At 34.4% G+C, this 144,179-nt stretch overlaps 1 protein-coding gene and 2 pseudogenes across 1 annotated transcript; all 3 read left to right on the top strand.

Moving 5' to 3' along the window:
* The first annotated feature begins 79,908 nt into the window (after nt 1-79,908).
* LOC116875667 lies at nt 79,909-80,715 on the top strand (annotated as a pseudogene).
* A 15,665-nt stretch (nt 80,716-96,380) lies between these two features.
* Nucleotides 96,381-98,824, top strand: LOC116875652 (60S ribosomal protein L8-like). Its single transcript, XM_032871301.1, has 2 exons — nt 96,381-96,419; nt 98,340-98,824. Exons 1-2 carry the CDS (start codon nt 96,381-96,383, stop codon nt 98,787-98,789), a joined length of 489 nt encoding a protein of 162 aa, XP_032727192.1. The 3' UTR covers nt 98,790-98,824.
* Nucleotides 98,825-133,182: 34,358 nt separating this feature from the next.
* LOC116875651 lies at nt 133,183-135,051 on the top strand (annotated as a pseudogene).
* Nucleotides 135,052-144,179: the final 9,128 nt, after the last annotated feature.

The raw sequence follows: 144,179 nt of genomic DNA, 5'->3' as shown, positions 1-144,179 counted from the left end.
TCCTTTCCTTCCTCTCTCTCTCTGCCTCTCTGCCTACTTGTGATCTCTGTCAAATAAATAAGTAAAATCTTTAAAAAAAAAAAAAAAAAGAAGCTCCTCTCCCACCCAAACCCCATTAAGTCAGCACATATACTGGGAAAAAATTCTATTCATAGAGAAAAGTACTTCTTTAGTTTTAATCATCTTCATTTTTCTCAAAATATCTGTTATGGGTCTAACTTTTTATTTATATATGGCTAATTTGCTATTACATACACAGTGAAAGAATATTAAATTAGATATCCATTTATTTATCTACCTATATGACCAAATTAGGTAAGAAACACAGAACAGACTGAAAACCCATCAATATTTAAAATGTACATTTTAAACAGACAAGACTCCAAAAACATTGGAAGAGGATGAAAGAATTCAAAAGTTAACCACATTTAAATCAAAAGCCTCATAAACTACTTTTGTTTCACAGCCTAAATTTGACATACCTAAACAGCTATTTCCCACCTGAAAAATACCAACAAAGCACATTTTATATTTTTAATTCTTCCTCCTGCATAAGCTTTGAAGTGTTCTCAGCTATAACAAATAATATTTTGGTTTCTGCTTTGTAATATTTGAAAGCATGCTTTCTATCAAAGTTGTGCTATTTCCCTTAATTGATGAAAAAGAATAAGCTATGGTATTTTGATGTATTTTCCCCACAATTTGTAAGACATATGCCTGTCTTTATTATTCCCAAATACAATCTGTTACAGTGTTTGTGTTTATCATTATTATGGCTGTCAATCCTTCTTGTTATTATTACATATTTACCTCAAAAATTTTGAGGCATCACAGACTTATTATTCCTAATAGGCCAGCATCAGATTACATGTATGAAAAGAGAATAATAAAATAAAAGATATATGTTTTGTTAATGATTTTAAATCAAACCAGAGAATGTCATATAGCCTGATATTTTAGAAGTTAAAAAATCCAAAATATATTTTATAAAATGGCCTTTAGGATTCTGAAATTATAGGAATCATTAAGTGATTGTCAGCTTCTCTATCCAAAGAGCATGACAGTTTTTCTGTTGAGATGGTATATTTGGTGTAATCTACAATTTCCTCAGCATATCTAAGGTTTAAAACAGCTGCAATAAAAGGGTAAGGAGACAGAGGAAGAATTTGACTATTTGCCCACACCATGCTAGGGAAGGCAGATAAGAATATAATGGACTTCCTTGCTACAACTGCATCTCCTCTAAATAATTGAAAAGAAGATCTGATATATTTTAGTTATAAGCATTTTACTTATTTCTTTATTCAAAAATCTCAGCAGGATCATACTAGTCCAGAATAAAACATTCCCATCAATACTTATAACACTGAACAGAATGAAGATGTAATGTAATACAACAAATAGTAAGTTAAAGAAAAGATTGCCTTTGTCACTGTTCCTTCCTTCAAAGTAATTTTGGTTCTTTCCCAATTGTGTCATCTGCTGAATGTATTACATACACATAAATAGAAGCTGTTGACCTCTTTTACCCTAAAAATGTTCATTCACTATCTAATCAAAACTCCCGTGGGGCAATTTATTTTATTTGCTTCTTACTATTTACAATTTGTTCTTACTATATGGTGGCTCAAATAAAATTCTTGTAAAAATGCATATACTATTGAAAGTCTATTCACAAAATAGGCAATATTAACTTGTGGAAGTATTCATTTCATTTATATGGTTCAACCAATCATAGGGACTGAATGCCATGAAATTTTTGAATTTTGAATTATTTGTACTTAAAATTGTTTAATTATAAAGTTAATGTATTATTATCATAAGAATAAAACACACAGTTCTACCAATGATAGGACTTAATTTATGTCCTTTCATGACTTTCTTTAAACATACTCAAGCCATATATACTTATATAGGACTTTTGTTTGTAGATTTCCCCCAAAATTGAATTATGCTACAAATATTACCTGAACACTATTTAAAAAAAAAAAAAAGATTTACTTATTTGAGAAAGAGCATGAGCAGGAGGGGCAGAGGGAAAGGGAGAGAGAATCTCAAACAGACTACGTACTGAGCATGGAGCCTGACTCAGGGCTTGATCTCATGACTCTAAGATCATGACCTGAGCAGAAACCAAGAGTTGGAGGATTAACCAACTGTACCACCCTAGCACACCTGAATATTATTTATTTAGCTTATCATGTTTTATGAATCCCCTATATCTGCAGATTAGTAGATATAGACACAACTTAGTATTTTCTTTTTCTTTCTTTCTTTCTTTCTTTCTTTCTTTCTTTCTTTCTTTCTTTCTCTTTCTTCTTTCTTTCTTAATATTTTGTTTATTTGTTAGAGAGATAGCACAAGCAGGGGAAGCAGCAGACAGAGGGAGATTCAGGCTCCTCACTGAGCAAGGAGCCCGATTTGGGGCTCGATCCCAGGATCCTGGGATCTCAACTGAAGTGGAAGGTATATGCTCAACCGACTGAGCCACCCAGGTGCCCCCGTAACTCAGTGTTTTCTAATTCCTCATGCATGTAATAAGTATATATATATAGAGTACTGCATGTATTGATGATTAAAAAAAAACAAAAACTTTTTGAAATGGCTCCCTGCTTCTTTCCTTCTTGGTCCTCCTTCAAGCCAATGGACTTGAGTTAACAATTCAGTGTATATTATTTGGTACATTTCAACACACTCATATATCTATACACATAGATACAAGCATGCATATGTCTATTCTTCACTGTATAATACTTATATAAAACAATCTAAGCCCCTATTAATGGGTATAATTTATATTGGTTAGTTCCACAATAAGGCTAATATATTTCAAGTGTAACTTCTTTTTTTAAGATTTTATTTTATTTATTTGAGACAGAGACAGCACAAGGTAGGGAGGGACAGAGGGAGAAGCAGACTCCCCACTGAGCAGTGAGCCTGATGTGAGACTCTTGATTTTGAGACTCTGGGATCATGACCTGAACCAAAGGCAGTTGCTTAACTAACTGAGCCACCCAGGTGCCCCAAGCATAACTTCTTACAGTGAAGAGGCTAAAGAGCTAACACTGCCTTTTCCTGAATCTTCTGTAGCTAGTGTTCTGAAATGGGAGAGAAATTATGTATAAAGCAAGCACCTTGCTGACATGTTTCAGGGCAGAGACAGTGAGCTTTTGGAGTTTGCAGCTTTGACAGCACTGTCCTGATTTCTCAAGTTCTTGATCATGGCTCTCTGGTCTTGCCGGTTGAATTGCAGTTTTGGAGATCAGTGATGTGCTGGTGCCATCTCACATTCCCTGATCAGGGCTTATTGTGCCTATTTCTTCTCTACTTTATCATGTTGGTGAGTGAAATTGGCCATTGTAGGAGTGTTGGTACTGCTGCCTACATTGAGCAAATTACATAAGGAAATTACTAGATTCAGAACCTTAATTTCTTAGTTTACTTCAGTCACAGAGCAAGGAATTTTTGTTTTGTTTTATTTTTAATTACCCTGAATGAAACTCATCACTGGAACTAAAATCAGAAGGAGAGTTTGTTTCTTCCACACATGAAGTTTAATTTCCAACTTCTTCTATTTCCTTGTGTGGGAAAAAAAAGAGAGAAATGAATAAGAAATATTGGAACTCACAGAACTTAAATCATGACACTTGGAAAACCTGAGATAATCCTAAATACCCAATTTCCATTACTCCCCCATTAGTGGCAGACGTAGCCCTTTCTCACCTGTCTGAGGGTGTTAGTCCTTTCTTGCTGGAAAAATCATTAAAACCACACCTAAGTCAGTAACTTTGTAAGACGATGACAACTTTCTTTATGCCTCCTTAGCAAAACCTCCAAATTTATAACTGGAATCAGATGCCCCAGGACCAAATTACAAGGTATGCTTACTTAGAAGGGGGAAAACTTGGGTTCTGCTAACTTAAATAACCCTGACACTGAAGAATATGTACAAAAATGTACTACTTACTAGACAGAAGAGGATGGACCATGTGCTAGATGAGACTGAATTTATTAATATGAATAACTAATTTATATATTATATATTTATATAATAATTGAATTTATAAATATTTATTAATCTATAAGACTCTGAATTAACCTACCTGGTAAGATGGGTCTCATTATTTTTTTTGTTGATTAGTCAAATCTACACTTACTGTGGTGAAAGTTGAATGAATTTAAGGTTCTAGAATTATTTAGTTTTGTTTTACTGTAGAACCTGAGTTGCTCCTGTAAAAATCCAGATATACAAAGATATTGATCCCCTCAGGCCACAGAATGGGAGTGAAGGTGAGATTTGGGGTGGCTGGAGGCCCAGTGTGACAATATTATCATTTTCTATTTGTGCTACCATGATGTGAGAAAGGTTAGAAGTACAAGTTGAAGAATGGATTTATATGAGAATGTTACACTGGATTTATCATGAGTACCTCTATCCACACTGAACTCTATTCTCTGGAAAACCCAGAGAAAATTTTTCTTTACTAAACCTTAAAAATACCCTGGAGAAGGGAGTATAAGCATCCTTGAAAGGATCTTCAATGACATGGAAAACTGCATTCATCCTCTATCATCTGGAAAAAAAGATGGGAGATGTTGTCATTGCAATCAATTTACTGATTCTAACTTGCACAAAGAATGCAATGTAGGAAACCATCAGCTCTTGAGATACAAAGATCCCTCTGAATGAAGGGGAGGCCAGTTACCCTTGATATAGCCTCAATAACAACATATCTGCATTCTGCAAATGTTCTTACTCACCTTCAGAGGGAGCTGTGGTATTTTTCAGAGTAACTATGCAATGAAGTAAGAGAAATAAACAAAATTTAGGGGATGGTTAGAGAGATTATGAATGCCATGATGATGTATTTAACAGAGAGGGGGCTTCTGAAATTTAAGTGTGGTTTTAATCCAAGCTTGCCTCACATGGGTTTCATAGTATAGATGAGACTTATTAGTGCATCCTGTTCATCCTGTTACTGAGTTTTTTCCTTAGTAACAAGCATAATGCATATAGATTTATAGTAAATGACAGAGTACTCACCCTGTCTCCCCGAACCATGGAGTAAGGGCCATCAGGATAGGAAGACTCAAGTGGAAATCCCTGCATCATTTCTTTCCTATGATACTATTCATTCAGTAGATATATCATGTTTTGTTAGAGAATCACAACTAATGCACTGGAACATGCAAAGTAGTGATTCTTATCATATCTATACTTAAGTACCATCTTTATACTTAAAGGAGACATGTTTCTTAGAAAATAATACCAATGAAAATGTAATAATATAAAAATCCAATTTCATCTGTATCCCAGATGTGTTATCCTTATTGGAACAAAACAATACAACCAGGTTCTCAGATTCCATCCAGGCACCAGAAGGGAGTCTCCCAGCTTCCAAAGTCTCCTTTGGGATGAAGTAGACTCAACCAACTTATTTGGTTCTTCCTCAGTTAGTTGGAGACAGAAAAAGTGGACTTGGTCTCTGAAAACGGTTTTTATTTTCCCCAGAAATTTCCCAGAGTGGAGTTCTTCATAGAATCTACCATGTTCTGCTCCCAATCATTGCCTCCTGGACATATACCCCACAATCCCTTCATAATACTTCATGGGTCTTATCTGGCCACAGGAGGAAATATCTTGTAATAGTTCTCTACTTATACCAAGTGGCACATGCTACTCTACAGAATGGGTGAATATGTTAGGTTGGATTTGTGATTGGAAGGAAGGAGTTTTGTTTTGCTTCCATTCTGCCAAATTTCATGTGGTATAATAAAGAACCTTTCCAGTCTTTATCCTGAGTTTCTGGGGAGAAACCTCAAATCTTTGGACTTTCCTAAGTGATTGGAGCATCTCTATCATTCTTAGGCTCTAGGAGTTTATTCTTAAGCTATGAGATGACTGTTGGTTGGCTTTTTGATAGTTATGCCAAACAGATGACTCAGAATAGAATCAAGTCATGCCACAAAGACCAACCATGTGATCAGAAGTTGCAACTTTGAACTATGTGATATCAGTCTGACCTCCCCACCTCTAGAGAGGGAAAGTGTGGGCTAGAATTTGAGTTTAAACACCGGTCAGTGATTCAAGCCAATCTTACCTGAGTAATGAAACCTTAATATAAATTCTGGACCCTTCAGCTTGGTGGAACATCCTGAGGGTAAACACAACAATGTGCCAAGCGGGTACTATTCCATGATTGCACAGGGAAAGAACATGGAAGCTGTGTTCAGGACCCTTCTAGATTTGCCTTTTGTGTCTCTTCATTTTGCTACTCCTGATTTGTATCTTTTATGATAAAATAGTAATCATAAATGAAGAACTTTCCTGCATTCTGGAGTTGTTCTAATGAGTTATAGAAACTAAGAGGTTGTGGGAACTTCTGGGATTTGGTACCAGGTGGTCAGAAGTTCATGTACCTTGCATCTAGAATCTGGTGTGAGGGCCGTCTCATTGGGAATTTTACTCTTTAACCTGTGGAGTCTAATATTAATTCTTGTTGATTGGTGTATGAATGGAATTACCTTGCAGTATACAACATTTTAACCAAATAAAATAAAAAATAAAAGTAGTTTTAACCAAATAAATAGTTTTCCCTGCTTGATGCAGAAAATATTTGTGCTGTGATTAATATAATAACAAATATCAGTTTGTCAAATTATCTCTGTACATTTAATTTAGTTGGTTCTACTGCCATTCAGTGAGACTAAGAGTTTAACTCTGCATGCATCTCTAGCTTTATGATGTTCTAATGGTTACATATTTTAAAACATGTTGGAAAAACACCTTATGGATGCATCACTATCATAATTTTGTTTTCCATTTTAACTCCATGACTAGCATAGGGCCTAGTATATAACATGTAAAGACTCAAAAATTTATTTAATGTTGAAAATTGGTAGAATAACAAAGCTTTCTATTCTAAGACTATTCTGTTCAAATTGACAAAAAAAAAACCAGTTCAGAATGCAGATGATCTATTGATAAAGTGCAAATAAAATAATCATTTATTTCATATAGGTTATCTTCTCTTCTATGATTGACTTCTGTGGACACAAGGTAGATAAATATCTATACTGTGAATCAGAGCTTCCCCACTAAAATGCCACAAATAGGTTACAGGGTTGACTCTCTTCAAGAGTAACCATAGACCTTGGCAAATTTCTTCTAGCTTTATCAGGAACTTCACAGAGGGAAGCTCAAGCAGAATTTGCCACACGCATTACCTATAGGCAGCAAATACCTGCAGGCAGCAAGGAGAAACAAATCAGTGCCCACTACATTGATGCATGGCCAAGGAAGTTATATAAATTGAATACCTACTTCATCAGCCAGCTGTAGATGGTCTCTTGCTTCTCACGGGCAAGGAGTCTATACTGCTACCGGAGAGGTTATTCCAGGTTCTAAAACGGTGAAAAACATGGTGCACTATCCAACTGACTGCCAATGGGATTGAGGGGCGGCTAGGGGGAAAGAGAATCAACACTTAGAGGTACTACTCTACAAATAAGTGCCCATTCCTTAAGTCAGGTCAGTATTATTACTTTTAAGAACTTGATACAAAATACTTTTGTTGCATTCAAAGTCTAATCATATTACCAATACTCAATATTGCTAACTGAACAAGGAGAAAAAATGATATATTTTTATATATCATTTTTCCTTATATTTTTGGAGGGTGACAAAGATTGGATGATAACTTTTTTACCATCTACTTATGCAGAGTTCCTTGAAGGTAGTTAACAGTAAGAATCTGAAAATATAATCACTTAAAAATCTGGGTAGGCATTGAATATAACCACTTCAAGCATAAAGCCAGTTGTAAAAGGTTTATGTTTGTGTTAATGGCCCATACTTTGTCATTCCAATATGTTTATATTTTATTTAAAAATTATTTAATATATCCAAAATGAAATGAATTTTAAGGCCAACCACATGTAGACAACTCTTATGGTTCAGTCCAGAATTAGACACTCTTAGTCATTTTCTCTGTGTGCCACAATGTATAAGAGTTTGGGAAGCGCTGCTGTAGGGAAACTGAAAAACTGGTTTACTATACAAGAGACAGCATAAACTTATGCTTAATTAATTTGTTTCATTGTGGTATATAGTGGCAATTTATTATTAAAAGGTGTCTATCAAAAATTCCTTGGTAACTATTAGGTAAGATTTAGTAGTGATGCACACATAAAATTATAGGTATATATGTATGTGAAAATTATATGTAAAATTATATGTGTATATATGTGCATGAATATATATATGTATGTTTACTTACTAATGAATACTGAAGATACTTCATAGGAAAGTAAAAATATTATCACGATTATGTTTTTAAAAAACATTAAAAAATCAACCAGAGGCATAGCTTAAGGGCAATAGCACTCAGCTTACTGACAATTGGAAATGAATGCTTAATTATTATATATAAAGAATAAATGAAAACTAACTTATTAATGGTTGCTAGTACATAGCCTGGAGAGAAGGAATCCAAAATAATACTAGGAAAACATTAACCTACTTCACCTTGATTGATTATGAAAGATTTGGGCCAGCATAAGGCATGCCTCAGGATTTGCTTAACATGTAAGTTATAAAAGTAAGATATTCTTATGTCTGATGAATGCATTAATAAACTCTGTATTTCCTTTCATTTTACAACTTACTACAATACTATGGCATTTATTAGTCGGATAAAAAAGAGAATTGGTAATTGAAATAATTATCCACATGATTCTGGAAAAGACATGTATGTGAGAATGTGTATATAGTTTGTTTGAGTTTTTTAAACAATTATATTAAAATCCTAACTAATAAATTAGTAATATGTCTAATATCATTTTATTTTACAGTGCATAGAATCTTAGTGATGGAATAACAGAATCTGAGAACTGAAAGAAATCACCTATCTCAATTCCTTATATGGCTAAAGAAAGCAAGCTGCAAACAGACTAAGTAACTTTCCTGAGTCTTTAGTCTAATTTTTATATAGCTTCTCTCCACATAGGTGAAAATATCAGTAAGAGTAGATTTAAATCCTTTCCAGTATAAGAACAACAAAAATAAGAGTTCATATTTATTGAATATCACCATATGCAAGACACTGCTTGAGATGCTTTTATCTTATTTATCTCTTTGATATATTTTATCTCATTTAGTCCAGCAACAATACTACATGTTGAAAATACCATCACTATTTTATAAAAGAGAAAACTCAGTCACTGAAAGGTTGTATACAATCACTGATTATGTAGCTGTCAAGTAGTGGAGACAAAATTTGAACCAAGGTAATCTAGTTCTCTAGATCCTATAGAGTCTCTTACCACAATTAGACCTCTTTCCATAAGCACAATAGAGTATTAGTGATACTAATTTGTATAAGTCTTTCTATTCCACTGAAGGAAACATATGTGAATATGCAGGAGCGAAAGTAAAGATATAAGAGTATGTGTGTGCTGAATAGTGTGCGCGTGTGTGTGTGTGTGTGTGTGTGTGTGAAAGAGAGAAGAAGAGAGAGTGAGAGAGAGATCCATGATTTGACTTAAAATCTGGGTCTAGTTGTCAAAATCATTCCAAGTACCTGTTTAAAAGTGAGGAATGTATTTAATTATAGAGCTCATTGGTTATGCCTGAGTATTTAAAGAACAGGATTTTAAGGACAACAGTCCTTCTCAAAAGGTGATCTGGAACCTGAGCTTTTATGAGAGCTGGGAACTTCTCTCATTTTTACTGAATAACAACTTTTACCTTAGAGATCTAAAAGTCTGGTTCCTTACATTCTGTTCACTTTTGTTATAATCAGAAGCCCAAGTTTCCCAGATCATTTATATCACAAGGACACTTATTACCATATTGTTTTATATATTGTCTAATCTGGTTCCATAAATTTCATTTTCCAATATCCTAAGTCTTTACACTCTAATCTCTGAAGTGAATGGTCTCTTATCATTGAAGGTACCATATACCCTCAATTTCTTTTCTGAAAGTTTCCTTCGCTGTTGGGTCAATTGAGCCCTGACTGTATGCTGGGTCTCCTTTTCACTGCAGCCCTCTGAAGTGGAGGATGGATTTTCCCACATCTTATGCACCTTAGAACCTTGTGGTGGAAGATGTGTCCTCTATTTATCCTGTTGCTATTTACAAATCATATGGTATTTTGACATTATAGTTGAGAAGTGCTTCCACAAAGGAGAATTTCAGGTGTTTGATGAATGTGACTATATGATAATTAAATAGAATCTCTTTGTTATGAGGCAGACATACCAACTCACTCTTGATGAGTCCTAGAAAAATATGTCACTCTAGAGGAAGAGCATTTCAACATAAAAGCAGGATTCTCAATTGCAAGTTCCCAAACCCCAAATGATACCTTTTGGTTTTATAATGGTAAAAGAGAAACTTCTAGAGAGTTTTTCTTCCCATATACAATGAAAATTTTGGCAATTATAGAAGAAAACATTGTCCTAACTAAAATATAAAGTTCTAATGCTCCCAAATAGTCAAATTGGTCAGTCCAAAATTTTAAGGATTGGCATTTTTTCATGCTCTAACTGTCCCATTATGTGTACACATACACATTCGATTATTTATAGTCAGTATATATTTCATATATTACATTTAATATAATCTTATATATATTATGAATTATATATAATTCACATATATGTATGTATATATGTGTGTGTGTATATATATATATATAAAAGCTATTTGGCCTTTAATTCTATTTCCCTCTAGACTACACGACTGGCAGAATAATAGAACCTGTTATCAGCCAGAATTGTTTCATCCCTAAAATCTTTTTCTAAAACTATTCTTTCCATTTCATTTTATCTATCAGTCTCCTCCTCATTCTAATTATACCTATATACTATCCCCTATACACTATGAATGGACTATTTTTCTTCCATATCTACAAAGGCCCAGTATACTATCAATTCAATGGCTATTTTGATAATAACCTATTCTTCTTAACTTTCTAGACTTCCATTATTTTGCCAAAGAAAACTTTATCCCCGATTGACTCAAGTTTTACCACTTCTGCTTTTACACATAAATACTAAATGAAACTGGATAAAATTATACATTTTCTTTATAAAAATATCATATTTTATATAATATATATTTATATATAAATATGTATTTATAAAAATATTATATTATATTATAAAAATATGATCTCTAATGCCAAAGGTAAAATAATAAAGAAATGTAAAAATGAGTAATATTTTCTTTTAAAGATTTTGTTTATTTGACAGACAAGTAGGCAGAGAGGCAGGCAGAGAGAGAGAGGACGAAGCAGGCTCGCCACTGAGCAGAGAGCCTCATGCGGGACTTGATCCCAGGACCCTGGGATCATGACCTGAGCTGAAGGCAGGTGCCTCCAAAACAAATAATCTTGCTTTTGGAAACAGGAAACCATGTTAGTGTTCTCAGTTGCCCATTCATTTCTATGAAATAGGAGCCAAATTACCTGCTGCAAAAGTGGAAAGAGTGTAAGAAATGTCATAACAGGAAATGAATATGGGAGAAATAAAATTTATCTTTTTATTTTTATAGGAAATAGAAATTATCTTTGACTATTTTTGTCTCTATTTCAACATACATGTATGTTTGTCTGTGTATGTGCATTTTAATATGTACCATACATGCCATTTTCTGGGAACACAGCAGAAAAAGGAAGACAGATGGCATTTACCCTCAAGAAGCTTAGAATTTATGAGGAGAGACAGATATTGTAAGGATAGGAATTATACAAATAATTATTCACTTATAGTTGTGATAAGTATCTCAAAAGAAAGGCAGAATGTATAGTGAAATCATGAAATATAGATACCTGGCATATCCTGGAGACAATACCTGAAAACTGAAAAGAAAAGTTGGCAGTTACTAAAAATAAAATATCATAGAGTCAGAGAAAATAATATTTCAGCAATAAAGCCTAACAAAGAAGGCAATGAAATAGAAAAGAATTTGTCTACAAATAACTTACACAGAAAGTCTGATGAGGATAGTAAGCAAGAGAAAGATTATTTCATGATATAACCATGGTGTTTGGCAGGAAGCATACTTTAAAAATATTTTTATATACTTTTTAAGAAATTGGAAGGTGTGATGGGAAGGCATTTAAGGACTGCAAACAAGTGAGTGAGATGGAACTATCTGCTTGTGAGCAATTTAACCTAGTTTTTCTATGGAGAAGACAGCATCGTATAGGTATACACTAGTTAGTAGGTTATTGAAATACTCCAAATAAAAAAAGTGATGATGGATTCCTTAGAGATAGTGTAGGTAAAGGTGGTCTTTCTTTTTCCCCTGTTGTGTCAGGATGTAATGCCTGAAATAGCTGCTATGTTGCAACCAGCCTGAGGAGGAAGCTATACCATGGATGGCAGAGCAAGAGTTGGAAAGAACCAGTGTTTGATAACACATCACTGAATCCTTGAAACAAATAAGCCTGAAGCCCAACAAGGATTTCCTGTTATGAGAACTGAGGCCCAGAGAAAAGACTTCTATTGTAGAGAAGAGACTATAGTAAAAGGTGTCCAAGTATAATTTCTCAGAAACAAGATTTCTTCATGACTTAAGTTTTAGTTAATTAATTAATTAATTAATTAGAGTGAGAAAAAGGCCTTGAAAGGTTTAAGCAATGCCTTTAAAATGTAAGGAACATAACATACTTTCCAGAGTCAGCTGTTTTGATTAGCGATTTTATGGGCCATAAGTTTTGAATACTGAGTAAGAAAGGATAACTTCACTGAGGACAAAGTGGTCAAAGGGTTAAGAGATTTGAATTGAATAGATTATCAGTGTGAAATTTGAGCAGACCTAGGAGGATAGCAAAAAAAAAAAAAAAAAAAAATTGTGGTGGGCAGAAAGAGAATGTGAGTTCAGAATGGAAGTCTTTAAATAATGAGGAAAAGTGACAGAGACTAAGTGACAGAAATAAGAAGGAGAATGTATTTGTATAACCATGAGTCTCAATGGAGAGACATTAATATAATTGGAATGGCTTTAGAGTCAAGACCTTGATGTATATGAGATGTGAAAGAATACAGTACTTACACTTGAAAGAGTGCAAAATAAATGGTGGTAGTGAAGGCCAGTTGACATTTGAAGCTCAGAGATAGAAATAAAATTCAAAGGTACAGCAGAAAGAGAAGTTTTTAAAGGTTTTTGCAGCAGAAAATCTGTAAGACACAAGGGAAGATTTAGCTAGGATGAACAGGATACAGAAATTGGATACAAGGCAAGAAAGACTAAGGATTATAGTAGAAGAGGATATTAAAAAATAGAAAGGGGTGTTACTGCATTAGTCATTGAGTCACAATAGATACATTAGAATTGTGGTAGATTTCTTCTTGATGATGTCTCAGAAGGTTTGATTTGTGATAAATTGTCTGCATTCTAAGGAGAAAGTCCTGTTGTTTATTATAGAGCAAGGTATCATTTTCTTCTGCATGAGTTGGCATCTGCCAGTAACTGTGAGTGGCTGGGAAAATATGTGTTTTGTTGGTCACTGGAGGAAATGAAATGTTTTTAAGAATGTTAGCCTTAGAATAACACGGAGGACTTTGGGAGATGGAGAGAAGAAGTGAGATGGGGTTAATCAGGGTGGGGGGTGGGGGGTGAGACAAACCATGAAAGACTATGGACTCAGAAACAAACTGAGGGTCTCAGAGAGGAGGCGAGTGGGGAGCTGGGTGAGCCTGGTGGTGGGTATTATGGAGGGCATGTATTGCATGGAGCACTGGTTGAGGTGCATAAACAATGAATTTTGGAACACTGAAGAGAAATAAAATAAATTAAAATGGAAAAAAAGAATATTAGCCTTAGATATAAAAATAAAATAAGTTTGTTAGCACTTTACTGTTAGGAGTCTACATACAAATATTATTGATATGATTAAGAAATCATATTTCAATGTAGAATTTATTAATTCTGTCTTGGTGTCTGCTTGTCAGAGGATGAATCTAACAAAGGGGCCAATTTCCAATAACATGATTAGACAAAAAAAGTGTCATAGATTCCAAAGATAATGTCATGGACAACATGCCAAAAAATTTAAAAATTTAAGTTAAGTTGATAAATTCATTGAAAAAAATCTACTACATAAACTGAATTCATGCTTAAAAACTTTCCCATAAATTTAATTTCAAGTCCTCACATCTTCACAGCTTGATCCCCAAAACGTAAAGAAAACATGTCAATTTCAAACAATTTTTTTTCCCAGAAAGTGAAAAAGAAAAAAATCCTTGTGATTAATTTTATGTGGATTGAATAAACTTGGTATCAAAACTTGACAAATAATATAGTAAAATTGTTTTGGAAATATATGGTTTGTGTTCATTATGTTAACAGAATATATGAAAAATTGAATGATAGCCATAATAAATGCAGAATCCCCATTCATGATAAAAAATCAGCAGACTAGAAACAGAAACTTTTTTAACCCCATTGCAAATATCTACAAACATCTATAGCAAGCATCACACTTAATGAATTATTGTAAATTTTCCCCTAGAGAGTACTGGAGTGATGTGTAATATTTATGTTGGCACAATCAATATTAAAATATAATTACCTAATTATATTAATCTACAAAATTTATGCATTTCTATTTGAAAACATACAGCGGTATTTTTAGTGGTAAATATTTTTTTAAAGATTTTATTCATTTATTTGACAGAGATCACAAATAGGCCTAGAGGCAGGCAGAGAGGCAGGCAGAGAGAGGAGGAAGCAGGCTCCCTTCTGAGCAGAGATTTCCGTTGCTGGGCTCAATCCCAGGATGCTGGGATCGTGACCTGAGCCAAAGGAGAGACTTTAACCCACTGAGCCACCCTGGCACCCCGGTAAAATATTAAAAAATTCAAAATTTATATAGAAATTCAAACTGGCCTAGAATGTCACATCTGGCGCGACAAATTGACCAGAAATGTGAGGGTAAGAGGATGCTGAAAAGAAATTAAGAGACAAAGAGATGGGGGCAGGAGGAGCACCAAGGAGGATGTCCAATAGTGCCAATTTTATTCAAGGCAGCAAGGCATTATATAGCTAACAGAAACAATCATAAGAAAGTATCTATTTTTAGCTGATTACTAAAGAGTTTGCAACATGCACAGAAAATCCTTCAAGCTTTCCCATTATCTATTTCCCAAGCACCAATAGCAGACCCTCTAGCGCCAGATGTACTGACTTCAAGGCCACTCAAGACATAGTTTATGCAAGCACAGCACAGTCTTACAGTGGTGTAGTCTGTAGCCCGTGCAAGGACAGCAAGGACCAGCCAAGAATTTCTGACCCCAACCAAATCATCTCTATCTGACTAGCAAATGTGTGGGAAGTCACGTAGGCGAGCGCACAACACATAACACAGACCCTTTCTCAGGGCTACTCGACTTTATCACCTAAGCCTTTTGTTCGGCCATTCAGCCTTTAAAGGAGGCACAAGTCAGGGCATGGTTTGGTTCTCGCCTCAAGCCTTACCGTGGCCTCCCACACTAGAATATCCAAGATAATCTTGAATACAAAAAATAAAACTTCAGAATAAAATATATTATAGGGCTAAAATAATGACGATTATATCATGAATAAAGGATAGATAAACAAATTGTATAGAATAATCAATTCAGAAACAAAAAAGTCACATGATATAAAACTTATAACAAAGAGAACACTGTAATACAGTAGAAAATACATAATTTTTCAGTAACTTTTCTGAATAACTTGTATACTTACTTGGGCCATTATTTCACACCATATGCAAAATCAATTGCAAATAACTTGTGGACCCAAATATGAAAGACAGAGCAGTAACAATAGAAGATAGAAAAAGGCATTACAAGCCAACTTCGTGACTTTTAAATTTTTTTTTTTTTTCTATTTGACAGAGATCACAAGCAGGCAGAGCAGCAGGCAGAGAGAGAGGGGAAGCAGGCTCCCCGCTGAACAGAGAGCCCGATGCGGGGCTCGATGCGGGGCTCGATCCCAGGACCCCGGGATCATGACCTGAGCCAAAGGCAGAGGCTTAACCCACTGAGCCACCCAGGTGCCCCAAAATTCTTAATCTAAATGAAGCTAAACAACAGTGTCAGAAGAGTATTTGCAACATGCATATATTTGCATATATGTTGCTTATAAATATTTATATATCACATATACATATAGAAATTGATATTTATCTTCAATAAATTAATTTTAACTGGAATATATAAAGAACTACTAGATACTACACAAAAGGGGATATGCCAATGGCTGAAAAAGAAAAAGAAAAAAATAAATGGTGTTCAACATTAACCTTTTTGGGAAAAAAAAAATCAAATTAAGTATTCTGTACAACTACCAAAATGACCAAAATTGGAACTATTTGAAGGTACCAAGTTTTGGTAAGACATGGAGAATGATAAGGAAATATGAAAATAGAAAACTTCATGTATGTTTCGTAGAACATGTTTAAACAGTATTGTTAGCTACTTTATTTATAATAACCATAAACCCATCAACAATGGACTGGATAAATTAATTGTGGTATGTCAACAGAATAAAATACAACTATGAGAATGAAAACAAAAACAACAACAACAAAACACACCAAAACTCAAAACTATTGTTATGTTCAACACACGGATAAATCTCATAATGTTAATCAAAAGAAGATAAATATAAAAGAAATTTATTGTATAAATATATAAAGTTCAAGCATAATCAAGACTAATGTATAGTGTTAAAAGTTTACTTTCTATGTGGTGGCAAATGGAATGAGGCAGAGAAATGACTTCTAGAATACTAGTAATGTTCTAATTTTTGATATGGATGGTAATACCTGCATATGTTCTCTTTATGATAATTCAATCTACTATGCTCTTATGAGTTGTGAACATTTTGTATGTATATATTAATTCAATTTTTATTTAAATTAAAATGAATTAACAGCAAAAAATTCCAGAGCTACGTTTAGAGTAAGAGAAATTTATCAGAAAATTCTAATAGAATTACTGTCCTCTATAATTGGCCAACATGGTTTTTCATGAGCATTACTAGCTCTGTCAAGGGAATGGATTTATCAGATTAGCTTGAGCTAATCAAAATTCATTCCCTGTGGAATATGGCTGGATGACACAAAAACAATATTAAAGTTCTGTTAACAAGGAAAAATTATTGTAATGGGTTTTCATATATCAAATTTAAAAAAGTTCTTTATCCTCTCATGGACAATTTTATAATAAGAGATTTTTAGCTGTACTCTGGAGACAGAGATCATAAGATATATCTTAGAGAGATGATCTGATTTATGAGCACTCACCCTTTACTAGTCTCTTTTATAAAATAGCACCCTCTTTACATGATCCCTTCTGTCTCTGTCTCAACAATCCTTCTTGGAAGGTTATTTAAAAATGTATTAATATATGTATTTGAATGGAAAAGTGTATTTGTATTTCTGCAATGAATTATATTGCCCTTCCCGTACCATATTTTATTTGTAATACTTTTATAGTTATAGAGATTAATGCCTTACCTAACAGTTAAGTTTGTTACATTTGACTATTTTTCATGTCATGCATATTTGCTACTTTATTCAGTCAGCACAGACTCTGCTATAGACAGGACCATTTGACTCAATTGAATGGTTACTGAGTGATTTATTACAGGTAACTAGTTCATTACACACACAGAATAATTTGTGTGTTTGCATGGGGTTGTAGTAACAAAATATAATTTAAAGAAATTTATATTTGTATCTGCAATTCTGATCGAGGGTGGAGAATACAATTATTTTGAAAATTTTCTATATTTCATTTATTCAGCAAATACTTGTTAAGCAGAAAATACATCCAGGTACTCAACTCGGTCTCTAAGATAGAATAGTGGACAAAAAACAAAAATATTACTGTCTATGTAGAATTTACATTTCAATGGAAAAAGGCAGACGTAAAAATATAAGAATAACACAAAATAGAAATTACTTAGGTAAACATATTACATCAAAAAATGGTGTAGGAAGCAGAAAAAGTAGAGTAGGACAGAGAGCATTTGAAAACACTAGAGAGGGAGTTGACTGCAACTTTCAAAAGGGTGATAAGGAGAAGCTTTATCAGAAATACAGCATTTGAACTAAGACTTAAAGTTAGAAAAGTAGACACCACAGTGGATGAGTAAAGAAAAATCCAGTCAAAGGAAATAATCAGTGCAGACTCCTCTAAGGCTTGAGTATTTCTGATGTGTTAAAGGGAGGGACAACAACAATTCCATTTTATATGAAGTCGAGTGATAAAGAGGGAAAGTACTAAAATGTGAATTTAGAGAGTAATTGGGGCCGTCGCAGGCCATTATTAGAGATTCAATGGTGAGTGCTGTGAACTGTGTAAACCTGGCGATTCACAGACCTGTACCCCTGGGGATAAAAATATATTATATGTTTATAAAAAATAAAAAAATTAATAAAAAATGAAAAAAAATGATCAATTCAGCTGCTGTGTTTCATAGAAAGTATGAAAGGAAGGGCAAACTTAGGAGGAGCAGTAAGATTATCTCAGTAACCCAAACAAGTAAAGATAATGGCTTGGAGAAGGATAGGTAGTACTAGAATAAGGAATTGTTACACTCTACATGGAGTAAAGACAGAGCCAGCGGTTTCCTAATGGATTGGATATGAGGTGTGAGAGGAAAACAATGAATCAGAAAATTGATGGGGATGCTATAGGCTGGAAAAATAAAGATATTGTCATATGAAGTATGGAGTGAAGTATAGGGAGTAAAGTAGGAGCTGGAAAAAAATGGGTGTAGTCATTGGCCTATAATGGCATTTTACGATATGATAATGAATTAGTTCATTGAGAAAGTGAATGGAGCTTTAGGATAGATTAGCACCAAGGACTAAACTGTAGAGCACTTCAGTTTGAAGTTGAGAATAATAAGAATTCACGAAAGTACTCAAAGTTCAGTAGTGAAAAATCTATGAGAACATATCATTGAATTTTAATATTGGGTATAATTTGCATGACATGTTATGCTTATACTTTTGATCATATTTAATCCCTCATACTGCCATATTTAAATACAGCTTTTAAGAAGTAGTGAGGTAGTGAAATTTTTGTTTTATCCTCAAAACCTCAACTAAATTTGCCACAATGACCTTCAATAGGTATGTATGTAAAATCTGCCTTGAAAGTCAAATGATGCCTACAATACTATTTGTATTATGTATTAGAATACTATTTTGTATTATGTATTAGAATACTATGTATTAGAATTATGTATTAGAATTAGAATTATGTATTAGAATTATGTATTAGAATATGTATTAGAATACTAGTTTAAAACACTTGTTATGGAAGAAATACATTTCATATAAAATGTCATAGAAATTAAAGCAAACACAAAGTTAATATATAATACATTCTCAAAGGTATATTTTCATGTGATTTTTTTAATGTAAAAAAGATCTCTTTGAAAGTATAGATTGAAAAGAATCTGATGGTCACAAATGAAACAGATATGACAAAATATACTTCATGAACAAAACAAATTGCCAGATAAATATTTGCAAAAGTCATATTTGATAAAGGACTATTTGCCAAAATACACAAAGAACTCTGAAAACTCAACAATAAGGAGTGCCTGACTGGCTCATTCAGTAGAACATGCAACTCTTGACCTAGGGGATTGTGAGATTGAGACTTATATTGGGTGTAGAGTCTACTTAAAAAAAAAAAAAAAAAGACAAAAAACCCTCAACAAATAGCCTGATTAAAAAATGGACAAATGACTGAAGAGGCACGTCACCCAAAGATATACAGATTACATATAAGCATATGAAAAGGTGTTTAACATCATGGGAATTGGAAGTTAAAACAATAATTAAGTAGTACTATGCACTTAGAATGAGGAAAATCCAGAACATTGACAACAATAAATGCTGGCCAGGAGCAACAGAAGTTTCATTCATTGGTTGTAGGGATGCAAAATCATACAGCCACTTAAGAAGATAGTGTGATGGCTTCTTACAAAACTAAGCATACTTAACATATGATGTAACAATTGCTCTCCTTGGTATTTACACAAAAGATTTGAAAAATTTTGTCCACATAAGAAGCTGTACATGTCTGTTTATAGCAATGTTGTTAATTATTGTCAGATCTTGGGACACCTGGGTGGCTCAGTTGGTTAAGCATCTGCCTTCAGCTCAGGTTATGGTCTCAGGGTCCTGGGATGGAGCCCTGCATCAGGCTTCCTGTTCAGTAGGGAGTCTGCTCCTCCCTTTCCCTCTGTTCCCCTCTTGCCACTCATGCTTGCTCTGACTCTCTCTCAAATAAATAATTAAAATCTTAAAAAGTAATAATTGTCAGATACTGGAAGCAGCTAAAATGTTCTTCTGTGGGTGAAATGGATAAATAAACTATGATACATCAGTGGAACATCACTGAACACTAAAATGCAATGAGCTATCATGACATGAAAAGACATGGAGGAAGCTTAAATGCACATTAATTAAGTGAATGAAGCCAATCTGTAAATGCTTCATACTGTAAAATTCTAATGACATGACATCCTGGAAAAGGCAACACTATGAAGACTATGAAAACTACTAAAAAGATCAGTAGTTGCCAGGGTTTGGGAAAAGGGAAAGATAAATAGGCAGAGCACAGGGGAGCTTAGGGCAGGGAAACTAATGGGTATGCCACTGTAGTGGTGAAGACGTATCATTATACATTTGCCTGAACCCATAGAATGTACAATGCTAAGAGTGAACCCTGATGTAAATTATGGACTTTGAGTGATAACAATTTGTCACTGTGGGTTCATCAACTGTAACAAATTCACCACTCTGGTGTGGGATGTTGACAGTCGGGGAAGCTGTGTCTGTGTGAGAAAAGGAAGTGTTTGGGAATTTTCTGTATTATCCACTCCATTTTGCTGTGAAATCAAAACCACAGGAAAAATTAAAGTCCATTTATTTTATTTATTTATTTATTTATTTATTTATTTATTTTTAAAAGATTTTATTTATTTGACACAGAAAGAAATCACAAGTAGGCAGAGAGGCAGGCAGAGAGAGAGCAGGAAGTAGGCTCCCTGCTGAACAGAGAGCCCGATGTGGGGCTGGATGCCAGGACCCTGAGATCATGACCTGAGCTGAAGGCAGAGGCTTTAACCCACTGAGCCACCCAGGCGCCCCTTAAAGTCCATTTAAAAAAAAAATCAATCAATAAAGATAATCCTCTGATAAATATTTAAAAACACAAATTATATAGAGTAATTTAAACCATTTTATACAAAACACTCCTCAAACAAATGGGCAGTTCATAAAAAAGCTCATAGGGAATTAGCTGAAAGGGTTCTCAAGGGTCGTGGTTAAAAAAAAATGCCTAAGAAATCAATTTTTTTACCTATTTAAAAATCTAATTGGGAGAAACAGTATTTAAAACCGTTCTATTCTCTTTGAGATATGGAGAAAGGAACATTAGCTGTACCCTTGGAATACTTGTTTTCTCATTTCCAACTATCTGCTTTGCAAATATGTCAGTGTACAAGTGTTTCATTTAGTTATTAAATTAAAAATATAAAAGAAATGCTATTCAACAAGCACCAGTAGTCTAATAAAGTTATCTAAGATTTGAGCTGCTTTAAATGTATATATTCATCTAGTAACTTATTTTTTTTTCCTTTCTGCTCCATGATCAGTGCACTTTTATGGCATTATGTTTGTTTGCACAGTCCTAGGGAAGGCATAGAAGCTAATTGCAAAGGTGAATTCCAATCACCCATAATATCAGGTCTTATTTCCTCTGACATGACAATTTGCTTCATGGAGTCATGGAGATCTTTTAGCTAAATACTTCTAATTGTTTTTTCATAGTGTTCCAGATGCCATTTAAGATTTGATTTATGGCTTGAATGATATATCATCCTTATTACTATCTCTCAGATAGCACTCATTAATGTTTTAGACAAATATTGTACAGGCATACCTCAGAGATACTGAGGGTTCAGTTACAGGCAAATAAGTGAGTATCTTAATAGAACAAATTAAATCAATTCTTTTGATTTCCTGGTGAATATACTATATTGTAGTCTATTAAGTCTGCAATAGCTCTTATGTCTTAAAAAGCAATGTCCAGCAGCACCTGGGTGGCTCAATGGGTTCAAGCCTCCGCCTTCGGTCTGGGTCATGAATCCAGGGCCTGGGATGGAGCCGTGTGTTGGGCTCTATGCTCAACAGGGAGCCTGCTTCCCTTCCTCTCTCTCTGCCTGCTACTCTGCCTCCTTGTGATCTCTGTCTCTCAAATAAATCAATAAAATCTAAAAAAAAAAGTGATGTCCATATTTTAATTAAAAATAATTTATTGCTGAAAAAATGATAACTATTTTTTGGAGCTTTCAGCCAGTTTTAATCTTTTTGCTGAGGAGCGTTTTGCTTCAATGTTGATGGCTGCTGACCGATCAGTGTGGTGGTTGCTGAAGGTTGAGATGATTGTGGTAATTTCTTCAAAAAAGGCAGGAGCAAAGTTTGCTGCAGCCATTGACTCTTCTTTTCATGAGTGATTTTTCTGTAGCACGCAAAGCTGTTTGATAGCATTTTACCCACAGTAAAACTTTTTTCAAAACTGGAGTCAGTCCTTTGAAACCCTGACACTGTTTTATCACTAGCTTTATGTCATATTCTAAATCACTTGTTGTCATCTCAATAATCTTCACAGGACCTTCACTAGGAATAGATTCCATCACAAGAAACCCCTTTCTTTGCTCGGTTATAAGAAGCAACTCCTCATCAGCTCAATTTTTATCAAGAGACTGCCGCAATTCAGTTATGTCTTCAGGCCCCTCTTCTAATTCTATTTCTCTTGCTATTTCTACCGCATCTGCAGTGACTTCCTCCACTGAAGTCTTGAACCCCTGAAAGTCAACTGTGAAGGCTAGGATCAACTTTTTCCAAATTCTTTTTAATATTGATATTTGACCTCTTCCCATAATCACAAATGTTCTTAATGTCATGTAGAATGATGAAGTCTTTCCAGAAAGTTTCTGATCCCTCTGCCCAGATCATCAGAAGAATCACTATCAAGGGCAGCTACACCTTACAAATGTATTTCTTAAATAATATGACTTGAAAGTTGAAATTACTTCTTGATCCAAAGACTGCAGAATGAATGTTATGTTAGTCACAAAAACAAAACTAATCTCAGTGTGTATTGGCATCAGAGCTTTTGGGTGGATATTGTCAATGAGCATTAATGTTTTGAAAGATCTTTTTTCTAATCATATCTGATTTCTGTCACCCAAGACATCTAATTAAGCATAATTCTAAGAGCCCTAAGATTTTCAGATGGGTAAATGAACATTGGCGTTAAGTCACTAGCTGCATTACCCACTAAACAAGAGAGTCAGCCTGACCTTTGGGGCTTTGAAACCAGGCACTGACTTTTCCTCTCTAGCTATGAAAGTTTTAGATGACATCTTCCTCAAAAGAAGGCTATTTCATTTACATTAAATATCTATTGTTGAGTGTAATCACCTTCATTGATTATCTTAGCTAGGTCTTCTGGAAAATTTGCTGCAGCTTATCCATCAGCACTTGCTGCTTCACCTTTCACTTTGATGTTATGGAGAAATTTTCTTTCCTTAAACCTCATGACCAAATGTCTGGTAGCTGCAGACTTCTTTTGCAGCTTCCTCAGCTGTGTCAGCCTTCACAGGATTGAAGAGACTCAAGGCGATGTTCTGGATTAGATTTTGGCTTAAGGGAATGTTGTGGCTGGTTTGATCTTATGTCCAGACCACTAAAACTTTCCCCATATCTACAATTAGGCTGTTTTGCTTTCTTATCATTCATGTGTTAACCCAAGTAGCTCTTTTAATTTTCTTAAAGAACTTTTCTTTTGCATTTACATCTTGACTAACTGTTTGGCACCAGAGTCTCAGCTTCAGCCTATCTTGGCTTTTAAAATTCCTTCCTCACTAAGCTTAATCATCTCTGGTTTTTTATTTAATGTGAGAGGTGTGTGACCTCTCTTTTTACTTAGAGTCCGTAGTGGGGTTATAATGGGCCTAATTTCAACATTAGGTCAATATGTCTCATGGAATAGGGAGGCGTGAGGAGAGGGAGAGAAATGGAGAACAGCTGGTCAGTGGAACACTCAAAACACAAAGCATTTATCAACTAAATGTTCTGTCTTATATAGGTGAGGTTTGTGATGCAAACAATAGTAACATCAAAGATCACTAGTTACAGATCACCATAGTAAATATGATAACAATGGAAAAAAATTGAAATGTTGCAAGTATTACCAAAATGTGACTCAGAGACACAAAGTGAGCAAATGATGCTTGGAAAAATGGCACTGATAGACTTATTCAGATCAAGGTTGCTATAAAACTTCAACTCGTAAAAAATTCAGTATCTGCAAAGCACAATAAAATGAGGTGTGCCTGTAGCTTCCCAGCATGGAGTTGCATAAGTACATAAGCACATGTATAAATATCTATGTTCAACATCTATACTTCTTCAAGCAGATGTGTTTAGAATTGATGTGTTTGGTTTTTTTGTTACTTTCAGTTCAGAGAGGGTTAACCCACTTTTGAAGATAAATAATTTTCAGTGTAACTCTATAAAAAGAAAAAAAGGAAGCAATGTAATTAAAATTCACTATAGAGATATTTTCAATAAGGAGGAATTCATTTATATTTGGTATATAAATAATAAGTTAAATCCATTTTTAAAAGAAAGGCGTGGAAGGTTTCCTTAAGATTGTTTTATGCATGGTCAGTTCAATTATAATAAAAATATGTATTATACTTTAAAAAGTGTTAACTATATTTGGTATTATTTTATTAGAGAATGTTGTAGTGCTTAATTCTCAGATTAAATTCTAGGAACCTAGATCACTTTTTAGCTCTGCCTTTTGTTCATGCACTGGCTATAATGAGACCACTACAGTGGTGCCATTGTTTTTGATTTCTTCTTTTACTCTACTAGGTTGGCATTTAAATGCTCTTGTATTCCTGAGACACACAGGGATTAATTATAGGGATTGCATTCTCTTTTCTATAGTCAGACACATAGATTAGAAAGTCCTCTTAAATTGATATACACCTCCCATCTCAATTCCAGATTCTAGTAAAGCTAATTATCCAATCTTGACATCTGCGAAGAGAGATGTATGTCCTGAAAGCAATCTGCATAAAACTGATCTTTGCCGCTACTAAGAATTGTGTGTCCTGGGAGTTTCAAGATCTCTGAACTTCCAGGACAATGTGTGTTAGTCATAAATTGTCAGGTTCGGTTCCAGTTCTCTTCTCATATTGGTATGTAGGACTTGGAAATATTTACAGCATTCTGAGGGTGCTGAGTGGTCCTGAGGTATATTCTTATAGATTACTACAGTACTTAAGGATGAACTGGAGGATGCTTTTAAAGATAGCATGAATTGGTTGTTGCTTTGTTTTCATAGGCCATTCCTTAAGAGTCTATATTGCCACCAAATAAATATCATATCAGCTCCAGTTCCAATGATTTTCCTCACATGCAATAGATACTTTGAGTTTTTATTTTTTATTTTTCTGGTCCCACCTGAATGGCAGAGAGTAGAGGAATTTTTGTTTGTTTGTTTTCAGAGAACATTTATTTTAATATTATAAAAGAAGTCTCTTCTTCCAATGGAAAAAAAAAAAAGAGCCAAGGAATTAATATAATGTGTCCTTTATTTGTTACATGCAAGAATAAGATTTTGCCAGAAGAAGATGACATATTGAATTGATTTTCTTTTTCTAAAAAATATTTCAAATCAATTTTGAAACAGAAAGTTATCTATCTGATAAATTTTACTATCAGTTTGCATCCCAAATCACCAGCTTTCTTGTCCCTTGTGTTACCACAGGGATTTAAAAAATTGCCATAGGGGTTTCAAGGGCCAGTGATTTGGCAAGTGTTCTGCCATACTGCATGTGCAGATCATGGGTATGCTGCTACTCATGACAGAAAATTAATAAGCCATCCTAATGACCCTCTGATTTTCCCTGTTCAAGCAGCTGATTCAATCCTCAACAGCTATAATTAAACAGAGCAATCTGTCAAGGAAGATAGCTATTCTTGTTAATTCTATAAACCACCATGTTGGCTTTTCCTATTGTGATCTGCAGCTGATACACAATCTTGAAATCTTTTGCCAAAACAAATGGCCAGGGGATAAAACTCTAAAGAAGCATTCTGTAGAATGAAGCTGAAGATGCTGGTGAACTATAGCATCACCTCACTATTTTCAGTTTTGCAACAGGCTGTCCTGGGACAAATACAATAGTGTGTGTAAGTAAAACAATAAAATTAAAATTGGAAACAAAGCAGAACAAAAACAAAAACAACAATCCTGGCATAATGTTGTCTTCTGTAACTGATAGATCAGCTGGAAGTTACTCTTTTATAATGCTGGGGACAGATGCTTTAGCAATTTGTTTTCTTGAAAACTATTATGATGTACATCAAATTCTGTTGCTAAATGAAGACTTCCTATTCTTGGTGCTTTCTCAGCTTCCCTTCTTACTGGATTGCAGCCCTCACTTATAGTCCATTTTAGTCAGGCAGCTTCTCCATATCTCCTCCATGAGAACCAATTTATATGAAATGCAGAAATAGTTCAATCCAGTAACAGGACCAAGTTTTTGTGCATATTTCTTAATATATAACAAAACACTATATAGTACAGTTACTATGAAATGTTTGTGATTGGTTCAGGGTGGATAAATAGCACTGGAAATCAGAAGGAACCTCAGTCTCTCCAAGTAAGATAACTTCTAAGAATTCACACACTGGATATATAAATAAATTGCTGAGTTGAGTTTGCAGTTAATGATTTTATGATATCCCTGTGTTTCTGACTGAGGGTGTCACAAATAAAATGAGAATTATAAAACCTGCCTCTTTCTGAGTTCACATAGTTTTAAGAATATGAAATTACTGGGGTGCCTGGGTGGCTCAGTCGGCTAAGTGTCTGCCTTCAGCTCAGGTCATGATCCATGATCCTGGAGCCCCAGAATTAAGGCCCACATTGGGTTCCCTGCTCAACAGGGAATCTGCTTCTCCTTCTGCCTCTCACCCTGCTCGTGTTTTCTCTCTCTCTCATTCTCAAATAAATAGATGAATAAGTAAAATCTAAAAAAAAAAGAATATGAAATTAATATTTCTATTAATTCATATAGGTTGAGTTAATTTCCATTGCTATTTTCCTTCTTACCCTTCCTTCTCCATGATATTTCAGCTTCCATGTGATGACAAATGGAGTGTCATTCAGTCTCCCTCTTTCCTTCTACTACCATTGTTTACCATCTAACTACATTTACTTTTGGCTCTCTTTAAAATAAAGAGAAGCAGGCAATTATTCAATATAGAAAGATACTCCACATCTTTTGAAAGATTAAAACTCACAAGCAGAAACTCCATACATTTCTCTTTATCTAAGCAAAAGATTTTTGCTTAATTTCTGTGAAAAATCAGGACTTCTTGCCTTGTCCAATTTTAGGGACAAAACATATTATTAAGGACACTCCATTATAAGAAAAGAAAACTGGCCCTCTAAATAAAAATATATGTATTTCATATGTTTTCACTAGCAATGTAACTGAATAGAAAAATCAATTTTAATGAACATTTTCTGGGCATTTTGGGGTCATTTTGATTGCACTTTGTTTGTTAAAGCTAGAAAGAAATGTTGGCAGACACAAAGTGATGCATAAATTCATTTTTCATAAATAATTTTAGAAATGCTGCATATACTTTCATCTTTAGTAAGATAAATTCCCCATAAAACAATTTCATACTATCTGGTATCCTGACTGTCCAAGCAATAGATTTGTATGAGTAGTGAGTGGCTTATTAGTTATGTCAGTGTGAACTTTAATGTTTCTTAAGTATTCCAGATGAAAATAATTTTTTTTAGATAAATTTCTCCAGAGGGGAAAAATATGTAGGAAACACTTTGAAAATTGCATGTATACAGGATCTGTTTAAAATCCAAAATTGAGGCTCTTACATTGCTCTCTATGACCTTTTGAACAAACACCAAAAATGAGGATACTGCAACATTCAAAACCATAATCAACACAAGTGGCTTACTTGTTTTTCTATATCTTCAGTTATGTTTCAAGTTGTTTTCATCATTTTTAGACAATCTCTTCTTTCATTGCTCCAATTTGTGCTCATTGTTATGTTATTAATCACTTAAAATTACTCTTTACACTTGATGGTAACCACAAAGCAAAAACTTGCAGTAGATACACAGATGACAAAGAGAAGGGAATGAAAAACATACTGCTATGGAAAATCATCAGTTCACAAAGGAAAAGAGAGGAAGAAAGGAACAAGGGAACTACAAAACAGCTGAAAAACAATTAATAAGATGGCACTAGTAAGTCCTTACCCGTAATTAATTGGTCTACATGTGAATGATTAAATTACCCAATCAAAGACATAGAATGGATGAGTGGATTAAAAAAAAAAAAAAAAAGACCCAACTATGGGCAGCCTGCAGAAAACTCCCTTCAACTAAGGACACATGTAGGCTCAACGTGAAGGGATGGAAAAAGACATTCCATTGCCAGTGAAAATCAAAAGAGAACAGGGATAGCTATATTTATATCAGACAAAATAGCCTCTAACTCAAAAGCTGTCACAAGAGATAAGGCTTTATAAAAATAAAGGGGTCAATTTGCTGAGATGACATGACAACCATAAACATATATATGCACCCAACATTTGAGCACCTAACTATATTACAGAAATACTCAAAGATCTGAAGGGAAAAATAGAAAATACCAGAATAGTAGGGTGTTTCAATACTCCACTTGCAACAATGGATAAATCATCCGGGCAGAAAACCAATAAGGAAATAAAGACTTGGATTATATTTTATTATTTTTTTAATAAGCTGTATGCCCAATATGGGGCTTGAACTCACAACCCTGAGACCAAGGGTAACATCTCTACTGACGGAGCCATCCAGGCACTGCTATGAACTATATTTTAGACCAAAAGAGACCTAACAGACATGTATAAAATATTACATCCCAAAGAAACAATACAAATATTTTTCTCAGGCACACATGGAACTTCTCCAAGATATGTCATATGTTAGGTCACAAATCATGTCTTAGCAAATTTAAGAAGATTGAAATCATACCAAGTATCTTTTCTGACCATAATGACATGAAGTAGAAATCAAATAACAGGAGGAAACATGAAAAAATCATAAATATGTGAAAATTAAATACACTCCTGACCAACCAAGGGGTCTAAAAAGAAATCAAAAGGGAAATCAGAACATATCTTGAAACAAATGAGTAGAAACACAACATACCAAAATCGATGGAATTTACAAAAGTATTCTAATAGGGAAGTTCACAGCAATAAACACCTACATTAGGAAAAAAAAATCTCAAGGAACTAGAAAAGTAGGAAGGAGCTCTTCAAGGAACTAGAGAAAAGGACAAACTAATCTGAAATTTAGCAGAAGAAAGGAAATAAGAAAGATTGGAAGAAAAATAAATAAAATAGAGACCAGAAAGAAAAAAATCAGAAAAGACAGACGAAGCTTAGAGCTGTTTTTTTAAAAGATAAACAAAATTGACCAAGCTATAGCTAACAAAGAAAAAGTGAAGAGTCAGAACAAAAGTCAGAAATAAAAGAAATATTACAAGTAACCAAGATGCAAAGGATCATGAAAGACTACTCTGAACAAATACATGCCAATAAGTTGGAAAACCTACAAGAAATGAGTAAGCTTGTAGAAACCTACAACCTACCAAGACTGACTCATGAAGAAATTGAAAATAATTGCACAGACCAAATGATTAAGGAGAATAAATTAGAATAAAAATCCTTCAAAGTAAAGTCCAAGACCAGATGGTTTTTCATTGGTGAATTATATCAGAATTGTAAAGAATTAACATATTTCTTCATAAATTCTTCTAAAAAGTTGATATATCTAATAAAAATCTTCTACACAGCAAAAGAAGCAATCAACAAAATGAAATGGAAACTTATGTAATGGGAGAAAATATTTCCAAACCATGTAGTCAAAATATATAAGGAATTCATACAACTCAACAGCAGAAAATAAAGCAATCCAATTAAAAATTGGAAGATTACTTGAATAGAATTTTTTTTTCCAGAGAAGATATATAAATGGTCTATAGGTACATGAAAAGATACTCAATATCACTAATTATCAGGGAAATGAAAATCAAAATCACAATGAACTATCACCTCATACTCGTTAGAAAAGCTATCATCAAAAAGGCACAAGATAAGTTAGATGAGGATGTGAAGAAAAGCAAAACTTGTGCACTGTTGGTGGGGATACAAATTGTTCAGCCACTATGGGAAACAATAGAGAGGTTACTCAAAAAAATAAAAATAGAACTATTACCTGATCCATCAATTTCACTTCTGGGTATATATCCAAAGGAAATGACAGCAGAATTTTGAAGAGATATTTTCTCCCATGTTAATTGCAGAATAATCACAGTAGTCAAGGCATAGAAACAACCTAAGTGTTTTCTATGGATAAATGGATAAAGAAGATATGGTATACACATACAAAAGAATATTATTCAGCCATTAAAAAGAAAGAAATCCTGCTATTTGCATCACTATGAATGGAAATTAAAGGCATTTTGCTAAGTGAAATAAGACAGAAAATAGAGAAATACTGGATCATCTCACTTATGTGTGGGTTTTTTTGGTTTTTGTTTTTTATTTTTTTTTTCTGTTTGTTTGTTTGTTTTTGTTTTTCTAACAGAAACTGAGTAGAATGGTGGTTCCCAGAGGCTGGTGTTGGCAGAAATGGGGTGATGTTGGTCAAAATGTACACATTTCCATTTATAAGATGGATAAATTATAGGGACCTAATGTATGGCCTGGTGACTGTAGTACAGTTAACTACTTTCAAATACCTGAAAGCTGCTAAGAGGGTAAATTTTAAATGTATACATATACCTAATTGTAATTATGTTAGGTGATGAAGGTATTATCACCTTATGTTAGGTGATGAAGGTATAATCGTATTGTGGTACAATTTCACAATTGATGCATATATCAAATTGTCAACTTGCAGACCTTACATAATAATATTATATGTCAATTTTATCTCAAAATAGTGAAAAGAAAAAAATTTCAATTATAAAATAAATAAAGTTACCACCTAAAGTAATTTTTGATATGTTCACTTAAAAAAAAAACTATTCTTTTAAAACTTAAGTTGGTGTGGAACTTCAGAAAATGGACGAAAAGGCTATAAGACCAGCTGGAGCAGATTTGGCACAAGAACACAGGTATCTTAGGAATTTAGACAGCTATTGATTTCCCAACTACTTCCTCCAATTCTTGAATTATTTGGTTCTATAAAAGGAATATTAGGAAAAACAGTCCATTTCACTAGTTCATGTCATGTGCCTCTCCCTGGGCTTGGGATGGAAAGGTAACTCAAATATGAAGTTTACCATATTTTGACAAAATGAAATTAGAAAAGAGGTGTGATGGGTGATATAAGGGGTCTGTGAGCAATATTCTGTTTTTTTTTAATTTTTTAATAAATATATAATGTATCATTAGCCCAGGGGTACGGGTCTGTGAATTGCCAGGTTTACACACTTCACAGCACTCACAATCACATACCCTCCCCAATGTCCATAACCCTACACCCTCTTTTTTGAGGTGTTGAGTTTAAAATGTCAGATTAAAACACCTAAGAAAAAACACTTTTTGCTTGTAAGGGTGAGAAATCTTTTTCTATTCATTTCTCCATTGGTAGAGCATTAAGCCTAGAGAAGACAAAATCCTTTCACATTACTCTCAACAAGAATCAGCAAAATACTCCTCAAAATGCTTTGGTTGTATGTAGAATGTTTTACTATTTACAAAACATTTAGCATCTATTGTTTAAGTTCTGTAGCAACTATAAGTTTAGGAGTAACGGCATTTTGTTTTGTTTTGTTTAATTTTATAGTTGAAGATGACTTGAAAATCAGCAAAACACATGAAGTGTGGTAAGGGCAAACTAAGGAGCAGGAAAAACACCTTCTCCTTTCCACAGCAGTAGGAAAAAAAGTAGCATAGAAGTCTCTTAGATACATGGCACTGTGATCCTTTTTCTTAGTCCATGAAGTTCTTGGCCAGAGTTCATTTAATTAACTCTCTTCTGTGCTTGATAAATTGTGTAGTCTTTCAGCAACTTTACATTTTGTATAATATTCAGTTAAAGTATGTTCCTGGGGAATATTTTCCATGTGTGAACGCTTGAGTCAATACTCATCATGCTGTTGTGAAAATGTAAATACAGTTGACTCTTGAACAGTTTGGGGGTTAGAGGTGTCAACCCTTGCACAGTTGAAAATTCACGTATAACTTTTGACTCCCAAAAGACTTAAATTAACTACTAATAGCGCACTATTGCCCGGAAACCTTACTCATAACAGAGCCAATTAACATATTTTGAATGTTATCTTTATCATATGCTGTATTCTTACAATAAAATTAGCTAACAAAAGAGACTGTTGTTAAGAAAATCATAAGGAAAAGAAAATACATTTACGGTATTGTACTGTGCTGTATTTATTAAAAAAAAAAATCTGCTTATAAGTGGACCAATGCAGCTCCAACCCATGTTGTTCAAGAGTCAACTGTAATTCCAGATGTCAGGCCCAAACTCAGATGCAATTATTTACCTTTCATTTATTAAATGAGAAAATCTTCCTGTAATGTAGAACTGACATTAAAACACTTACCAACATTCATAGAAAACTCATTTTACATTGATCCTACATAATATAGGACTAAATATATAACTTTTCAGTATATATGGAACAGATTTTGTGTGGAGAAACTATCTTTCTGATGATAAAGTCCAGTTTAATTTTAAAGATTATTATCTTCATCTTTGAAAATACTTTATGCCTTATTCCAATCCATTTCCCTCCTTCCTCAAAAGTAGGCATTGTCCTAAATTTCGCATATTTTATTCTTTATTTTTCCTTATTGTATTACTATATAGAGTAATATTTAATATTATCACATGTTAGTATTCCTATACACTTTTTATATCTGCATGTTTTTCACCTTATAAAAGAGTCATAATGCATTTAATCTTTAAAACACTTTTTTTCCTCTGAATATTTTGAGATTTTTTTACTTCATGGGGTTTACATTTATAGTTGTTAATTTTTACTGGTAGCTAGTATTACATTGTGTGAAGGTACTAATTCTTTATCCTTTGTCTGTAGTTGTTTGCTAATACAAAGAGGGGTATTATGGACATTTTTTGTATATGTCTCCTGTTGCACATATCAGTAGCTCTTCTAAGACAAATTCCTAGGGGTATATTTGCTGATTTCATGGATATGCACATCTTCATATTTACTTGAAAAAGTCTATCATAATTTGTGTTCCTAAAAAGCGGACTGTGAGACAAAGAATCCATTGCAAGTAGTTTATCTGGGAAGTGACTCAGAAAGAATTGAAATAAGAAAGCAGCCAGTAAAAGATTAATTTTTAAGCAAGCTGACCATCATGGGCAACTGGTGCTTAATTCTGCTGAGAAGCTATGATAACTGGTATAGAATGTGGTTGGATCTCAGAGTGATCCAGCCGTTAAGTGTGAGGGAGCTGGTTGAGGGCTGCTCCTAGAGCCCTGAATTCTCTAGCACTTCTGGCCTGCCCTGCAGGCACTCTATGCATGCCTGGGGGTAAGTGTGAGCAGAGAAAAGACTCTGAAATATAAACGTGGAGATGTTGGCAGCTGAGCACCTGGCTTACTTACACTCTAATGGTGAAGCCAAGGAAAACAGCACATCTGCTATATGTTACTCTTCACTTTCTCCAAAGCATTGTATGGATTTACATAGCTACCAACATGTTAAAAATATTCAGGTTATGCCATGTTATGACTGATGTTTGATATGATCAGCCTTTTTTTCTATTCAGTCTGTAGAAATGAAATGGAATCTAATTCCTTAATTTCCATCATCACATAAAGTTCTACTGTACAGCACTAATACAGACGTTTTCAAGGAGGTTTTCTGTGAAGGGAAGGAAAGCAGTGGGCCGTCAAGAGAAAAAGATGTGAAGATTTTTATTTAAAGTACAAACAAACAGGGGCACCTAAGTGGCTTAAGGTTAAGCATCTGACATGATTTCAGCTGAGATCCTATCTCAGGGTCCTGGATGGAGCCGCCATCAGGCTCTGGCTTCAGCAGGGTGTCTGCTTGGGATTCTCCCTCTCCCTCTCTGTCTACCCCTCCCCACTAAAATAAATAAATAAATCTTTAAAAAAATAAAGTAGAGACAAACAATAGTATATCTGTGTGCTATGAAGAATGACCTAGTAAAATAGGAGCATTTATGATGCATACAACACAGAAGTTTTAGTGACAAGTTTCCCTTTATGTATTAAAAAGGGGGTCTCTAGTGCATTAGCAGAGATTTTTGTTCTTAGCTAGGAGCACAGACAACTCACCCTTAAAAATGGGAGGACATTCCCTAGTTAAGTTATCCGTGTCTTGATTTGTCATTTTGGGAAAGATTTTAACTATAAAATAAATTTTAACAAATTTAAGGTTACCTAAGCCATCTATCTCTTCTTGAGTGAGCTTTGCTGGTTTGTCTCTTTTAAGGAATTTTCTGCCAATACAGACATGTGGTGCTATTCAGCTGCAGCTGATAATCTTACACATTTTGCTACATTGTTTTCATTTTCATTCAGTACAAAGTTCTTTTTAATTTTAATTTCTTTTTGACCCATGTCTATTTAGAAATGTGTTGTTTCCAAATATTTGAGTAGTTCCAGAGATCCTTCCATTATCAATTTTATTACTAGTCCTGGTTTTGCTTAGAGAATTAATTTGTATGATTTGAATGCTTTGAAATTACTGAGTCTTTGCTAGTGGCCTAACATATGGTCTGTCCTGATAAATGTCTTGTGCCCACTTAAAAAGATTGTGTATTCTATTTCAGGGAATGTCTACACAAAGCCTGATTAAATTAGGTTCATTGAAAGCGTGGTTCAAATCTTCTGTATCTTAATTTTCTGTTTATTATTTCTGTCAGTTATTGAGATAGTGTTGAAATCTGACTATAATCAGAGTTCATTTATTTCTCCCTCCAATTCTAACAGTTGTTGCTTTGTGCATTTTGAGGATATTCTGTTATATCTTTAAATGTTTAATATTATGATGTCTTCTAGATGAAATGATCCCTTTATAGTTAGGAAATGACTCTCTATATTATTAATACAAATTTTTTGCTCTGAAATTATGTTATATAATACCAAAATAGCTACTCCAGCTATTTTGATCACAGATTACTGTTAACACAAATTATTTACATATATATACACATATATACATATGTGTGTGTATATGTATACATATATATATATATATTCATTCCATTATTTTAATTAGTTGTGGGAAATCAAAATTTCCCTGCATTTCTCAGTATTCCTAAGCCAGGGAAATTTATATGCTATAATAAAGCATGTTTCCTTTCCTTTCCCCAGAAATATTTGCTCTTTACAGGGCATGTGTATCAAACCTGTGTCCATTTGCTTTCTTCGTGGTGGAAACATTTGCTCCCATTCAGAAGATCAAAAAACAAAGAAACCCACTCATTCTCAAAAAACACACAGACACACACAGACACACACGCAAATACCCCTTCCGTTATCTCCCCTGTAACCAAAAGTTTACGTTCCAGGTGACTGGGTTAAGGGACAAGTTTTGAAAATAACATCCATAGGGATGTAGGGACATATTTCCCTCTGTGCTTACCTCGAAAGAGTGATAAAACTGTGTTGTAAACCTAGAAGATGATTGTCTTATCTTCCCCTTAGAGGCATTTATTTAAATTACAAAGGGTAAGACCCCAGGATCTATAATAGGGAGCAAAGCCTTCTTTGGTTTCATCAGGAGGGAGAGGTGTGAACAGTTGCCCTTCTATCAGAGAGTCATATTTGTTTATCTATTATTTCCTATAGTTAAATTCTACCATAAAAGTAAGATTATTCCTCTGGCTCTCATCAGATCACCTTCATGATACTAGGCTTGGAGGATCAGTTTAATAAAGATGTGTTCTTTGACTCAGATACCTACAGTTTCTGCCAGTATCTACCTATCATCTCTTACCTATCAATCTATCTATCATCTATCATCTACCTATCATCTATCATCTACCTATCTATCATCTATCATCTATCTATCATTTTTCATCTACCAGGTATATAATTTTGCAAATATAGTAACATCTCAGTCCCTTCACAACTTTTGATTTAAAATTAATCTGTTTCTTTCTGTTTAATGGGGCATTCTAACACGCAGCATATAGTTGAGTTTTGCTTTTTCACCTAATCTGAAAATCACTGATTATACCATCAACATGATATCATTTTTTTGCAGCCTAAAGCTCTTTGATGAAACTTTTAAAAATTTTTTAAAATAATGCAGGTCTACTAGTGTTAAATTTCTTTAGCATTTTTATGTGTGAAAGTATTTATTTTATCTTCGTTTTGAAAAGTATTTCTTCATGTAATAAAATTATAAATTGACAGATTTCTCTCAGTTTTTTAAAGATGGTGCTCCAGTATCTACTATTTACCTTTTTGTTTCCTGACAAAACACTGTTGTCACCCTCATCTGTGTTCTCTGAATGTAGTATATATTTTTTCTTCAACTTCTATTAACATGACATCTTTTTCTCTGATTTTAAGCATTTTGCTTATGACGTAACTTAAGTAATTTCCTTCCTGTTTCTTGTACTTGGGGTTTGTTGAGCTTCTTTATTTGTGGCTTTATAGTTTTTTTTTTTTTTTTTTTTAATTTGGGGGAAACATCTGCCATAAGTTTTTTACATTTTTTATCATTCCCCCCTTTTTTTTTTTTTTTGGTCTTGCCTGCCTTTTAAGGGAGTTCTATTACTTATACATTACACTGCTTGATATTGCCACACAACTCACTGATACTCTATTCACTTTTTTTCCAATTTTGCTTTTTTTCACTATGTTTTGTCTTGGGCAGTGACTAGTCATATGTGTTCAGGTTCACTAAGCCTTTTGTTTTTTTCTGAAATATCTTATCTGCTGTCAGTACATGGAAAAAATTTGTTTTCTCTCAGATATTGTAGTTTTCATCAGTGCAAGTTGGAATAGGGTCCTTTTTAAAATATCTATTTTTCTCTTTAGTCTTAAATTTTTCCTCTAGCTTCTTAAGCATATAGCATGCATTCATAGTAACTCTTTGTAGGTCTTTGTCTACTAATCCCATCATTTGTATCCTTCTGGATCTGTTCCAATTGATTGGTTCTTCTCACGTGGCTTGCATTTTCTTGCTTATTTGAGTTCCCGATAATTTTTTTTGATGATAATAAATAATTTGTTTTGTGCATAATATGTAACAGGTGCAGTGATTTTTCATCCTAACAAATCAGTGGGATAAATATTTAGCTCTAATTTGCATGCAGAGACTGCAACATAAGTTATCTAGTCTTTTTTAAAGATCATAAACATTATAACAAGTATTTTTTGGGATTTGAACAAGTGTTTTGGAGGGATTTTCCCATGCTTTTTCTATTATGCTGCATTGTCTCTTTAAATGAACAATTAACAAATGTAAATGAAAAAAATAATAAAGATAATGTTACCTGCCTAAAGAATCTTGTTTTTAGAACACCAAAAATGGTTTCTTTTTCTAATTTTACTTTACCTAAATTCAAGTTAGTTAACATGTAGCATATTATTAGTTTCAGGAGTAGAATTTTGTGATTCATTAGTTACACATAACACCCTCTTACACTGTTGGTGGGAATGCAAACTGGTGCAACCACTCTGGAAAACAAAATAGAGGTTCCTCAAAAAGTTAAAAATAAATTTATGCTGAGATCAAGCAATCTCACTACTAGGTATTTACCCAAAGGTACAAAAATACTGATTCAAAGGGACATATGAGCCCCAATGTTTAAAGCAGCAATGTTCACAATAGCCAAAATATGAAAAGAGCCCAGATGTCCATCAACAGATGAATGGGTAAAGAAGATTCGGTATATGGATACAATGGATTACTACTTGACCATCAAAAAAGAAGGAAATCTTTCCATTTGCAACGACATGGGCAGAAAGAAAGAGTATTATGTTAAGCAAATGTCAGTCAGAGAAAGAAAAGACCATATGATTTAATTCATATGTGGATTTTAAGAACCAAAACAGATGAACATAGGGGAAGAGAAGGAAAAACAAAATAACATAAAAACAGAGGGAGGGGAGCAAATCACAAGAGACTCTTAGCTATAGGGAACAAATAGGGTTGCTGGAGGGGAGGTAGGTGGGGGATGAGGTAATTGGGGTATGACCATTAAGGAGGGCAGTTGATGGAATGAGCATTGGGTGCATTCCCAAAAATTTCTGATTGAATGCAGAGCAATAGAAAACTTATTGATACTGGATTATTTTTATCCTAATAAATGCTCTTAACCTATATTCTAGTATGCAGTTAAGTTACTCAGAAACAGTCTGGTCATTGCAGGTCTTGTTTTTAACATTGTGAGGTGAAGTAAGAGCAGCAGGTAGTTGAGTACCAATTTTCCTTGTTGCTAAGGCACAAATCTTCTGAGTATTCTACGCAATGCTCTATAAGTGTTTCCAGTTTGATTTGTGGGAAGTGGTGTTATTTCTAGCTCTCTGTTAGTTCTGCAGACTTTATTGATTGTGAGTGATTCTTTCCTTGGGTGGTAGTTTCCTCAAATCCATAGATGTATTAGTACTCAGCCAAGGACTCCAGGGGGCTGCTGTGCAGATTTCCAGAGTCCTCTATCTATGCAACTCATTCTTTATATTCTATCCTGTGAACTCTAGCTTTTTTGGATTCTCAGGACCCTCAGCTTTAGCTCCTAAACTCATATCTCTTCTTAGGTTCCCCTGTCTTTGCCTCAGGTGAAAATTTTCTTTAGGCAGTAAGCTAGTGCAATCATAGGACTCACTTCATGCTTCCTGTTTCTAAAGTGTCACTATCTTTAATTCTCTAATGTGCATAGGTTTAAAAACTATATTCCTATATTGTGGGTTGGTTTGTTTGTTTCAGGTGGGAGGGTGAGTCAGTCCCTGTTAGTCTAGCTTGGCTGGGAGTAAAAATCAATGCTCAATTTTTAATAAATATTTTCATTTAAATTAAGAAAGCTCATATGACCTATATATCATATGGAAATATTGACAACACTAACTCCCATCTTGAATCTCCATCTTGTTCATGTCCATACAATGACCTCCCTTGGGGCTACATGTTCCAGGTCTCATGGAGGTTAATGCTAACACTAATAAAATGCAGAAAGGCTTATTTGGATCTTCCCTACAGTGGCACACAGAAGGTGCCACTTTAGATAACTAGTAGAGATCCTCTGGTGCACAGATGGTCCCACATTAGATAACTACCCTTAGACCTAACCACAATGCCCCTAGCTGGTAATACCAATATCAAGAATACCAATCCCTCCACTGGTAAATTACCCTGAATAAATGTCTACATAAATGGTAGGTAGGGGGCTCACTTCATTTTTCAATCTCAAAGTGCCTTCTCAGTTGGGAAGTTACTTTCCTTTCCCTCCTCCAACTTCTAACACGATGAGTCAATTTTTTGAAAACTCTTCTCTTTTGGCTTATGAAACAATCACAATTTTGCAACACTGTGGGATATTTATGTACACAATAAAGAAAACCAAAACTGTGATGGGAATTTTCAGACATGATACTATGAAATTATATTTCCAGTGAAAGGAAAGCTTGGCTTTAAATAGAAATATCACATTGCTTAAGTTGCTTCATAACACATTAAAAGAGGTTTTTAAAATGTTAGCCCAAGAGTAATAAAGTATAACTGATCCTTCTACCAGGCACTGCTTGAAATTATCTTTGTAGAAAAGAACTGAATAATAAAAAACATACTGATGTAATATATTTTCACTTTAGAAAAGAGAGTATAGACAAATTTATTCTGAAAATTTAAAAATAAGGGTTAAATATTTATTTATTTAATTATATTTTTCTCATAGATCTAGTAATAGTGCTCTATCTTCTCTCTTAATGTATAATCAAATGCCACAATATAGGATTAGTTGGAATTATAGTTTGATTTAAGGAAATGACTGATTAATAAAATATGTTTAAAAAAAAAACCTTCATAAGTATACGTACTAGATGGAATTAGATCCTTCATTAACATACCCAATATTTATTTTGAAAGTCCTAAATACTAGGATAGTATATCACATAGTTTAACTATTTGAATAAAACTTTTATATCCAGAAAAAAACAAGCCTCAGGAAAACCCAAATTATAATTAGAAGAATCCATTTCATTTGAGAGTCAACCACAGATAATTGAGCCTTGGGCCACTTGTAATTTTATTAATTTGGAAAAATATTTATCCACCCATCAGTGAATTAATTATAAATATCTAGGACAAACAGTCCAACAGAACACTTATAAATTAATATGAGAAATATTCTAGCTGTAAATAATTTTTCACATATCCATTAATATTATGCTTATAGAAAGGAAAATTTAAATCTGGATGTTTAATAACACATTTCTTGAAAAAAGAAATCAAGAAAAGAACAAATTCACAGAAGAGTCATATCCCCAGGAATCATTGCACATCCCAGAGTCCAGGGTTTCTTATCTCTAGGAACACAGGGCAATGCATTTGTTATTCTCTGGAGGCAATATTATTTGATAAATGCTCCTATTAATTGATTCCACAAATTAACTACTAATCCAGAGCTTTTGATTATGAGTACTGCTAATCAATTTATTTGATAGCAAGCTTTCCGCAGTTTGTAAATTAAAAATTGCCTGCATTTTACTGGGTCGGCTTAATTAACAGATTTATCCTAGTTGTGAGAAAGCAGGATCTTCACTTTTAATTTCCTCTTGACCCGCTTTCTCTCTCCACAGGGCCTCCTTCAGAGGTTCTTCAGAAAGAGAAAATTAAAATGCTGTCAACAGATTAAAACACTGTTTAGCCCAGAGGAATTTTTTCAGGGTGTGCATATTATGTGGAGCCATTTCAAGACTGCTTTCATGAGGGAAATCTTTCAGATAGCCAGGATGTGTCAGGCTAACGCATGTGGATGAAAATTGTCTCCTGTGCCAGGTCAAAGTGCTGACATCATTACCGTGGACTGCATTATCTGTTAGAGAACCAAAGAGCCTCTGACAAACACGCTGACTCTCTGGTTGTTTATTTTTGTGGTTACACACATTTATCTGCATGGAGGGCAGCCCAAGAACAAAATTTTATCAGCCTAAATTTTTATTAAATTGTCCAGAGTCACTTGTCTTCAGGAGAAATGAGATTTTAGAGACCAATAATTGTGCATCTGTATGTACCATTTATATTCATCACAGAGCTATTTTTGCCTGATTCTTCTGCCATTTAAATCAGCGGAACCTAGGTGTTTCTTATTTGTTGAAGGCAAATGACATTTAGGACTTATAACTTGTCAAAGTTATATGGGCAGTATAGTGAATGCATACTCACTGTTATCATAAATATTAAAATTTTACATAATTTTAGATGGATGATACTTGAGACCTTTGCACCAAACATAAAGAACCCTTGCTATAGGCTTATCTTTGAAATCTGAAACATAAATAGAAGAGCGATTACTATGAGAGGAACAAAACCATTTTTAAAAATTTACCTTTCTAGACTTTTCAGCGTACGCAGAATTCTAAAATGATCCAAGATTCCTATCCCTTGTAGTACATATACCTTCTCTCAGTTTTTCAATGACTCACTAATCTAGGTGTTTCTATGAAAGAATTTGAGATGATTCAAGTTCCCAATTTAGGTGATTTTAAGCAGGGAGATTTCCTCAGTGGACCTAAACTGATCAGTTGAGACTTTAAAAGGTGTTAGGCCTCTTCCTAGTGGAAGAGAGAGAATGAAAAAGAACTCCATTTCTTGTTTTGAAGATGGAGGAAGTCCTACAGCAGAGAAGGATGGGTAAACTCTAGCAACTGAGAGCAACACCTGGCTCATAGCCAGCAAAAAGATGAGGACCTCAGCTCGACAAGCTGCAAGGAACTGGATTCTGCCAACAATCTGAATAAGCTTAGAAGCAGATTCTTCTTTAATCAGTCTAATTGTTAACATTGCCCAGCCCACATCTTGACCTCAGCACCAAAAATCCTGAATAGGGAAGCTGATCTCATCTGTCCCAAATTTCTGACCTACAGAATGTGACCTAATAAATGGATGTTGCTTTAAACAGCTGAATTTGTAGTAACCCATTATGCATCAATAAAAATTCAACACAATATATAATATCTATCATCCTGGAATATTACGAAGGATCTTAGCAGCATGCTACTGAAATAGATGTAAAAAAATTGTACAAGGTTGTATTGGAATTATCTGATATTGTCAGTGTAATAGTTTTTCTATTGCTACTGTAACATTTTGCCACCAATTTTGTGCCTTAAAACAAGAATGTATTAGATCAGAATTTTGTATGGGTCTTACCAGGCTAAAACCAAAGTGCTGACAAGGCTGCATTTTTTTTTTCTTTTTTTTCTACAGACTCTAAAGGTTTCCCATTTCCTTGCTCATTCAGGTTGTTGCCAGAATTAAGGTTGTTTTGCAATTGTAGGACTGAAATTCCATTTCCTTTCTGCCTGTCATTTGAAGTCCAATTCCAGTTTCCAGAAGCCACCTGCATTCCTTATCTATGGCACCCTCAAAGCCAACAACAGCATGTTGAGTCTTTTTCACCCTTAGAATGTTTCCTTTTTCTTCTTCTGTCTTCTCTCTCTCACTCAGTCAGGAAAATTTCTCCAATTTGAAGACTTGTGTTATTAGATTAGGCCCACTTGGGTAATCTCCCATCTCAAGGTTTATATCATTAATCACATCTGCACAGTTCATTTTTTCCATGTAAGGTAACATATTGATGGGTTTCACAGTTTAGGATGCAGACATCTTTGGGGGGGCATTATACTTCCTACATAATCCTCCCTTGGTTTCCCAAAGATTTGTGTATAACCCAAATGCAAAATATATCCACCGTATTCCCAAGTCTCTAAAAATCTCAGTCCATTAAAAGATCAACTCAAAGTCTAAAATCACATCTAAATATCTTCAACACATAAGTACCAATTCTCATTATCTAAATAATTTAGATCAGATATTGGTGAGACCCTGGGTGTAATCTACATTGGTACACAAATCCTTTCCATTTGTGAACATGTGAAACTAAAAAACAAGTTCTGTGTTTCCAAAATACAATGATGGGGCAGGCATAATATAACGTTTGCAGATATTCTGGTTCAAAAGGGGAGAACATTAGAAGGAAAAAGGAATCATTAGTCCTAAGCAATTTGAAATCCTGACAGGCAAACACCATTAGTTTTCAAGGCTTGAGAATCATACTGTTTGGTTCCTTGTTCTGCCCTTTCAGCTAATAGCTCTGCTCTACTTTCTCAGCTTTGTCCTCAGAGTTATCGTTCCCTAAAAGGTAGCATATATTTCCTGCTGAATATTTTTATCAGCCTGTTTGCCGCCTGTAAAATTTTCACGGTCTGAAATTTGTCTTTCCCTTTTGATCCAAGCTGGCAGTGTCTCTGCTGGTATAAAATTCTCAAGAGTCTTTTGGATCTCCTGTGTATGTAATAGTGTTCACTAATTAGATAAGAAGCTCCTTAACAAATCTTTCCTAGATAAGTTAATCAATATTTTTGTTTTTTGCTGAGATAACTGAAGGACAATGCTTTTAAGTTTCTGAGATGTTTTCTGGCTTAATTGAGGAGTTTTTGTGTCATATCCTTAACATCTTCACAGAACATTTTATGAGATTGGATACCTTGACAATACAAATTTGTTATCTTACAATTCTATAGGTCAGGAATCTGACAGAGGTCTCGTGGGGTAAAATTCAAGATGTTGTAAGGGCTGTGTTGCCATTTTGGAGGTTCTCAAGGAAATCTGGTGTCCTTGTCTTTTTCCACTTTTAGAATCCATCACTATCCTTGGCCCATGGCCCCTGTTTTCATTTTACAATCAGTATTGAATACAGTTCAGGATACAGTAAATTCCACTGTGGTTGGAGAAACAATACATCCAGAAGGAGATTTTTAGTTAACAGTATAAACAAGACTTGGGATAAGAAAATCGAGTCACAGAAAATCTCAGGAAGAAGCAATTGTTATGATACTTTGGAGCAGGATTCTATAGGACTTAGTGACTGATTTAATACAGTGTGAAGGAGAAGAATGAATAAAACTGCAATTTACAAAATTTATGTTGCTATTAACAATAAATAAGATCATAAAAGATAGCAGATTTGGAATGAGATAAGTGCATTTTTTCATTTTAAGGTGACAGCAAGCCACCCAGCAGGCAGTGGATAGATAGAGATTTTGACATTTGAGAGAGATACACCACAAAATGATAATCCCCGCATTTGTGAATACCATGATAACACAAATGCCATCTACTTGACTATATTAACCAACACTCCAATATTGGAATGTATTTAAATTGTAAATTGCAAGACTGCTATGTAGGAGCAAATCATATTTCTTGAGAATGAATCAGATTATACACATTAAATCTTGAATTGCCAAAGGATTACTGTAGTGGATGAAAGTATCAGTAGGTTCACAAACTTATATGTAAAGCTGCTTGAAATGAAATATGATAAATGGGACGCCTGGGTGGCTCAGTTGGTTAAGCGGCTGCCTTCGGCTCAGGTCATGATCCCGGCGTCCTGGGATCGAGTCCCACATCGGGCTCCTTGCTCGGCAGGGAGCCTGCTTCTCCCTCTGCCTCTGCCTGCCTCTCTGTCTGCCTGTGCTCGCTCACTCTCTCTCCCTCTGTCTCTGACAAATAAATAAATAAAATCTTTAAAAAAAAAAAAATATGATAAATGCATAATCAAAAAAATATTTTGAATTAGACCTTAACAAATCTGTTCTTGATATAAGGGGTTAGAAGTAGTTTATTAATTTAGAAATAAAAGAAACTGACAGAATTTTTCCTAAATGTTTAATACAAAAGTATACACATAAAAATAAGATAATTATATTACTTTGTCTACCAAAATATTATTTTTTAAAATATGATTGTGAATAAATATATATGCCCCCAAATCCAGCCATGTTTTATGACAGAGAAAGTTAGATTTCTATTTTATAAAACCATGTTGCTTTAAAAGATTTGAGGACCTACTTACCATTTTAATATATTAAATTGTATTTTTCCCATTAGCATAAAATTTGGGAAAGTGAGGAAAATCTTTTAGATACTTTTATTTCTGCATAAATCACCAGAAGGTAGTCCTCAGAAATATTACCAATATAAAGATTAGTTTTTTTTAAGAGTCCTCAAAACATTCATGAAGAGCGGGTCAATTGTTCAATATCCTTCTTAAATTCCTTTTATCTGCTCTCATCAAATTTTTAGTAGATAATTTTCCATTTATCTAATATCCAGTTCATAATAATCTAAGACTATAATATAGGACATATAGTATAGGAAAACATGTATATTCTAATCCTTTTATGTCAAGGATAGAACAGGATGCCATGAGGGATGTGTAAGGAAAATATTTGTACAAATTGAATAATTAGTACTAAATTACAATTTAGTAGGCCACTTCATCTCAGTCATTTTTTTTCAAATCATATTTTAAATGTGACGATATAATTGTATTTCCTACTTAAAATATTATTTCTGAAATCAATTACCTGCAAGGGATTTGAATATGAGCTTAAAATTAGGGTTGAATTATGTATTTTTAATTTATAAAGGCATCTTTTAAAATGTTAATACCTGGTTTGGGTTGAAAATAATTTTATGGAAAAAAGTCTTCATTTTTATCCTCCATTTTTATTAATTGGAGATAAAACTTACTAGCATTAATTGTTATCTCTGTTGACAGCTTCTCTTAATTTTTGCTTATAGAAAAATAAGCAATGAAATACATAAGATTAATAATTTTCAATTTGCCACTTATTTACTAATTAGTCAAAAACATGAGGGATCAGTATACTGATATAAAGCTAAGATGTATAACACAATGACTGTTTGTAGTATATTCTCACTTGCATGTAGAATTATCACAACAATGAAAGCAATATACAGATGCCCCTTGATAAAAATGGGACTGCTCATGGATGCCAGCAGTAATTTTGGATAGACATTAAGGAAAAACATATTAATTGTATGAATGACAAATGTATCAAAACTCTGGAATGAGTGTTATTAAACATTTTCCCCTAGAGATTTTAATCTAGATTAGAAAATCAAAGAATTAGATCTCATTCATAGCATTTTTAAGTTTTGCCTGATTAGCTTTCATTTCTGCTCTTAGAGAATCTATGTTGCTGTTAATGGTTTTCTCAAGTCTAGCTATTGTCTTCATAATTGTTACCCTGAAGTCTGTTTCTGACATCTTGTTTATATCCATATCCATTAGGTCTGTGGGAGAGGTCATTGTCTCCGATTCTTTTCTTTTTTGGGAGTTCCTCCTTGTCATTCTGTTGAGGGGTGGTTGGGGGACTGTAGAGTCGAAAATATCAATTGCAATCCAGGCAAGGCGCACCCTGGGAAAGTCTGGAGAGATTGGAGGCCTCCACCCAAAATCCCATATATACGATGGAATATTACTCAGCCATCAGAAGGGATGAATACCCATCATTTGCATTGACATGGGTGGAACTGGAGGAGATTATGCTAAGTGAAGTAAGTCAAGCAGAGAAAGACAATTATCATATGGTTTCACTTATATGCAGAACATAAGGAAGAGCATGAAGGACATTAGGAGAAGGAAGGGAAAAATGAAGGGGGGGAATCAGAGGGGAGAGAGGAACCATGAAAGACTATAGACTATGGGAAACAAACTGAGGGTCTCAGAGGGGTGGGGGATGGAGGGATGGGTTGGCCCGGTGATAAGTATTAAGGAGGACACGTATTGCATGCAAACAATGAATCATGGAACGCTACATCAGAAACTAATGATGTACTGTATGGTGACTAAATAACGCAAAATTTGGAAAATTAAAAAAAAAGAAAATTGAAGAATTGTAAAAGTTAAGTTCAGAGGAAATTAACAGGGAAAATAGAATTTGGTAGTCAGAAATTTGTTTAAAATTGAGATTTTTTTTTTTAAGATCTTATTTATTTATTTGTCAGAGAGAGAGAGAGAGCGAGTGCAGAAGCAGAGGGAGCAGCAGAGAAGAAGAGGGAGAAAGCCAGATGTGGGGCTTGATTCCAGGATCTTGGGACCATGACCTGAGCCAAAGGCAGACATTTAACAGACAGCCACCCAGACACCCCTAAACTTGAGATTTTGGAGCCAATAGTATAATCAAGGGATTGAGCAGATGCGAAGGGATGAAGTATAAAGTCATTGGAATAGATGGTTCCTTCTTCTTCAAAACTTCTTCTACCCTTTCTCTTGTTTAATTTGTACTTATCTTTCGGCAAATGCCTTATTAGGTCTTCCTAATTTCTCACATGGATTGAACAAAATATCAACATTTCTTTCTCCTGATTTAGTCTCTAAACTCGTATCTATCATCCATACTTCTTCCACAAAGATACATGCTTTAAGGAATTGTTCCATTTCATTTAAGCTTTCAAATTTGTAGGATAGAGTTCATTCATAGTATTCCTTCAGTAACCCTTTAATCCATGGGATCAGTAATGATGACCACTCCTTCATTCCTGATGCTGATAATTTATATCCCCTCTCTCACTCTCTCTCTCTTTTCATGTCTTAGCTTGGCTAAAGGTTTATCAATTTTATTCATTTTTCAAAGAACCAGTTTTTTATTTCATTGATTTTCATTTTTGTTTCTTTTTTTTTTTTTATTCCACTGCTTTCTGCACATTGAGCCAATCTTCCTGATGAAAATAATGTAAAGTGCTGGATAAAGTATTTAAAAAAATATTAAGAGTGTTGAATAGCTGACAAGATAGTAAGGAAGTACCAGGACAAAACTGAAGGGATTGTAGGAACCCAGAAAAGTAAGAGAAGCAAGAAAGGGATTTTGCCCTAAAATTTTTGCTAGTAAAGGTAATTTCAACCTTGTTTTTTATGGCTTCTCCAGATAAGAGGGACAGGAATGAAAACCCAGGGTCTAGCAAATGTATGTGTGTGGACATCTAAGAGGAGACTTTCCCCACATTGAGCCATGACTGGAAGGGCCTGGACAACATCTAAAGAACAAATTGGCCCTGAGTGGATATTCAGTCCCTATCCACATTATGCATGCAACCCCAGAACAAAACAAAACAAAACAATCGAACTATGCATTTTATTCAAAATGGTGAATGTTCCAAGTGAGAGTGAGAAAAATGTGCACGTTGCAGTCATTTGATGAAATATTCTATATATGTCAATTAGATTGAGTTATGGTACTGTTTAAGTAAATTGTATCTTAATAATTTTCTGCCTGATTGATCCATATCAGTTACTTAAAGATGGGTTTTGAAGTTTCCAAGTGTAATTATAGATCTGGCTATTTCTGGTTTTAGTTCTATTCATTTTATCTTTACAAATTTTGACACACTGTTTTAAGTGTATGCATGCTAAGGATTGTTATTATCCTTGGAGAATTTATCATGACATAATGCTTCTTTTTATTCTTGATAACTTTCCTTGTTCTAAAGTCTGTATAGTCGGAAATTAATATAATTACTCTCATTCTCTTCTGTAGTGTTAGAGTAGTGTTTGAATGGTACAATATTCTCTATCTCTTTACTTTGTTTCTTTAGTTTTTTTTTTAATTAAAGTATAGTTGACACAATCTTACATTAGTTTCAGTTTTACAACCCAGTGATTCTGCAAGTCTACACGTTATGCTATGCTCACAAGTATAGTTACAATCTGTCACCATACAATACTATTACAATGCCATTGACTATATAGCCTGTGTTGTACCTTTTATTCCCATGAATTATTTCTTCCATAACTGGAAGCCTCTATCTCTCATTCCTCTGCATCCAATTTGTCCATTCCCCCACCCTTCCCTCTGGCAACCATCACAGTTTGTTCTCTGTATTTCTTCCACCCCTTTACTATTAACTTCTTTGTGTCTTTATATTTAAAGTGAGTTTCTTGTTGGTAAGAAATATCTGTTTTTTATCTACTGTAATGATATATATCTTTTAGCTGGTATACATAGATCACTGACATTTAAGATAATTTTTGATATAGTTGAATCAACAGCTACCATGTTCATAAAGCTTTTCTCATCTTCACAGTTGTTATTTTTTTTCTCTTTTTTTGCATTCTTTGATCTTTTTTTTTTGTTTTTAAAGATTTTTATTTGTTTATTTGACAGAGAGAGATGACAAGTTGGCAGAGCCACAGGCAGAGAGAGAGGGGAAGCAGGCTCCCTGCTGAGCAGAGAGATGATACAGGGCTCAATCCCAGGACCCCGATATCATGATCTGAGCAGAAGGCAGAGGCTTAAGCCACTGAGCCACCTAGGTGCTCCACATTCTTTGATTTTAATTGAACATTTTATATGGTTAGATTTTCTCTCCTCTAAGCATGTCATGCTTTTTGAGAAGCTTTTAGTAATTGCCACAGATTTTGATGTATTTATGATGTATCTATGTCTTTTGCTATAGACTTTAATTTAGATTTTATATGTGTGTAATATATATATATAATATATTACAGAATATATTATATATATAATTAATCTAAATGCATTTTCAGTTAACGCTATACCACTGCAAATGTAATGTTGGTACTATTTAACAGAATAGTAGTTCTCCTTCCTGACTCTAATGACATTGATGTCATTCATTTCACAAAACTGTATCCTACAATTATCTAATACATTGTTATTATTATTGATTTGAATAGTTGCTGGTTAGATCAAGTAAGAATAAGAAAAATATATTTTTTAATTTTTTATTAACATATAATTTATTATTTGCCCCAGGGGTACAGGTCTGTGAATCGTCGGGCTTACGCACTTCACAGCACTCAGCATAGCACATACCCTCCCCTATGTCCATAACCCAACCACCCTCTCCATCTCCCGCTCCCTCCAGCAACCTTCAGTTTGCTTTGTGAGATAAAGAGTCCCTTATGGTTTTCTCCCTCCCAATCCCATCTTGTTCCATTTTTTCCTTCCCCACCCCTAAAATTCCCACTTTGCCTCTCAAATTCCTCATATTAGGGAGATCATATGATAATTGTATTTCTCTGATTGACTTTTTTCACTCAGCATAATACCCTCTAGTTCCATCCACATTGTCACAAATGGCAAGATTTCATATCTTTTGAAGGCTGCATAGTATTCCATTGTATACCTATATGCTACATCTTCTTTATCCATTCATCTGTTGATGGACATCTAGCTTCTTTCCATAGTTTGGCTGTTGTGGACATTGCTGCTATAAATATTCAGGTGCACAAAACCTTCAGATCACTACATTTGTATCTTTAGGGTAAATACTCGGTAGTGCAATTGCTGGGTCATAGGGTAGCTCTATTTTCTATTTTATTGTATTATTGTCGATGAGTTTCTTTGATTTTATTATTAATTTGTTTATATAGTTGGCTGCTCTATGTTAGGGACATAGATATTTAAAATTGTTAGATCTTTTTGTTGGAAAGACCTTTTGAATATGATATAGTTTCCTTCCTCATCTCTTATTGTAGTCTTTGGCTTAAAATCTAATTTATCTGATATAAGCATTGCCACCCCAGCTTTCTTTTGATGTCCATTAGCATGGTAAATTGTTTTCCACCCCCTCGCTTTAAATCTGGAGGTGTCTTTGGGTCTAAAATGAGTTTCTTATACACAGAATACTGATGGATTTTGTTTTTTTTTATCCATTCTGATACCCTGTGTCTTTTGATTCAGGCATTTAGCCCATTTACATTCAGGGTAACGATTGAGAGATATGAATTTAGTGCCATTGTGTTGCCTATAAGGTGACTGTTACTGTATATTGTCTCTGTTCCTTTCTGGTCTACTACTTTTAGGCTCTCTCTTTGCTTAGAGGGCCCCTTTCAATATTTCCTATAGGGCTGGCTTGGTTTTTACAAATTCTTTAATTTTTGTTTGTCCTGGAAGCTTTTTATCTCTCTCTCTCTCTCTCTTTTTAATCTCTCCTTCTACTTTCAATGATAGCTTAGCTGGATATAGTATTCTTGGCTGCATGTTTTTCTCATTTAGTGCTCTGAATATATTATGCCAGTTCTTTCTGGCCTGTCAAGTCTCTGTGGAGGAGTCTGCTGTCAATCTAATATTTTTACCATTGTATGTTACAGACTTCTTGTCCCGAGCCGCTTTCAGGATTTTCTCTTTGTCACTAAACTTGTAAGTTTTACTATTAGATGATGGGGTGTGGACCTATTTTTATTGATTTTTGAGCAGGGTTCCCTGTGCCTCCTGGATTTTGATGCTTGTTCCCTTTGCCATATTAGGGAAATTCTCTACAATAATTTGCTCCAATATACCTTTTGCCCCCCTTTCTCTTTCTTCTTTTTCTGGAATCCCAATTATTTTAATATTGTTTTGTCTTATGGTATCACTTATCTCTCAAATTCTTCCCACGTGGTTCCGTAGTTGTTTTTCTGTCTTTTGCTCAGCTTCTTTATTCTCTGTCATTTGATCTTTTATATCACTAATTCTCTCTTCCACCACATTTATCCTAGCAGTAAGAGCCTCCATTTTTTATTGCACCTCATTAATAGCTTTTTTGATTTCAGCGTGGTGAGATTTTAGTTCTTTTATTTCTCCAGAAAGGGCTTTTATTTCTCTAGACAGGTTTTCTCTAATATCTTCCATGCCTTTTTTGAGCCCAGCTAGTACCTTGAGAATCGTCATTCTGAACTCTAGATCTGATATGTTACCAATGTCTATATTGATTATGTCCCTAGGCTTCGGTACTGCCTCTTGTTCTTTTTTTTGTGGTGACTTTTTCCGCCTTGTCATTTTATCCAGATAAGAATATATGAATGAGGGAATAATATACTAAAAGGGTGGCAAAGACCCCAGAGAAATGTATGCTAGGAAAATCAGAAGAGACCCCAAATCGAGGGGAGATGAAAGGGGGTAAAAAGCAATTTAAAAAATTAAATATATATATATATATATATATATATATATATATATATATACACACACACACACATATATATATTAGACTGGTGAATAGAGCAGAGCTACCCACTTGATTTTGAATGTATTTTGGTCTCTTAGAAGAAACTACCTCCTAAAATTTTAGAGAAAGAAAAAGATATATATATATACAATAATAAGGGTAAACATAATGAAGGTATGGAATATGACTGTAAGGATGAAAATTAAAAAAAATTATTAAAAAGGAATTGATATGATAAGTTGGTTGGGAAAAGAAAGAAAAAGAAAGTGGAGAGATTTGCTCAGGCTGGAGACTAGAACAAACCCTGTGCTAGATTTAGGGTATATTTTCATCTATTAGAAGATATTGTATCCCAATTTTTTTTAGAAGAAAAAACCCTATATGTATACAAAAAATAAAGTTAGTTATAATGAAGGATAAAATATGACTATAATAATAAAGGTTCAAAAAGATTTTTTAAGAAAGTGTTGTTAAGATAAACTAGTTAAAAGACATTAAAAGAAGAAAGAGGAAAAGTTAAAACTAGAATAAGAAAAAAATAAAATTAAAAAAATTTAGTTAACTTTGCAAAACTAAAGAATCATGGGGGGAAAGCCATTAATTCCATGCTTAGCTTTCCCCTCCTCTGGATTTCCACTATTCTCCTTGATTAGTGAACTTGGTCTTGGCTGGATGTTCTCGCTGATCTTCAGGGAGAGGGGACTGTTGCCATGATTCTCAAATGTCTTCACCAGAGGTAGAATTGTGCCACCCTTGTCAGGGGCCAGGTTAAGTAATCTCCTTGGGTTCGATCTCAGGAGCTTTTTTTTTTTTTTAAAGATTGTATTTATTTACTTGACAGACAGAGATCACAAGTAGGCAGAGAGGCAGACAGAGAGAGGAGGGAAGCAAGCTCTGCACTAAGCAGAGAGCCCAATGTGGGGCTCGATCCCAGGACCCCGAGACCACGACCTGAGCCAAAGACAGAGGCCCAACCCACTGAGCCACCCAGGCACCCCTCTCGGAGGCTTTTGTTCCCTGAATGCTTTCCATATAGCTCTAGAGGACGGAAATGAAAACGGCGGCTTCCCAATCTCTGGCCTGGAGTAGCCAAGAGCTTGGGGCCCTACTCCTCATTGTGCCCTCAGAGTAAAGTGCTCAATCAGTCCTGTCTCCCTAGTCTCCGGCCACGCTCCAAGCTCACCCGGCCTGTGACTGAGCATTCTGTCTCTGGCACACAGCCCATTTTGGAGTCTCCAAACCCAGCAGAATCCTGCCCCACTGCTCTTCAGCAAAGGAAGGTGGGTCTCTCTGGATCTGCCACTTGTGGGGTCCCTGCTCAAAGATCAGTGGTCTAACTGTGCCGCGGGTCGTGGTTTAAGGTAACACCGAGCTGAGAGCTCACTCCTCTGCTCTGTCTCTGTAGTTGGCTTCCCTGCTCTGATACCTGCGACCTCTGCTACACTCAGACACCCCTGATCCTTCTGGACCCCACAGGACCTGAAACCACACTGTCCCCATGAGGGCTCCACCCCCAGCTTAGCCTCTGGAGTGATGTCCCTCAGTGGAGCAGACTTCTAAAAGTTCGGATTTTATGCTCTGCTGCTTCACTGCTTGTTGGGAGCCAACCCCTCCCCCCACAGTCTATCTTCCCTTCACTTCAGATTCACTTCTCCGCACATTCTACCTTTCAGAAAGTGGTCAATTTTCTGTTTCTAGAATTGCTGCTCTTCTTCTCTCTGATCTCCTTTTGGGTTTGTAGGTGTTTGGATTGATTTGATAATTATCTAGCTGAACTCCTGTGACCTGATGTTATCTCAGTCTGCTACTCCTCCACCATTTTGACTCCTCCCCCTCAAAATATTTTACTTTAAATTTATTTATTTCTTCTCTGATGATTTTTTTCTTTTTGATAGATTCAAGTTTATGAGCTAGATTATTTTCTTTTGTCCTAAATAAGTTTTTAAGCTTTTTTTTCTTTTTCACAGCAGATTTGCTGACAATAATTTCTCTGTTTTTGTTTGAGAAAGTTATTTGTCTTTCTATTTTTAAGAATAATTTCACTAGATATAAATATAGAATTCTAGTTAGGTGGAGAGATTTTTGTGTTTCTGAACACTAAATATTTCACTGCGCTCTTGTTTAATTTGTAATTCTGACAAGAAGCTATAATTGTTATCGTCTTTCCTCTGAAGTAAGGTTTTTTGTTTTGTTTTGTTTTGTTTTGTTTTGTTTTCTGACTTGCTCAAGATTTTCTTTTTGTGTTTTCCTTTGTGCAATTTAAGGGTGATATGCCTAGGTATAGATTTTTGAATATTTATTCTGTTTGGTGTCTCTAGGCTTACTGGAACTAGGATTTCATGTCTGAAACTAATGGAATATTCTCACTATCATTACTTCAAATATTTTTATCTGAGCCATTTGTTCTTTTGTTTCCTTATGGAATTCCAATTATGAATATATTACAGTCTTTGAAATTGTTCAACTGTTCTTAGATATTCCCTAATTTTTTCCCCCCACTTTCTCCTGTCTTTGCACTTCAGCTAAGGAAGTTTCTTTTGACAAGTTTCTATTGACATGTCTTTAAAAAAAATGTTTATTTATTTATTTGAGAGAGAGACAGATGCACCTGTGTGCACATGAGGTGGGGAGAGGGCCAGAGGGAGAGAATCTTCAAACACACTTCCTGCTGAGCACAGAGCCCCACAGGGGCTTGATTCCAGAACCCATGAAATCATGACCCAAGCCAATACCAAAAATCAGAGGTTCAGGTGACTGAGCCACCTAGGAATCCACCTACTAAATGTCTTTATTAATTCCTTCCTCCACTATGTCTAGTCTACTGATAGACCCATTAAAGGATTCTTTTCTTTTACAGTTTTTAAAAATCATTATTTCTAGCATTTCCTCTTGATTATTTCTTAGTTTCTATCTCTCTTTTGACATCCTTTTCCTGTTTTTGAGTGTTGTTGAATTTTTCTGCTAGAGACTTTAACACATTAATCATAGTGATCTTAAATTCTTTGATCATTCTAAAACATCTGTCATCTGAATCTGATTCTGATACTTGCTTTGTCTCTTCAGACTATTTTTTTTTTCTTTTTAGTGTGCTCTGTACTTTTTTGTTGAAACAAAGACATAATGTGTTTGGTAAAAGAAATTGAAATAAAAGGGCTTTAGCATGAGTTTTTTGTATTAAGACTTGGCTCAAAGGGGGCTGTGTTTAATGTCTGTAGTAGCTGTAGGTATCAGAAGTTTCCATTTCCTCTTCTCTTTGTCTGTCCTGTTTTGTTTTGTTTTGTTTTGTTTTTCCACCTAAGAACTCTTTTTTGAAATGGAGTCTGATTCTTACAGCTCTTTCATCTATAATCAAACTACTATCCTGGATCCATGTTGATGTGGTGGTAATATGTGTGCTATGGTGGGGGAGCATTCTATAATCTGATTAAATTATAGCCTCTAAATGGTCATATGTCCCTGGGCTGACTTCTTAAGTAAACTCAAGGCTCTCCTCTCCCTCTTGGGTGAGGCAACAGGGCCAGAAATAGCTGGGGCTGAGGAATTTCTCTCCCACATAGGAGAAATACAGCTCTTATAAAGCTTTTCCTTTGAAAAGTAGGGCTTTATCACTAAGAAGTCCCTTGTCTATTTCAAAATTATTCTTTTTGCCCTCTCTTTTCTCAGAACCAAAGGAGAATTTCTCTTGGCTCATCTTTGTGAAATCCTGGTGGAATTCCAGGAGGTAAAACCTAAATAAGTTTTGGGGTGCCCTAAGATTGTGGCACTGAAGAGTTTCTTACACTTGCACTAATGCAAATTAAGTCTCCAGAAATTCTCAAAATTACCATCTAAGTTTTTAGGCAGTTAATGGCCTAATGGCTTTTGCTCCGGATAAGCATATTTCAATCGCATTTTCTGTATTCTCTCTCTCCAGTTTTTAAAGTACCACTTCATACTGTAATCTCAAATTTCTGATAAGTACAGGAAAGTCATTGATTTAGAGTTTTCCACTTTTTTTTGTTTGTTTGAAGGATAACAGTGAAGACTTTCAAGGTGTTTAGTGTCAGAGTTGAAACCAGAATTGGTTGTGACAAATATGCCTAGATACAAATTCTGTAATTTTAATGACTCTATTTAAAATTCTTCAAAAACTCCCCATTATGTATAGTGTACATATAAAGTCCTTAATGTAGTAAGTACCTGTTTAAGATTTGAGCCTTGTTCACCTTTCTGACTAATGTTTTTCACCCATGAAGGGCCACTTAAACCCCCTAATGTACAATTTACAATTCCATGAATGGTCCATACTATCTCATGCCTACATAATTAGATTATATACCGCTCTTTTTTCTTCAATCACTTCCACAATCTTTTCACTTGGCTACTTTTTATGCATCTTTCAACACCAATAATATATTTCAGAACCTCTAAATTTCCTTGATCTTCAGGTATTTTTCTCTATTATTTGTTCCCAGAGCATTTTGTGAATGAATGCAGCATTCATTGTCCTTCTGTAATTGACTAATCAATCTCTTTGTTCATGTCAGAGAGTAAGAATCTTGAGGGGAGGCATTCCTAACTAATTAATCTAATTAATTAATCTAAACTAATTAATTTAATCTCTGGCACAGAGATCCAAATCTGTAGCAGAGCAGTAGCTGAATTAGAGCAAATGTGCCAAGAATATTTTGAGTGAACCAAATGACAAAATGTTGCATTTAATTTGGTTATGGAGTTGAGGATTAGTAAGCAAAGAGTAGGGATTTGGGCTTTTATTCCAAAGTCTGAAAAGTGTAAAGTATACAGTCCTTCCCTCAATGTATGTATTGTCATATATAAAAAATATACTTTGTTGATTCTGATTGGTAACATTTGTTTAATCTGAAAAATAAGTGAAAATCAAAGATTACAATTTTAGTACATCAAAGTCAGTGAAGGTATTTATGTAGTTTTTTCCAAATCATAGTTCAGCATGACTTGCACAAAAAGTCTTAAAACTCAAAGAAACTTTATATTTTTCTGTGTTTTTCTTAATTACCTTCGCCTTTTTAATAGTTTCCCATTTCTCTATATTGATTAAAGTGGTTTCAGAAATAAATTTTCTAACAATTTTCAGTGTACATATTAGTATTATTTGTCACAGAAAGATTACTCATTTTTTTTTTTCTCTTAGAGCAAAGCAAGTAACTGTGCATAGATTCCTGGAATCCGTGTTTTTTATTCAATGGTCTAGATGTAAAGTCCTTCAGGGAGTATAGTGAATGCCCAAGCCTTTTTTGAGTTGGGAATTTTGCATTTGAATTATTGAGTCAGCTAGAAGATGTGTTGAATCAAATTGAACATGATTACTTTCCATTGACTATATATCAACATATGCTCTTATAAACCATTTATTCTAGCAAGGACCACAATAATTATATATGGAAGAAAAGTCTCTTGTGCATTTATTTGAGATGTTTTGGATACTAGTCATGGAATAGTTTAGCTATTGTGTTGGAGTGACTCCAGCAGTGTAACAAGGACCTTATTGTCATTACCAAGTTTTGGGGTGACACTAGAGTTCTGACCCAGGATATCCTCTTTAAGATGCTATTTATATAGATGGTTTGAGTTCATTTATAAATCAGGATTAAGTTTAAAAAATTATCTATATAGATGATATGTTATTAAATATAAGGTATTATTCTTTTAATTTTTAAAAATCACCACTAATAAGGAAGCATATTCTTTCATGCATATGCATCCACCTTGCACTCAGAATTAACTCCCAACTTCGTTTCTGTTTGATGCATCATTCATCTATCTCCCAATACACCCTGACTTCTTTGCTAAGCTGCTGTTTTATCACTCCTCCCTCTTTCTTGTCTCTTCAGAAAATGACAAATGTTGGATCTTGCTCTCATGTTGCTCCTTTAGTACCAAGGATCTTTGTTACAGTGTTTTTGAAAATGGGGGCCTGCTCAAAAGATGTATTTGTTTTATTTTCATCAGTACTCTTATTGTTTACACTTATAGGTTCTTTTTTTTTTTTTCCACTCAGACATTCTAAGGTAGTATTTCAAAGGTTTTTTTTGTGAATTTACTTAACTAATCCATGCACTTCATTTATGAGTGGTTTTCAACATTGGGTAAACACTAATATTATCTGTAGAGATTTGAAATTTAATTATGCTTAGATCCTATTGTATAAATAGATTTTAATTAGTCTAAGATGTTAAAGAAGTATTCAGTTAAAAAAAAAAAAAAACAACTACTCAGGTGTATTATAGAGGGAATAATTTGTACCCCCACCCACCTCCCATCCCTGCCCCACACAAATTCATATGTTGAAACCTAATTCTCAGTGTGATGATATCTGGAGGTGGGCACATTTAGGAGGTGTTTGTTAGATCATGAAGGTAGAGCCCTTATACATGAGACTCCTATACTTATAAAAGGGACCCTAGAAAGCTCCTTCGTCCTTTCCACCATGTGAAGATGCAGCAAAAAGACAGCTAACTGTGATTCAGGAGGCAGGTCCTCACTAGACACTGAATCTGCTAGTGCTTTGATCTTGGAAACTTCAAAACTGTAAGAAATAAGTTTCAGTTATTTATAAGCTAACCAGTCTATGGTGTACTATTGTAACATCTTGAATGGACTAAGATGAGATGATTCTAATGTATAGACAAAGTTGAGAATCACTTACCCAATATGAGATGTCAGACAAAGGAACCGAATTTGGTCCTTTTTTTTTTTTTTTTTTTTAATAAGCTATCATTTAAAATATGCCTTATAAAATAGTATCTAAAGAATTACTATTTTATTTTGCTATTAGAAGTTTTGGCCTTAATAGAATTGCTGATATTATACATAGTTTCCTGTGTTAAATAACAATAAGACCTGAACAAAATATATAAAATAATCGTTTTGGGGTGTAGACAATAGATTCACTCTGGATTTCTCACTTAAGACATTTTTCCAGACATACCAGTGCAGGAAAATAAAGCCCAAAGAAAGAATGACAATTTTGCTGGGCAGTGGAAACAGAGATGACTACTAAGCAACTAGAATTTAGGGGACAGACATTAGAGAGGAACATTGCAAAGGAGGGCAGAAATTGCATCAAAATATTCCTTGGATACTTGGCAAATTCCTAAGCTGTACATGTACAGGACAAGAATGCTGCTGGAAAGCTAAGAATGAAATGGAGGTTTTGGTAGTCACACTGTTGGGGTGACACTAGAATTCTGACCCAGGCAGAAGTTTGGTAACTATTCTAGGTTTTAGTCAATATCCCAGAAAGTCCAAACCTCAAGGCAAGATCATATGATACATGGGTAGAACTAAATTAGACCCACCTGAAGTAAGTAAAAAAATGTGTCAGCATGGATATGGAGGTAAGCTTCATGACTTAGAAAGACAGATAGCATAGCATCTTACAGCAGAAGTCAGCATGCAATACGTAAGAAAGGATTCATTAGAATACCTGCAAATATATCTTCAGATGAACCACCACAGAAATAAAGAAATTTATGAGTGTACATAATTATAAAGGTTTATCATCTATCATCTATGTATCTATCATCTCTCTATCGTCTATCATCTATCTATCTACCTATCTATCTATATCTATCATCATCATCTATCATCCATTTATGTGAACATACATGTTTATACATGCATACATAGACATATAGAAACATACATAGAGAAAGAATTTTCCATCTGCTTCATGGGATAGTCAAAACCTGACCAAGCAAAACTAATAATGGAAAGCTGATTTATAAATTTAAATTACAATTCTTATGTGTGATAAATGACCTAAGAGGAGATATATTTTATCTAAGAATGATTCTTGAGAAAATAAATTTAGTGAATTCATTTTGCCAACAATAATTCCATAAGTAATTGAAAAAAATTAAGAAACTAGACTCAGCTATCAAAGTCCACATTAATAAGTTTCTTCCATGTAGGTCCATTTTATAAGTTTATCAAGGATAAGAATGAAGAAAATAGCTCCCATAAGGTGTTCAGTGGGGACTCTGCCTCTCCCTCTCCATCTGTCTCTTCCCTAGCTCATGTTGTCTCCTGTTCTCTCTGTCTTTAAAATAAATAAGTTCTTTTAAAAAATAAATAAAATAAAAACTGAATGTGTTTTCAGTCATACAGTTGATGTATTCATGTATTTGTGTAAAGACCTCCTTGACTGCCATCTTTTCATAAGGGGTTAGAGCCAAACCTACACTGTTTACTTAAATCTATATTTTTAAAAATGGGAGCTGACAAAAATCCTACCTTTCTATTTATTAATGTCACTATTGGATTTTAAGTGATCATATGGTTTTAACTATCTTCCTTTATGACCTTTATTCATCATTTACTTTTAATAAAGTAACAAAATGTATCCCAGTGATTGAGCTGCAGCTTTTAGAAATAGTGATACTTTCTTATTTTTATTTATTTATTTTGTTAGAGAAGGAGACAGAGAGAGAGTGGGGGTGGGAGACCAAGGGAGAGGAAAGAGAGACTCTTAAGCAGTCTCCACGCCCAGCTGGAGAATCCTAGTCTGGGCTCAGTCTCACAACACTGCCATCATGACCTGAGTCAAAATGAAGAGTCAGACGCTTAACCAAACAAGCCATCCACGCACCCTGGTGATATATCCTTTTCTGCAACTTTTTCAACTTTTCTTCAGCAGATTGCTATATGCTGGGTCTATTTCCCATCTCTATGGTCTAGCTCTGGAGTTATAGGTCTGTGTTCACGTAGACCTTTATTTCCTGCAAATGTGGATAAAAATCATACTGTCTAATTTAAACATTAGATTCATATTTTCCCATTACAAAATGTTTATTAAATTGTACTCATTAGTGGACACTACATAATAATTGTGAATATAGAGGTAAACAAAGTCTGCTAGATTTTTAAATTCTGCTGGGGAGGAACAGGTAGGGAGGTGGGTTGTCCATCTGTACTTCAAAATAAAGACTGGGATGGGTAGAAAATGGAGTTAATCACCATTCTTAACTTTTCCAAGTGTACATTATCAAGGTAAATTTCTTTACACCCTCCTGATAAATGGTCAAAGCTTTATTTTAAAATAACCTGAGTTCTGGCTAGGAGTTTGTTGTGATATATATTCAGTATGTGAATTGTTAGATCTATTACTGTGAGTTACTTCTCTGCCCCTCAATTTTGTGGTTTAAGTTTTATTTTTCAGAAAATTGGGTCTATTTTTGGCTAAAATTTAATGCCTTAATATATTTTTCAGAAGACTTTTTCCACAAGCCTGCCTCCTTTTCCTTACTTTTATTTCTGTATCTTAACATAGTTTATTGCACAAGATGCCTAATTATGGATCCTGACATAATTTTTAAGTATCTACTTACACTTTCACTGACTAATTGGCTTTGGGAAGATTACATAACTTTGGTGAGAATATCTCCATGTCTGTCAAATGGTTGGAATGAAAGAAAGCTAGGAAGTTTTTCCAGTTTTAGAATTTAGTGATTCTATTTTCTTTTAATTATTGGCCAGGGCAGACTCTTTTTTTTTTTTTTCTTTCTACATGAGTACACATCTATCTTTAATCATTTAAATTGCTCTTCAGTGGATTTGCTCCAGTATCTCTGCATTATTTTGCTTGAGGTGTCTGTGGTTGGCTGCAGAACTGTACATATGATTGTTGATTTCTAAGAAAGTGAGCTCCTAAATTGAGTCAGAGGTAAAACAAAATAAATATTTTGATGGGAATTGTCACTATAAGCTTGAAACTGATGCTTTCTCATTACTAAAATTATGACTTCCTTAGCATTTTTTCTTTCTTAAGTTTTTCTCTACCACTTAGACTTAAGGTCTATGAAACCTAAATAAAGATAATCTTCCCATCACTTCTTATCTATATAACTTGAATTTTACTTCCTCTAAGGACAGATCAATTTTTAAAAATCTATCACAAGGAATAAAACTTTTGCCAAAAATTTTCTTCTGATACAAAGAAATTTGCTCTTTTATTATTTTTATTACTCATGTTTTTAATCAATGGAAAATGGGTTATGTTCTGCTTATTTTAAATTAATTTATAATTAAACACCCAGTTTATTGGCTATATAGAATTAACTTGGTCAGGAAGCAACACAAGTTTTTGTTTTCCCTTTTGAAGAATTAAACACAAAATATATGAGTGAGAAAAAAGATTACTTGAAGGGACCAACTGCTTATTAAAAAGTGAAAATTGATATTAAATGATAAGATAGTAAAGTAGAGCCAAAACCAAGCCAGAAGGGAGTAGCATGTTATATTCAAAGTGCTATTCTTTTCTAGCCAGGAGTACTCTATCCAGCAAGGCTATCATTCAGAATTAGAGACTTAAGAGCTTAATACATAAACAAAAACTGAAGTTCATGACCACTAAACCAGCCCTGCAAGAAGTATTAAGGGAACCCTTTGAGTGCAAAAGAGAGACCAAAAGTGACAAAGCCAAGAAAGGATCAGAGAAGTCTCCAAATAGCAAGACAAAACAAGTAATAAAATGGCACTAACTGCATATTTATCAATAATACTTTGAATGTAAATGGACTAAATGCTCCTTTGAAAAGGCATGGGATGTCAGAATGGATTAAAAAAACAAGACCCATTTATATGCTAGAAGTAACTCCTTTCAGACCTAAAGACACCTACAGATTGAAAGTGAGGGGTTGGAGTAATATTTATCACACAAATCATTGTCAAAACAAAGCTGGAGTAACAATACTTTTTTTAAAAAGAATTTTCTTTCTTTTTAAAGATTTTATTTATTTATTTGACAGCAAGAGATCACAAGTAGGCCGAAAGACAGGCAGAGAGGCAGTGGGGCAGGGGGGAGCAGGCTCCCTGCTGAGCAGAGAGCCCAATGCAGGGCTCAATCCCAGAACCCTGAGACCATGACCCAAGCCGAAGGCAGAGGTTCAACCCACTGAGCCACCCAGGAATAAAAATACTTTTATCAGCAAACTAGACTTTAAAACAAAGTTGGTAACAAAAGACAAAAAAGGACACTATCTCATAATAAAGGGAATGATCTGACAAGAAGATATTACAATTCTAAATATTTATGCATCCAAAATGGGAGACCCCAAATATATAAAACAATTAATAAGAACTAATTAAAAATCTTAGAGCAATGGTTGGATCATATAAACAGAACATCAACAAGGGAACAATGGCTTTGAATGACACACTGGACCAGATGGATTTAACAGATATATTCAGAACATCCCATTCTAGAAGAGCAGAATACACCTTCTTTTATTTCCTTTTTTTTTTTTTTTTTTAAGATTTTATTTATTTATTTGTCAGGGAGACAGAGAGAACAAGCACAAGCAGGGGGAGAGGCAGCGAAAGGGAGAAACAGACTCCCCTCTGAGCAAGAACGCCAATGTGGGGCTTGATCCCAGGACCCTAGGATCATGAACTAAGCCAAAAGCAGATGCTTAACTGATTGAGCCACCCAGGCATCTCTACATCTTCTTTTTAAGTGCACATGTGACATTCTTCAAAATAGATCACAACAATAGATGACAAATCAGGCCTCAACAAATACAAAAAGACTGAAATCATACCATGCACATTTTCTGTCCACAATGCTATGAAACTAGAAGTCAACTATAAGAAAAAATTTGGAAACACCATGAATATATAAAGGCTAAACAACATGCTACCAAACAATGAATGAGTCAACCAGAAAATTCAAGAAGAAATTTAAAAAAATACATGGAAACAAATGAAAATGAAAACACAATGGTCCAAAACCTTTCAGATGTAGCAAAAGTGGTCCTAAGAGGGCAGTATGTAGAAACACAGGCAAGAAAAATCTCATATGAACAAACTAACCTTACACCTAAAGCAGCTAGAGAAAGAACTAGCAAAGCCTAATGCCAGTGAAAGAAAGAAAATACTAAAGATTAGAGCTGAAATAAATGATATAGAAACTAAAACAAACAAACAAAAAAATGGAACATCAGTGAAAACAGGAGCTGGTTCTTTGTTTAAAAAAACAATAAAATTGATAATCCTCTAGCCAGATTTATTAAAAGAGAGAGAGAGAGAGAGAGAGAAAGGACCCCAAAACTAACATCACACATAAGAGGGGAGCAATAATAACCAAGACCACAGAATAGAATTATAAGAGAATATTATTAAAAACTATGCCAAAACTATGCCAAAAGTTGGACAACCTGGAAGAAGTGGATAAATTCCTAGACACATATAAACTACCAAAAGTGAAACAGGAAGTAATAGAAAACTTGAGCAGACTGATAACTGGGAAAGAAATTGAAACAATAACCAAGAAACTTTCCCCCCAAAAGAAGTCCAGGACCAGATGGCAAATCCTACCAAACATTTAAAGAAGAGTTAATACATATTCTTCTCAAGCTCTTCCAAAAAAAAGAAGAAGAAGGGAAACTGAAATTCATTCTATGAGGCCAGCATTATCTTGATACTTAAACAGGCAAAGACTACACTAAAAAAAGGGAACTACAGACCAGTATCTCTCATGAACATGGATGTAAATGGAAAGTGGAAATCATGAAAATTATACACTAGTTATAATAAACATGGGATCAATTTGATAAGAACTACAAGTACATGGAATTAAAGAAAAATGTTTCATGAAGATTGGGTAAGACCATGTGATGTTACCCACAATTGCAAAATTACTAAACATTAACATTATAGTCAAAGAAGAGGCAAAAAGTTAATATTTCTAGATTTCATTGAAATTCAAGATTTGATCCTGTACTTTATTCTTAGAATATCTCTCTGAAGCTCATATGTAAACACTAAACATCAGAAAGTATGAATTTAGCATTGCCATTTTTAGGGTTTATTTACGTTTTTGTGGTTCTGGAGACCTTATCATACTGTTAGGTAACTAGATTATTGGCCAAAATATATCTCAAATTTAACATATTAACACTAAACTGTTATTCACCAGCACATCCTCATTTCCTCTTTTACCTAAACTGTCAACAGCCTTCTTTACTTCAGTAAATGAAAACTCTATACTTCAAATGTTCAGGCCAAAACCTTGGTATCATCCTCATCCTTATGGGTTTTTTTTGTTTTGTTTTGTTTTGTTTTGTTTTGTTTTGTTTTGTTTTGTTTTAATCACATCCCCTCAACTGCCCCTTCAGAAAATCCTGTTGGCTCTACTTTCAAACTACAACCTGTGTTCACCTGCTTCTCACGTTAACCTACCATTAACTTTCACACATACAATCAGTACCTATCTAGTCTAGATTATAGCAATCTACTCTAACTCGTCCCTCTACATGTAACTTTGACCTCCTCCCTCCCCAGTAGCTGTGAAAAAAATTCATTCTAATATATATATATATATATATATATATATATATATATATATATGAATGAACCTCTTGTGGCAGGTCATACATGAAAATACAGAGTTTCAATAAGTCAGACTGGGAAGACAAATACTACATGATTTTATTCATCTGTGGAATCTCAAAAAAAAAAAAAGAATAAACAAGCAAACAAAAAGCAGAAACAGACTTAAAAATACAGAGAACAACCTGATGGCTACCAAAGGGAAGAGGAGGCTGGGAAGATGAGCAAAATAGGTGAAGGGGAGTGGGAGACACAGGCTTCCAGTTATGAAATGAAAAAGTCACAGGGATGAAAGATACAGCATAAGGAACAGTCAACAATATTGTAATAGCATTTTGTGGTGACAGATGGTAGCTACACTTGTGGTGAACATAGCATAACTTATAGTGATGTTGCATCACTATGTTGTATGTTGTATACCAGAAACTAAAGTAATACTGTGTGTCAACTATACTCAAATAAGAAAAAAATTAAAAAAAAAAATAGCTAGGAACTGGCCAAACTACATAGTTTACATACAGAGCATGAACTCTTTATCATTACTCTTTATATTTCTACGAAAAGATAAATATGTCAATTCAGTCAACTCAGTAAGCCCTAACAGAGTAACTGCTATGTATATTTGGCAGAGTGTGATTGGATACTGAAAGCTGTGCAAGGCAGGTGGGAAGAATCAGGGACTTAATTTTAGACCAGATTAATGATTTGGAAAATATAATATATAAGAATGTTAAATGAAGCATTCTAGTTGCTGAATACCAGATGATCTCTGATCTTACTTAATTTAACTTGACAAGTTGGATCATACAAAGCCATCACTATATCAGATCTTTTAGGAACAAAGAGAAATGATTGGAAATTCTGTTCACGATTAGAAATTGTGAACTATGGAGAACATTAAATGAGCTGAGGCAATTTAATCAAAAGAAAAGTGGATTAATATCTCAGGTCATAACTTATCACACATTTTGGAAACTGGTTGAAATATCATGTTGCAAATTCCTGGCACAACCTGAGAAGATGACAGGTGTAGAAAGGAGATATTGCGAGGCATGACATGTAAGTAGCTGGGGGTGGATCAAAGACAGGCCAGATACAAGCCGTGTAGACAGTTGGTTTAGGTGTTAGTCAAGGTCAGGCTGGAGTCTAAGAAGATGGTTCATATCATGACACAAAGGCCAGAATTCAGATTTCAAGGTAGCCAGAGCAGTATTCAAGCCTGGCACCAAATTACAGAGCTAACTCCCTAAGAGAAAAGTTGTGCTAAATTAAGCAGAAACATTTATTTTATGAAAAGTAGGGTTTCCACACCCTCCACCCAAGCACCCAGAGAGATGTTTATTATCAGTCGCCACATGATTTTCTATTCTTTAATAAGAATTACATGGGAAAAAATATAAAAGTTATGAGATAGCCTTTCCATTAAGAATTTCAGAGTTGATTGATATACACAGAACCCAAAATAATTAATCAAAATGAAATTTGATAGAAGCAATATTAGAATTAGGGGGAAAAAAGTACGGAATTTTTAAAAAAAGATTTTATTTATTTATTTGACAGAGAGATCACAAGTAGGCAGAGAAGAAGGCAGAGAGAGAGGGGGAAGCAGGCTCCCTGCTGAGCAGAAAGCCCGATGTGGGGCTTGAATCCAGGACCCTGAGATCATGACCTGAGCCGAAGGCAGAGGCTTAACCCACTGAGCCACCCAGGCACCCCAAAAAGTATACAAAATTTTAAAAAGAGCAACTAATTGGTGAAATCAGGATAAAAACAATACTGAAGGATAAATGGGCATCTAATCATAGTCATTTTGGAAAAGGGCCATCCAGAGAAAAGCACGGCAGAGAAAAAGTATAGGATATATTTGCCAAATTTGAGAAACTCTTCTCATATTTTAAGTAGATGAGACAATAATTTCTTTTAGAAGCTTAGTTTATTTCTATACAGAGCTCATTTGGAATCTAGTGTATCTTTGGATTCACTTCAATCTCACAATTTGTATTGGACTCAGAGGAAGAGTACTCATCATGACAAGCCAATGGTTCTAAAAAAGCTAAACCACTGGCCCAGAAGGGTAAATTTGAGCATCTCAGTGCAGACCCAAAGGACTTGTGTTCTGTGCAAATTCTGTAAAGCAGCGTAGATAGAAGGGAATTGAGGATTTGACAGTGAAATGGAGTAGATAATGTATCTTTTCCATTGCTGTAGAATGAACTAATTAGATTCTAGAAGCTTCTGCATCTGAGACACTTCTTTGATTTCTTTGATCCAACAGAGTCTTTGAGTTTCCCACCTATGACTGAAGCCTGCTTGATCATTATTATCTTCAACTTCAGTATCTTCTATACTTCCACACTCTATTACATTCATTTTTTAGGAGCCACCACATTTTTATGATGCTGTGGTGGTATCTTGGCTGCTTAGGATAATGCCTGCATCCACAGTGTTATTTCCTTAAGTGTACTTGAAATCATACTACTTCGCAGACAAAGACTGACACTTACAATGCTTGACAGGGCAGTGTTTTGAACTAGTGAATTTATTACAGAAGTAGTGAAACCAAACTTTTGAAATGAAAACCCCATAAAAGTTTACTTGCTCTTCCTTTTCCAGTATTCTTTCTTCTTTACACCTGTGCGTGATACTAAAATGTCTGAAAATTTAAGTAGTTGTAAGAAATACCACTCATTTAGTGTCTATGTAATACTTATCTGGCAGGTAGTTTATCAACTAATTTACATAAATTTGCTGCTGTCATTTGAAATTTCTAAAACAGAATTGTTATCATTTAGAGTAATTCTAGAAGATCCCACAAAGTGAATCTCAATATTTGCTGAGAGGAAAATAAACATGCAGTTCAGTTTATCTCCCCTCTGGACATTATTTTTGAGATTTACAAATGAATAATGATATCCCTCAGATATAGGAATAAATATGTTTCTATCCCTGTAATAATCATTTTACTGCTAAAATGAAAAAAAAATGATTTTGCTTCAAAGCAAAGTTAATAGGAATTAAGTAAACATTCATGAATATTTATCTTCCTTTTTCTTTTTTTTTTTTTTTTAAGATTTTATTTATTTATTTGACAGAGAGAGGGAGAGAGAGAACAAGCCGGGATAGTGAGAGAGGGAGAAGTAGATTCCCTGCTGAACAGGGAGTTCAGTGCAGGGCTGGATCCCAGGATGCTGGGATCATGACCAGGGCTGAAAGCAAATGTTTAACTGACTTAGCCATCCAGCTGCCCCATGAGTATTCCTCTTCTAGTTAATAAGGCCACTTCTTTTCAGTTGCGAGTTTTTGTTTGTTTGTTTTTATCCTGGAGTGGCTTAAAGATTGACTTATAAATAGGTTTCATTGTTTTATTAATTATGGGCAATTGTACATTTCAATTGTAAGTCAGCTGTACAGCTGTAACATTGTTTGGTATTTCATGTTTTTTTTTTTAATTTTTAATTTTTTATTAACATATAATGTATTATTAGCCCCAAGAGTACATGTCTGTGAATCACCTGGTTTACACACTTCACAGCACTTGCCATAGTACATACCCTCCCCAATGCCCATAACCCAACCACCCTCTCTCTATCCTCCTCCCCTGGCAACTCTCAGTTTATTTTGTGAGATTAAAAGTCTCTTATGGTTTGTCTCCCTCCCAATCCCATCTTGTTGCATTTTTTTTCCTTCCCTACCCTCCAAACCCCCCACTTTGCCTCTCAACTTCCTCATATAAGGGAGATCATATGATAATTGTCTTTCTCTGATTGACTTATTTCGCTCAGCAAAGTTCCATCCACGTCATCACAAATGACAAGTTCCATCCATAGTTCCATCCACGTCATCACAAATGACAAGATTTTGGAGTTTTTTGATGGCTGCATAGTATTCCATTGTGTGTGTATATATATATATATATATATATATATATATATACCACTCTTCTTTATCCATTCATCTAACTTCTTTCCATAGTTTGGCTATTGTGGGCTTTGCTGCTATAAACATTCGGGTGTACGTGCCCCTTCAGATCACTACATTCTTATTTTTAGGGTAAATACCCAGTAGTGAGATCACTGGGTTGTAGAGTAGCTCTATTTTCGACTTTCTGAGGAACGTCCATGCTGTTTTCCAGAATGGCTGCACCAGCTTGCATTCCCACCAACAGTGTAGGAGGGTTCACCTTTCTCCACATCCTCGTCAGCATCTGTCATTTTCTGACTTGTTAATTTTAGCCATTCTGACTGGTGTGAGGTGGTATCTCATTGTGGTTTTGATTTGTATTTCCCAGATGCCAAGTGATATGGAGCACTTTTTCATGTGTCTGTTTGCTACCTGGATGTCTGCCTTGCAGAAATGTCTGTTCATGTCCTCTGCCCATTACTTGATTGGATATTTGTTCTTTGGGTGTTGAGTTTGATAAGTTCTTTATATATTTTGGATACTAGCCTTTTATCTGATATGTTGTTTACAAATATCTTCTACCATTCTGTCAGTTGTCATTTGGTTTTGTTGGTGGTTTCCTTTGCTACGCAAAAGCTTTTGATCTTGATGACGTCCCAGTAGTTCATTTTTGCCCTTGCTTCCCTTGCCTTTTGAGAAGTTTCTAGGAAGAAGTTGCTGCAGCTGAGGTCAAAAAGGTTGTTGCCTGTGTTCTCCTCAAGGATTTCAATGGATTTGATGGACTCCTTTCTCATATAGAGGTCTTTCATCCATTGATTTATTTCTAAGGAAATGGTCCAGTTTCACTCTTCTGCATGTGACTGTCCAATATTCCCAACACCATTTGTTGAAGAGACTGACTTTTTTCAATTGGACATTCTTTCCTGCTTTGTTGAAGATTAGTTGACCATAGAATTGAGGGTCTATTTCTGGGCTTTCTATTCTGTTCCACTGAGCTACATGTCTGTTTTTGTGCCAATACCATACTGTCTTGATGATGACAGGTTTGTAATAGAGCTTGAAGTCTGGAATTGTGATGCCACCAATTTTGACTTTCTTTTTCAATATTCCTCTGGCTATTTGGGGTCTTTTCTGGTTACATATAAATTTTAGGATTATTTGTTCCATTTCTTTGGGAAAAAATTGATGGTATTTTGATAGGGATTGCATTAAATGGGTAAATTGCTTTAGGTAGCATAAACATTTTCACAATATTTTTTCTTCCAATCAATGAGCATGGAATATTTTTCCATTTCTTTGTGTCTTCCTCAATATCCTTCATGAGTACTTTATAGTTTTCTGAGTACAGATTCTTTGCCTCTTTGGTTAGGTTTATTCCTAGGTATCTTATGGTTTTGGGTGCAATTGTAAATGGGATTGACTCCTTAATTTCTCTTTCTTCCGTCTTGTTGGTGTATAGAAATGCAACTGATTTCTGTGCATTGATTTTATATCCTGACACTTTACTGAAATCCTATATGAGTTCTGGCAGTTTTGGAGTGGAGTCTTTTGGGTTTTCCACATAAAGTATCATATCATCTGCAAAGAGTGAGAGTTTGACTTCCTCTTTGCTGATTTGGATGCCTTTAATTTCTTTTTGTTGTCTGATTGCTGAGGCTAGGACTTCTAGTACTATTTGAATAGCAGTGGTGATAATGGACATCCCTGCTGTGTTCCTGACCTTTGGGGAAAAGCTCTCAGTTTTTCTTCATTGAGAATGAAATTCGCAGTGGGTTTTTCATAGATGGCTTTGATGATATTGAGGTATGTGCCCTCTATCCCTACACTTTGAAGAGTTTTGATCAAAAAAGGATGCTGTACTTTGTCAAATGCATTTTCGGCATCTATTGAGAGTGTCATATGGTTCTTGTTCTTTCTTTTATTAATGTATTGTATCACATTGATTGATTTGCTGATGTTGATCCAACCTTGCAGCCCAAGAATAAATCCAATTGGTCTTGGTGAATAATCCTTTCAATGTACTGTTGGATCCAATTAGCTAGTATTTTAGCGAGAATTTTCACGTCTGTGTTCATCAAGGATATTGGTCTCTATTTCTCCTTTTTGATGGAGTCTTTGTCTGGTTTTGGGATCAAGGTGATGCTGGCCTCATGAAATTAATTTGGAAGTTTTCCTTCCATTTCTGTTTTTTATAACAGTTTCAGGAGAATAGGAGTAATTCTTTAAATGGTTGGTAGAATTCCCCTGGGAAGCTGTTGGGCCCTGAGCTCTTGTTTTTTGGGAGATTTTTGATGACTGCTTCAATCTCCTTACTGGTTATGGGTCTGTTCAGGTTTTCTATTTCTTCCTGGTTCAGTTGTGGTACCTTAAATGTCTCTAGGAATGCATCTATTTCTTCCAGATTCTCAAATTTGCTGGTGTATACTTGCTTATAATATGTTCTTATAATTTGAAGTTCTTTGGTGTTGGTTGTGAACTCTCCTCTTTCATTCATGATTTTATTTATTTGGGCCTTTTTTCTTTTTGATAAGTCTGGCCAGGGGTTTATCAATCTTATTAACTCTTTCAAAGAACCAGCTCCTAGTTTCATTGATTTGTTCTATTGTTTTTTGGGTTTCTATTTCATTGATTTCTGCTCTGATTTTTATTTCTCTTCTCCTGCACAGTTTAGGCTTTCTTTGTTGTTCTTTGTCAAACTCTTTCAAGTGTAGGGTTAGGTTGTGTATTTGAGAACTTTCTTGTTTCTTGAGAATGGCTTGTACTGCCATATATTTTCCTCTCAGGAGTGCCTTTGCTGTTTCCCAAAGATTTTGAACAGTTGTGTTTTCATTATCATTTGTTTCCATGAATTTTTGCAATTCTTCTTTAATTTCCTGTTTGAAAAATTCATTCTTTAGTAGGATGATCTTTAGCCTCCATGTATTTGGGTTCATTCCAAATTTCCTCTTGTGATTAAGTTCTAGCTTCAGAGCATTGTGGTCTGAAAATAGGCAGGTAATGATCCCAATCTTTTGGTACCAGTTGAGATCTGATTTGTGACCCAGGATATGATCTGTTCTGGAGAATGTTCCATGTTCACTAGAGAAGAATGTGTATTCTGTTGTTTTGGGATGGAATGTTCTGAATATATCTGTGATGTCCATCTGGTCCAATATATCATTTAAGGCCTTTATTTCCTTGTTGATCTTTTGTTTGAATGATCTGTCCATTTCAGTGAGGGGAGTTTAAAGTCCCCTATTATTATTTTATTAGTGTCAATGTGTTTCTTTGATTTTGTTACTAATTGGTTTATATAGTTGGCTGCTCCCATGTTAGGGACATAGATATTTAAAATTGTTAGATCTTTTTGCTGGACAGACCCATTGAGTATGATATAGTGTCCTTTCTCATCTCTTATTATAGTCTTTGGCTTAAAATCTAATTTACCTGATATATGGATTGCTACCCCAGCTTTCTTTTAGTGTCCATTACCATGGTAAATTGTTTTCTACCCCCTCCCTTTAAATCTGGAGGTGTCTTTGGGTCTAAAATGAATTTCTTATAGACAGCATATTGATTTTTTTTTTAATCCATTCTGATACCCTGTGTCTTTTGATTGGGGCATTTAGCCCACTTACATTCAGGGTAACTATTGAAAGATATAAATTTAGTGCCATTGTATTGCCTGTAAGGTGACTATTACTGTATATTGTTTCTGTTCCTTTCTGGTATACTACTTTTAGGCTCTCTCTTTGCTTAGAGGACTCCTTTCAATATTTCCTGTAGGGCTGGTTTGGTGTTTACAAACTCTTTTAGATTTTGTTGTTGTTGTTGTTCTGGTGGCTTTTTATTTCTCCTTCTATTTTCAGTGATAACCTAGCTGGATATAGTATTCTTGGCTGCATGTTTTTCTCATTTAGTGCTCTGAATATATCATGCCAGTTCTCTCTGGCCTGCCAGATCTCTTTGTACAAGTCTGCTGCCAATCTAATATTTTTACCATTGTATGTTACAGACTTCTTGTCCTGGGTTGCTTTGAGGATTTTCTCTTTGTCACTAAGACTTGTAAGTTTTACTATTAAATGACGGTGTGTTCTTATTGATTTTGAGGGGGATTCTCTGCACCTCCTGGATTTTGATGGTTGTTCCCTTTGCCATATTAGCAAAATTCTCTACAATGATTCACTCCAATATGCTTTCTGACACCCTCTCTTTCTTCTTCTTTTGGAATCCCAATTATTCTAATATTGTTTCTTCTTATGGTATCACTTATCTCTCGAATTCTCCCCTCATGGTCCAGTAGTTGTTTGTCTCTCTTTTGCTCAGCTTCTTTATTCTCCATCATTTGGTCTTCTTTATCACTTATTCTCTCTTCTGTCTCATTTATCCTAGCAGTAAGAACCTCCATTTTTTATTGCATCTTGATCAATAGCTTTGTTAAATCAGCTTGGTTAGATTTTGGTTCTTTTATTTCTCCAGAAAGGGCTTTTATTACTGCAGACAGGGTTGCTCTAATGTCTTCCATGCCTTTTTTGAGCCCAGCTAGCACCTTGAGAATCATCATTCTGAACATATTACCGTCTGTATTGATTAGCTCCCTAGCCTTTGGTACTGCTTCTTGTTCTTTTTTTTTTTTTTTTTTTTTTTTTGTGGTGAGTTTTTCCACCTTGTCTTTTATCCAGATAAGAATATATGAACTAGAGAATAAGATACTAAAAGGGTGGCAAAGACCCCAGGAAAATGTGCATTAATCAATTCAGAAGAGACCCCATATTGTAGGAAGATGAAAGGGGGTACAAAGAAGTTTAGAAAAAATTTAAAAAAAAGAAAGAAAAAGAAAAAAGAAAATATATATATTAGACTGGTGAATAGATCATTGCCACCCACTTGATTTTGGGAGTATTTTGGTCTCTTAGAAGAAACTACCTCCCAAAACTTTAAAGAAAGAAAAACTATGTATATGTCCTTATTTGTCCTTATTTGTGTGTGTATGTATATATATACAAATATATGTGTATATATGTCATTTGTCCTTATTTCTGTGTGCATGTATATGTATGTATATATCCATGTATGTATGTATACATATACATGTATGTATATATCTGTATACATATACATGTACATATACATATACATGTACATATACATATATACATACATATACATGTATATGCATATGAAGGGACAGAATATGACTGTAAAGATGAAAATTTAAAAAAATTTTAAAAAAGGATTTGCCATTTTTTTTAGAAGAAAATACCCTATGTGTATACAAAAGATAAGTTAGATAGAATGAAGGATAAAATATGACTATAATAATAAAGGTTCAAAAATGTTTTTTAAGAAAAGTATTATTAAAATGAACTAGTTAAAAAACATTAAAAGAGGAAAGAGTAAAACTAAAAAATTTAGAATAAAAAATAAAATTAAAGAAATTTAATTAACTTTGCAAGACTAAAGAATCATGGGGAGAAAGCCATGAATTCCATGCTTTGCTTTCCCCTCCTCTGGAATTCCACTGTTCTCCTTGATCTATGAGCTTGGTCTTGGATGGATTTCTTGCTGATCTTCTGCAGGAGGGGTCTGTTGTAATGATTCTCAAGTGTCTTTGCCCCAGGTGGAATTGCACCACCCTTGCCAGGGGCCGGGTTAAGTAATCTGCTCCTGGTTCTCTCTTCGGAGCTTTTGTTCCCTGATCACTTTCTGTAGAGCTCTGGAGGACAGAATTAAAAGGGTGGCCTCCCAATCTCTGACTCAGAATTGCTGAGAGCTTGGGGCCCCACTCCTCAGTGCACCCTTGGAGAAAAGCGCTCAATCCCTCTCGTCTCCCTGGTCTCAAGCCATGTTCCGAGCTCACCTGGCCTGTGACCGAGCATTTCTGTCTCTGGCACACAGCCCCATTTGGAGTCTCCATACCCAGTAGATCCCTGCCAGTCTTCCAGGGGCATCTCCCTGGATCTGCCACTTGTGGGTCCCTGCTCAAGGAGCAGTGGTCTGATTGTGCCACAGATCACAGTTTATGGTAACCCAAACTGAGAGCTCATTCCTCTGCTCTGTCTCTGTAGCTCGCTTCCCTGCTTTAATACCTGCAAGCTGTGCTACACTCAGACACCCCTTATCCTTCTGTGACCCCGTGGGACCTGACATCACGCTGTCCCTGCCAGGGCTCCACCCCTGCTTAGCCTCTGGAGCGATGTCCCTCAGTGGATCAGACTTCTAAAAGTTCTGATTTTGTTTTCCCTTGTTCTGCTGCTTGCCAGGATCCAGCACCTCCCCAACCCCAAGTTCTTTTTTTTTTTTTTAAAGGTTTTATTTATTTATTTGCCAGACAGAGATCACAAGTAGGCAGAGAGGCAGTCAGAGAGAGAAAGGAGGAAGCAGGCTCCCTGCTGAGCATAGAGCCCAATGTGGGCTTGATCCCAGGACCCTAGATCATGACCTGAGCTGAAGGCAGAGGCTGTAACCCACTGAACCACCCAGGTGCCCCCCACCATGTTCTATCTTCTGTAGCTTCAGATTCACTTCTCTGTAGGTCCTATCTTTCAGAAAGTGGTCAATTTTCTGTTTCTAGAATTGCTGCTCTTCTCTTCAATCTCCTATTGGATTTGTAGGTGTTTGGAAAGGTTTGATTACTATCTAGCTGAACTCCTGCTACCTGATGTTATCTCAGCCTGCTACTCCTCTGCCATCTTCAGTATTTCATGTTTTTTTAAAGTGTTTTATCGATGTAATTTTAGAATTCCATCTTTGTTTTCATGGTTCCTGTTTGTTTTTAAAGCCCTTCCTCTATCTCTTGCTCTATGAGCCACTCTGTAATCCAGTTTCTGGATTTGACTCGAGCTTCTTAATTGGTGCTCTCAATAACTCAGCCCATTCTTTCAATACTCTTACTTTCTCTAATATAAATGAATAGAAGTTATTTTTAATCCAGATCTTTCTACTTTTCTTTGTATTGTTGGTGAATTTTTCTCTACATGATGGTTTCAACTGAAATGTTTTCTGTAAAAGGGTGTAATTTGTAGTCAGTATTAAAATTACCTTTTGATTTCCACTCGACTCTTTATTCATCTCTTAAAATACAACTTATTTCAAATTTCAAGACTTTTTACACTTTTGCTAAACAATGGTAGGAAAGAGCATGTTATTCATATTTTCTTTAGGTCTTGCTCATAATTTTACAGAAAGAATCAAATTATAATTCAAGAAGAAAATGTGACCCAATGGTGATAAGAAAACTATTCTTTTTTTAAAACTATCTTATTTATTTATTTTAAAGAAAGCAAGAAAGAGCAAGCAGGGGGGAGGAGCAGAGGGAGAATGACAGACTCTGAGCTGAAAGCAGAGCCGAATGTGGGGTTCAATCCCATGACCCTGAGATCATGACCTGAGCCAAAACCAAGAGTCAGACCATCAACGGACTGAGCCACCCAGGCACCTCTATAAGAAAACTATTCTGTCATTTTAATAATTATATGATGACATTCTAATCTTTGGAGATTGTAAAATTTGTGCAATTTTATTGGAAAGTCTCTATGTATTCCTATATATTTAAATATGAATTATGTATACATGATTACCCAGAGAAATATTTTTATAGATTTCTATTAAATATTATAAATTTCTATAAAAATATATTATAGAAAATGGCTTATATACTTTATAGGAAGACCCAACGATAAGACATGTAACTGTGAATATATCATGTGGAGAATCACATACATCCCTTAAAAGACAGAAATAGGGAAAAGTTGCAGATCAATATAAAGAATATGACACAATGTTGGGTAAATAAACACCCTATGTGTTTGCACCTAGTTGTATAAATATAGCATCTATTTAGAAAGATGAATTTTAAGTCATGGTGTTTTGCTTTTGAGTAAACTTGGGATAAAGGAAAGAAATAATCACATTTATCTTAGGGTAAAACATAGGCCTATGTGTTGCTTAAATCTATTGCTATAAACATGTTTCTTTTGATATTTGAAAAAAAGATATAAAATATTATAAAGAACTCACAATGATTATGTATTTCACATTGATCTCATTTGTTATGATGTTCCTGGTTATTCTGTATTAAGAATTCTAAAATCTCAGTGGTATTCTTATTGGGCTGCCTGAGTGGCTCAGTTGGTTAAACATCACACTCACGATTTTATCTCAGGTCAAGATCTCAGGGTCATGAGATCAAGCCCTAAGTGGACTCTGCCCTCAGTGTGGAGTCTGCTTAAGATTCTCTCTCCCGCTCTCTCTGCTCCTCCCTCTGCTTGCTCTCTCCCTCTCTTTCTCAAATAAATAAATCTTTATTTATTTTTTTAAATCTCAATGTTCTTCAAAACCAAGTGTATTCCTTTCCCACATTGTATGTCTGCTACACATCGCTCAGGATGATGGAATAATTTGGGGCTGCAGAATATACAGTTTTCTAAGCAGAGGACAAGAATAATAGAAAATCAGTTTTTATTTCTTAAAATTTCTGACAAGAAGTGACACATATCACTACTGTTCATATTTCATGAAAACACATTATTTTTTCACACCTGAGTTAAACACAGTCAGGATGAATAATCATCTTCTGGGGCAGGACTGTGGTTATGAATGTTGAAATGGGTTCTTCTCTCTATCGCTTCCTTAACCTCTCAAATAAAATGGCTGCTCCTTGAAGACAGCAAATGGACAGTAGATACACTTCAGCCCCCACCAATATATTTGGTTTCTAATAAGTACAAAACAAGACTTAGTAATTAACTTATTAAATGGGCTCACAGTGTGACTCAGACTTACTATGTATGTTTATGTGCATAGTATATATGGCACATTATATGTTTACCACAAGTACAAGTAGAATTTCCATTTGCCTACAATTTATTTAGCCAATTAATAAAAGGTTCTGCTTTAAAGCTTTATTGATATTTTGTTGTTGCTTAAAATACATTTATTTAGTTCTAAATTTATAATCAGTGTTATATAGCAAAAGACATCAAAATATACTTTCATTCAGGTAAAATCAGAATGTGGTGCAAACACATCCACCAGGTTTAATCACATCTTGGATATCCTGGAATGTGGACAAAAGAAAGAGGTATATTTTACTTTGAGTAAAGCATAACCAAATTTATGGATAATTTGTGTTATATTTCTCTAATTTAACATTTCCCCTTCATGGATAATTTTATTCCTCTCAATATATTATACAACAAGATGAGTTTTAAAATGTAATGCTTTAAAGTTTCAAAGGGCCATTTTATAACCTATCCTCATACTTATCAAGTATTGAGGCATGAAAAAGTCTGAAGTTTTCTACAGTAAAGCGGCAATAATATTAAGGAGCAGAGTAGGCACAGTAAAAACAATCACTAAGATATAGAAATCTAACTCTGTGACCTAGCAATATTTATATGCTATTAGTAAGTTGTTAGTCTGCGCAGATAGAAATTTCTATTTATTAATGCCTTAATTCATTTTTTCAAAGATTAGTATGTAAAAATTTTATTGAGGTAAAAGTTAGAATGAAACCTCCTTTTATTTTCTCCTGCTAAATATAGTGATGGCTATAGAAAAGAAATTTTTAGACACCTACTGATACACAAACATGGAGGAATGTATTTAGAACTTACTGTAAATAGGTAAAACATGATATAATGGTCCAGTAAAATAGGAAAATGTACTATTAAATAAAAAAGCATACATTCAAAAGCATATTATTAAGGTATAAAATAAGGAATAAAACATAGTTTATGAACACTTTCCTGGATGATGATAGAATGAACATTGATAAGGAAGAGATAATCTGTGCTATTTTACATGTCGTGTCAAAGGATGGTGAACTGTCCATGGGGGCATTTCCAGTTTTTCAATATTATGATTTTATCAACTCACATTTATATGGTCAACTGATTTTTGACAGTGCCAGAAATATGAAATGAGGAAAAAAATCATCTCTTCAACAAATTCTGTTGGGAAAACTAGATATCCACACCCAAAAGAATGAAATTAGACCCATTATTACACATACACAAAAGTCAACTCAACATGGATTGAAAATTTAAATTTAAGATCGAAATCTCTAAAACTCCTAGAATAAAACTTTGGGTAAAAGTTTCATGACATTGGTCTCCATAATGATTTCAGGGATATAACTTCAAAACTATAGTCAATAAAAACATAAATAAAGAAATAGAACTACATCAAACTAACAAATTTCTGCACAGAAAAAGAAACAATCAACAGCATGAAAATGCAATCTATGGAAAGCAAGTCTGCATCATTTTGATAACTACAAAGAAAATTGAAAGAAAATAAACACACACATAAGAAGAAAAGGACCAGGCTCTCTGCTTCCCCTTCAACAGACAACTGTATCTTCTGGTGAAATACAAGTTGCATCCCTGAGACACAGTAGTGAAGGTTGGAATAAACAAATTTGGCCAGATTCAGCACCTGGTCACTAGGGCTGATTTTAGCTCTGACAAAGTGGAAATTTTTGTCATCAATCATCCTTCATTGACCTCAACTACATGTTCTACATATTCCAGTGTGATTGCACCCACAGCAAATTCCATGTCATAGTCAAGGATGAAAATGGGAAATGGGTCATCAATGGAAAGCCCATCTATATCTTCCCAGAGTGAGAACTTGCCAATATCAAATGGGGTGATGCTGTTGCTCAGTATGTTGAGGAGTCCAGTGGAGTCTCCACCACTTTGGAGAAGGCTGTTGAAGGGTGGGGCCAAGAGAGTAATTATCTCTGCACCTGCTGATGCCCCCATGTTTGTAATGGGTGTGAACCATGAAAAGTATGACAACTCCCTCAAGATTGTCACAATGCCTCCTGCACCACCAAATGTTTGGTCCCTGTGACCAAGGTTATCCATAACAACTTACAGCATTGCGGAGGGACTCATGACTACAGTCCATGCCATCACTGTCACCCAGAAGACTGTGGACAGCCCCTCTGGAACCATGCCATGATGGTTCAGGGGCTGCCCAGAACATCATCCCTGCTTCTACTAACACTGCCAAGGCTACAGGCAAGGTCATCCCTGAGCTGAATGGGAAGTTTACTGGCATGGCCTTCAGTGCCCCCATACGCCCACCCCCAAGGTGTCAGTCTTGGATCAACCTGCCACCTGGAGAAAGTTTCCAAATTCACCAAATGGTGAAGCAGGCATCAGAGGGTCCTCTCAAGGGCATCCTGGGCTAATTGAGGACCAGATTTTCTCATGCACCTTCAACAATGACACCCACTCTTCCACCCTTGATGCTGGGGCTGCATTGCCCTCAGTAACTACTTTGTCAAGCTCATTTCCTGGTATGACAATTAATTTGGCTATAGCACCTGGGTGGTGGACCTTAAGGTCCACATGGCCTCCAAGGAGAGAGACCCCTGGACTACCAGCAAAAGTGAGAGCAAGAGAGGAAGGAGAGGAAGAGGAAGAGCTGCTGGGGAGTCCTTGCCCCAACTCATCATTCCCCTCTACACAGTTTCTTGAAGAAGGAAGGGCTTGGGTAGCCCTACCTTGTCATGTACCATCAATAATGTACACTGTACCCAGCCAAAAAAAAAAGAAGGAGGAGGAGGAGAGGGAGAGAGGGTGAAGTAGAATGAGAAGGAGAAGAAGAGGAAGAAGAAGAGGAAGTGGAGAAATAAGAGGAAGAAGGAAAAGGAGGAGAAGGAGGAAAGGGGTGGTATGCATAGTTGTCAGAAGTGAACTCTAATAGCCACACAATTAAAGAATTGCAGGACTGAATCATGTCTGGCCTCTAAAAAGGCAGATTGTTTCTGAAGTCAGAACATTCTACTGTACCTGCACAGAAGTGACCCAGGAATTAATACAAGTTCGTATTTCTGTGGCACTTCATAAGTGAAACTTGCCACTCAGATTCCAGGAAAGTAAAAATTTAGAAAGAAAAGACAGCAGGGATTTAGGAAGGAGTTAAGGGGAGCAGAAAAGACCTGAGGAGTAAGTGAATAAGTCCTATTAAGCAGACACTAGTCTTTGGAATTGGATACTCATCAGAGAATAGTATAGGTAGGCCTCTGAGAGGGAAGAAAGTAATGGATTAAGAGAAAATGAAACTGGCTCTGAAAGGAAAACAGCTCTTGAGAGAGAAGTCCAAGCTCTGAGAAAAGACACAACTAAAGGAAGTGGCAGGAATTTGGAATTGGTCCCAAACCTGCTGCTTTCCATCAGCTTCGAGCCTCCATTGTCCATTAGAGAATTGCGAGAAACAGAGAAGCAAGGAGCTCACTGAGGCATTTCATTGAGTTCATGAATTGATATTAAAATTTCTTAGGTTAAAAATATGAAGAGGGAATCATTTTAATCTGTCTAACTTGCTTAAAGAGTACCACACAAGGCTAAACAGAAAACAACCCATTATTTTAAATTGAGAAAAATCTGTAGATATGGACTAGTTTATCATTTAACTAAACGTTATTGATCAAATACTATGTTCCGATATTTCTAGTTCTCTTTGTTGACACGTTACCACATACCTTTTGCCTAAATAAGATCATTTACAAAAAACCTAACAAACAAAAAACTGGAGTTAAGCCAATAAACTGCTATGTGCCTCATGCAAATAGTTATTTATATAACTATAATTGGCTAGAGGATGATGAAATAATGCATTAAAATTTGTTAAACACAAAAATTGAAAGCAACTATATCTTATTCTGTGTAATTCCAAAAATTATAGGTACTTTTGATAAATATGTAACAAGAAGGTATTTTACAAAATAATCGTGTGTGAAAAGAAATAATTTGGGGGCATGTGGGTGGCTCAACAGTAACTATGTTAGGGTTTACAAGCTGTAGGTCTTCATCTCAACCACTCAACTCCTCCTGTTGTAATTCAAAAGCAACCATGGTAATAAATAAACAAAAAGAACATGGTTGTGTTTCAATGGAAGTTAATTTTAACAATATGTGACAAGCCATATTTGGTCCCCTGGCTATAGTTTGCTGACACCTGTTACAAAAGATAGAATTTCAATTAAAATTTTGGACTATCTATTTTAGTAAATCTTTAGTTTTTGCATGGGTTGTGATGATCTAATTATTATTATTATTTTTAAACAATCTGAGTAGCTATTTATTTATTTATTTATTTATTTTTGCCTCATTGAACTGGCTAGGTTCAATAGAACAGAAATTGTTGGATAGAAATGGTGACAGTAAACATCCTCAATTTGTTCCTAATATTAGAGAGAAGACATTTGGCCTTTCACAATTAAGCAAAATATTAGATATAGATTTTTTGTGAATGTCCTTTTAAAATGTCATCGGTCATATGTGAACTATAAAAGTGTTTTTTGGGGCACCTGGGTGGCTCAGTCAGTTAAGTGTCTGCCTTCAGCTCAGGTCATGATCTCAAGGTCCTGGGATTGAGCCTTACATCCGGCTCTCTACTCAGTAGGGAGCCTGCTTCATCTCCACCCCGACCCCTGCCACCTGCCTCTCTACTTACCTGTGATCTCTTTCTCTGTCAAATAAGTAAATAAAATCTTTAGAAATAAAAGTGAAGGAGAAAAAAGAGAGAAAGGAAATGATAGTATCAAGAATTAAACTAGGTAGGAATGCCTGGGTGTCTCAGTTGGTTAAGCGGCTGCCTTTGGCTCAGGTCATAATCCCAGAGTCTTGGGATTGAGTCCCACATCAAGCTCCTTGCTCTGCGGGGAGCCTGCTTCTCCCTCTGCCTCTGCTTACCACTCTGTCTGCCTGTGCTTTTTCTCTATCTCTCTCTCTAACAAATAAATAAATTAAAAAAAAAAAAACTTACAAAAAAAGAATTAAACTAGGTATATCTCTATATCTGAAAGGAAAAGAAGAAAATATTGAGTACCTTGCAGCAATAATTAAGTGAAATAGAAAAATCTCCTAGAAATACCCAGATTAACAAAACATAAAGATGAATGGAAAAGTTGAATAGCCTTAATAGTTTTATATCTAACAAAAGACTGAAATAGTAAATAAAAAAAAATTCTTACACAGATTTCCACATATGGATGCTTTTGTTGATGAAATGTTTATGGGAGAAAAAAATGGCAACTTTTCATAAACATTCTTAGAAAATGAGGGACAAACCCCTTTCCAGTGATTTTTTAAAAATAAATATGAAAAATTTTTCTTAACAACTGTCCCTCAATAGTGTGTCTATTGAACCTCTTCTTTTCACTACATGCTGGGAGCCTTCATCACACCATTTTGATTCATTCCATAAAATTTCAGTTGCACTTGGTTACTACAGTGGAATAGTTTTTGTATTCAGAACTCAGTATTTTCTATTAAATTTTCCAATCTTGAGCTTTTTTCAGAGATTATCCCTTATTCTGCACTGCCATACAGGTCATCTCTGCTTTTAATAAGTTGGTTATAAGTGGTGTGAATTGGGACAGATGCCCCTCACCCTCACCTGAGAGCTGGGTTCTCTGCTCTTGGGCTCTGAAGGGGAATATAAGAGGCAAAAGTCTCTCTTCATAACTGGTCAGTGGTGGGGAAGTATTCTGGAACTCACATGGCTCTGTCTGGTTGGCTGGTAGCTTCTGCTGGAGTAATTGTTTCTACAAAGATGGCAGTTGGGGGGGGGTGCTTTCTTGATGAGGTGCTCAATTTCAGCTTCACTCTTGAGAACTAATGTTCAGCTTTGCCAGTCCCAATCTCTTTCCTGGACTGGTTGTCCCACTGATTTTGAAGTGTCTCTAACTCTTATTCCTTCCATAACCTTTGCGTTTGTTCACATAAACAACAGAAATGACTAGACTTTGTTTCCACAACCCTAAGATACATGAAGAAACTTCGATTCATTTCCAGTCACAGATTATGTTCTCCAGAAAGCAGACTATTAGAAGGGTACTTGCATGTAGGAAATCTACTGGAAATGTTTCAGGATCATCAACCAAGATAAGAGAGCTGGTAGGTGCTGGCTCTATGATTTTTATAATTATCTGACAATAAAATCTGTGCTTGTTCATTTCTACTATGCCCCATTGTTTCCTCAAGTCTCACTCCTTTTAACATCAGGCTGAGCACTTCCATGTTATTGGTGATATCTACAACATATGGCCAACAAGGTCTGCTTTGCAGGAGGTGAGGTATCTCCCAATAATATTTACAAATCAGAATATATGTGATATTAAAGCCTAAGTCATATAAGACAAGAATCTTATAGACAAATTTTCCCCAGAAACACAGTCTTGAAAAATCCTTGACAAAATATTGTCGAGTAGAATCCAGCAAAATTTTGAATGAAAAATATATGACTGGAATTGAATCCAAGAAATCAAGATTGTTTAATCATCAAAAATTTAAGCAGCATAATTTTCCACCTTAACAAAATTAAGGAGAAAAAACAATTGCTCATCACAAAGATTGGACAAAAATCATCTGGTAAAATTAAAACTTTATTCATAATAAAAGTTTTCAGCAAAGTAGGAGTTGAAAAAATATTTCTGCAGTCTAAAAATGTACATCTTTAAAAACAAACAAACTGTATATAATGGTGAAATACTGAATATTTCCCCTTTGTGATTGAAAAGAAGGCAAGAGTGCCTAATGTCACTTCTATTAAATATTGTCTTGAGGGGCATTAGCTAGTGCTACAGGGTGAAGATAGAAAACATAGATATTAGAATGGGAGAATTAAAACTGTGTTTATCACAGAAGACACTGTTTTTGCATTGAAAATTTTTAAGAAACAAACAAAAAGGAAATCTTTAAGAAACTTATAAAACCACTGCTAGAATTAAAGGGTATTCATAAGAATGTAGGATAAAATCTAATAGAGATTCACCTAGTAAAAGAGAAATGTATTTTACAGAGTTGCAACCATCCAAAAGCAGATGAACAGGTGTGTAACTTTGTCTTTCATCCAAATGGAGAGAGAAATATTTTAATATTTCATTATTAACCTTGATGTTTATCATAGTTTTGGGGTTTTAGTTTATCGAGTTAAGCAACTCACTTTCTATTCCTATTTCTCTATGAGTTTTTATAATAAAAACTAAATTTTATCAAATGTTTTTTCTAATTCTAGAGAGAAGATGTGATTATATTCCTTTATTTTGCTATATGTTGAGTTACCTTTATTAACTTTCTTTTTTTTTTAAAGATTTATTTATTTATTTGTCAGAGAGAGTGAGCACAGGCAGACAGAGTGGCAGGTAGAGGCAGAGGGAGAAGCAGGCTCCCCACCGAGCAAGGAGCCCGATGTGGGACTCGATCCCAGGACACTGGGATCATGACCTGAGCTGAAGGCAGCTGCTTAACCAACTGAGCCACCCAGGCGTCCCCCTTTATTAACTTTCTAATGTTAAACCAAACTTCAATTTCTGGAGGAGAAAAATGAACTTGGACATGATACATTATCATTTTTATACATTGATGAATTTGGTTTGATAATACTATGTCTATGATTTTCCATATATACCCAGTGCATCTCTAAGATTGAGGTTAGGCTGTAGTTTTCCAGTCTCATGTTGACCTTGTTGGGTTTTGGTGTCAAGTTTATGTCTATTTGAAAATATCTCCACCCCCATTTTCTATTATCTAGAAAAGTTTCTATAGGTTTAGAATAATTTCTTATTTTAATTCTTAATTAACTCTAAGAATCCCACCGTACTAGGGCTTTATGACTATTCAATTGACTATAGAGTACTAGTAAATTTCTTGAATATTAACTATAATTCAGTTGTCAACTGAAAGCCTAATCAACATTCATGGAACCCAGTGAACCTCAGGCAAGACAGAAAAATTATATCCCTAAAAGTGTATAGTAAAACTGCTAAAAAATGTTAAGATACAAAGAAAATTCTCTAAAATATCCAGAAGGAAAAAAAAGAAGAAAAAATCCTCTTCAATTAACTATTGACTCTTCAATTTCTTTAATAGTTATAATATTATTCATGTTCTCTATTTCTTATAGTCATTTTTACAATCAGCATTTGTTTCCAACTTAAAAGTTGTGGCATATCTATTTGCACAATACATATGAATGATATTCAAAATATTTTATGACTATAGACACAACAAATATATTTATAAATAAATGACACTGAAATACTCAGTTTTAGTAATATAGTAATTTAGCTCCATAATTTAATAACATTTAATATATATGGAACTACTAACCCAGTCATATGTTATTAGTGTAAATCATTGATAAAATCATTCTAATATAATCTAATTTATTTGTTGATTTTTGGAAATATTAGTGTCATCGTTTGTTTAATATGGTTCTTATTAATTAATTCATGAGTCTCATTAAAATGATACTCATACTATCATTTGTAGCCTCCACAGTAGGAACTTTTGCTAAAACATTAGGGAAGTAACAGCAATTCCATTTCTTTCTTTTTTCTTTTTTTTTTTTCCCAGATTATTTATTTATTTATTTGAGAGCAAGTGAGAGAGAGAGAGAGAAAGAGAGAGGGCATGGGCAGCGGGGAGGGACAGAGGGAGAGGGAAAAGCAGGCTCCCCACCGAGGAGGGAGCCTGATACGGGACTCTATCCCAGAACCCTGGCATCATGACCTAAGCTGAAGGCAGACACTTAACCTATTGAGCCATTCAGGAACCCAGCAATTCCATTTAATAACCATTTAATAATAACAAAATCTCTTTTAACAGAGTTGTAAGAAATACTCAATATCACATCTCTGTAACTGACTAAGTTACTGTGTTTGCTTCCTAGGACAGCTTTGCAAAGTATCATTAACCAGATGGCTTAAAACAACAGAAATTTATTGTTTCATTGTTCTGGAGGTTAGAAGTTCAGTCTCATGTACTGAGGAACCACACTCTCTGAAAACTGTAAGAAAATCCTTCCCTGCCTCTTCTTAGCTACTGATGACTTGCTGGCAAACTTTGACATTTCTTGATTTTCAGCTGCACTAACTCTATTCTCTGCCTTTTCTTTGGTATTCTCCTTGTGTCTCTGTTTCTTCACATGTGCACACATTGGTGTCCACTCTACTCCAGTGTGACCTCATCTTAACTAATGACATCTGCAACAACCATAAGTGAAGATGTCATTGTATCCTTTTCAGGCAACGTAATTCAACCCATAACAGTTACCAAATTATTTTTTTAGAATGTATTATGAAATTTGTTTAAACTTAATCCCTCAGCTAATTAAGACGAATCATACTATGGTTTACATATAATTGCATTGACCTCTGGCTTCTACCTTCTACAGCCAAACTGTCACTCCTTTGAAGGTATTTTTGTCTTTTTCCCTTTCCCTTTTTAGAGGTTTCTTTTGTTATATCTTATCTTTTTTGTGGTTTCACTATATGGAGGTAGAACTTTTCTTATCCTTGTCTGCAATTCACTGGTTTTCATTAATATATGATTAGGTGTCTTCACAGATTCTGTTTTGTTCTTTTTCTTCTTTTGTGAGCAAGCAAGACAGCACTACTGGGGGGAGGGAGGGTAGTTGAGGGAGGGGAGAAGGAGGGAGCCCTACATGGGGCTTGATTTTAGGACCCCGAGATCATGACCCAAGCTGAACACAGGCCCTTAATTGACTGAGCCACCCAGGCATCCCTATTTCTTCCTATCTTAACTATAATTTGATGTTGTAAGAAGCTGCTAAAATATATGTAATCCAGTATTTTAGTTGTTTTCAGAAAAAGCATTAGTCCAAATACTATTTCAGTCTTATTCTAAACAAAGGATTCTTGTTTATTTTCTTTTTTATTAGATAACTAACAATTTTATCTGAAACAAAAGAGTAAATGCATCTGTACCAAGCCATAAACATGAGTCATTTACATGAGGCCTTTTTAATCATTAACCTTAACAAGACACAAAACATAACAAGGCAGTAGCTAGATCATACATTTTAATTATTTATATCATTTTATAATAAATAATTTACATTAAACATACTGAAAGAATGTTTTAAGGAAGATTGGTAAAATTTATATATAGAGTTGGCAACAAAGCTAAAATAAAAAAACTCTGATCTTTTATTTAGATATTTCTTCTAACTGTATATTATAAAGAATATTTTATCTACATTAATCATCATTAAGTTGTGAAGAGCGTTAGTATTTTTAGAGAATGAAAGATGTTTAAATAGGAAAGCACTGAGATGTGGGAGAGAGAAATTTAATGAAAGTAGTAGTCCCTTTGAAATATTTTTAATATCATTGACATTATACACTCATTATATAAATAGGATTGTGAAAAGTTTCTGTGAATGCAATCAATCAGTCATTCACCTATTCCAAACACATTTTTCAGACATCCATTAAGCATATTTTTCAGGAAGTTTTTTCTCATCAACCCCTATGTCTCTCTCTGTGGCATTCTTTTTTGGTGTTCTTATTTTCTTCATTTTTTTTAAGATTTTGTTTATTTATTTAGAGAGAACATGCAAATGTGGGGGTGCTGAGGGAGAGCATTTCAAGCAGACTCTGTGCTGATTACGGAGCATGAAGAGTCAGACGTTGAACTGACTTAGCTCTCTAGGAGCCCTGTTGTTCCTTTTTTTTTTTTTTTTTCATAAAAAGCAATCAACAGCCAATAATAACTATTATTGCTTTACTTTTATTATATTCCAGAAATTTAGTAAGCATTTCATTACATTATTTCATTTAAAATCCAACAGAGGTCTGAGAGTTAATCTCTTATTAATGCATTTTAAGGTGAGGGAAATGAGTTAAAGAACTAGTCCAATGTCACACAGTTAATGAACTGCAGGTACTAACTGAGTCTTGTCTGACTTCAAAGACAGATGCTCTGCTGCCTCCAAAGTAATAGATGTGTGGTAACTTTAAAGAGAATTAAAAAGTAACAAATGAGTCTAACAGCATCACACCAATTAGTTCTCCGTCCTATACACATACATATTCAGAGAGATTATGTTTTTTACAACTGTTGTCCAATTGGAGCCACCAACCAGTGAACAGTGATTCTGTTTTAAGTGACATCATCTGCAGAGAAACACTGCAGAAGCCAGGAAGTAATTTAAAAGGAATTTCAATCTCTACTCACACCTGCCAAAAACATTGTTGGGACTCTTCAGTCATAATACTGCTAAATAGTTCCAATATTCTCTTTTCTCTTCTTCCCAAATTCTCTCAGGCACTTCTCAGAGTGTTTCTCCCTTCTTTTCCTTTATTATACAGATTAATTTCACTTGGCATTTACTTGTGAACTTCCTCCCATCTCCATGGTCTTTACTTTCTCTTTTGTTTCCAAATTCTGAACTAGAATACTTAGCATTAGGCTGTTAGAGAAGGTCTACCTTCTAGGAGGTGAGAGAGGCTAGAAATACAGGCACATTGTGTGTGTGTGTGTGTGTGTGTGTGTGTGTGTGAGAGAGAGAGAGAGAGAGAGAGAAAACAGAATTTGGGTGTGCTAACGCCTAAAACAGAAAAAAAAAAATCTAGGGTAAATAGATGAAGAAAAAAATGAGCTTCCAGTTGCTATGGCCATTTTGCTTATTTTATAAGGAAGCTTTATGAATAAACAGAGTAACTGAATCTAAACTACAATTACTTCTCTGCAGAAAGGTGACCGTGGCAAGGGGAGATATGTTCTCTAAGGCATTCTCTTCCACTAAAGTCCTGAAGTAGGCTTCCCTCGTGTTTAAAGAGGTAAGCAGTTCCAGGATGTGTAAAGTTCTTTTATAGATATTAACATGAATATTTTTATTTAACAATACAGCCTCTTCAGAAAATACTTTATGGCATTGTGTATAAAGTTAAACATTTACTCACCAAAACCCAGCAACATCTCTCCTAGTTTTTTTAATTAAAAAAGAAAGGAAAACCATTATCACACTACGCATGTTTGTAAATGTTTTTAACACCTTTATGAATAATGGCCCCAAGCTAAAAACAATCTAAATGTTCAACAAATCATGTACAGATAAATCTTGATACTTCACACATGAGACTACTACTCAGTCATTAAAAGGTATTAGCTACTGATACATACAGTGATATGGATGCATACAGTGATACATACAGTGATATGGATGAATCTCAAAAGTGCTACGTTAAATGAGACAAGTCACTTAGTCACAGAAAATAAATAGCTATATGATTCCATTGAATGACATTCTAGAAAATTCAAAATTATGGAGACATAAATTAGATCTCTGTTTCCCAGGGGCTGGGGTTAGGAAGGAGATCAACGACATGGGGGCCCAAGGGAACTCTGGAGTCATGGGAATATTATATATTTTGATAATAGTGGTGGCAACGTGGTTTACATTTGTTAAAAAATAAAAATAAAAATGAATATTTTACTTTGTCACATATATTAAATGTGTGTATTAATGTTATGTTCAAACTATTTAAAAATATTTTTGTGTATTATTTCTAGATGTATTTTAACACACTTAGGAGAATAACTGTCAACAACCCTAAAGTTTTCCAAATTCTATACTCTTCCCTGGAATTAATAGTTTAGGAAGCTACATTACTTTTCTGGTCACTTGTGTTTCATTTAACATATTGTTACCTTAGTGCCCTATTGCTGTGAAACTCTTCTCTTACATAAATTTTTATCATGAAGAGCCCCAGTTTACTCTGTGGTGCCTGAGTGGAAGTGTGCTGTCACCACACAGGGCTACTGGGGCTTGTCCCTAAAAAGTGAAATTGTAGCCATGAAGTAGGAGTTGAGGAAAGTGGAAGGCCCTGTTTTCTTTGCCAGACTCACTTGAAGTAGAGCAACTGGGAGTCATTTCAGTAACAAGGAGCTGGGACATGGGAGAACTGGGTGAGGAGTAGAACCAGGTTCAATGGCTCAAATGTCACAGATTTGCTGTGACTCAAACGTCACAGATTTGCTGTTCTTAACCAGATTTCATGGATTTTATTGAATAAATCAAATTATTCCTCAAGTTGTTGTAAGCACATAGGATAATTCCCAGAGACTTTATATGGCTACTGTTATTGTTTAATATAATTTTCACATACACAAAAAAACAGCTGTTTGATAGGGAAAGGGCTTACTGAACTCCTCCCGCTGAACAAGGAGCCTGATGTGGGACTCAATCCCAGGACCCTGGGATCATGACCTGAGCTGAAGGCAGTGACTTAACCAACTGAACCACCCAGGTGTCCCCAGGGTAAACTTTTACTAATATTCAGAGACTTCAGAGTTTCATAATTAGTCTTGTTCATATAATATGAGGGAATAGTTATGGGAATGATTCTAACTAGTTGGCACATATATAAGCTGAAACAGTACTTCTCAACTCTGCTGCCACATGATCCCTAGAGGGGGAGGTTTTTAAAACACTGATGAACATGACTTATCCCAAGATATTCTAATTAAACTCTTCTGGATAGGACCTGAGTATCAGTAATTTAAAAATAATTCCTGGGATGATCCAAACTGGAGCCAGATTTGAGAACCGCAGAATTAGACATTTTAGAGGGGCCTTGTGGATTGGATTCATAGTTGAAATTATGTGACTTTTATGTTTTCCTCCAACATTGAAAACTGAGAAAACAACCTTTCTGAGGGAATCTGTATATTGAGGAGTTGTCCCTTCTTTACACCCTTATATATAAATAAATAATGAAAATAACTCAGAGCATAAAGTTTTTAATTGCTTTTATTTGATAAAAGCATGACTTGAACAAAATAAAATTTTCTTTTTCTCAGTCTTCTATATTTATAGTCATCTACGCAAATATGCTATTATTTATAAACCTATTCAGGGATTATGTTTATTACAGCAAGTGACATGTTGGTAGAACTTAGTAAATGTCATGTCTGCAATAATATGGCAATCAGATATCATTTGACAAGCATTGCCTAAAAGGATAAGCATTGCCTAAAAGAGATCTGGTATAAGGGAAAGAATAGGAAAGCCCCACCATAATCCAGGTAGAATCATTTTCCTGACTTTCTGTAGGAATGCTATTATCACCTAAAGTGGATTTGATGAAGAGGCTTCCAAAGATTATGGTCTTTATGTATCCAAAATAAAAAGAAAATTAAAAGCAATATTTTTAGAAACCTTGCTGTAATGATTACACCATTCCTCCACAGAGGATGGGGATTTCATTTTAAAATTGCAGCAATTGTTACTTTCTCGTATGTGATTTTACCTAATTGTATAAGTGGACTATGTTTTTGTACAAGATTATTATCATTAGTGTGACAAGTTTCTTTCCAAGTTTCAGTTTATGAGGAATTTACTAGTAAAATCTATTGTTTTTTTAATTCTTTGGTCTTTTTAAAAGTGTTAATCAACACTGTGACAAGGCTTTACATGAATACCATTTTCTTTTAACATTTGGATAATTACCAGAAACGATTTAATTAAAATTTAAGAAGAAACCAACACATTGTGATCTACATTGCAATAATCATTAAAAGTTAGTGTCAAAGGCAAAATATTACTCATCATTCTTGCCACTGTCATTTGAAAAGGAGGGTAAGGTATTCAATATGCTGATATCTTGAGGACACATTTTTACTGGGTCTTTTTTCATGTCTCCTAACCATCCCAGGTATGTTGGTATAATAACATAATAATTTAAATGATATCAAATGTGAAATAAAATGAAAATTTAACTTACAAAGACAGTAGTTTTCAAACAAAAATAAAAACAGAAACAGAAATAAACAAGCCCACTCAAATTTTAACAAATTTCAAATTTCCTGATAATGTTAAACTCATAGAGTCTCGGGCCAAATGTGACTTAGAGAAGTTGTCTGTCTTCATTCCTTATATTCACATTGTTAAAACATTATTATGTTTTAATTTCTTATTTTTTTCACCCTCACTCACAAAATACTAGCAATTTCTTTTGACTAATCTAATCCCTAATCTCTTTTAATCTTCTTCCCACTGCCATTATAATTCTTTCTTGATACAGCAGGGTTAACATATGAAAAATAAGGACTCAAATAATTGATTGCTCCTTTTATAGGTTCTGATGTTGAATTGATCTTTGACAAAGAAGCAAAGACAATTCAATGGAGAATTTTTTCTCAATAAATAAATAAATAATGCTGGAACAACCATATATTCACATGCAAATAAAAATAATCCATGAAAGAGAAAATTTATACACTGGACTCCATTAAAATTAAAATTTTTATTCTGCAAAAGATACAGAAATGAGAGAATGAAAAGAATCCACTGACTGGGAGAAAATCTTTGCAATACATATCTGGTAAGAGGACAGTATCTAAAATACACTAAAAATTCTTAAGAGTACTTACTCTTTAAGAATAAGAGTAATAAATTAAACAATCCAATTAAAAAGTGAACACAATATTTGAACAGACATCTCGCTAAGAAAAAAATACAGATGGCATATGCTTACAAAAAGATGATCAATATCATATGTCATCAGAGAATTTAAAATTAAAACAATAGTAAGACACCATTACACATTTATTAAAGAGGCTAAAATCCAAAACACTGAGAACACCAAATGCTGACAAGGTTATGGTGCAATAGCATTTATTGCTGGTGGGGATGCAAAATGGTACAGCCACTTTGGAACCCATTTTGACAGTTTCTTATGAAATTAAACATACGCTTAATTTACAATCTAGCAATTTCACTGCTTGTTATTTAATTAAACAAGTTGAGAACTTCTGTTCACCCATAAGCTTGCACAAGAATATTTATAGCAGTTTTATTTATAATTTCTAAAGCTTGGAGGTAACCAAGATGTTCTTCAATAAATAAATGGATAAATAAACTGTGGTACATCAAGACAATGGAATATTATTCAGCAATAAAAAAGAAATGAGTCATCATTCCGTGAAAAGACATGGAAGAAACTTAAAAGCATATTGCTAAGTGAAAGAAACCAAGCTGAAAAGTTTACATAATGTATGATTCTAACTATACGGCATTCTGGAAGAGGCGAAACTATGGAGATCGCAAAATGATTACTGATTGCTAGGGGTTCTGTGTAGGAGGAAGGGATGAATAGGTAGAGAACAGGATGCTTGGGCACATGAAACTATTCTGTATGACACTGTAGGGGGGGATCTACACCATTATACATTTATCAAAACACATAGATTATGCAACACAGAAAGTGAACCTGAATGTAAACTATGGAATTTAGTTAATGTAACAATTTTGGCTCATCAATTGTAACAAAGATAGCACATAATTCAAGATGTTAATAATAAGGAAAATTGTGTGGGTGGCAGGGGGAGTTGAGGGGTTATAGGAAAGCTCTGTACTTTCCACTCAATCTTTCTGTAAATCCCAAGCTGTTCTGAAGTCTATTAATTGTTTTGAAAAAAGTTCCTGATGGCTTTTTACTACTTTAGAACAAAATTGAAACTTTTCACTTTCCTTTAAGGTACTTCATGCTGTGCTTCCTATCTCTCTTTCTTACTTCATCTTCTATGGCATTTCACTTGTCCCAAATATCCTCCATTGTGTTAATCAGATATAATAAAACTTTCCAATTCAGGACTTCTACAATTGCTATCCCCTAGGTGATATTTTTACCATAAATCTTCACTCCTTCCCTTCATTCATATGCCTTTAAGTAAAACTTGAATTACCAATTCATCAGCAGTTCTTTTTGCACAGGACATCAGAGCAGATGATATGTTCTTATGTATGTTTCTCATGTTTCACTTACATAAGGATGAAATTTTATAAAACCAGGTGCCTCATTTGTCCTGTCTGTAACTGTCACTTTACAACTGTTTCACAGTCTATAAAAATGGCCATTATGTAATATTCATAAAACTAATACTTGAATCAATTAATTATTGCAATTTTTTAGGTGAGAAAAATAAGAAGTTGAAAGTTTGATGGCTTGCTAATGTCTATTCAGGTAGAATGTCAGAGGAAGGGAATCTTGTTTCCTACTGTCTCTCTGACCATCGGATGCTCCTCTATAATAGACCATGAGGCAACACAGCATAAGACAGTCCTACCATCACTGGCATAATTTTAGGGAAATAGAGTGGTAATCATGAAGGCTGGCATGAAGTTTTTGTCAATTAGGATGTAATAAAAGCTTAAGTAAGTCACAGTGAAGATGTTATTCAATAATATATATTAGATTCAAATGTATGGATTTTTCCTAAAATACACTGTGTGTTGATTTTCACTTACATACATTACATATCAAAACAGAATCCCATCATTATGGTCTACAAATACTAGATCTCCACGTTTATTGCTCTGGGTAATGAGCTTTTTCCTATAGCCTCCTAGGTCACCTCTAGTCTCTGATATCATTAGTTAAAATGTATTTTAACAAGAGAAATTAAATGCCCAGAATTTTTTGACCTGAGGATTGAATGGTGTTACATATCAATCAACAGATATTTGAGACCTCGTGTGGGTAAAGTTATTACACCCTGGGCTATACAACAGAATGAGAGGTTCATTTCTTTCTCAGGTTTATGCACATTTAGGGCCATTTATTTAATGTTACAGTGAGATCATAAATTCAAGGATAAAATATATAGTAAAATTATTAGATTCATTCTTAATTTGGTGGGTTTGAAAACTTTTCATATCATTTTTCTGTTCCCTTAGATTAAAGACCCAGAAATGCCCCTTTTAATAGGTCTAAAATAAATGAAAATTTGAGAGGGCATTTAATTAACTTTAAATAAGTGTTTTCAACAAAACTGAACTGTGCATAAATATAAAATATCAGCTTAATTGATATAATCATTTATAGCTAGATAATACATATAGTTAAATTATCATCTGTTACCTATATTATAATATAGTTCTGTTCCCCCAAGTAATTTAAGTTGATTTTATTGAGATAATAAACATTTATTGATGAAATGAGTGGCCTATTGTACATAGTGGCATACTATTTTAGATGCTTTAAAACTTGTTACTGCTCTAAATCTTCACAATGACATTTGAGTGTCATTGTCATTTCATTAACATTGCACATCATTTTATACTTCAATTAGGTAACTGCAGATCTTAATGAGATTTTAGTAGTAACAATATGCACTATCATAAAATTTGTGAGCTCGTATGGTAAAATTAAGGTCCAATGCTTGTATGGAGTTGTAAACTTCCTGAAACAGCTCAAGTAAATGGAGACTAGTGCCCATGGCTGACTTAAGGCAAAATTTATCTCATACAGTTTCATGCATTCTTTTTGGAGTCTCTGCTCCTTTCTGTACAATCAATTATCACGTCAGTACTTGAGCCACAGGGCACTTGATGTCCAGGGATTTCCTTTCAAGTTTAGAGGGATTGGTAATCCCTAAATAATCTAATCTATTTTCCTTAACTGTGTAAAAAGACACTGAAACTCAGAGAGGCTCTGATCAATGACATACAACTAAGGTGTTACAGAAATAGGTAGAGAAATGGGTTTTATTGATTCATATTGCCTGTGTATTTGAGTTGTGACTGTTTCAAATAAAAAGTAAATAATCTGTAACGTATTTTGGAAATTCACTGGCCAGAGGTCAAATGAATGAAAGTTTAAGATGTTAACTCCAATACCATTGTATAAGGGAGAGAAAGAAATATTCATGAGATCACTATCAGCAGTAATTATATAACACAAAGAAAGAAACTGGATGTTATGTGTTGGAAGTAATATGTGTATGTGGTGGGGGAGGTCACATGCTTTGCCAAGCCTCCATGTTACTCTATCGATATTAAATATTCATTGAAAACATCATATTACTTGACCCATCAATAACAATTGACAAAACTGATCACTCCCATCCTTAGTTTTCAGAACTTCATACATATTTGATTTTTCCTCTTACTTAAGTGGTTATTTCTATTTAATCTCCTTTGGTCTCTCCTCAATGCTTTCAATTCCAGATATTGGAGTGTCCAGGGCTCCATCCTTGGACTTACTCTCTCGGTGCTCACATTTAGTGTGGAACTCCTGATTGTTTCTGCCACCCAAATCTGTTCCACCCATTCATCTCAGTCACATGAAATATTATCTTTCTAGATGTTTCAACCAAAATCTTTGACATGATATTCAACTTTTCTCTTGGTTCTATAAATTACTTCCAATCTATTAGCAACAATAGATACAGATGCAGGCACCTCTTTGCTGTCACTAAAGCTCTCATGTTGGTCCAAGCTACAGATATCTCTTCCCTGCATTCATACATTGTTTCCCTGCATCTGCAATTACTTTCCTTTAGGCTGTTCTACACAATACATCTAAAGTTATTATATCATTCCTCCACTTAAAGCCCACCATTCATTTACTTACTTCTTCATCAACTATTCATTCTGCATTCGTTCATTGATTTAGTCATCAAATATTTTCACGTGGTAGACCCTCTTTAGATGCTTGGTATCTACCACTAAACAAGCAAAAGTGATGCCTGCCTTCGTAAGTTCACATTCAAGCAAGGAAGAAACATACAATAAACAACATATATGACTTAGAACATAAATTTTTAATTTTAGGAAAAATAGTAAATTAGATCATAGTAAGGGGGATCCAGAATGCTAGGTCTATAATGGTGGAAAGAGGCACAAGCAGGTTGCAGTATTAAAGTAGGTGGTTAGAGTAAGCCCCATGAGAAGGTGAGATTTGAGCACAGATTTGAGGAAGATAAAAACTAACATGTACATCTGGAGGAAGAGTGTTCTGGACAGAGGGAACAATAGCCACAAAGTCAAAAGTAGAAGCTACCTGGAGTGCCCTAATCATTTTGCTCCTGTAATACTACTCCTTAATACTTGTGTATTCTTCCCATGCTCCTATACAAGGGTCTTCATTTCTGGGGCTCCTTCTTCCTGGAATGTGCTTTTCAGGGTATTTGCAAGGCTCAAGTATGAAACTTTTTCATATCTTTGCTCAAATTTACCATCAGAGAGATCTTCCCCTGGCCGTATTATTTAAAACTGCAATTCCTCTTACCTGGCACTATCCATCTCCCTTCTCTGCTTTAATTTTGACAATTCTACTCAGCATAATCTATTGTACTATATAACTTATTTGTCTTATCTGTTGTGTATCTCTCAGTCCAAAGGAAAGGTGTGCTGTCTGGAGGAGAAGCCCGGGGACGGGGGCAAGCTGGCCCGAGCCTTGGGGAACTATGCCACCGTCATCTCCCACAACCCGGTGACCAAGAAGACCCGCGTGAAGCTGCCCTTGGGCTCAAAGAAGGTCATTTCTTCAGCCAACAGAGGTGTGGTCGGTGTGGTGGCCGGAGGTGGCCGCGTCGACAAGCCCATTCTGAAGGCTGGCCGTGCCTACCACAAGTACAAGGCAAAGAGGAATTGCTGGCCACGTGTGCGGGGAGTGGCCACGAACCCTGTGGAGCATCCTTTTGGAGGTGGCAACCACCAGCACATTGGCAAACCCTCCACTATCCGCAGAGATGCCCCTGCTGGCCACAAAGTGGGTCTTATTGCTGCCCGCCGGACTGGGCGTCTCCAGGGAACCAAGACTGTGCAGGAGAAGGAGAACTAGGGTTGAGGGGCTCAATAAAGTGTGTCCTTCTGCCACTAAAAAAAAAAAAAAAAAAAAAAAGTGCAGGGATTTTGTGTATTTTGCTTATTGTACTATCCCCAGCACCTAGAACAGCGCCTGGAACTACTTCTTTGGGCTACTCTATATTTTTTATTTTTTTTAATTTGCATTTATTTTTTAATTTATATTCTTTAAAATTTTAATTCCAGTATAATTAATATATTGTTATATTAGTTTTAGGTTTACACAATTATAGTGATTCAACAATTTTAAACATTACTCAGTGTTTGTCATGATAAGTATACTTTTATTTATTTATTTATTTATTTTAAAGATCTTATTTATTTATTTGAGAGAGAGACATTGAGAGACAGCATGAGTGAGGAGAAGGTCAAAGGGAGAAGCAGACTCCCCATGGAGCTGGGAGCCCGATGTGGGATTCAATCCCGGGACTCCGGGATTATGACCTGAGCTGAAGGCAGTCATCCAACCAACTGAGCCACCCAGGCATCCCGATAAGTATACTTTTAATTCCTTTCACCTATTTTACTCATTCCCCCACATGCCTCCCCTGTGGAAACCACCAGTTCTCTATAATTAGGAGTGTGTTTTTGGTTTGTCTCTTTTTTCTTTATTTGTTTTCTTTCTTAATTTTCACATGTAAGTGAAATCATATGGTATATTTCTTTCTCTGACTGACTTATTTCACTTTGGGGTGCTATTTTAATCTAGTGAATGGAAATAGCAAAGCATTGAATAAATATTTATTGAATGAAAAAATGGATGCTTGGGTGGTTCAGTCAGTTAAACATGTGCCTTAGGCTGGGGTCATGATCCCAGGACTTGGGATTGAGCTCTGAGTCAGGCTCCCAGCTCAGTGGAGAATCTGTTTCTCCCTCTCCCTTTGCCCCTCATCCCTGCTCCTGTGTATGCTCCCCACCTCTCTCTCTCTTTCAAATACATAGATAAAATATTTTTTAAAAAAATGGATGCTTATTTTAGAATCCCTAAATTCTCCACTAGCATTGCCCATTAAAATGGAATAAACAGATAAATACGATAGTTATGTAAGATACTAACATTAGAGGAGGCTAGGTTAAGGGTATACTGGACCCCAACTCATAAGGTTGGTTAAAGTCCTTGCATCTTTAAGTATTTAAATGGTAATATTGGATTTCTCACAAACTGTAGATCAGCTGGATGGGTAAAATATGACTTCTAAGAAGGGAGCTTCATGTCATTAAAGTGTATTGACTGGAATGCTGATCAAACATTTTTGAAAAGATGTTTAATATTTGGAGCTCTTGGGTGGCTCAGTCAGTTAAGTGTCTGCCTTCAGCTCAGGTCATGATCCCAGGGTCCTGGGGTTGAACTCTGCATTGGGGTCCCTGCTCAGGGGGAGTCTGTTTCTCCCTCTCCTTCTGCCACTGCCTCCTTCTTGTGCTATCTCAAATGCTATCTCTCTGTCTCAAATAAATAAATAAAATCTTTTAAAAAGAGATGTTTAATACTTTCTAAAAGTGGCTGCTATCTATAAACTGAACAAAAAAGTTCTGTCCAGCTCCCTTTACAAGTTTGAGACACTTTTTCCCCCCTAAAATTCTGTAGTTTTTTGGGTGGTATTTGTACTCTTAGTGAAGTACCAGCCTGCTTGGGTGGAAGGAAACCAGACATTCTGGAGTCCTTTGGCTTGGTACAGTCCAATCTGCCAGACTATGGGTTTCATGCTAGGACAGTACCTCTCAGAGAAGGTCACTTAACAACTGTGTGGTCATGGTAAAATAAGGGGTAATACTACAGATGGTATCCATTTTGATTTCTGTACATGGGTAAGTTAAGGATCAAACTTCATTCCTTTAAATCAGTTGTCCCAAGCCCAATTTTCTAAAAACACCCACCCTTTCTCCTATCAAATTATCTTGGCATCCTTGTCAAAAATCAATTGTTCAAAAAAAATAAATCAATTGTTCATACATGTAAAGGTTTATTTCTGGATTCTAAGTACTATGCCAGGACCATACTGTCTAGAACACTTTGCAGTAAGTTTTAAACTAAAGAATTATGAATATTCCAACTTTGTTCCTAGTTTTTAAGAATATTTTAGCAAAACTATGTCCCTTGTATTTCCACATAAATTTTAGAATAAACTTGCTAATTTCTGCTACAGATCTAGATTGGGTTTATTGAGGATTGTGTTGAATTTATAGATCAATTTGGGGAGTATTGCCATCTTAACAATATTAAGTCTCACAATATATGAACATGGGGTGCCTTTCCATTTATTTGGGTCTTTTTAAATTTCTTTCAACAATATTTTGTAATTTTCAGTGTGCAGATTTTATGCCATTCTTTAATTGATTCCTATGTATTTTATTCTTTCTGATGCTGTTGTTAAATTAATGATTCACTTAAATTTATTTTTGGGTTCTTCATTCCCAGTATATTGAAATATAACTAATTTTTATATGTTGATCTTGTATACTGCAACTCCTGGCCTTGTTTGTTAGAGATACTTTTAAGGGCAAAGTACAATGGGGAGTCAAACTTAACATATTTATGTTTCCTTAGTCTGAAATATTATGTTGTGAAAGCATGAAGACTGTGTCTAGCTATAGACATGGTGAGGCTGAATAATGCAAGAAGCCATGCCAGATACCTGTATCCTGAGATCTGGAGGACAAGGAGCCCCCTCCTGCAAGGTCTAAGGTAGTCCTTGAGAGAGACCAACCTCGTTGTTTCAAGTTAAAGTACAGAGTTGAAATACTGGTATGGAGGAAGGTGAGTTAAATAATTCCAGAATCAACAAAATTCCACAGCTATTAAAAGTAAACAAGACAAGGACCTGACTATATTAACTAATAAGTTGTAATAAAATTAATGACTATTGACCTAAATACACACACATAGATGATGATTTAGTATAAAACTAGTTTAAGATATTTTAAAATATAGGGTATCTGGGTGGCTCAGTGGGTTAAAGCCTCTGCCTTCAGCTCAGGTTATGATTCCAGGGTCATGGGATCAAGCCCCGCATTGGGCTCTCTGCTCAGCAGGGATCCTATTTCCTCCTCTCTCTCTGCCTGCCTCTCTGCCTACTTGTGATCTCTGTCTGTCAAATAAATAAATAAAATCTTAAAAAAAAAAGATATTTTAAAATATATTATATAGAAGGACAATTAATTCAATAGGTTATAAATCTTTATAACCTATCTCTTCTCTGCTCTAAATGACTCTGCCACTTATCAGTTCTTTGCTAAAGCATCAGGCATCTAGTGATATGTTCTCCTATACTTTCCCTTATTCATTAGTCTTCAAACTCTTAAGAGAGAAAATCTTTTTTCAAAATTATTTTTCAGAAACCCATACTCAAAATACATAAAAACTGATTGAATTGAGAAGTAACTAAAATTGTATACTTCTATATATAAATGCCCTGTTAGCAGTGTTATCTATGACATTTGAGAAGCAACAGAGATATCACATTTAAAGAACATAAATTTTATTGTCATAAAGACATTGTTTCAATCTATTGGAACAAAAATATCTATATATTATTTCTATAATAAAAATACATTTTGAAAAACACTATAATATAGTGTGGTAAGTATTATAAAATGAACAGACATACAAGGTGTCATGGAAAAGCAAAAACAAGAGTATCCATGTCAGTCTTGAAGTTTACCACAAGCAACATATATATCGTGGCCTGATGGCTAAGAAGTAATTTGTCAGGTAATTCCTCTGTGGAGGAAATAGCTGCGCTTTATCTCGTAGTCCATGATCACTTCTGCCGAGGTATTCTCTTAACACCACTTCTTTGGAAAAAATCTGTATTGTATTTCTTCCAAGGAATTGCAGTTGGAACTGGCTGCCAAATAGAGACAGTATGACTATAGCCCTTTTAATCCCTTCCTGAACCTCACCCAGCTCAGTTCCAATCCCCTCTATTTTCTCTCAGCTTGGCAAAATCCTGGAGTTATGGAGATAATTTCAAATATTGAAGAAATTAAAAATAACTATCTAGAACATCGAGAAACAGTCAACTGTCAAGATATATGGCTCAGAGGCTAAGTGGGGAACTGAACAGAAAAGTAAGGGATTGGACATTTCTTAAGGAGAAAGAGTAAGATTTTTGAATGGTTCAAACAGGAAAATGTCATCATATCATATTAATGTCCTTAAAAGATACTCAGAACATATAGCTGTTTAACAGACTGTAGCAAGGAGAGAAGATGGTAAATAATTTGAGTTATACAATTTACTATGGGAGAAAAAAGGGTAATTTTAAGAAGAAAAATTGTAAGTCAGTTGAAGTGAAAAATATAGATATTAGTAAAAGGAAGCAAAAAGGACCCACCAGTTCTCTATAGGATACAAGAATAAGGTAAATTTGTCCTTAGACACAGTGATAGATTGATCTGGGTGACCATAAATATTGGTTGTCTAGAACTGCGCAAACCACTAATAATAAGAATAAAGTGAGTATAATTATCCCCTTTAAGACTTTTAAAATTGTATTTTTATGCAAATTTGACATTTACCCCGATACCTTACATACTCCTAAATCCGTTGGAGTTTTCAGAGATTTGTGATTTTTATTCTAAGAAATTATTGCCTACATCAATGAACTGCCACTTCTCAAAGACTACATTAAATTCCAATCAAAAGGCTGGGGCAGTAGAATTACCAATATGGTATTTTAAATGATAATCATAGATAGTATCTTCATATGCAGTGAATAGAGTTACTGGATTATATAATTTAAAAGTATAAAAATAATGATAAATTTAAAATTTGCCAAATGACATAAGAAAATAACATGAATATTGAAATATTACTTTTATCAGTAATTCTGCTTCTTTGATTATAAATAGAATCAGAGTGAAATACACTACAATTAATATTTTATTTTTAATTTAATATTTCAAAAGTTATTTAAAATGTAACTCAAAATACCTCTTTGCATGCCACTGGAAAAAACTACTATAAAAAACTACTATAACAAACTACTATAACAAAACTACTATAACTACTATAACAATTTGCCAACATAGATATTTTAGAAAAACCCTTAGTTATATATGAATTGGACTTTTTGATTTCCTGGAAATCACGGTTCAAAGGCAATTCTAGCATTTGTTTTTATAGCATTTCTGCATAACTCGTTTTCCTCAATGGACGACTATGTATAGAACAGCTGTAGATAAGACATAGATAGAGTTATTGATTTGGGTAGAAATTGTTACCAGAGTTTAATCATATTCAATTATTAGAGTAAATAACAATTTTCAAATACCCTAGGTATTTTCACAAAATAAAGTTCATAAAAGAAATTTAAATATGCTTAGAGAATTTTGAAAAGGGCTTGGAGAGCATGAGTCAGAGGAATATGTCCTTTTTGGAGATTAAGAAGCTGAAGAAATTACACAAAACAGGTTCTAGTGAGTTCTCCTTTCTGCAGTACCAAATTGAGTGATTCACTCACATAGGAACTTGGGAGTTCATACAAATTTTGTGCTGTCCACCACTACCCGAGGAGGTTAATGGTTTGTCCTTTACTTTGGTCTTTCACATCTTCTGTGAGTACTTCTCATTGGTATAATCTAACTCAGAATCCTGATGACAAGAGATTCTGGGAAGTACAATTCCAAGGTCTCTCGCATGCAACATAGGAGGAATAGTATTGATTTAACAATTCACAGCATGACACAAAGATATAGAAAAATAAAGTATGGGTATCTACATATACAGAAAATGTTAAGTGACAAAGGTTTGTATATTTGAGAGATATTATGGCCCCAAATTTGAATTTATTTATTCAACAACGAGGAATCTCTCAATACACATATATGTATTAAACAAATATTAGATATTATTCTTAGGACAAATGCCCAAAGAACTGGCAATTTAGGAATTTTTCATCTTAAAAAAGAATAGGATTAGGGAGGAAACCAAGATTTTTTTTCTATTTACTAAAAAGGAATAATGAAAACAACATATTCGGGTAATAAGGACAATAACTCTATTGTGTTATATGTTTTATTTATTTTAAAGATTTATTTACTTATTTTAAAGAGAGAGATCATGCATGCAAGCAAGGGAGAGGCAGAGGAAGACGGAGAGAGAGAACCTCAAGTAGGCTCCAAGTTGAGCGCAGAGCAGAGCTCAAAGTTAGGACTCTGTGATCATAATCTGGACCAAAATCAAGAGTCTGACACTAAACTGACTGTGCCACCCAGGCACCCCTCATGTTATACATTTTAAACTGGTAACAAAGTTTAGTGTTTTCCATTATTGGTTTGCTATACTATCTTTTTATGATAATTTTCCGTACTTTTAATTCTAAAATAATTTTATCATGAGTGAATAAAATTGAAGTCATGTTTACTTAACACATTTTCTGTTACTATGATCTTTAAAACTATCTTTTTAAGGCAGTATTATATTTCGTTGAGTTGAATTATAAAAGTTACTTTTTTTCTGCTATTGCTCAACATTTAGGCTCTTTTGACACTTTTGCAGAATAACATATAACTTTTTTTTATTGCTTGGATTGATGTGTTACAACAAGTTCCTAGGAATGGAAAACACAAATATTTTCATGGGATTTGTTATATATGACATTATTTTAATTTATATTCACTCTGATACTAGGATATGTTATCTGACTCATTGACATCATGTAATTTAAATTTATCTTTCTCTTGTAATTAATATAACCCAAATGATATTTTGCTTTTTATTATGTATATTACTCACACCTTCACATATATTTTATGGTTGCTGGCTGTTCTCAAGGTTCTTGTAGTTAGGATATTTACCTTGTTCATTTTGCTACCATACATAGTGACTAAACTGCAAACACTCCATAAACACATAATAATCCATTTAAATTATGTGATCATAAAATATGAGAAACTCAAAAGAAAAATTCAGATTATTTGGGTGAAGAAATATATCAAGGAACACTTTCCTGCTAATCATGTATTTCCACATTATTTTTTTTTAAAGATTTTATTTATTTATTTATTTGAGCGAGAAGGAGAGAGAGCTGGGAGAGGAGCAGAGGGAGAGAACTTGATGCTGAGGGTGGAGTCTGACACGGGGCTCAATTTCATGACCCTGGGTTCACGACCTGAGCTGAAATCAAAAGCCAGACACTTTAACTGCCTGAGCCACCCAGGTGCCCCTCCACATTATTCTTTTTATGCATTCTTCTAGGTTTTTAGGGTCTTATTTTCTAATATATTTACCTTCATATTATTGTATTAGGAGTCAAGAAATGACCTGTAAATCTTACCTTGTAATACTCAAATCTGGCAAGATACATAAGCATTTTAGAAAAGTTGAAAAAGAATATTGCTTCAGAGAGATTGCATTTGAATTTGCTAAATAAAAATACAGAAAGTTTGTATATAGCTTCCCACAGTCACATTGAGGTGCTTCTAAGAAAACTCTTCTCATGTGCCATCTCCTAAATTTTAAGAACCTTGTTCAAGTTTATAACAGAAGGAAGGAAGGGAGGCAGGAAGGGAGAATGAAAGAAAGGAATTTAAAAAAAAGAAAAAGAAAATTTACTTTGAGTTATCTATGAGTATTAATGGCTATGCCATTTTGATGTGAAGGTTATGTACAAAATATGACTATTTTCTATTTTCACCTTGCAAATTAGTCTATTTGCCTATGCTCTCTTCTGCTCCTGAAATGCCCTACATTTCAAATCTACTTCTCTGATGACTTATAAACATTAAAATTTTACCACAAAGAGACATTTTTTTTTTTTTTTAAGAGGGCAAGAGTGCATGAGTGGGGAGAGGTGCTGAGGGAGAGAATATTTAAGCAGACTCCCTGCTGAGCCCAGTGGAGGGGGAGTTGCAGAGAGTGTGGCTCCACCTCAGGACTCATGAGATCATGACCTGAGCCAAAACCAAGAGTTGGTTATTTAACAGACTAAGCCACTAAGGTGCCCCAAGACTTTTAACTATCAAAATTATAATCAGGGTGCCTGTGTGGCTCAGTTACTTAAGGCTCAGACTCTTGGTTTTGGCTCAGGACATGATCTCATGGGTGGTGAGATTGAGTCCCTCTTGGGCTTCTGCTCAGAAAGGAATTTGCTTAAGGATTCTCTCCCTCTGCTCCTCTCCCAATTCCTGCACAAGAGTTCTCTCTCTCTCAAATAAATAAATAAATGTTTAAATAAAATTACAACCTATTTCTTTATGAGTTATTGGCTATGACTGCTTTTTGTTACTTTTCAGAGATTAAAATTGCAGGTTCATCACTTAAATAACTTAATAATCCAAACATAGCTATTTTAGTAGCCAAACTGTCCTTGAATTCCATGTACACCCAAAGCCTGTAATTCATTTCATTCCATTTCACTTCTTCTTACAGATAAAGAGAAATTTCAGGTTAAGGTTATCATTTTCTGTGACTATATGGTTTTAAATGGTATTAGTCTCTCAGAGCCATATAGCAGACCTTGAAGGCTTTTCTGTTTCTCTAAGGAAATCTCAAAGATAAGGACATTTCTGGGGAAGTCATCGAAATTCAAGCAATGAGTTGTTGAGCCACTTTAAAAATGCTTAGATGGAGTCCAGAAATTAGAGTGGACATAATTGACAACTCAGAGAGCCCCGCAAGTGATTCCCAAGTCTGAAGAAACAGAGTAAAAGACTACAGGAGCATAAAAATGGTTCGACCAAAAAAAGACTATAGAAAAAGTGAACTAAGGGTGCCTGGATGGCTCAGTCATTATGTGTTTGTCTTTAGCTCTAGTCATGACCCCAGGGTCCTCGGTTCAAGCCCCGCATCAGGCTCCCTGCTTGCCAGGAAGCCTTCATCTCCCTCTCCCATTCCCCCTTCTTGTGTTCCTTCTCTTACTGTGTCTCTCTTTGTTGAATAAATAAAATACTAAAAAAAAAAAAAAAAAGGAAAAAATGAACTACATATTGATGACAAGTTACTTCAGGAACAAAGTCTGTGACTATACTCAGTTTACTGTAGATTCCTTCTTTTGCATAGTTTGACTGCCATCACTAATCTGCATGATTTTCAGAAAGGCAAAGCACTTTTTCTAAATACACAAAAAGGGGAACCATATTGTATTTTATTTTTTGAGAGAAAGAGAGAGAGTGGGGAGTGGTGTAGGGGCAGAGGGAGAGAAAGAATGTTAAGCAGGCTCCATGCCCAGTGCAGAGTTGGATCTCACAATCCTGAGATCAAGACCTGAGCTGAAATCAAGAGTCAGGTGCTTAATCAATTGAGCCACCCAGGTTCCCCAAAAAAGAGAAACAATATTTTTAAACATCATCATTATATAACATTTTAAAATGAAACATGTTTATCTAAATTAAAGCAGGAGATGCTCACAAATCATATAGTATATATTTCTTCTTGTCTGTTTTCTGGAATACTCCATTGGAAATTTATTGACCACCTCCCCCAAGGTCCTCACCTGATTACCTTTATCCAAAAAGGAACTGCTTCATTTTTAGACCTTATTCTTATTTTGTCTGCTGTGAACTTCCTTTTAAGCCACAGTATTATTTTTCTACCAATTTTCTTGGGAAAGTACAAAGTGTTATTAGGTGAAAAAAAGAATATTTTGGCAACCAGTTTATGTAAATATGAGCAGTTATCATGAGAGAATGAGGGTTGGAAGAAGAAAGAAGGTTATAAGATTTATAAAAAGAGCTAAATACTTGCTATTAATTTTAAAAGGTTATCATGTTGATTTTCCTGGAGTGTAAAATCAAAGAGAAAGTAGGAAAAAAACAGACTCTCTCTAACATTTTCAAATTCAGTATTTGCTGAAGATAAAGGTGATTTCTCTATTTTGTTTAAATATTGTAATATATTTTAGCCTCATTTATAACATGGGTAAAATCACAAACATATTTAAAGGTAGACATTTATGGTCTGGGTTCACACACTTCAATATACTACTACCGAGGGAGTGGCAAAGATTAAAAGAGAAAACTTCTAAATATTTTCATATATTTTAGAATATATTTCTGCTTTTTGTTTCCCTTGATAGAATAAATATTGGAATGGTATCAATAAAATTCTATGAAATTATTATTTATTATAATTCCATACTTTACAGCAAAAGCTATCCAATACTTGTACAAATTATGTGCCATTACAAAAAAATTCTCAAGGTAAACTTATTAGAATTGCCCTAAGAATTGTATCTTTATTGAGAGGAAGCTGATAATATTCTGTTTAGTGGATCATCAATTCAACAGATTCTTGAGAAATGACATTTACTAAAGTCAAAAATCAAATCAAAACAATTCCTTTGTATAGATAATCAAGAATCATCTAAGTCATTGTCAGATAAATCTAATATTGAGAGTCTAGATGAAATAATTTTAATTCTGAAATAATTTAAAACTTCTTCCAAAAGGCCAACATTTCTATAGCTGTCAGAAGATTATTGAAGAGACAATTCTCCAAGGGCCTCTCACTTTCCGCACATCTTCCAAACAGAGGCAGTGTGAGCTTCTGTCCTGCATTATTTTCTCATGGATGTTTATACAGCAAACTGCATTGGAAGATAGAGATAGTGCCTCCTCTCGGCGACTATCAATTCAGAATTGTTTGCTATCCAAGATAGTAAAGATAATGTCTTTTCTCTGAGGCAAAAACTGAACAGATTTGTTAGTGGTTCCCTCTAAAATATTGAGGTTTCTTAAGTTTAAGTTTCTCTGGCTTCGGTGTAAACACACTGTATGTGCAGCACCCACCTGAACTTCCTCTCCATCAACTTTATGGTATATGAGGGGCAAAGAGAACCAGCAGTCACATAATGCTCAAATTGCTTGCTGTGCTATGAGTAATAAAGTCCTCTGTTTCTGACCCAGAAAACTTATGACCTCTGCCAATATCCATACACCTATGGCAGGCCAACTTGTAGTGTGGAAGCAGCGTAGAATTTCAGACCCTTTACAATTCTTGACAATGGGTAAAATCCAATTCTGTGATTGTGGAGATGGATTTTAAACTAAGAAACTACAGGGGCGCCTGGGTGGCTCAGTGGGTTAAGCCTCTGCCTTCAGCTCAGGTCATGATCTCAGGGTCCTGGGATCAAGCCCCACATTGGGCTCTCTGCTCAAGCAGAGAGGGGGAGCCTGCTTCCCCCCTACCCCCCTGCCTACCTCTGCCTACTTGTGATCTATCTCTCTGTCAAATAAATAAATAAAATCTTTTAAAAAATACCTAAAAAAAAACTAAGAAACTACATTTTTGAGGCTTTGTCCATGACAGTTATTTACCTATATCCTACACACACACACACACACACACACACATCTGTATTCAGTATAAGAATTTGATAATATATAGTCTTAGCTGATAGGCAATTGCTCCCAGGGATCTGTCCTTTCACAGCATCTACATGATCCCCACAGCTTCATCTGGTGCCTTATACGTAGCAGGTACTCAATTTGCAAGCAAATAAATTCACCTGCTGCATCTCCATACTTTAATTTCTCATAATAATTCTATTGCCTTGCTCATTCTATAACATGTATGTTTCTATAAACATGCACGTTTCTATAAAATGCATTTACTTGCATTTAAGTGAGTTTCTAGGAATCATTTTAACGTATATTAAATTTCTGCTCATTTTTGTCTTTGGCAATGTGTCTAGAAAGAAGTTGCTGCGGCTGAGGTCAGCAAGGTTGCTGCCTGTGTTCTCCTCAAGGATTTTGATGGATTTCTGTCTCACATTTAGGTCGTTCATCCATTTTGAGTCTATTTTTGTTTTGGGTGTAAGGAAATGGTTCGGTTTCATTCTTTTGCATGTGGCTGTCCAATTTTCTTAATACTGTTTGTTGAAGAGACTTTTTCCCCCCCATTGGATATTCTTTCCTGCTTTGTCAAAGATTAGTTGACCATAGAGTTGAGGGTCCATTTCTGGGCTTTCTATTCTGTTCCATTGATCTATGTGTCTGTTTTTGTGCCAGTACCATAGTGTCTTGATGATGACAGCTTTGTAATAGAGCTTGAAGTCTGGAATTGTGATGTCAGCAGGTTTGTTTTCTTTGTCAACATTCCTCTGGCTATTTGGGGTCTTTTTTGGTTTCATAGAAATTTTAGGATTATTTGTTCCATTTCTGTGAAAAAAGTTGTTGGTATTTTGATAGGGATTGCATTGAATGTGCGGATTGAACTAGGTAGCATAGACATTTTAACAATGTTTGTTCTTCCAATCCTTGAGCATGGAATGTTTTTCAATTTTGTTGTGCCTTCCTCAATTTCTTTCATGAGTACTCTATAATTTTCTGAGTACAGATTCTTTGCTTCTTTGGTTAGGTTTATTCCTAGGTATCTTACATTTTGCATGCAATTATAAATGGGATCAACTCCTTAGTTTCTCTTTCTTCTGTCTTGTTGTTGGTGTATAGGAATGCAAATGATTTCTGTGCATTGATTGTATATCCTGACACTTCACTGAATTCCTGTATGAGTTCTAGTAGTTTTGGAATGGAGTCTTTTGGGTTTTCCACATAAAGTATCATATCAGCTGCAAAGAGTGAGAGTTTGACTTCTTCTTTGCCGATTCAGATGCCTTTTATTTCTTTTTGTTGTCTCATTGCTGAGGCTAGGACTTCTAGTACTATGTTGAACAGCAGTGATGATAGTGACATCCTTTGTATTCTTGACCTTAGAAGAAAAGTTCTCAGTTTTTCCCCTTGAGGATGATATTTGTTGTGGGATTTTTGTATGTGGCTTTTATGGTATTGAGGTATGTACCCTCTATCCCTATACTGTGAAGAGTTATAAGCAAGAAAGAATGCTGTATTTTGTCAAATGCTTTTTCTGCATCTATTGAGAATATCATATGGTTCTTGTCCTTTCTTATATTAATATAGTGTGTCACATTAATTGATTTGCAGATGTTGAACCAACAGTGTAGCACAGGAATAAATGCCACTTGGTCGTGGTGAATAATCCTTTTGATATACTGTTGGACCCTATTGGCTAGAACTATTTTGACTTCATCAAGATAAAAATCTTTTGCACAGCAAAGGAAACAGACAACAATATCAAAGGCAACAGACAGAATGGGAGAAGATATTTGCAAATGACATGTCAGATAAAGCACTAGTATCAAAAATCTATAAAAAACTTATGAAACTCAAAACCCAAAGAACAAATAGTCCAAACAAGAAACAGGCAGAAGACATGAACAGACATTTCTCTAAAGAAGACATACAAATGGCTAACAGACACATGATAAAATGCTCAGTACCACTCAGCATCAGGGCAATACAAATCAAACCACAATGGCTTAGTCAGAATGGCTAAAATTAACAAGTCAGGATACCACAGATGTTCGTGAGGCTGCAGAGAAAGGGGAACCGTCCTGCACTGTTGGTGGGAATGCATGATGGTGCAGCCATTTTGGAAGTATGGAGGTTTCTCAAAAAGTTGAAAATAGAGCTACCCTATGACCGAGCAGTTGCACTTCTGGGTATATACCAAAGATACAAATGTAGTGATCCTAAGGGGTACCAACTCCAATTTTTATAGCAGCAATATCCACAATAGCCAAACTATGAAAAGAACTCAGATATCCAACAATATCTGAGTTGGTGAATGGATAAAGATGTGATACACACACACACACACGTGCATGTGCACGTGCACACACGATGGAATATTATGCAGCCATGAAAAAATTGAAATCTTGCTATTTGTAACAATGTGGGTGGAACTAGAGGCTATTATGTTAAGTGAAATTAGTCAATAAGAGAAAGCCAATTATCATATGATCTCACTGAGAGGTGGATTTGAGAAACAAGACAGAGGATCATAGAAGAAGAGAGGAAAAAAATGAAACAAGATGAAACCAGAGAGGGAGACAAACCATAAGAGACTCTTAGTCTCAGGAAACAAACTTAAGGGTAGCTGGGGCTTGGGGGGTGCTGGGATTGGGTGGCTGGGTGATGGTCATTGGGAAAGGTATATGCTCTTGTGAGCTCTGTGTACTGTGTAAGACTGATAAATCACAAACCTGTACCTCTGAAACATATAGTACATTATATGTTTATAAGAAAAATATATTAAAAAATTTGTTCATATTGTAGAAAGTTTTTGATTAGTATAGATATTTCTATTTATTTAGAGCAATTTGGTCTAGGCCTGTACAACAATATATGTGTGTATTAAAAATAATATTTTTTGTCTTTTTTCAGTAGGAATGAAAACCACTTTTGAACATCCTACAAAAATCTGATATAAATCTGTTAGTCTGGGCTTCACCACACCAAAGCCTGTTGACCTGACACTGACTTATGTAGCAACAAAATGTTAGAAATAAATCCTTTTGTGTTAACATGTTTTCACACCTATTGCAGAATTATATTAGTCCTAGAGAGTATTTTGAAATCCTATCATGATATCATTAAACTGTCTTTAAATCTGGTTATGGTTTCTGTGATGGAGATAATACTAAGCCAGGCAATAGTGACTTCTTTGGAAAAGTTCAGCTGTGAATTTATAGAACTACATAATTTCCTTATATTTGCCTCTTTTTTTTGATTAAAATAATTATAAGAAGGAAAAATTAACTTATGTTTATATAACAAAGTATAATTTAGGAAAGTATTGTAATTAACTTTTATTTTTTATTCAGATGTAATTGGCATGTAATATATTAGCTTCAGGTATAAAATATAAGGATTTGATATTGTGAATTGTACAGAATGGTGGCTAGTAATACTGCATTATATATTTCAAAGTCGCTAAAAGAGAAACTTTTAATTCTTGATTGATATTAGCCTTTTGAAAAAAGCTGGATACATTCAAGCTTATATTAAAATATCTCTCTAGGAGAGACAAAAGCATATGAATTAATGATGCACATAAATATTATATTCATAAAGTCTATATTTAAAAAACTAAATTATCTACTAATAGTTAAACAAGTTTTAAAAATTCAAGTACTAATAACAATAAAATTATAATCTTGCTTCCAACTTCCCACTATTAATGGTTTCTTATATATCCTTATGCTCCAGAAGGAAATCAAGTATTTATATATGACTTTACTGTAATAATTGCTGCAGCCTAAAATAGAAACACTTATTCTTGCAGGGAGTATACATGCCTGACTTACCAAGTGACCCTCAAAACTGCTTAGTCAGATCCTGAAAGTATGCTAACATGTTAAATGGATATTAAAAATACCAATGTATAATACAAATGATTCCACATCTTTTCCCCCTCTTAATAATAATATATATGTAAAAAATAATAATAATATATAATATGCATTTATTGACTGCATAATAATTCTTTGTGTAAATGTATCATGACCTACCCAACCTATTATATTGCTAATTTCAGTTTTTTGCTGTTCATTCTTTTAAAAAATAATGCCACAGTAATTTCTCATCTCTACTATTATGAATGTATATTTACGTGTACATTCTTCTCTCTACCTCCCAACCTCTTGGGCACATGTGCAAACATTTAGTTATCTTTTTATTACATGATATAATTTCCATTTTTGGCAAAACATAAGTCTCCAATTTTGAGGTGTGGGCTTTTAGAATATGTAACACAAGTAAAACTTTACCTTACATTATCTATGTAAAAATATTTAGTGATCATAAAATAATCTGCCCTGTTTTAATGGATTAGTGTGCACTGTTTCATTTTGCATACTCTGCACTAAAGTTCAGCCTATACTAAGCTCACTTTTCTAAATCATTATCTGCTTTTAATAGTATCACCCACATTTCTAATAAAACAGCTTACAGTGCCTTTTCTTTTAATTAGAAAAACAAAATTTTGGCATTGTGATTCTCTGGAAATGTTCTTAGTTAAAGTGCAATATGGTGCCAAAAGTAAACAAAATTAGCTATGTAGTGCAGCAATTGATTTTATGTAGGATAAATTATAGTTACTTTAAAAATAAGAAGCAAAAGACTTAAATAAGGTGAATCACAGTTAAATTCTTATATTTTGTTTTAAACATGAGAACCATCAAATTCCATCTTTAAAAATAATATTTTTAAACCATCATACTTAACTCTGTTTAAATAAATGATTATATATCTAATTTTTTAAGCTAGTATGAATATAATGAAAATAAATATATCCTAAAGTGCTTCATATCAAAACATAACTGAAAATGAAAATGTTTCAAATTCACCAGAGGAACTCACAGTTTCAAGAAATCTTATTTTGTTTTGATTTAAAAGAAAAAAAATTTTACATGTGATAGTCCTTGAGGACTTACTACGTGCTTGCCAATCACATTATTTCATTTAACAAGACCATTATTTTCAAATTATTTTTAACATACCCTCTTATAAGTGAGAAAAAATGGTAATTCATCCAGTGTCACATAGCTAAAAAATTCAAAGCTGATATTTTAATTCATTTTTTTAAATTAAAAAAATCTGTACTCTGAAATAAGCTTCATCTTTTTGTGGCATTAATTTTACATTTCATTTTTTATCTTTACCCAACATGTTGCTTTACAATGCAAATATATTATGATTATAGTCTTTTGTGAGTCAATGATAGTCTTTATTAGATTTTCTAGCCTTAATTTGTTTTATTTTAGGCAGGGGCAGAGAGAGAGAGAGAGATAAAGAGAATCTTAAGCAGACTCCATGCTGAGTGTGGAATCCAAACCAGGGCTTTATCTTGCGACACTGAGATCATGACCTGAGTCAAAATCAAGAGTTGGGTGTTTAACTGACTGAGCCATCCAGGAGCTCCTGACTTTAATTTAAATGTCAGTGTCTTTATATTATTCTTCAGGTAGTACTAGAACTTGAGATATTTATTCTAGTGAGCAAGTTTCATTATTTTCTGTATTTTTTTTTTAAGTCAAAGCAAATTAAGCTCCATTTAGTAATGCACTGGATCCCAGAAAAAATGACTATAATTTTCAGGTGAGCAATGAGTTAATTTTTTTTTTTTTAATGGCCGAGAATAAGTGTATTTCATCTCCTGCTCTTGTTATTGGGTAGTTGAAGAATCTACTGACTGATTCTTACAAGCAGTTTGATTGTGAATATATCTCTAGCCAGTTACCTCTGATTGTGAATATATTTCTAAACATACAGAGTACTAATAAGTAGAGAAAGTAGCTGTTATATATAATGGGATTCCATCATTTTTCTTTTATAAGGACTACAAGATCATCTCATTATACAGCACATGAGAAACTAAGGAACCTGTTGCAGAAATGACTGTCTAATGGTTATTAATATCTAATTTTACCATGTCATTTAGTTATGTGTTTTCTTTTTCCTGAACTCTCTCTACTTTTATAATTCTAAATCTCCAAACATGTTAACTTTAAAATTGGCACATTCTTATTGGTTTGAGGAGAAATACTGTTCATCTATGAATAGTTATGGTATATTGAACAGTTCTAAGATCATATATATATATATATATTTCTGAGACAGTGTGATTGTTGGAAACAGCCATCAGAGTTTTCTTAATACTATTTCTCTCTACTCCAGGTCACATGAGTAGACTTAATCATATATACAAAGAGCACAGGTCAGAATGGAGATGTTAGAGCTGTAAAAAAAAAAATTAAAATTCTTTTGTCTCTCACTTTTCTTCTATATGGAGCTAAATTTGTTTCTGGACATAGTCAATAAAAATGACCAAGAGTTTCTTAAAAAAAAAAAAGACCATACATTAGGTAGGTCCATTCATGTAATAAAAATGAATAAATATGGATTAAATACATTTATTTTAAAGAATATTCATTAAACAAAATGTAATAAAGGGCTAGCAATAAAGGAGGGATAAAACATATAATGGCAACAAGTAAACAAAAAGGAAGAAGAGATGGTCATACTGTTCTTATATAAAAGGAATTCAGATTCAAAGCAGTAGATGGGAAAAGGTGTTATTTTATATTTTATAAAAAGTAGATGGTCATACTGTTCTTATATAAAAGGAATTCAGATTCAAAGCAGTAGATGGGAAAAGGTGTTATTTTATATTGGTAAGAATGCATCTATCTACAAAGCAAAGAGAGCATTTTTGAATTTGCATGTACCAAATAATATGGGATTGAAATACATTTTTTAAAAAAATCCAGGAGCAATGTGTTTATAAACTGATAAAATATGTTATAGTATGATACTTTAATATAACATTTTAAGCAAAATAATGAAAAAATATGGAGGATTTAAACTATAGCATTATCATTCCTGGTTTAAAATTACATAACATATTTTGTTCAGAAAAATAATTTTAAGCATCTGTAGGGACATTGTTTATTATAGCAAATATTAGAGGAGAAACTTGAAGTCCTAAAATAGAGGAAAATTTATAAATATTACAGTAGAACATGCTGGAATAACAGCTTCCTGGAGACCTCATAACATGGAAAAAACTTGCATTTTATTTTAAGAAAAAATATCAGGTTATTGTTTGATATCCCATTGTGTATTAATAGTTTGTTAATACTTTGTGAAATGATTGATATCCACAGGTAAATTTGAATTATTTTTTTGTCTTTTTTTTTTTTTTTTGTAGTTTCCAAATGACTTATAATACACTGCTTTGGTAAATAGGAAGCCAAAAATGCCCATTTTGAAAATAAACTTAATTTTTAATTTTTTAATTTATTTTTCTTTTCTTTTTTTTTATTATGTTATGTTAGTCACCATACAGTACATCATTAGTTTTTGATGTAGTGTTCCATGATTCATTGTTTGCATATAACACTCAGTGCTACATGTAATCCGTGCCTTCCTTATCCATCACCATGTAACTTAATTTTTTTAAAATAAAATATCATACTTTGACATATGATGAAGAGTTTTATAAGAGCTTTTTGTTGAAATTTTAATTATATAGATATGAGTTACAAAGAACTTAACAAAGGTGTAGTAGTTTCATCTTGGTCAATGATGTTTAGCTCTTGGGCAAATCCGTTCAAGCAAAACATCTCACTCACACATACCCCACTATGCATTTCACATTTGGGTCTGGTATTTTTGCTTGGAGCTCAAAGTGAATTTTTTTTTTTTTCTTTTCTTGTCCCATTGGTTAGTTTGCGAGATAATTTAAAATGGATATTTATAACATTGCTTGGCTTGCTTAAGGAGGTAGGTATTATTTTAAGAATGTGATTCCTGTTGCTGCCAGGTTGAGTTGCTGTGAAGATCGAGGATGAGAGGCAAAATTGCAGCTTTTAAATATTTTTAGAAATGATGGTGTCAACTTGCTGACATTAGGCACTGAAATCAATCCCTGTCACCTCTTCATTTTCAGGAATAAGTGGGTAAAGAGACCATTTCAAAGCTAAATTGATGTTTGGCTATTGAACAGGTCTTTAAGAGCTATTTGCAGACCAGATTTTTGTTTATTTTTCTTGGATATTAACAGTAGAGTTGATATAAAGTTGCTTAATGGTTTTTTAGATTGCCTTGAATAAGTTTTCTCCCTTATCTCTTGGAATACCTTTCCTAAAGATTCTCAATCATCTCTTATCATTTTGATGTGGTTTTGGAATATAGGTAAGATCTGGTGGGGTGGGGTCCAGAGCTGATAGCCATGAAAGAATTCTTCAGATGGTTTTATTAAAGGTGGTTTTATTAAAGCGTGGGGACAGGGCCTGTGGGCAGAAAGAGCTGCTGCAGGGGGATTGTGAGGAGTGGCTGATTATATATTTGGGAGCTGGGGGTAGGGAATAAGGTAGGTTTTCAAAAGAACTTTCACATGCTAAAGAGAACCTACAAGATACCAGAGGACTTGCCATTGTCAAAGTAAGGTTGTTTTTCCCTCTAGTAAAGCAATAACATTAAGGCAGTTGGGAGCTTCCTGGAAGAATATCACACATATCCCACCCAGGAGCTGGGGGATAGAGGGAGGGCTGCAGGGTGTCAGATACTTTGTCTTCAGCTAGCCTTCTTCCCACAATGCAATAACCATGTCTATCTTAAATGACCATAATAATAATTGGTCTTCCAGAGACTTCTATACTAGTACCATAATGATCTGGTACTAAATAATAATAATAATAATAATAATAATTAATAATAATAAAATAGGACACTTTTTTTTTTAAATTTTATTTATTTGACAGACAGAGATCACAAGTAGGCAGAGAGACAGCTGGAGAGAGAGGAAGGGAAGCAGGCTCCTGGCCAAGCAGAGAGCCCGATGCGGGGACGGATCCCAGGACTCTGGGATCATGACCTGAGCCGAAGGCAGAGGCTTTAACCCACTGAGCCACCCAGGCGCCCCTAAAATAGGACACTTTTTAGCTAATATTAAAGGAGACTTTTTCATGTCAAGAGATTCAGTTTTCACGATAGTTATATATATATATATTTTTTTTAAATGTGTATATGCACTACAGTGAGTTACAGTATCAAATTAAATCACTAAAGAATTAATAGTACTAACCTGGATATATATACTTTTGACTGACTGTAAACAAAGTGGCTAATATGAAAATCAAATGATACCAACAAGAAAGATTTTTAATATCATCAAAATACACCCTTTTACAACTGAGTTTCTAGAATGATTAAGCATTATCATTACCATACAGAGGGAGGGGGGTTAGGAATTTTGATAAGATGGCAAATTTTTACTTGACAGTAAAATATGTAGTAAAGATATTCTGGGTATATATGAGTGTTTTAGGAAGTTATGGTATCTACTGGGGAAAAAAAAAACAAAAACACCTGTACAGATGTAGTAGGATCAAATGCATAGCAGAGAAAATTGAGGGAAATAGCATACCACTCAAAGTAATTGTATACATTGACTCAGCCATGGAGCAAGCTTTGTTTAGCATTTTGCATGTTTATTTTTTATATCTATTCAGTGGGTAGTGGGTCGTTTCTGGCAGTCGGTAATTTCTGGCAGATGGAATAAGTTACGTTTACCTATTAAGATGACTTAAACTTTTACCAGTATTTGTGGAGATGACTTCTAAGATTTTTCATTCACCTAGTTTCCAAATAAGCTTTTCCTCCCTTTGCTTCCTTCTGACAGGAATTACCTCCCTGAAATTTGCATTTTGAAGAGATGGCTCTCAGTTTCTAGAGAAGACTAAGTAGAACATTCACATCTCAAAGGCACAGAGAATATAAGCTCCTCCAAGGTCTATTATTTCCTAAATCCAAAATTTTTACAACACCTATTAACCTTTTGAAGTGAAGAGAGAAGATTCTGGAATTGATAAAAAGGATTATGTTGGCTTTTTCTGTTCTTGTAAAGGCTCAGTTTGGAGGACAGTTTTTAATTCCTTGAAGAATTGGGTTACAACCTGAATGCTATGAAGGGACTGAGCCAGTCATCCTACTATATTATCCTCAATTTGCTTCTATATTAGGGAGAAGATCTTCAACTATGATAGAAATCAAAAGATTTCTGTGTTTTAGATTTAGATATGTTTGTCTTTGGAATGTTTTTCTTCTCTGGGTACGTTGTTTCATTCATTCATTCTATTAGGAGAGAAGACCTAAAAAAGAAATAAATAAAATTCTATAAGGGTCTAAATATCAGCTTCCAATTTGGTCAACTTTTGACCCTAGGGCTCCTTAAAAAATCCTCTCAAGGGGCACCTGGGTGGCTTAGTGGGTGAAGCCTCTGCCTTGGGCTCAGGTTATGGTCTCAGGGTCCTGGGATCCAGCCCGGGGTCAGGCTCTCTGCTCAGCAGGGAGCCTGCTTCCCCCTCTCTGCCTGCCCCTCTGTCTACTTGTGATCTCTCTCCCTCTGTCAAATAAATAAATAAAATATTGAAAAAAATCCTCTCAAATATCTTGTTGGGTTTCAGCTAGGACAAACAGTAAATATTCTTGGCAGTTTTGAATGTCCCCTTGGATGCAGGAGACATCCCCTCAAAAGGGAGCAAAAGATAATACCCTGCAAAGATCCAGAGCTACTCCCAAAAAGAGCCAAAAGAAAGTCTTAGACAATTCCCCTGAGAGCTAGCAACAGTCGGCAGGACCTGATAAAGCTAATTTGTTTATCATGATCCACAAAATGGAGGCCACTCCAGTGGCCCAGCCCTACACCACAAACCTAAACCTAAGTCAGCCTGCATTTACAGGAAACACCTGTCAAGGAGTCCCAACACACTCATCACAACCCTCTAACTCAGGTTTAGCTGATTTACCTTAACCTAGGGAATAGGGCCTGCTTAGTCTTAAATGGAAATCCCTGACCTCCTAGGCAATCACGCCCTTTTTCCTGTTGCCTTTTCTAAGGTTCTGTAAAACTCACTGGCGCAAAGTCTTTGAGGAACAGTTTTCCGCTGCCTGTGAAGTGCCACACTCCCCCAATCCCTTGAATAAAGGGAACTCATTAGTAAGTTGTGTTCATTTTGTCATTTGACAGACCCTATCCACAAATGGGGTGCAGCTCACATTTCTGTCCAGACACATTTTGGACATGAACCTGACAGTTGAGCAGTCTGCATACAAGAGAATCAACAAGCTATATGCTCCTGACAGAAAGCCAAGCCACGATTTCAGGATGCAAAACAAGAAGGCATAGCTATCTCTGGGAGAGAAAATGGCAGAAAACCAATAAGGAACTATGTGACATTTTACCTTCCTTTCTCTACTGGGCACAACCAAGATCCAAGAAGGCTGACTCTGACTCTGGTAAGAATTGCTACCCTTCACAGGCCTCCGCCAGTTTTCCCCGGATCGAATCCGTAGGCTCCAGAGAGAGTGAGGTTTAAGATAGAGTTTGTAGCTCCAGTACCTTCAGGAATTTAGCAGGGTTTTCCATTAATTTTAATTTTAGTTTCCCCTCAGCTGTTGAAAGGGAATAGCTCATGGCAGTTTACCAGAGAATCCCTCAGCATCTCATCAGCCCTAGGGGGAGGCCATATTGGGGGCCTCCTTTGAGATATGGGGGCATTCAAGTCGGTATGGAAAGATTTGTATAAAACTTTTGAGAACAATCTTTTTTCCAGAATTACAAATGAGACTCCAATTTCTGGACCAGTGTTTTGATGATGGACCAGTAGCAGGATGCAAAGTGGGAGGCCCAGGTGTGGGTTTAGGTTTCTGGTCCTGGAGCTGCTGCCATTTTAAGGCTACTAACTTGGTTGACTTATTTTATGGCTTTGTAGTCTCTGCAGAATGGAAAGGCAATTCAAGTGGAATTTTAATAAACTGTAAATACTCAAGTAAAGGAGGATAGAGAGGAGCAGTAGGGGTCACACGATCTTACAATCTTTTGCTTTGGGTAACTTTTGTGGCTTTAACTTTTCATTAGCCTTTTGCAATGAATCTTTTAATGAAGCTCTCTTAGAATCCTGAATCCTTTTGCAGGCTTCTGCATAGCAATTAAAATAGGTATCCCATTCTCTTTGTTTGATTTGGGAATACTTGCTTTTAAGTGTACTTCTCTAATAAATATTTTTGGCCAATTGCAATATTTCCCATAATGGCCATGGTAATTCTAGATTGTCTTAGTAAGATTTTACCATTTTTGTAGGTATCTACAGCTTCCAGGAAAATATTTCTTAGACATATAAAGAGGTATGCTAGAAGGAGGAATGCTCAATTCTTTGAAATTTGAAGATTGTGTTTTTTTAGCTAGGCCTAGGATCTCTAATTAATTGAGACTCAGGTCTCAAATTAATGCCTAAAAGGAATATGTCATTGAGTTGGGGATTTTTGTGCTGTTTTACGATGTTCCTTGTTGCATGGAAGTTTTCTTGAGGTTGATAGGTGACAGTATCAATTTCACCCATTCTGTGATCAACTCATCCTAAGAGTCCAGGGTTAGGTGACTCATGCTCTAACTCCTTTTAATGTTGGATTTGTGCCCACCAATTTTATGGCTTTGGCTTCCACTAGCAACAGATCTATTGTTCCTGTCATGAGATGTTTTCTTTATCATCTTTATCATCAGGGTGGCCTGATGGCTTGTAAAACTTGATTCTACTTAGATTTTGTTGTGACATTGGTCAAACATTCTGAATTTCTTGTCTTAATTTATTTCTGCAAGCCCTCCAATGGTTTATGCTGTGGACTTACCTCGAGGGTTTGTAAGTGCCCCCTGATGGCTACCACACATTGCAGACATTGGAATTCCTTCCTCTTCAGTCTCCTAATGGCTACCACTCACTGTGGACTTCTCCTATAGTTATTCCAGGGCCTTTCCAGGATCCCAGAGCTTTTCTGAGAACTTTAAAAAACCCTGAACTCTTTTTGGGAACTAGTTTTTTGTTTTTGTTTTTGTTTTTTAATAAAAAAGGTAGAGATGATATTTTATTGTCACTTATGATCTGATGGCAGTTGGATATATAGTCTTTAACCTTGATCTTTCTATTTTGTAAGTAAAGAAAAAAATATATATATATTTTTAAACAGCCCATAGCTGGTTATGTTTTAGAAAACATGATGAGATTAATTCTTTAATAGTGGCTTCAAGTTTTTCTTTATTGGCTCTAGAAAATTCACCACCTTTTGTTCCTTTTTTAAAAACTGGAAAGTTTGGTATTTTACTTCATACTCTGAAAGCAATATTTGAAGCCAAAAATATGTATTTATATATAATATAACAATATTATATAAATATATGGATTTTTTAAAAATAAGGGTTGTTCGGAACAGAGAGCTGAGCACAATGGAGTGGAGCTTAAATCTGAGAGTGACTGACCCACAGTTTCTGGTCCTGATGAGAGGAACAGGAAGCTCAAAGGATTCAGTGTGCATCTCATCATGTTTCAGGTAGCTAGCAGTCAGCTTCTGATCCTCCTGCTCATCACAAAAGACTGTTAAAAAAACCATAAAAAAAGACAATTAGGTGCTACAAACAAACTTTATTTAATGCTTCATGAAGTGGACAGTCTTCATTCATAGAACTGCTGGGAATGTAACCATCTTTACTAAAGAATGTAAATGGGTAAGTACAGAAAAATGATATAATTAACAAATCACCAATTTACAGACACTAATGTAAAAAATTGATTAAGGCAACTGTCCATAAACAAACACTGAGCCATTGTGTGAATAGTTACTGGGAAACAGATATTCATATAGTTGGAAAGCATCATCTGAGATGAACCAACTAGTATTCCCATTAACCATAAAAACTGACCTTATGTCTTCCAATATAATGCCAAGGAATGTATACATTCCTTGCAATATGGTTTAAAATGTTTGTAAATGATTTAATCTAAGTATGATTGTGAGATCATAAAAAGACAAAGGTAGATTGTAGAGTATTTTATACAAGTGGCCTGGACTTTTCACAAGTATCAATGTTATGAAAGACAAAAGAGTCAAGAGACAAAGACGAAAGATACATGTCACCAAATACAATGTATAATTCTTAGTAGAATCTTGTATTAAAGCAAGACTGGTAGCTAATTTTACGGACTATTAGATAATTTAAATATGGATTACATTTTTTATACTATTACTGAATCCAAATTAAATTCCTTGGTGTGAAAATGGGATTGTGGTTATGTAGGAGGCTATCCTTGATCTTAAAAGTATTTCATCTACTAGATGAAATATTTAGGAAGGAGTACCATCATGTCAGTGATTTACTTTTGAATATTTAGCAAAGGAGAAAGAGAAAGCAAATTTGCCAAATGTTAATAGTTGGTAAATCCTAGTAAGGGGAGTGTCATTAAAATGACTTTTACTATTACTTTTCTGTAGGTTTGATATTTTTCAAGGTAAAAAAAAAATAGGACAAACAATCTAAAACAATAGAGAATTTCATATGCTTCAAAAAGTTGTATCTTCATGAATCCTATACATTTTGTTACCAAATCTTAGCTTTTATGATTTTAATATAAGCAAAGACATTATTGGAGTTAAAAAGTCTTAGAAGACATTTAAGAATCTATTTTCATGACAATCATAAAGCAAATTGATTTTCACAAACTCAGAATAACCCCCTCCCCTCCACAATAGCCTTTACAAATTACCTTCCCTATTTCATCTGAATATGAAAAAGTCTTCATGCATAATTCCTTTTAGTCTTTAAGCTCAATTTAGGAATATACCCACTGTTTTTTTTTTTAATGATATGAAACCAATTCATTCAATAATGACTTAATGTTTTCATAGTAGTTTTGGTAATATATAACTGAAAATAGATTTTAGCTGAGAGGGGAGGGAGACAATTCCCTATCTATACTCAGAATAACGTATTTCTTGGAATAACAGAAAATAAGAAATGACAAAGAGGAAATAGCTATAAACTTCGAAACATGACACCTTTGAAAATTGTGTAACAGTGTTAAAAGTACAAGGAAAATTGTAATGTTCAGATGTACAATGAGAAGTCATTACTTATACCTTTTTGAAGACAGAAAGAGGAGTGGAAAGTTTGTGTTATTTTGAAAGAGAAAAATTGTTTGGCGCTATCCTTTTGCTTACAAATTGAGAGCAAATAACACTCCTTTTACTTACAATTGAGAGATTACTCTGTGAAAATCCATGATATGATTCTGAAAAAGTTTTACATATTCACTTATTTGGACCATTAAAATGTTGAAAATGTCCTCCTTTCTTACAAAAGATGCATATACTTGAAGCCACAACTTTTTCTCCTTCTCTTCAGAATGGCATTATTCTTAAACATCTTATTTCTTTCAAAAAGGTAAGTAATGCACACAATTTTTAGAAAGTACTCACATCACAGAACTGCAATCAAAGTCAACAATTATGTACTGATTGGCACAAAAGTTTGAGTGTTAAACTGATTCTCTCGTTGGAATCTTTTGATCACAGCAGCACGTTGCTATATCAGGCTTCAAATTAAATGGTCATAAGTACTATCCTTACTATCTCGCAAAATTCATGTTAATCTATTGAAACTAAATGTATGCTCATTTGGCACCTGCTGGAGCAGTGCTTTTAAAATTGTGGGTCACAGTCTGATGACATCAACTTAATACCTTGAGACCAACATTTATAAATTATAAAGCAGGATAAGATAGGAAGGATAGAACAGACCATAATACTTCTACATGCATCGTAAGTAGTAGGCATAAATATCATCAGTAAATGACTGTGTGTATTTATGTGTATAGTGTTGCAATATAAAATGTGTTACTCTTCGTTTCAATTTAGAAAGTCGGGAGCAGTTACTTGAATTTTCATAGGGTAAAATAGAGACTGCTACTTCCAGGGACTGTGAAATATAATAGCGACTTTTAATGAAAAAAAAAAAAAATTCCAAGCACAGCGAGATTTATGTTAAAGTCTTAACAAAATAAAAATTGTGTTTTTATAGAAATTTTATTAATATTTTCTCATATTATGTGAAAAATACACACTTATCACAGAACTAGAAGAATTAGAAAATCTGATTAGGAGTCAAATCAAGCACTCCTATTCATAAGGTGTTTGTATTTTACTGTGTCTCTGTATGATATTTAAATATTTTTCTATTAGGTAGTTAATACTTCTCTTATTGATTGTAAAAATTTAGATACTTATCTATCCTATATTTTGCAAATATTTTCCCAATTTGTCTACAGTGTTTGAGGTTGTTTAGTCAGATGGTTTCAAAGTATATGTAGTGAAATTTATTATTTCAGTTGCTTCTGGATTTTTCTCTTTAGGGCCTTTTCTGTGTTCAAATTGTATATTTTACTTTCCCATCTCACCTATTAATACTTATAATTACTATTCAATACCTATGTTCTGTCTTTCTTAACCTGTCAGTATCATACTAGTATAAACCCTATTAAATCATGGTATATTTATAGGATATTTTAAAAACACATAAGGCTAACCTTTTAATATACTACTACTTTAAATATATCTCTGGTTAGTTCTGGTTATTTTTGTATTTTCGAATAACTAAAAAACAATGTTTTGGGGAGTTTAGCTTAAAAAGTAGATAAAATTAAAGCTGTACAGTTTGATGAATGATTAGTCTAAAGGGATTCCAGTAATAGCTCAGTAAAGCTTAAATAAAAATAATCAAACCAAGATCAAGGTATAAGGCATACCTTATCATTATCAGCCCACATGGGAAACAAATATTCTAATACCTATAACAGTTTAATTTTGACTGCACATGAACATTTTAAAAATGGAATAATACGGTGTGAATTGGTCCTCTTCTGCTTAACTGGATGTCTGTGCAATCTATTGCAATCTATTGCAATCTGTTGTATCTTGCATGATTTTGCTTATTTTCATTGCTTTATGGTATTGCATTAAGAGACTATACCAAGTGTGGAATAGCCAATGGATGGTTTCAGTGTATGAATTTCATGTATAATATTGTTATGGACATTTTTACATATTTTATATTTTTTATTCATAGTTTCTCCTTGTGTTAATTCTGATAATTTGTGTTTTTCAAGAATGTGTCCTTTTTCATTTAAGTATTCAAATATATTGGCATTTAGGTAATATTTTAATTTTTAAACCCCAGTGTTCATTGCTTGGACCTGTTCTAGTCTTCCTCTTCACTCTTCCTGTGGTTGTAATGCCCAAGTTCCTTCTTTAGCCTGGGAATCTTCTTTCCATTCCATTCCAAGCAGCTATCCATCTGCTTCTTCTAAATCCCTACTTGGACATACAAGAATCTCAGACTTAACAGCTCTGAATTTAACCTCTACTATCCTCCCCCCCCACCTTTTTTTTTTTTTTTTTTTTACCTTTCTGAGACTTTATCTTCACAAATAGCAACTTCCTTGCAGTTGTTTGGACTAAAACCTTGAGCTCATTTTTCTTTCCCCTCTCATATCTCTTAGCAATCTCTTGGCAATTTCTAATGGCTATTTTCAGAAAGTAACCACTACATCTTCCTCTCCTGCAGCCACTCTGGCCCAAGTCAAAGTCCATTTTGGCTGTGATTATTGCGATAGCCCCTTGGCTATTCTTCATCATCCTCCTCCTCTTTCTTGCATTCTTTGTCTTCTTCAACTTCTGTTCTCTCGCTCCTCTTCCCTTCTTCCTCTACTTTCTCCTCCTTTTTTATTCCCCCACCTCTTTGCATTTAAGCAGCTAGATTAATCAACAAAATGTAGATCATGTATTCCAGCCTTCTATCCAAAACCCTTCAAAATCTTCTTATCTTAATCATCTTAAAAGCAAAAAGCCTTAAAGTGGTCCACATTACAATGATTTCTGAACTTCCTTTACTAGCTGCCCTCATCTCTTCTAATGGTTCTTTCTTACTCTTCCTCAAAAGATAGGACATGTGCCTGCCTCAGAATCTTTTCACTTGATTTTCCTTTGCTCCAAATACTTTTTTTATCCATATGAATAAAATATTTCTTGATGAATTTCCCTATTGGATTTAAATCATAATCCCACAGCAAGCACTCCATATTTCCTTCTGATTTATTTTTCTCATTATCTCATCATAATATTTCTCATATTCTGTTTTTCTCATTATCAATATGATTCTATGAATTCTATCAATATGATAGAAAATATATTTTCTCATTATATTATGTTTTTCTCAGTATATAAAATATTATATATATTTTTCCTCATGTAGTTATATATACTACATGTATAGTTATAATATATATTATATAAAATATATATAATATATTTTATATATATTATATATAATATATATTTTATATATATTATAATATATAATATAATTATATATTATGTGTATATGTATCTATTCATTTATTTTTTACTTATTTACTTATTTATGTTTTTGTTTAGCTGCATCACAAGAATGTAAGTGTCTTAATAAGAAGGATTTTAGTTGAATTTTCAGGACCTAGGATGGCATGTAATTAATACACAGTAGACAATAAATATGTGGTAAGTGAACATTTTGGATTATGGATCAAGTACTTCTTTTAGAACGGTCTGTGGTATAGGGCATTTATACTAAATTCTCCATACTTTGAAATCTAGAAATGTCCTTGTTTTACCCTAATGAAAGAGCATTTCTGTGTAGACAAAAAAAAATTGGGATTTGCTCTCAGTACTTTGAAGATTTTATTCTACTCTCTTCTAGATTCCTTTTTATTTTTAGAAACTTTTTGTGAGTCTCATTTTTGTTTATTTTAAAGGATCTGTCTTTTCTCTCCAGGTACTTTTAAGATCATCTCATTTTATTGGAAATTTTATAACTCCATGTCAATGTGTTCAAGTACCAATTTTATTTTTTAATACATGGTCCTTCCCAATTTCTACTTATCCATGTTTTTATTACCTAAAAAATGCACAGCTATGACCACTTTAAGTTTTTCTTCTGCTCATTCTATAATTTCTGTTCCTTCTATGTATTTTGATTAAATATACATTAGAAGTTTTAGTTCAATACTCAATATGTATTAAAATGACCCTAGTATTTTACACCTCCATGTGTCCATATATTGCATTCTATGGTAGCATACAGTTTATGAATTTTCTGATTTTTTTCAACAACTTTACTTTAATTGTTGAATGTTTATTGATTATTTAAAAAAATACACCTGACTGTGTTAAATTTTCTTTTGATTTCTCATTTTTCTGATTCCAAATTTATTTCTTTGAAAATTCGATATATAATATTTTATATTGTTTTTGATACTTTTTTATATGTGGAATTCTTGTGAGTTTATGATTTCATCTGATTTCCATCTTTTGAGTTTCATTTGTGGTTATTTGTTTCACTACAATTTTGAGGATCTTTGCATATGATCCCATATTTAGTTTATCTTGATGTTGGAGAAAATGGTGGGAAATAAATCCAATAACTTCAGGATCTTCTATCTGGTAAAATTTCTAGGGGTCTAGCAGTGTGGATCATGTTGAAATATTTCTGTTAAACGAAGGATAAAGTATTGTATCTGGCTACTCCTATAAACAAAACAATGCACAATGTCTGGGGGATCTCTTTGGATATTGGGAGGAACATGTTCATCATTTAGGTGTGTTATTCTGGCCTATTTACTGAGCAACCTGAAGAGTTGCTAGATTCCAGTGGGGGCCCAGAACATAAGAAGGCTCTGTAACTGGTCCACCCTGCCTTACAAGTTGTTCTGCCACTTGGTCCCTGTAATCCAATAGATTCAATGGTGTTTGAAGTGTCAGTGGCAGAAACGGAGGCTATTTATAGCTTTTGGCAGGCCCTCATAAGTTAATTGCACCAAAGGCCCTTAGGATTTTAGAGTGAAGTCCTATTTATCCTCTGGATAACTTTTCTCCTTTTGAGAAACAGTTCTTGACCTGCTACCGGTCTTAGAAGGGACAGCATGCTTAAACTTAGGCACCACATTACTATGTGATCTGAGCTGTCCATCATGTACTGGGTCTTATTTCATCTACATAAAGCTGGGCATTCCCAACAGGGCTCCATCATCAAACAGAAGTTGTATATAACATAATGTGGCCTGAGTAGGTCTTGAAGGCACAAGTAAGGTACATGAAGAAGTGGTCTAAATGCCGATGACCTCCTCTTCTACTGCACTGCATTCTCTCTCTCAGCCTACACCCACAGCCTCCTGGGGATTTGCCCTTGATCAAATGACAGAGAAAGAGAAGACTTATGTGTGTGTGCCCCATATGAATGTTCACCACAAGGTGACCTCAGCAGGGGAGGATTTTAATGATCAGGGAAATAGGATGGCCCATTCTATATATACCAGTCATCATCTCTCTCCAGTCACTGAGGGGCTATATCTGCAAATTTCAACATCTAGGTCACACAGTGTTATCTTTTTTTTTCTTTCTTTTTTGAATTAATTATGTCCTCTTATTTCTTTAGATATCAACTAATTTTAAATTTTTCCTTGGGCATTGCAATGGATACTTTTTAGAAACTACAGATGATTTTTATGGCCCTCTGATGACTAATTTTTTTAAATTTATTTTTGAAGACATACAACTTGGCCAAACTTGAACTATGAAACTCCATTTCCCTTTTTAGTATGTTTGGGGTTTTCCCTATGCACAGTGGTTCACAGATTAGCCAGAGATCTGGGCAGATATTTTATAAAAAATTTAGGACTCTCTTCTCACTTTTCCTTGTGATATTTCTCTATTACTTTAACTGGTTACATTTACATTAAATCCCATCCTATGTTCCCTCATGCCAGTTGGACTGCAAGGTCCTTGTTAGATTTTAGCCACATTAAATAGTGAAGGCTTGAGGCTTCTCTCAGGATGAATCACAAATAATTTGACGCCATTTTGTTCCCTTCCTCTGTGTTTCAACTTTCATGGAATATCAGCTTACTTCTGTCCCTTTCCAGTGCCTTAAGAAAATGGCTTATGCTTTGTTAAATTTATAATTGTAATCTGCAGGAGTGTTGGTCCAGTGGAGTTTACTTGGCCATGACAGGAGCAGAACTCTAGAGGGAATGACAATTACAGAAATCTGAAGATTGTTTGGACATAAAATAACATGATCTGATTAGATCAAAAATGAAATTGATCTTATTTCGTTGTTCACAATGTCTAGGTTTACACCTGAAAGAATTTTTTTCAACATCTATTCTTTTGAACATTTCTAAATTTTACTACCACTTTTTACATTTCCTTAAGATTTGATATGTATTGTGAGAAGAAGAGTTTTAGACCAGGGAAGAAGTCTTTAATAATGTTCAGAGAAAAGCAGTCAAAGATTGAGGTGTTAGTACAAGTCATAATACATTGTCCAAACAACTTTGAGCTTAACTTAAAAGGAGCTTTGGTTTTTACATTACTAATATAAGCCATTTAATTATAAAATCCCTGTGTTTATTGAAAATTCACATTTTTGGCACCAGTTGGGCAAGAAAGAGACCTATACTGTATATACTATAGTTTTATAAGGAATAATGTACTTTTGAGCCATATTATTCATTTTGCTTCATTTGTATTGTTATCTGGGCTCTAATATTTGACTTATGATTCACATCATAGTTGTAATGAATGATTACAGGAAATAACCAGTATATTACAATAACATTTAAAAATAACTTTATTAATGATAAATATTGAATGAGTATCAAATGTACTCATTGTGTTGTTTATTTTACATCATTACTTTTAGCCATCTTAAAGTATACTCTGAAGGTATAATAATATCAATTTATCAACTTCTCAAGTCAAACAAAACATAATACAGTCACAGAAATTGTTTTTAAGGATTTTACTTATTTATTTGAGAGAGAGAGAGAAAGTATGAACAGAGGTGGGAGAAGAGGGAGAAGTAGACTCCTCACTGAGCAGAGAACCTGATGTGGGCTTGATCCCAGGACCTTGAGTCATGACCAGAGCCAAAGGCATATGCTTAACCAACTGAGCCACTCAGGAACCTCATAGTCACAGAAATTAAGTAACCTGCCCAAATCAAGTTGCTAGTAAATGGTGAAATCTTGTTCAGACCAAGTAGTTTATACCAGATTTTATTCCCAGTATGTTTATTTTCCTGTTTCTTTGTTTCTTCTTTTGGTGGGGCAAGGATGAATGAAGGGCAAGAATGTCAAAAATAGAGCCTAAAATTTAACAATTTACTTTGTAAGAAATTGAAATATTGTTTCTAAATGTTACATTTCAAATTGCTAATCTCAAATCAACAAAATGCCCAAATGCATATAATTAATAATAATACTTTTAATATTAATGCAATCATCTTGAATTGGGGGAATGTATGCTTTCATACTTTTTGATTTCCTATCTTTACAGCATATATAGATTTGTGATGGACAGCTTGAGGATTGAATATAAAATTAGGAAATTTTAGGATTTAGTGAATTTTGAAGATTGAAAATGTAATCTTTCAACTCAACAGTTTCACTTATTGTTTTATGATAAGATTTATGATATTGACTCTCTTTACACTGGATTAAATTCAAATTTTTTAACTTGATAATTTACCAAGATAAAAAATGAAGATTTTATTTTATTAAAAAGAACCTTATCTTCTGGGGAAGAATTTGCCCACCTGTCCTCTCGTTGTATTTGTGGGTATTGCTTGGGATAATTTTCTCTCTATGGCCACTTATATATCTCATTAACTTTATGAGAAGATTTCTAAATTTACTTATGTAAAACAAAAAATTTCTGTCCCCAGGGTTGGCTCTCAGGAATTGAGCTTGGTCCCTCCCACTCTCCTAGTGCCTAGCCCTGGCATCACTCCATGCCCTGAGGGCTTTACTCACAGTCACACTGTCACAACTTCCCCACCCCCACCCGACATACACACCTTAGATGAGGTAAACAGTTATGGCCAACTTTAGCAACATGTAGATCAGGATATATGTGGAAATCTAACCATCTAGCAGAGCAATGGTTCCTTTTGGGGAAAATATTTAATGTCACTTGGCTTAGGGTGTAGAGTGACACCCAGCCAGGCTTGGAAGTGAATTTTACTGTTAAGGACAAAACACATGGAAAGAGAGAGAGGAAATGAGAACAAATTCAAGGCCCCTGATTAGCGAACCCAAATATATCAAGCAATGGTTAATACTTTCACTATTTTCATTTAAAAATTTTCTGTCGAATGGATAGAAAATGGAGATACAAAGGACAAAGATATTGATCCAGAGAGCTTCTTTTCACTCAGCTATGACTGTCCCTGATGAAGAAATTGAATGTAGTCCAGAAACACCTGTACCTCCAGCAGCCTCAGCCAAAGTAAATAAAACTGTAAAGAATTGTCAGACTATGCCTTCTGTTTAGAATGACCTTCCTCCAACAGATAACAAAGTGGTTGGCTCTGCATGTGCACAACCTAGTCAGCTTCCTGGATAGTCTTCCTTTGCACAACAGAATGCACATAGAAATTCTGTGTGAAAAAAGTAAAAAAATTATGAAAAACAAAAGACCAAGAAACCCACAACAACAAGAAAAAAAGACAACAGAAAAAACTTAAGAGCCCAGGATTTTGATGTTACAAACACAAATTACGAAATTCTGTGTATGATCAGAGACTTTAAAGGGATTGTGGACCATTGACCATAGCAGATCCTATTGGTGAACATAGGATGTGAGTTTGTGTAAAAAAAATGATCTTTCAGCAGAGAAGAAACTTGGGGTAATCATAATCCCTAATAAAATTATTGATGGCCCATTTTTAGTTTTGTCTCAAGAAGGTACTTAAAAGCCAAACATTAGGTTTTGATTTTGCCTTTGATGACTCAGCTCCTAATGAAATAGCTTACAAAATTACGGTTAGACCATTGTGGAAACTATATTTGAAAGAATGGCCACGTACTTTGCTGAAAGTGGAAAAAGTCAAATAGTGGGACATCTCAAGAAAGAACCAGGATTGTTCAAGGGGGAAAAAAAAAAAAAAGGTTGTTCAAAGGAATTCATGCATTAGCAGCTGGAGATGTTTTTTTAATGCCAAAGAAGCCAAACTATAAGAAATTTGAATCTCAGTATATGCAACTTTTATTTATTTTTTTTTAGGGGGGGGAATTTACAGTGGAAATGTGTTTCACTAGCTGAACAGGACAGCAAAATTGAGAGTGCTTGAAGATTGAAAACAATGTTCAAGTGGTGGGATTACAGAAACAGGAGGTTAAATGTGTTGAAGATGTATGGAAACTTTATTGATACTGGCAACACTTGTAGAACATGTGGTCAAACATCTGCCAATGCATGTTCATCTTGGAGCCAAGCAGTATTTCAGATTATTCCTAGAAGGAAAAGAATACTATATATTAAATTGTCTCTCATCAATTCTCCTGGAAATGAAAGAGAGACTGTTACTTCCAGTGCTGACAGGCAAACAAGGTTTGAAGGTGCTGAAATTAGTAAAAAGTCTTTTAGTTCTGAAGGAGTGCATTAGAATCTTAGGTAGAAACAAACCGCCTACTCCTTCCAAGTAAACTTAATTAGGTCTTAAGAGGTTCATTCATAGGTGAAGACTCTAATGCCTCCATGATAGATACAAACTCTCCAGGGATGGCATCCTATGGAAATACTCCTGATACATTAAAATATGCAAATAGTGTGAAAGAATTTGTGGATCCAACTGCTGCTGGGATGTTCATCCAATAATGCACCATCCACCATATCAGATGGAGGAGTTAGAGGCAGAGTAGGGTATAGGCACTCCCTTCAGAGGGATGATGTGAAACTTCCTTGTAAACAAAGTGAGGAGGGTTCTCCACAATTGCTTATTTTCCATGAAGCTATCTCGCAAATGGTAGAAATGGAAGAACAAAGTGTAGAAGATCACAGAAGGACAGTGTTCTAGGAGTCTGTTCAATGCTTAGAAGATGAAAAGTTTCTCCTAGAGATGACTGAAAAAGTAAATTATAATATAGAGTCATACACTACTCAACTTGGAACTAGAGCAAAAAAAAAAAAAAATAGACATTTTAACCCAGGTACCCCATGATGAAGCCTACTGACCCTAAATTTCTGAAGCACAGCCAACATAAATAACATTTCTTATTTGGCATTGTAAAATTACCTTTATTATATGTACATTTTTACTATATTTGAGACATTTTTGTTTGTGACTAGTAATTTTGCATATGTGCCATATCATTGAATGGGACTAAAGTCTGTGATGGTGAACATAGCTACTAAATTGTTCCATCTGATAAGTAAAGAAATCTGGAAGTATGTTTTTTAAGCCATATAATACATGCTTTTAATTTTCTTAACGTTTTCTTTATAAAGAACTAAAATATAAACTAATTGGTGTGTAATAAAAAAAAATTTAAAAATTTTAAAAAAAATTTCCTAAAAGTACATGTACCTAAATCATGCTCATTTAACATTGAACTAGTTTGATCTGTTCAGTTCACAGAAAAAAAAAATACCATTACAAAGATGATATAAAAGTTTTTTAGGGGATGTAATCAGATGAAGTATCTTCTTCTTTTTTTTTTTAAGATTTTATTTATTTATTTGACAGAGAGAGATCACAAGTAGGCAGAGAGGCAGGCAGAGAGAGAGGAGGAAGCAGGCTTCCCGCTGAGTAGAGAGTCCGATGCGGGGCTATATCCCAGGACCTTGGGATCATGACCTGAGCTGAAGGCAGAAGCTTAACCTGCTGAGCCACCCAGGTGCCCCCAGATAAAGAATCTTATTGAAAATAGATAAATTATGATAAAAAGTATCAAATTATCCTATAAATTTATTTTTACTTCTCCTTCTATAAGGTCTAATATGCAGTGGTAATTTTGTGATTAATTCTCTGAATTATAGTTTTTGAAAAAAAAAATATCTGATTCCCTATTATGTATATGACAAAGAATTGATGGTGGAAGGGATGAGTTGAATAGTTTGAAATAAAATGATTTTGATCTTTACAGGAAGAGAAGATGCCCCATAATCATATATCAACATGACATTTCTTCAAAATTCAAAATTTTATTACTTTGATATTTTATTCACATAGAAATTAAGCCACTTTACTATTCCAAAAAATAATAGGTACAAATTGTTGATAATTTATGTGAGAGAATGAAATAAAAGATGTCAGATTTGAGTGAAGCTAAAATAGTTTTTAATGGTTTAGCTTAAAATTAAACACTAAGAAAATACATTCTGTATATTTTATTATATTACAAAGTATCTTTATAATATTGTATCTTCATTATGTTAGCTTAACACATTCATAATTCTCATTTTATTAAACTTAATAAGAAAAATAAAAGCAACTAGGAAATAATAGTTGTGAATTAAATATAATCAAAATAAAATAAAAGCTAATTCATGAGGAGATTAAATAAAGGAAACAGATACTATAATAATAATAGTGCATCATATTATTTATCACCAAACCTGAGCCCAGCCCAGCCACTTATCTGTCGCTTGACTGCACATGGAAAACTAAACTGAGCTCTACACAATCAAACATTTATCTGCAGATTCGTGAAATCCGTACAAGTGGAATATTTTCTCTAAATTTATCAATTTTTCTGTTCCGAAAAAGTTTTGGATATTATGAGTAATATTGATCTGACAATATTTGTAATGCTGCTATATTTAATAAGCATTTTCATGGCAATCATCTTCATTAAGGAAAGTATAAATATATAGATTAGATTATACATGAGGAATAATTAAAAAATGAGAGAAAACTATTACTTTTCATGCTCTTGTGTTTAGCTCTGAAGATAGAAAATAAGTTGAACATAGCAAAGAACACACACAATAATTCTCTTCACGGATAAAAGAGTCTCTATGGAAAAATACAGAAATTCTAGCAGGGGAGGAATTTGTTGTAAACTCCACATCATGAAGCCTTTTCTCATTCTGAAACACTGTGTTAGTAAAGAGAAAAATGTGATATATTTAAAAGAACATCTGGATAGTTAACCTGATTGGCAAAATAATTTTAATTGTCTTCAAAGAAAATGTTTTTGTGTATTGTGCATGTGTGTGTGCACATGCAAATTAGAGAAACCAACTGAAAATAAAAAACAATGATCTGGCTATAAAGCAGTCCTTTAGGCTGAGAGAAAATGTGCCTTCAGGGACCAATTTCCTAATTAGGTACTTTTATTAGGCTTCTATCTCATGCTTTTGTTTGTTTGTTGAATTTCAGGAGATCTGTCAGTTAAAGAAAATGTCATTTATTATAAAGTTATTTAGCAACTAAGACTGAGATAGTGAAAGCAATGTATATTAGGGCATCTTAATAGTTATTTGTGAGAAGGTAGCATTCAATGAGCCTAGAGAGAATAAATCCTTTTTATTTCCAGATTCTCCAGTGATGTCTTACATGTAATTTAAGATCTCCATATCTCCAGGTACTTCTAAAATCTCTTCTTTTAGCTGCTGGTTAAGGAATAAAATGCCTTATAAACATTTTCCTGTATTCTTCTAAAAGACTACAATATAGGAAGCATTGGAAAGTATTTGTCCTGTTGATTAAAGTACATTCATAATGATAAAGTAATTAAGCACATTAAAGTAATGATGTAAAACAGATAAATGTGGTCTTGTGCCCCAAGAGGAAGTCTCTCATGTATTTATTACTTGTGCTGCAACTATTCAAGTACAATCAACCTGAGTCTTCTAAATTCTTGCTCCAAGAACAGTTTTTTAAAGGTTAACTAGGCAGTGGTTTCTCTGAAATTTGCAATTTAAAGACATAATACCATGTTTACACACACAAAAATAAGGGCTTCCTTCAGCCTCAGAGACTATCCCTAGTTGATATAAATATGTTGTTGCATCCTTCAAAATTAACACAAAATAAGCAATTTTGTAACTTAGGAATGTAGCAGGAGCAGAACCAAATCAACGGAGGGTGTAGTGATCTCAGTAACCGTGTGGCACCTGCATAGAGGATAAAACATGAAAATTATCATAAAATGATTCTTTCCTTTATACTTTATAGACATGGTCCAAAAGTTGTTAATGCTATTCCCTGTTTTCATCTACCATCTTACCTTTCTAGGCTATTGGTATAACTTGTTTGGTAGTAAATAGATATTTTTCTATTAAGCAAAACAATTTGGACTCGTTGCTATTAGTCAACATAGAAACCTGGAATTCAAACTTATTTGTTTCTGTATTTCTCTAAAGTGTACAGCTGAAACTAATATTAAACTGTCTGTTGGCTAACTGGAATTGAACTGAAAGCTTTACAAAAATGAGCCCAAGACTCTAATAGGTCTCCAGTTTAAATACGTTGCCTCAGTAAAAATGTAATCATCGTGATGGGCCACTGGAAAGCAAGGGATCATTCCAATAGCTTTCTATCTCTATCCATTCTAGGATTTTTTCAGCGGCTACTGTTGCCCTAAACCAGATCCCTTTGTTAAGACCGTTAAGATTGGGGAGTTTGGATTGGAATAGGAGGCATGCCGTGCAGTGCACCCTGGGAACTGTTGTGTGAATAAATGTTACCGTTGCATCACCCACCCTACCCTCTTCGCCCTGGAAATGAGGCTGTTTACACAGGAGTAGTCTTTTTCTGGGTGATATTTCTCTCAAAGGCATTCAGGCCAACACTAAGCAAAATGTGAGGTAGGCGAAACATCCTCTCTGACTCCTAATCACCACCTTGGATATCTTTCCTGCTCTTCCTGCAGCTCTTGCTTTTAATTTCAGAGGCCTGTCCTGCTGCTTGGGCTCAGCTGTACTGAGATAACAATACAATAATAAACTTATTACTCTAGATACTGCATTTTCTCCTTCTCAGGAATTTACATTTTACACAGAACCACACAGGACAATGCTTCCTGAAAAGGAGTAATGTTCTAGTTGAGAGCTGATTAATGTGACTGAAAGATATTTGGGTCGGCAGGCCACACACACACACACCACCCTTAACTGCTGACATATATTCTGATGGCTCCCAATGCTGACCTTGTAAAATCCCATGGTTTCATTTATTTTTTTCTGAATATTGAAGCATAACTTTGGAAGTTATGTAACAAGGAGAATTTTTAAGTCTTGTACATCAACAGTTAAAAAAAATGACACACCTCAAGTGAGGGGCTGTTTTTTTTTTTTTGTATTCTTGTCAAAAATACACTTTGACAAAATTTTTAAAGACTCATACAATGAAAAAACTACCCATTAATGTTGCAGAGGTATGTGATTAGTTTTATTAGAGTGCCATGTCCTAATTCCTTTTTTTTTTTTTTTTTGCTATCAGAAATCTTATTCACTCAGGAAAAATGAAGCCTGAATTAATATACATTTGAAAAAGCCATATTTTGGCTGTATAACTTAGATATACTATTTCCTGATCATGTATCTTTCTCAGACTAGAAGTATTGGTATCCTGGAGGTATTCCCTTATGCTACTGGGAAAATCTGACCAAATTTGCAGTTAACAAGAGTTGATAGCATCCAATTCTCCACTGTTATTATTTTAAACACCCACCCTTTTTATTAGCATGGTGTAATAATGCTCAGTCTTAAAATTTAGGTGTAAGCCATGTCAAGTTCATAATAAAAATCAGTTTATGGAAATACAGATTCATTCTTTAAAAAAAAAAAAGATTTTATTTATTTATTTGAGAGAGCACACATGAGCATGAGTAGAAGGGGCAGAGGGAGAGAGAGAGACTCTGAAGCAGATTCCAAGTGGAGCATAGATCCCAGCACACTGAGATCATGACTTGAGATGAAATCAAGTCAGTCACTTAACTGACTTGAGCCACCCAGGTGCCCCAGATTTATTCTTGTTAACATTATTTTCTTTTCTCTTTTTCTTTTTAGTCTTCATTTCCCTGATGTCAGGATGTTAGTGTACTGATACCTACTGAATTTAACTGGAGATCAGTCAGAAATAACTACCAATGAATTCCCGTTTTTTAGTTTTATTAAACCATTTGCAGATCAAAACATAACCTCAGCATATATACTGGGCAAAAGGGAGTCCATTTTAATAAGTTTAAATTTTGATATTAAAAAGAGGAAGGTTGGGGCACCTGGATGACTCAGCCAGTTAAGCGTCTTACTTTGGCTCACGTCATGATCCCAGAGTCCTGCGATCCAGCCCTGCATCAGGCTACCTGCTCAGCAGGAAGCCTGATTCTCCTTCTCCCACTCGCCCTGTTTGTATTCCCTCTCTTGCTGTGTCTCTCTGTCAAATAAATAAATAAAATATTTTTTAAAAGGGGGGGAGTTTTACGTGAAGCAGTTTTCATTAGCACCAAATTTTAAATGGTGACTTCAGATGAGATTTGTTGTTGTATTTTTTGTTGTAGTTAAGTACAAAGAGAATCTTTATATACATAAGTACTTATAAATAGAAGTTTTTAACTACATTATATCTGGGGAATATTCTTCTAATTAATGTCTAAGGAGACGTATAGCAATACTGGGAAGTCTTGTAAAACAGCTTTGATGAGGGCAGCAAACTTCATTGTTGCTGTGCCATGCATGGAATTTCTCCTGCTGGCACTGTAGACTGGCACCACACAGTGTAATAATACCCAAAAGACAAATGGGGCTATTGGTACATGAATCCAGCTAGTCTGAGCTGAAATATGCTGTTAGTGTTAAATACATGATTTTATAACAGCATAAAAATGTAAACTCTCTTACTATTAATTTTTGGAATGATTACATTTATAAAGCATTTTAGATAATTTTGGTTACTATATATATATATTATTATATTTTATTCATTTTTAAATTTTTTAATGGAACTGCTAGAAAAATTTTAACACCTGGGCAAATATTCTCAGGCAAGGTAAACCACCGTGGCAAATATTCTTTTAATTTTTTTTAATTAAAAAAGTTATTCAAGTATAATTAACGTAGTGTTACATGACTTCAGATGTATGATATAATGATTCAGTAATTCTATTCATTACTCAGTGCTTACATCATGATAAGTGTAGTATTAATCTCCTTCCCCTGTTTCACCCATCAACCTACCCACCTCTCCTCTGGCAACCAGTTTTCTACGAGTCTTGTTTGTCTCTTTTTTCTTTATTCATTTTTTCTTAAATTCTATATATAAGTGAGATTTTATGGTATTTGTCTTTCTCTGACTTACTTCACTTAGCATTATAGCCTGTAGATCTATCAGTGTTGTTGCAAATGGCAAGATCTCATTCTTTTATACAGCTTGATAATATATATAGTATATATTCCAGAGGTGTATATACATACACACACCACCTCTTCTTTATCCATTATTTATGGATGGGCACTTGGGTTGCTTCCCTATCTTGCCTATTGTAAATAATGCTGCAGTAAACATAGGGGAACATATATCTTTTTGAATCCGTGTTTTCAATTTCTTTGGATAAATATCCAGTAGTGGAATTACTGGATCATATGGTAATTCTATTTGTTTTTGAGGAAACTTCACACTCTTTTCCACAGGAGCACTAGTTTGCATTCCTAGCAACAGTTCATGAGGTTTCCTTTTTCTCCACATCTTTGCTATGGCTTATTGTTTCTTGTGTTTTTTATTTTAGCCCTTCTGAGAGGTATGTTTTAATTTGCATTTCCCTGATGTTTAGTGATGTTAAGTAGATTTTCATGTGTCTGTTGACCATCTATATGTCTTTGAAAAAATATCTATTCATGTATTGTGCCCATTTTAATTAGATTATTTATTTTTTGTCTGTTGCATTGTGTAAGTTCTTTATATATTTTGGATATTAACCCCTTATTGGATTTATCATCTGCAAATATCTTCTCCCATTCAGTGGGTTTGCCTTTTTGTTTATGGTTTCCTTCCCTGTATAAAATTCTCTATTTTGATGTTGCCCCAATAATTATTTTTGCTTTTGTTTCCCTTGCCAGAGGAAACATATCTAGAAAAATGTTTCTATGGTTAATGTCATAGAAATTATTGCCTATGTCTTCTACTGGAGTTTTATGGTTCCAGATATCACATTTAGATCGTTAATCCATTTTCATTTGAATTTTGTTTGTATGGTATAAGAATTGGCCCAGCTTCATTCCTTTGCATCTAGCTGTTTAGTTTCCTCAATACTATTTGTTGAAGATACTGTCTTTTTCCCATTGTGTATTCTTGGCTCCTTTGTTGTACATAATATTGTGAATTCACTTTGGGACTCTGTCCCATTTCTCTAAATGTCTGCTTTTGTGCCAGTACCATACTGTTTTGATGACCACAGCTTTGTATTATATCTTGGTATCTCCAGTTTTGTTCTTTTCAAGATTTCTTTGGCTACTAAGGATCTTTTGTTGTTCCACTCAAATTTTAGAATTATTTGTACTAGTTCTGTGAAAAATATTGTTGGTATTTTGATAGGGGGGATTGTATTAAATCTGCCCATTGCCTTGGGTAGTATAGACATTTTTAATGAGAAAACTGGAGTAGCAATATTTACATTGGACAAAACAGACTTTAAAATAGAGATAAAGAAGAACACTACAAAATTATAAAGGAAACAACCCAACAAGAAGCTATAATGATTATAAATATTTATGCACCCAACATGAGAGCACTCAAAACATAAAGCAACTATTAACAGCCATAATGGAAATCAACAGTAATACAATAATAGTAGGGGACTTTAGGACTCCAGTTACATCAAGGGGTAGATTATCTAAACAGAAAATCAACAAAGAAACAGTGCCTTTGAATAACACATTGGAGCAGTTTGATATAACAGATATGTTCAGAACAGCCCATCCTAAACCAACAAAAAAACCACATTATTTTCAAGTACTCATGGAACATTCTCCAGAATAGATCAAATGTTAGGCCACAAAACAAATTTAAATAAATTCAAAAGGACTGAAATCATCATGTATTTTTACTGACCCAAACACTATGAAACTAGAAAGTAATCATAAGAAAAAAATATGGAAAGAACACAAATATGTGGAGGTTAAATAATATGCTAATAAAAAGAATAAGTCAACTGAGAAATCAAAGAGAAAATTAAAAAATACAAGGATGCAAATGAAAATGAAAACACAATGGTGCAAAATTTTGAGATGCAAAAAAAGCTGTTTTAGAAGGAAAGATTATAGCAATAAAGACCTATTTCAAGAAGTAAGGAAAATCTCAAATAACTTAACCTTGATCCTAATGAAGCTAGAAAAATAAGAACAAAGTCCAAAGCTAGTAAAAGGAACAAAAATAAAAAAGATTAGAGCAGAAATAAATGAAATACAGTCTAAAAAATTAATAAAAAATATAAAAATGATACAAGGAGCTGATTCTCTCAAGAGGTAAATAAAATTGATAAACCTTTGGCCAGACTTACAAAAAAGGAGAAAGAGGACTCAAAATCAGAACTGAAAAGATAACACAGAAATACAAAGGGTTATAAGAGTTTATTATTAAAGATTATATGCCAACAAACTGGAAAACCTAGAAGAAATGGATGTTCCTAGATATATATAACCTCCAGAACAAATTAGGAAGAAAGAGAAAATTTGAACAGACTGATGATTATTGGCAATGAAATTGAATCAAAAATTTATAAAACTCTCAACAAAAGTCCAGAACCGGATGGCTTCACAGGTGATTCTACCAAACATTTAAAAAGTTAATACCTATTCTTCTCAAACTATTACAAAAAATAGAAGAGTAAGGAAAGCTTCCATATTCATTCTATGAGGTCAGTGTTGCCCTGATACTACAACCAGATAAAAGACACTATGAAAAAAGAGAACTACAGGCCAATGTCTCTGATGAGCATAGAAACAAAAATTCTCAACAAAATACTAGCAAACCAAATCCAACAATAAATTCAAAAAGTCATTCACCATGATCAAGTGGGATTTATTCCAGCGGTGCAAGGGTGGCTCAATATTTGCAAATCAATCAATGTGATGCATCACATCGATAAGAGAAAGGATGAAAACAATATGACCATCTCAGCAGATGTAGTAAAAGCATTTGACAAAGAAAAACATCCATTCCTAATAAAAATTATCCATAAAATAACTTTAGAGGAAACATACTTCAACATGATAAAGACTATTTATGAAAAACTCACAGCTAACATAATTCTTAAAGGTGAAAAACAGAGTTTTCCTTTTAAGATCAGGAACAAGACCAGGATGTCTACTCTCATCACTTCTATTCAACACAGTACTAGAGGTTGTAGCTGTAGATAAC

The sequence above is a fragment of the Lontra canadensis genome, unplaced genomic scaffold, assembly GCF_010015895.1.
Source record: "Lontra canadensis isolate GAN:19392208 unplaced genomic scaffold, GSC_riverotter_1.0 scaffold42, whole genome shotgun sequence".
NCBI lineage: Eukaryota > Metazoa > Chordata > Mammalia > Carnivora > Mustelidae > Lontra > Lontra canadensis.
Note: the sequence above shows the minus strand (reverse complement) of the source record. Positions and strands in the feature narration are given on the sequence as shown.

Excerpts from the sequence above, each read along its gene's own strand:
- LOC116875652 (XM_032871301.1), top strand. The coding sequence starts at position 96,381 with ATGCTTGTATGGAGTTGTAAACTTCCTGAAACAGCTCAA. Across the intron at positions 96,420-98,339 it reads AACTTCCTGAAACAGCTCAA|TCCAAAGGAAAGGTGTGCTG; the intron begins GTAAATGGAGAC and ends TGTATCTCTCAG.